At 34.4% G+C, this 143,522-nt stretch overlaps 17 protein-coding genes across 21 annotated transcripts; 9 read left to right on the forward strand and 8 right to left on the reverse strand.

Annotated features, from left to right (window-relative positions):
* Positions 1-1,359: 1,359 nt before the first annotated feature.
* Positions 1,360-7,178, forward strand: LOC102611571 (potassium channel AKT1). 2 transcript variants are annotated; one of them, XM_015529599.3, is made up of 11 exons: positions 1,363-1,745; positions 2,367-2,732; positions 2,820-2,877; positions 2,971-3,291; positions 3,411-3,656; positions 3,780-3,878; positions 4,071-4,103; positions 4,212-4,397; positions 4,598-4,792; positions 4,892-4,967; positions 6,119-7,178. In XM_015529599.3, exons 1-11 carry the CDS (start codon positions 1,552-1,554, stop codon positions 6,994-6,996), a joined length of 2,652 nt encoding a protein of 883 aa, XP_015385085.1. In that variant the 5' UTR covers positions 1,363-1,551; the 3' UTR covers positions 6,997-7,178. The 2 variants fall into 2 exon arrangements, with proteins under 2 accessions (XP_052298871.1, XP_015385085.1); XM_052442911.1 differs by having other exon boundaries at positions 1,360-1,745; positions 4,598-4,967.
* A 3,755-nt stretch (positions 7,179-10,933) lies between these two features.
* LOC102611287 (hypothetical protein) lies at positions 10,934-14,604 on the reverse strand. The gene is given in 8 exon segments (XM_006475716.4): positions 10,934-11,165; positions 11,319-11,605; positions 12,011-12,134; positions 13,230-13,364; positions 13,366-13,377; positions 13,521-13,606; positions 14,052-14,287; positions 14,448-14,604. Coding segments are annotated over 7 exon segments (939 nt in total). The 5' UTR covers positions 14,254-14,287; positions 14,448-14,604; the 3' UTR covers positions 10,934-11,072.
* Positions 14,605-19,732: 5,128 nt separating this feature from the next.
* Positions 19,733-20,852, reverse strand: LOC102610989 (putative EG45-like domain containing protein 1). Its single transcript, XM_006475715.4, has 3 exons — positions 20,620-20,852; positions 20,210-20,508; positions 19,733-20,093 (listed from the first exon to the last, which is right to left on the reverse strand). Exons 1-3 carry the CDS (start codon positions 20,635-20,637, stop codon positions 20,087-20,089), a joined length of 324 nt encoding a protein of 107 aa, XP_006475778.2. The 5' UTR covers positions 20,638-20,852; the 3' UTR covers positions 19,733-20,086.
* A 2,120-nt stretch (positions 20,853-22,972) lies between these two features.
* On the reverse strand, positions 22,973-27,371 carry LOC102610684 (26S proteasome regulatory subunit 8 homolog A). The gene is made up of 9 exons (XM_052439067.1): positions 27,046-27,371; positions 26,760-26,861; positions 26,032-26,255; positions 25,858-25,920; positions 25,593-25,756; positions 24,936-25,092; positions 24,722-24,820; positions 23,985-24,095; positions 22,973-23,310 (listed from the first exon to the last, which is right to left on the reverse strand). The coding sequence occupies exons 1-9, from the start codon at positions 27,245-27,247 to the stop codon at positions 23,170-23,172; spliced, it is 1,263 nt and encodes a 420-aa protein (XP_052295027.1). The 5' UTR covers positions 27,248-27,371; the 3' UTR covers positions 22,973-23,169.
* A 5,084-nt stretch (positions 27,372-32,455) lies between these two features.
* LOC102610385 (uncharacterized) lies at positions 32,456-35,779 on the forward strand. The gene is given in 8 exon segments (XM_006475713.4): positions 32,456-32,946; positions 33,275-33,410; positions 33,538-33,619; positions 33,976-34,151; positions 34,732-34,869; positions 34,959-35,065; positions 35,068-35,097; positions 35,342-35,779. Coding segments are annotated over 8 exon segments (1,047 nt in total). The 5' UTR covers positions 32,456-32,828; the 3' UTR covers positions 35,602-35,779.
* A 1,444-nt stretch (positions 35,780-37,223) lies between these two features.
* LOC102610066 (probable histone H2A variant 3) lies at positions 37,224-39,517 on the forward strand. Its single transcript, XM_006475712.4, has 2 exons — positions 37,224-37,495; positions 38,923-39,517. Exons 1-2 carry the CDS (start codon positions 37,388-37,390, stop codon positions 39,217-39,219), a joined length of 405 nt encoding a protein of 134 aa, XP_006475775.1. The 5' UTR covers positions 37,224-37,387; the 3' UTR covers positions 39,220-39,517.
* A 668-nt stretch (positions 39,518-40,185) lies between these two features.
* On the reverse strand, positions 40,186-43,124 carry LOC102609752 (3-ketoacyl-CoA synthase 11). Its single transcript, XM_052434639.1, has 3 exons — positions 42,876-43,124; positions 42,631-42,709; positions 40,186-42,022 (listed from the first exon to the last, which is right to left on the reverse strand). Exon 3 carries the CDS (start codon positions 42,015-42,017, stop codon positions 40,479-40,481), a length of 1,539 nt encoding a protein of 512 aa, XP_052290599.1. The 5' UTR covers positions 42,018-42,022; positions 42,631-42,709; positions 42,876-43,124; the 3' UTR covers positions 40,186-40,478.
* A 1,480-nt stretch (positions 43,125-44,604) lies between these two features.
* LOC102609473 (hypothetical protein) lies at positions 44,605-48,670 on the reverse strand. Of its 3 annotated transcripts, none has more exons than XM_052434647.1 (8): positions 48,055-48,670; positions 47,320-47,457; positions 47,166-47,234; positions 46,993-47,064; positions 46,107-46,189; positions 45,868-45,999; positions 45,480-45,657; positions 44,605-44,895 (listed from the first exon to the last, which is right to left on the reverse strand). In XM_052434647.1, the coding sequence occupies exons 1-8, from the start codon at positions 48,466-48,468 to the stop codon at positions 44,848-44,850; spliced, it is 1,134 nt and encodes a 377-aa protein (XP_052290607.1). In that variant the 5' UTR covers positions 48,469-48,670; the 3' UTR covers positions 44,605-44,847. The 3 variants fall into 3 exon arrangements, with proteins under 3 accessions (XP_052290607.1, XP_006475773.1, XP_024953674.1); XM_006475710.4 differs by having other exon boundaries at positions 45,480-45,693; positions 48,055-48,652; XM_025097906.2 differs by having other exon boundaries at positions 45,480-45,693; positions 47,320-47,453; positions 48,055-48,200.
* A 16,490-nt stretch (positions 48,671-65,160) lies between these two features.
* LOC102609184 (pentatricopeptide repeat-containing protein At1g31430) lies at positions 65,161-67,691 on the reverse strand. The gene has a single exon (XM_006475709.4). It carries the CDS (start codon positions 67,630-67,632, stop codon positions 65,641-65,643), a length of 1,992 nt encoding a protein of 663 aa, XP_006475772.1. The 5' UTR covers positions 67,633-67,691; the 3' UTR covers positions 65,161-65,640.
* A 1,459-nt stretch (positions 67,692-69,150) lies between these two features.
* On the forward strand, positions 69,151-70,922 carry LOC102608902 (GDP-fucose transporter 1). Its single transcript, XM_025097751.2, has 2 exons — positions 69,151-69,382; positions 69,633-70,922. The coding sequence occupies exon 2, from the start codon at positions 69,642-69,644 to the stop codon at positions 70,692-70,694; it is 1,053 nt and encodes a 350-aa protein (XP_024953519.1). The 5' UTR covers positions 69,151-69,382; positions 69,633-69,641; the 3' UTR covers positions 70,695-70,922.
* A 1,689-nt stretch (positions 70,923-72,611) lies between these two features.
* On the reverse strand, positions 72,612-73,241 carry LOC107176701 (pentatricopeptide repeat-containing protein At2g29760, chloroplastic-like). Its single transcript, XM_015529537.1, has one exon. The coding sequence runs from the start codon at positions 73,239-73,241 to the stop codon at positions 72,612-72,614; it is 630 nt and encodes a 209-aa protein (XP_015385023.1).
* Positions 73,242-92,127: 18,886 nt separating this feature from the next.
* On the forward strand, positions 92,128-93,564 carry LOC102628628 (uncharacterized). Its single transcript, XM_006476047.4, has one exon. It carries the CDS (start codon positions 92,248-92,250, stop codon positions 93,424-93,426), a length of 1,179 nt encoding a protein of 392 aa, XP_006476110.2. The 5' UTR covers positions 92,128-92,247; the 3' UTR covers positions 93,427-93,564.
* An 8,098-nt stretch (positions 93,565-101,662) lies between these two features.
* LOC102608614 (protein SLENDER RICE1-LIKE 1) lies at positions 101,663-103,929 on the forward strand. The gene has a single exon (XM_006475707.4). The coding sequence runs from the start codon at positions 102,121-102,123 to the stop codon at positions 103,714-103,716; it is 1,596 nt and encodes a 531-aa protein (XP_006475770.1). The 5' UTR covers positions 101,663-102,120; the 3' UTR covers positions 103,717-103,929.
* A 5,085-nt stretch (positions 103,930-109,014) lies between these two features.
* LOC102608322 (glycine-rich RNA-binding protein RZ1A) lies at positions 109,015-112,889 on the forward strand. Its single transcript, XM_006475706.4, has 9 exons — positions 109,015-109,245; positions 109,735-109,833; positions 109,960-110,408; positions 110,930-110,996; positions 111,078-111,128; positions 111,457-111,525; positions 111,627-111,692; positions 111,783-111,851; positions 112,628-112,889. Exons 1-9 carry the CDS (start codon positions 109,036-109,038, stop codon positions 112,715-112,717), a joined length of 1,170 nt encoding a protein of 389 aa, XP_006475769.2. The 5' UTR covers positions 109,015-109,035; the 3' UTR covers positions 112,718-112,889.
* A 2,435-nt stretch (positions 112,890-115,324) lies between these two features.
* Positions 115,325-118,031, reverse strand: LOC102608032 (myb family transcription factor EFM). Its single transcript, XM_006475705.4, has 4 exons — positions 117,502-118,031; positions 116,457-117,146; positions 116,217-116,293; positions 115,325-116,039 (listed from the first exon to the last, which is right to left on the reverse strand). Exons 1-4 carry the CDS (start codon positions 117,695-117,697, stop codon positions 115,518-115,520), a joined length of 1,485 nt encoding a protein of 494 aa, XP_006475768.1. The 5' UTR covers positions 117,698-118,031; the 3' UTR covers positions 115,325-115,517.
* A 10,664-nt stretch (positions 118,032-128,695) lies between these two features.
* LOC107176700 (uncharacterized) lies at positions 128,696-131,649 on the forward strand. Of its 2 annotated transcripts, none has more exons than XM_052440532.1 (2): positions 128,696-128,803; positions 128,977-131,649. In XM_052440532.1, exon 2 carries the CDS (start codon positions 129,298-129,300, stop codon positions 130,837-130,839), a length of 1,542 nt encoding a protein of 513 aa, XP_052296492.1. In that variant the 5' UTR covers positions 128,696-128,803; positions 128,977-129,297; the 3' UTR covers positions 130,840-131,649. The 2 variants fall into 2 exon arrangements, with proteins under 2 accessions (XP_052296492.1, XP_052296495.1); XM_052440535.1 differs by having other exon boundaries at positions 128,711-130,452; positions 130,768-131,649.
* A 2,465-nt stretch (positions 131,650-134,114) lies between these two features.
* LOC102628334 (uncharacterized) lies at positions 134,115-137,775 on the forward strand. The gene is made up of 2 exons (XM_006476046.3): positions 134,115-134,245; positions 134,496-137,775. Exon 2 carries the CDS (start codon positions 134,538-134,540, stop codon positions 137,622-137,624), a length of 3,087 nt encoding a protein of 1,028 aa, XP_006476109.1. The 5' UTR covers positions 134,115-134,245; positions 134,496-134,537; the 3' UTR covers positions 137,625-137,775.
* Positions 137,776-143,522: the final 5,747 nt, after the last annotated feature.

The raw sequence follows: 143,522 nt of genomic DNA on the forward strand, positions 1-143,522 counted from the left end.
TTATTGCATGCGTTTATTTTATTTATTTTTTAATTCTTATCCGATTTAATAATCCTATTTTTTTAGCTTATTATGGTTTGATTTAATTTAATTGTAATGGCATGTTTTTTAATGTTATTAAAAAAAAAAAAGGGCCACCCGCCGGACCCTCGCATTAATGTTTTTCTAAGACTGAATCTTCAATTCTTCATATTTTTGGGGCGTGAAGAAGCTACCCTTTTTTTTCTTTTCTTTATACATACTACTTTTTAAAATTGAAGAGACTACCCCCTACAAGATGGCTATCAATTTTTTTTTTTTTTTCCCTCTAAGTTTGTGAGATAATCTGTATGTGAAGATGGAAGTTGGCATTTTAATTATAATATCAATAATTATAATATTAATAAAAGAAGTATTCTTTCTTTCATTTTTTATTTAATTTTTCCCCATTTTGGAGTAGATCCTTTCCTTTTGGAGAGGAACATTTGGGTTGGACTTGATCTAAGTTTTGCATAGGGTGTTGCTACTCGTACTGAAGAATTAATGTTTTTTTAAGCGATCACGTATTTACTACTTCAAACCTATTGAGAGTATGAACTTATATGTACATTAGAGGCCTATTGAGACTATAGCTGGAAATATTCGATATCTAGGAGGTGAAATCTCTACTCTATCACAATATATGAGTATATATTTTCATCTAACTACGAATGTGAGAGAAAAATTTAAATTGAGTTCTTAAAAAAATTTTATTTTGATGTACTTCCAGAAAATAAGGATTGAAATTCTTTACTCGCCTTACATTTGCCTTGATTTTCGACTGTTTTAATTTTTTTTGGATATTAAATTAAATAAATAAATCACAATCATTTAAATTAATAAGAATCGCATGTCAATCATCTGACATGTGAGTAGAGAGGATCTCTATCTAAGGAAAATATAATTAAAGTAGTCCGGTAATTTAAACTTACCTCAATTTCAAATTTGCAATTATATTAGACTTCTCCAAGGCATATTTTAATTTTTGCAAGAATTAATTAAGTAGATTTTATATTTAATAAAAAATAATAAAAAGAGATTACTACTTATTTGAGAATAGAGACTTCTCTTGTTGAGTTTTGATATGGGCACATCTACAGTGTTTAAAGAAAATCATAACGAAAGTACTCAATGGAAGTGTCTCTAAGGGTCACGGAATAGCCCAATTTGGTAAGGGTCGGATTTAAGGTTCAAAACTGGTACTGGAATATTCAATTGAAATCATTGGAACAATATGGAGCCCACAGGTGGGGGGCAAAAGGGTAAAAACACATATTCTTGGAAAATTAACAATGGTGGGGTAGGATCGGGGACAAAGGACAGAAAGTAACTGTAAATTGAGAAACAAACATAACAGCGTGCATTAACAAAGAAAGAAAGAGAGATGAAGCGGAGTTTCGACCATGCAAAAGCCCTTATATAGAGGGGCAGCTCGAAACCAGAATTGCACAAGAAACAGGGGATAAATTAGAAAAAAAAAAAAAAGGCAAGAAGCAGAGGAAAATAGAGTCCCCTTTTTCTTTTTTCAAATTAATGGCGAGCCATCAACGAAACAGAGGAAGCGGGTTCAAGGTGTCCGTTTGCGGGCAAGAAGAGATAGAGCAGTTGTCAAGAGACGGCAGTCATTACAGTCTCTCTACCGGGGTTCTTCCTTCGCTCGGTGCAAGAAGCAACCGTAGAGTCAAGCTCAGGAGATTCATTGTTTCCCCTTATGATCGTCGTTACAGGTGCTTGCCCCTCTGTTTTCCCTGAGACTTGCTTTTTCTCTTTCTGTTTCATTTTTTTAATGGCTGGTATGTTGACTTGAGTGTCTTTAACATTATTTTTGACGTGGGATCTACAAACAAGCCACATTGATTCTCGCGAACCTTTCTTTTCATATTCAACTAAACTATTATTATTTTCCCATTAAAAAAATAGTTTTTTTTTTCTAATGTATTTTGTTTTTATTTGTGTTTTATTATTTTTTTCCCATTTTATTGTTCTTCATCAAATTCTGTTTGTTTCTTCACTTGCATGCTATTTGAATCATGGATTCTTGTTCTAAAAGTGCCATCCGTACGGCATGTTTTTGTGGAATTTCCTGGAGTCAAGACTTAGCAGTTCCTAATTGGGGGGCTAAGCATCACATGGTTGCCTCCTATCCTGAAGATTCTTTCTTTTCTTTTTCATGATGAAACTGATGCACATAGATTTTTCTATCACTTGTTGCATTTCCAAATTGTTAATTCTTGTGCTTCTTGATCATTTGACAGAAAGACAGGGAAAAAAATGTTTTCTGATATCATACAAGAAGAACAAGTAACATTGTGCTAAAACTAGTTCTGAATTTTATGTAATGCATGCAGGGTTTGGGAGACTTATCTTGTGCTTCTGGTCATCTACACAGCTTGGGCTTCACCATTCGAATTTGGATTCCTTAGGAAGCCCCAGCGACCACTTTCCGTCATTGATAATGTTGTGAATGGATTCTTTGCTGTTGATATCATTCTCACTTTCTTTGTGGCTTACCTCGACAAAGCCACCTACCTACTGGTTGACTGTCCAAAGCAGATTGCTTGGAAGTATGCAAGTTCCTGGTTGGTCTTTGATGTCATATCCACAATCCCATCTGAACTTGCTCAGAAGATTTCACCTAAACCGCTCCAGTCTTATGGCTTATTCAACATGCTTCGCCTTTGGCGTCTCAGAAGAGTTAGTGCTTTATTCTCCAGGTACAGACATTTTCCCAGTTGTTAACAGTGTCTTGTGGATATTTTGTTTATTGCTAGGGACTCACCCTGCATCATTTCTTCAAACAGATTGGAGAAAGATAGGAACTACAATTATTTTTGGGTTCGATGCTGTAAACTTATTTTTGTAAGTGTCCAAAAGAAAAATTTCTATGCCTTCCTTCAATGAAAGAAATGTGTTTTAATAAGCCTTATTCCTGATTATAGGATTCTTTTTTAGGTCACCCTTTTTGCTGTTCACTGTGCTGGATGCTTCTATTATCTTCTGGCTGCTCGTTATCACAACCCCGAGAGAACCTGGATTGGAGCGTCGTTGGGACAAAACTTCCTTGAAAAGAGCCTTTGGATTCGCTATGTGACTTCAATGTACTGGTCTATCACTACGCTAACAACTGTTGGCTATGGTGACCTGCATCCTGTGAATACGAGGGAGATGGTCTTTGACATTTTATTTATGCTCTTCAACCTTGGATTGACAGCGTATCTGATTGGTAACATGACCAACTTGGTTGTCCATGGAACTAGCCGAACTAGAAAATTTGTGAGTCAATACTTATTGTTATATTCAGATCCTGACATTTGTGAGTTCTTTTGGAAAGCTTGTGTTCTTTTTCTTTTCTTTTAAAATCCTCTTTCCTTCCTTGTATCCCAAAATCTCAGAGGGACACCATACAAGCTGCCTCAAGTTTTGCTCAGAGGAATCAATTGCCCATTCGTCTGCAAGATCAGATGCTGGCACATTTGTGTTTGAAGTTCAGGACAGATTCGGAGGGACTACAGCAGCAAGAGACTCTTGATTCTCTTCCTAAAGCCATTCGATCTAGCATTTCACACTATCTTTTCTACTCTCTCATGGATAAGGTGTATTTGTTTCGAGGGGTTTCTAATGACCTGCTTTTCCAGCTGGTAATTCAATGAAAAACACACTGCAGTTTTGTATTTTGATGCATCTTTTTTTTTTTTTCTTCTCCCTTTTCTCAGAGTGAATACTTACACCTGCATCTTTTTTTCTGAAAATAAATTTTGAAGGTCTCAGAGATGAAAGCTGAATATTTTCCTCCAAAAGAAGATGTGATTTTGCAGAATGAAGCACCGACAGACTTCTACATTCTTGTGACTGGTGCAGTGGTAATTTTTTATTTCTTTCTTTTGTTTTTCATTGTTCAGAAATGAGTGTTCGATGTCAGATCTTTTTAACCATGCACTTGAAGTTGAAAAACAAGCTACATTTTGTTATTAAATTGCAGTAGCAAAAATTATCTATTACATCAAAACTCTCATTATAGTCAATATGCCTCTAACTTCTGAATGACCTCACAGGATCTATTGGTCCTCAAGAATGGAGTTGAACAGGCAAGTGTTATCGTTTGCAAACTTTATTAATTACTGAAAAGGAATGCTTGTCAATTAATTGTCTTCAACATATGGGATGATTACTGAAATCATGTTAAATGCTTGAAGGTTGTTGGAGAGGCAAAAACTGGTGAAATTTGTGGAGAGATTGGAGTACTATGCTATAGACCACAACTGTTTACTGTGCGGACCAAGCGATTGAGCCAGCTACTACGTCTGAACCGTACCACATTCTTGAATATTGTTCAGGCCAATGTAGGAGATGGGACCATAATCATGAATAATCTCCTTCAGGTCGGTACATTCTGTAAGACGTAGTTATTCACCCCATAGGTAGAACTTATAATCTTTTAGTACCTTGAAATTTCCGTAGTCTGATCATTTCTACTTTCCAAGATTTGGAGGGTTATATTCAATTTAGACCTGTCATAACCTTGTAACCTTTTAACATTTTATGCACGTTCTTGGCTTTTTTTTTTTTTATCTTGGGGCAGCATTTAAAAGACCTCAAGGATCCTATTATGGAGGGAGTTTTGTTGGAGACAGAGAACATGCTAGCTCGTGGAAGAATGGACCTACCTCTCAGTCTATGTTTTGCTGCACTTAGAGGAGATGATTTATTGTTGCATCAGTTGTTGAAACGGGGCCTTGATCCTAATGAATCAGACAACAATGGAAGAACAGCCCTGGTTTGTTTAACTCATTTTAACTCTGAATTTTTTTCAATACCAATTTCTTGTAACAATGTGATTAAATTCCTCCTTTTTAATTTGTTCTATTTCAAACAGCATATAGCAGCATCCAAAGGAAGTGAGAATTGTGTCCTTCTCCTACTGGATTATGAAGCAGATCCTAATAGTATAGGTATGCTGGTTACCAAGTACATAATCAGATTCTTTGGTTTTGTGCATTAACTATTCTTCACTTAAATTATCTTCCTTTTTTCTTCTTTCTGTATGGTTCCAGAAATTTTTATCTACTGTTTTTTTATTAAGGTGGAATCAACTTCGTGAGTATTGTTTTCTGTTAAATCTTGAAATATTTTACATACTTGAGGCCACTGTCTACTTCTTGCTTTCTTTCTTTTTTTTTCACCCTAAAATATTATGGCGGGTAGATTCATATAATGGGACTACAATGATTGTATTTTATCATTTTGCTGTCACATCCATTCCAGTTAAAAGCGAATGAAATCTCTTCTATTTTTGCATATTGTGTGAATGGTTTCGCCCTGATTGATTAGTCTCAGCATGTGGTCCTGGTTATGTTCTGTACATTTTTAGTTCAGTTTCTAGTTGGCCTACTTACACCCTTATCCAGAACAACTGTTTTATAATCATATATAAACATTATTATTAGAGGCATGCATGTACAGATCCTGCACTGTAAACTAAAGAATTATATAAAAACCAATTTTAGCTCTGTGAAGGATTTGGTCATCACTCTCTTTCTTAATATTAGTCTCAATAATGCAGAAGTCACATTCTGCTAGCATTTATATTGTTTTGATCAAATATTTGGCATTGTGTAAGTCAATGCAAATAAATCTATCTTATTAAGACCTGTTCATGTTTGTTGACTTTTAAATTCTTTGTAATATATTCTTGTTTCTGATGCATGACTGTCTGATATAGTCATGCTATCGTAATTTTATGGACTAATGTTGTAAGGTCATTTCTGCTATGTATTGGCACGCCTAGTTTTATGACAGAGTTGAGCACATTTTTAAATAAGGCTTCTTTAGTCAACTGGACATCTGGACGTCGTCACACACATACCTGATTCTGCTGCACTGTATATGCCTTTTGTATGATCCCAAATTATTAAATATCATGTGCTTCTGACTTGTCCCATTCGTCTTTGCTTGTTTACAGTAGAAACATATTGTGTAATATAATTTTACTTTGAACCAGTTGAGCATGCAAAATTTTCATTGAGCATGAATTATAATGTTATTTGGTCCAACAGATAGCTGTAATGACTTTTTTTTTAAAATTAATTTCACATCCTTGTAGACTCGGATGGGAATGTACCTCTATGGGAGGCGATGCTGGGTGGTCACGAAAACGTGATCAAACTGCTGATGGAAAATCATGCAGACATCAACTCTGGAGATGTGGGACACTTCGCATGCACTGCTGCTGAGCAGAACAACTTGGAGTTGCTTAAGGAAATTGTTTGTTATGGGGGGGATGTCACACGTCAAAGGAACAATGGTTCCACAGCTCTTCATGTTGCAGTTTGTGAAGACAATGTTGAAATAGTCAGATTCCTCTTAGATCAAAAGGCTGATGTTGATAAACCAGATGTCCATGGTTGGACGCCAAGGGATCTAGCTGATCAACAAGGACATGAAGAAATAAAATGCATTTTCCAATCTTGTAAAGAGACGAAAGCTCAATCTATCATTTCAGTTGCTGAGAGGCCGCAGCAAGAAGTTCACTACCTTGGGAGGTTCACAAGTGAGCCGGCTATACGTCCGATAACCCATGAAGTCTCTTTCGAAGGTGTAGATGGGTCAGGGAGCCAAAACCATTCAAGGCGTAGGACTAATAACTTCCACAATTCACTATTTGGAATAATGTCTGCCGCCCACAATGTGGAAAAAGATATACTGTTTCCGCCTCAGCACACAAAAGTATTCAAAGCTCCTGGCATTAACTCTGCTAGAGTGACAATCGGTTGTCCAGAAAAGGGAGAAGTTGCAGGGAAGCTTGTGCTGCTTCCCTCTACCTTTCAAGAGCTACTTGACATTGGTGAAAAGAAATTTGGAATCTCGCCTGCTAAAGTTTTAAACAAAGGTGGAGCTGAAGTTGAAGATATTGAAGTGATTAGAGACGGTGACCATCTTGTTTTTGTCAGCGATGGTGGCCAAAACACCTCGAACCAGTAGGGTTTGTAATATAACTGTATCATGGGTTTGTAAATTCTTTTTCTTAAAAAGTTTATCGGCCACATTGAAATCCAGTTCAAGATGTTGGATTGAAGCGGATCAAAAGATACATGGTGATCGTTGATTACATATGATTTCAAGGCTGATTCTGAGGAAAATTATATATATATATATATATAAAAGAGGGGCAATGTACATTCATCTTCTTGGAAGAATTTTCAAGGAAATGACAGTCTGTTAGATAGCTTCACGAACACCTTCGAGCATACAAGAAGCTCTATTAATTTTATTTTTTAAATATCTATTTGTTTATTTATGTAGTAAAAAAGACAGTGAAAAATATGTTATTCTCTAAAAGATTTTTTAAATATAAATAAGTTAATATTATTTTAATTAAATAAATATTTTTTAAAGAAAAAATAAATGGTAATTAAAGTACTTCTCTCTCTCCAATAAAAAGTAATAAAATACAAATTGAAAAGTGAGAAAAATAACTTTACAAAATTGAATAAAGCGAATCATTTCTTATTTGAAGAATCGGAATTGGAGTGCATTTTAGAATCTTAAATGCTGATGTGACTCTTCAAATAAGTAATAAAATCTTATTTGAAGAGACTTTTAGAGATATTCTTAACATAGCAATGTTAGAATAGATTGAGTTATTTATACTTTAAAAATTATTTTAAACACTTTAATTTAAGAAAAAATCATTACAAAACAAACCTTCATGTAAATTACATTTAACAATAATTTATTATAAGTTTTTTTTGAGAAGTTAATATAAGTTAATTATGTGATATTATAAGTTAATATCACATAGTTACTTTGAAAACCAATATAGTATACTCATTGTGCGACACATAATTCTCACGTCCTAAACTCTAAGGCCATTTTTGGTTTGAAGAAATGAGAGGAGAGAAAAAAATTGGAATGGAGGGGAAAGGAGAAGAAAGAAGTAGAGGAGAATAGTGAAATTAAATTTTATTATTTGGTTTGACATAAAATTTAATAAGTAAAGGAATTACAATTTTTTTCTTTAGACAAATTTATCATTTACTTAAATATTAAATTATCTATATTAGTAATGAAATATAATTTAATATCAATACCAATTTTTTTAATATCAAAAAGTGCTAAAACAATTCATAATTTATTAGAATACATACATACATACATACATATATATATATATGGCGACGGTCGACGGTCATCCGGTGATGGTCCAGCAGCGGTCCGATGACTGTCCAATGGAGTTCCGACGATGGTTAATTTATATTTTTATATTAAATAAATAATTAAATATATTTTATTTATTTTATTAAGTTTCTTAAATAATTCATTAAATTTTATTAATATAAAATCATTTATAATATTAAATTGATAAAAATTAATTTATAAATAATAATTATTAATGGCATTAAACAAGTTAAAAAGTTGAACGGTAATTTTGGAAGCTTTGGTTTCCAATATAGAGAGAATTTAAATTCTTCACTCCTTGGTGCGGAATTCAAATTCTACATTATGATAGATATTAAATTCTAATGAAAATTAAATTTTTATATGTTTTGTCCAACAAAATAATGAAAATAAAAATAAAATTTAAATTATTTTTCTCTCATTTATTTTCCCCTCTCAACCAAACAACACCTAAAAATATGGTTGGCATGTGGGATTGCAGAGTATTGTGTGTGGGCCCTTCATTAGATTTAAGCAATCTCATGTTTGGTAATTGTTTCAAAACGCATTGGGTTTGCTCTGGGGGAGTGTTTCCACATTAGTGTTTTTTTTAATAGTAATAATAAAAAATAAATATAACTTTATAATTTAATAGAATATTATATAATATTAATATATTTTTTTTTATTTTTACATTATAATTATTAATATAAATTTATAATTTAATACTCAATAATATTTTATTTTATTTTATTTTTATTATATTAAAAATATAACTAAATAATGTATTATTTAATTCTATTACAATAACTAATATATAAAATTGATTAATATTCAATAAGTTAATATAACTAATAATAAATGTTTAAATATGAATAAATTTGAATAATATTAATTTGAAATTAATAATATAAAAATAATATGAATAAATTATGAATTTTCTAACATTTATATTAAAAAAAGTTAGATTCCTAAAATTTAAGATTCTATATTTATTATTTTTCTAAGTACTAATAAATATTATTTTCTAAAAATATAATTTAAATTAATCACAAAAAATTAATACAGTATAGTTCAACACCAAATATAGTATAATTAAAAATTAACACAATACAATATAGTAGCAAGCATTACACAACATTGTTATAATACAATGTTAATGCAATACAACATAATACAATACAATGTACTAAATGCATGCTAAAAGTTTTGAGGAAATCAATATTAAAAAAATAATTACAAAGTATGTGTAATTCTTTTTATTTTTTAAAAATAAAATATATAAGAGTACTATTAAAATATTCATTTTAAGCAATTAAAATATATGAGTACTATTAAAATAAAATAAATTTCTTAAGATAGGATATACTGAATATTTTTATTAGTGTTTTAAATAAATAAAGTTAACTAATTTAAATAGTTAGATTTAGGATCTTTTTAGAATTTTAAGCAGTGTATAAAGTAGGACTTTTTTTTTTTTTAAATGGGTGGAGTAATTTAAACCCACTTAATTCCTTATTGCATCCTTTTTTGAATTAAAATTTTCATTGTGAAATATAATTTTATCAATTACTTATTTGACCTTAGTCTCTCTTCGTCCATCTCCTTCCCTTAATAAAAAACTATCGTAATACATGAAGTAAATATTGCACTTAACAAACAAAATTATTCAAAAATTAACAAATGCAACTGTATTGTAAAATTATTCAAAAATTAACAAAATGAAAGAAACACCCATTATGTAAAAAAAAAAAAAAAATTATGTACCACTGTAAATTTATTAGAAACTTTTTACTCAAATATGAGATGTACAAACTTTGAATGACAATAATAGATAAGAACTGATAATATTATAGCAAATTGAAATAATAAATTATAATTTGATAATTATTTTAATTAAAAAAATGGGTATCGAAAGGAAAATAATGGATTCAAATAGCACTGCCCATTAAGGATTAGTATACGAGTGTAGGAAACTAAGAAGGTTATGATTCTTATGCGTTGCTGCCCAGCCCTTTTGATATTAACATGGAAAAGAGAAAGCAATTGCTCCTGCAGCAATCCAAAACAAGTCTTGTCATCATTCCATACCAAATCTAACCACAAATGTATTCGTTTTAAGTACAAAATTGAAGTACTAAACCTCCACCAAAGCTTTCAGTCGTAGCCTTTATCTCTCCTCTGCCCTGCTAGTGGTTTAGTTCTGCGTCACTGTTTACTTCAGTTTGTCCGGTCGAGCCAACATATGCCGTTCTAAAGCAAAATAACCTCGACAAGTGATGTTGGTACCATTTTTTGTTAGGGGCAAAGCAAATAATGATGCTGCCACTGGCTTTGGTTGTAATTTGTGATGGGTTTGGAGCTCTCTGCTCATGTATTTACTTCTCGCTTGCAATGAAGGAACAATGAGGGTAGAGAGATATACAGTTCACCGACCAAGACTAAAACATCGGCCATTAAGTACGAATTATTTTGGGGATATTTTATATTTTGTTTTTCTGGTTCTAGTACCTTTGCCTATTTGATTTTGACATTTTGTTATGGTCACCGTTCAGGCTCAGGCTCAGCAACTCGACCGGGTCAACAGGGTCAGCAACTATTTGTTTGACGGATTGCCCACCTTAGCAACATCAGCACAAGTCACGGGGGCTGGACTGTTAATTCCAACGAGAGTAAATTTGTCATCACTTCCGGGCACTCCCGAGAGTATTATTTCTACCCTCATTACCCTCATGTCAGTCAACCTTTGCAAGACCAGAAAAGAATGAGAGCTTTTCTTTTTTTTCCACGTTCTAAATAAACAAATTAGCCGAGCAAATATACATTGTAGTTTTCAGATCCCGAAGAATTTAAATTATTCCAAAGACATCATATCACTTGCTTAACCTCCGATCCATCAACTACAAAAGCTTAAGCATTTTCAGACGTTCTTCATGTTCTGAATCTAATTTTGGTGGCGTGTAACTGCCATGAAGATCCTCCACAACATACTCCTGCCAAAAAAAAATTAAAAAAATGAACAGCAAGTATTTCTGAATTTTGGAAGTGAAGCAATTAAAGATCCAAAGCCAGCAAATTGACAAAACCAATATCTATATAGAAGGCATAACACAAATTCCTAGAGGACAAAAGGAACCCGATTTTACCTTTGTGAGCTCCTTCTTGGTAAGAATATGGTAGTGTTTCTGCCAGATCTTTTGAATAGCCATGGTAGCAGCAAGGAAACCATAAGCTATACCAAGAATGGCAAAAATGACAACAAAAACGATAACCAGGGCAAAGCATGCTTCCATAGATGCAGGGAAACAATCCAAGACTCCCCACCCATAGCAGCAGTTCTGGCAGCCAGCCATCCGTGGGTCGTTAGTATTGAAGGATGAGCAATGTAGTATGAGCCCAAAAAATCCAAGCAGCACAAAGAAGGCCATAACCCCTGGAAATGTTCACACAACCAATCTCAGGGAGCATGCTTTAAATGTGCACAGACGCATAGAACATAGAGAGAGAATTGTAAATCAGGAGACCAACAAACTGCATGCAACTCGGTTGAGGAATGTGAAAGGGATAAAAGCATGCATAACCTTTGTTTCTCTCTGTAGGAAAACATAATTTTTGTACAACCAGATACATTAAATTTTAAAATGCAACCGTTCTGAAAAACCTTGAGATGGCCTAGAGCAGTTATAGCCATTACTATTAGATTGTGAACCACAAATATTGACAAACAACTGAAAATGCAATATTCTTCCACAAAACTATATAAACTACAGCGATATATATTTTAGGATTGACATACATATAAAAATGACTGGTGTACTTAAGGCTTAAGGGAGTTTACCTATACAATAATAAAATGGTATAGGATGCTTTGACAGAATACGATCCCAACCATCACTGAATGAATTACGGAAGGCCCCATCTTTATCCATGAGGTATGCAAAGCCACCCATTGCAGCAATTATCTGGAATTAGACAATAGCAGCAGAGCAAAAACTCAGTTCCAGGTTCTGAGAACAGGCTACTCTACAGCTATAAACACATTGCAGAACCTAGTATGGGCTAGGTAAATCTAGATAGGACGTCAATCCAAGATATAAGCAAACATGAACAAGAAAAAACTGACAAATATAGGCCAGGATAAACATTGACCCGACAATTAAAAAGAAAAAGGGCAAGGTATCGTGGTTAACTGTACAAGACAATGAAGCACTCAATTCAAACTATCATGAATATCAAGCATCTAAATTCAACTAATACCGTTAGCAGAGAAGTAGAAGTACAGATCTATGAAACCATCCATGTTTGAAGAAGAGTGGTACAGACAACTCTTAAAACTTTTAAAATTTATGAAAAGTTAATTGTTTACTATTCCAAAATCCAACAGGATCATGAGTTTGTCAAGTCAAACATTCAGCTCAGCAAATGTCAAACCTCCAACTAAAACATAAACATTAATGTTGGTTCTTAGTATTCAATCAAAATCTTCCCCTTTCAACGTCTTTCATTCAATAGCACCAATTAACAATTTAACAGCACACCACATTGATACTAATTGTTTATACATCATAACTCATGATATCTGAATCACCAACTGGATCCACGCAAGCCTTAAAGTGTGATGCACATGTCAAAAATAGATCTCAAATCAAGAAAAATCATTATCAGACAGACACTTCTATGGATCTGCCATCGGCCTTTCTTCCTTGCTTTCAGTTCAAACGTCAATTACAGAAATTCTTTCATTCACCAACACAGAAACCCACACTACCAATACAATCCAGATTCAATAAGAAAATAGTGCAGTCACCTGTAGAATAAGAAAATGACCAAAATGACAAAAATGTTGTGCTGAAATTAATTAAAAGAAATAATCCAACAAAATTGCTAAACGGGATTTACAAATTTGGAGAAAACTCAAAAACTAGCTACTTCTCTTTCTTTAATTAATATTTTCCCAGTGGCAGAAAGTACACTAACTTCTGTTAGTACTCAAATAAGAAAACAAATAGCACAACCTATGCACATTGAAAAATGCAGAAGAAAGTAAGATTACTCACAGTTTGTACAGCCAAAAATACAAAGAAAACATCCCTTGCCACAAAAAGTCTGAATTTTATTTTGCGCCAAGAGTTATCCTCAAAAAGTTCAACTCGAAGATGAAATTGGGCTTTGCAGGTTGTGCAATGCGAAAATTGCAAATCCTTCCTGAAAGGAGAAAAAGCAGAAATGCGTGGAAGGGCGAATGTGAACTATCAGATCATCATCAAAAGAAATTGAAAAAAGAAGTGTTCCAATTTTATATTTCAAAATTGGATCATTAAAAACCATAAAGAAGAATAACACTTAACCTTAACGGAGCGCCAATGATCAAGACATGCACGATGAACAAACTGTTGAGTGCCTTTGCACATGCATGGAGATATCAATTCATCATCTACGACATTGAATGACAACAATTAGACCACGGATACACTTTAGAAGAAAAATCTATTCAAACTTTGCTCAGAAGTTGAGGGACAAAGGCACATTCCCTAATTTCTATCTGTGCTTAGTTTATCAGTTCCAAAGATCACACATTGAACATAAGATGCAAAGTCCTTTACATTGCTTTCTTTCCTTCATCAATAATCAATTCCCCAAAAAGCTTTCTATGCAACCATATAATCCCCCCCAAAAAAAAAATTCAAGGTAAGCAGAAATATTGATCACCGGAAATTGTTACACAGAATCATAATTCATCAAATTCTACTGCACAATTAAACAATTTCTCAATCGTCAAAGCAACCAAAAAAAAAAGAAATTCAAATAACAGAACAACGTACAATTGAATCAAATTTCAAAAGAAATTAATGTAATTATACAAAAAAAGATATAGTCACCTGGTTCACCATCGTTTTCGAGGCAAATGCGACAGCAAGGAAGAGAACCATTCTCGATATCTTCATCCTTAATTTCACTGGAGCTGGAGCTCGAAGGCGAACTTACAACAGGCGCGTCGGAGACCTCCTGGCTCCCAAGCAAAGGATCGGCATCGCTAGGGTTCCGTTCAGAAAACTGCTCCAGCTGTAAATCCCCTTTCATGGATCGTCTAGCAAATAGCCTTTTTCCAAAAATCCTAACAATTTTAATTCAATTATCAGCACACCACACGGATGATGATCAGAACAAGTCAAGTCAACAGCGATGATAATAAAATGCTTTTTTTAAAAAAAATTAATCGAAATTACGACAATCAAGTGGATATTGTTGTTGGAATAATATAAAATTAAATATACCTGGAAATTACAGATTGATTTGCAGAGAAAAAGTTACTGCACTTTTTAGAAGGCGTACATGAAATAATTTGAGAGAGATAGATAATCGCTCTCGGCTATAGAGTGGGCTGCTGGGGGCTGTTTAGAAGTCTTATTTAGCTGGCGCACATATGGATTTGGAGCTGAATACATTTGGGCCCAAATAGCGGATTGGCCTAAGCTAGCGTAAGTTGGTACTATGTCGTATTTTGGTTGGTCCGACGTTGTACGAAGAGTGTGGCGCTAGTTTAAATCTCAATGAAGGATGATGGTGACAGGCTGACAGCCAATCATCCTCTTATTTTTGAATTTTTGGTCCCTAAAAAATGCAAGATAAAAAAAAAAAAAGAATTTATAAAAATTCTAGTTCTTAACGGAAACTTAAAAAAAATAGTTTTAACGGTTTTATTATTGTTAATTACCTTTTAAAAGATGATATATAATTTTAGTTTTTCATAATATTTATTCTGTTTAAATTTATGATTTTAGTAAATGATAATTATATATATATATATATATATATATATATATATATATATATATATATATATATATATATATATATATATATATATATATATATATATAATTAAGCAACCACTTGTTCCTTTAAGAGCGATGATTTTAAGTATTCATTCAGGTATTAAAATTTTAGGTTAATTTTATTGGCGTCCACTTGTAATGATATTTATCGATCGCATTACCTCCAAATGTTTGAAAAGTCATCAACCAACACCTAATTGTTGGAATTTTCGTTTAGTTTGTCTGTTCACTAATTTAATTAAGGATATAAATGTAAATGTAAATAACTAATCTATTGAAAATGGAATAATTGAATATTTTCCATTTAACTGTTTAATTTACTTTTGTATCCCCTCATCTATTTTCATTGTGTCTTCCTCTTCGATCTTTTTCTCCACTCACCCATAGTTCATAAACATCAACAACCACATTTTACATCTTACTTTTTAAGTTAGGATCTAATAACTTCAAACTTTTGTGCGCAATCAAAACAACAGAGATTGTCACTTTCGCTTGGGGAAATCATTTTCCACCAGTTAGCCCATGATAATTCAAATTACCCCATCACCCTCATATTCGCAGCTTCTTAACGAATTACTGTCCAGTAGTATTTTTTTTTCTTTTTTATCCATTCACTTTTTGTCACATAAACATAATAGTTCATAAACATACGGCAAACAATAAATGAAAAAAGAGCCATACTACAAGGTCACCCTAAATGTTTCCATGATATTAAATAAAATAATCATACTAAAAAAATTTGCTTTTGAACATAAAAGTAATTCCGCACTCAAATAATAATTAATAAAAAAAAAAACGCAGTACTGTATGAGACGAATTTTGCATGCTCTGGTTTCTTTCCGAACATGCACAAAATGTTTGGGAGCTTACGTCCTTTCAATGGGGATCGATATGTTACATCGTTCATTTTGTGATTTTTGGACCTTTGTTGAGTCTGCTTAATTTGACTAAGTTGTCGATCGGCTAGTGATATTATGAGGGTGGTGGTTATGATGATGTGGCGGGAGAACATGGGAAGCACGTAATAAACACTTATATAGTGGGGTTGTTGAGTCTTCCCCACAGCGAGCTTGCACGGCCTCGAAGCGTTCTGGATTCATTTTGTTTGCGTGACTTTAGAGCCAGATATTTGCCATTTGAAGCGTTAATGATGTTTCTGCTGTTCGTTGGGAAATGGCGATGGAGGGCTGGTTCAAATAGAATGCTGAGCCACTTTGCTGCGACTCCAAATCATGATGGTTTGGTAATGGCTGTAGGGATTGATTAGGTTAACTATTTTAGTTGTTCAAAATATGTGAGTTGCTGTTTCAAAGTACGAAATATCTCATGCTGCTAAAAAATTAAAAGAGAGCATAAATTAGTTTATATGTAATAAACTAATAACCAAATATAAAGCAGTAACAATCCCATTAAGAAAACGCTCATACACATGAAACCAAGCCCTCAAGAGCAACCTATTCTGAAAATAGAGTGTTAGAGCTTTCTGCGCTTTATTTATCTTTAATCAGAGTTGTATTGAGAATCAATCATATTCAAATTAGAATTGATTTAATCACAAAATTGATATCTAGAAAACTAAAGCTCTCGGTTTTCTTAGTTTTCTTCACTGTTCAACTTCTTTTTGCTATTCAAAACTATCGTGTTTAGAGTGCATTTTTTCAATAGTCGTCGTTGTATACTGAAGATCAAACCGCTTTATTTGTCTTTCTTGTACCTGAATTTAATTTTAAGGACAAGTACTTTTAATTCGCACGCTTTAACGTTAATCAGTCTTCTGTTGTTTCTTGATTTGCTGTGGTCTTAAATTTGCTTCTTATTGTTCTGGTCCTTAATTATGTTATAGTCCAGAAGACTTTCAAGTTAATTATGTTGTTCCATTTGTGACTTGATGTTCGGAAATACAATTAGTTCATAATACTTAAAAAATGTAATAAAATACAGTTCTCAATAATAAAAATTAAAAAAAAAAAAAAACTAATGATAATGAGGGTGTTGACTAAGTTATAGTTGTAATTTATGCCTTGCCCAAAATAGCACGTGACACCAACTTACCAGAAGCAGTCTGTCAATTGCATAGTCATACGTTTGACTCCCTTAATCTTTGGTCCAGCTGTCTCCACGGAGGTATAAAATAATTTTTCTCCCCGTTCACACGCTTGAAAGTGATTGCTTCCATTGAATTATCGATTTTGTATTGACTCAAATTTAAAGCATATTACTGAGTAGGAGGAATTCTCAACTGTTAATTTCTGTGCGAGTGTAAACATGACTCTTTAAAGTTGACTTGTTTATTGAATAATTGTCCGACAAAATCCCGGTGCAATTTTATTAAAACGTGTTAAATACGTGCTTAATTGCTGGGTTTTTTCTTTCTTTTTTTTTTGGGAATTCAATTACTGGTCTCACTATTGATATTCATTTTCAAAAATTGAAGCGCTTGTATAATTTCGAGTCCTTTCAGTCTCCTAACCTATATGGTCCATGCATGCATTTTATTTTCTTTTGTAAGGGACACAGAATCTCACAGCCTTTTCATTTTTCAAGGGTTCACATTAGCACAGTGAAAAAGCTAGGGCAAATCGACGACGTTTTTGGCGTCACCATGATGATGAAGTAGGTATATCCCAGTGACGTATGTATAAATTTTCTCTATTTGGAATGAGGAATCCTTTCAGCATACATGTATTCTGAGGAATAAGGAGCCTGGCCTGAATGTGAGGTTTTACAATGGCTTTGGATGCTATTGGTATTGGAAGACGAATTAGTGGCAGTACCATACCATTTTCTTTGAATTTTCATGTATTCTAGACTTTTGGGGTGATTTTTGAGCTATAACTATATTGATATTAATTAATTTAATTTGACTATTATCATGATATATTTTTTTTTTGTATTCAAATTTCCGTTCAGGTTATCTTCTTTGTTAATTAGCTACTATCTTTGTTTTGAATGAGACATCAGGTCATTAGGAGAATAGAGACTATAATTTTTCCAATATATATCGCTTATCCTCTTACTATTTCACAATAACTAATAACCCCCTTGTCAGCATAATTGTATTATATTATCCTTATTTTTAAATATATTTTTATTTATATTTATTATAAATTAAATAAAATCATACAAAAAAAATTTTAAGCACTAAAAAATAAAGAATTATATTTTTGGTGTGAATTAAAATATTAATAATAAAATTTTTCTTGTATTTTTTGTTATTTTTATATATTTTCTTATAATAAATATATATTTTATATTCCCAAAATTAATTATCAAACAAATGACCAATTTTCCCCTCTTTTCCTTTAATTTTTTGTGGTAAAAGATTTTTTAGATATTATAAAAATAGTAGGGATTGAGTGGTATATACTGACTTTAATAAGGGGAAAATTGACAGCCTCCCTTAGGAGAAAGCAAGCCCAACACGATGAATTTCAAGAATTTTGATCCCTAACTATTAAGATTTGTTTTAATACAAACAATGTTGATAAGTCCTTATCTATTAACTTAAACTTTTGCGTCTAATATAATAATTTCTATGGCAGCTAAGAGCATGAAACACAAGGTTTCAAAGATTTCCCATGAAAAATAAGAATCTTATTGAAAATAATAATAATTAAACATGTTCCGTAAACACTTATTAAACACTCGATTTATAATATGTAGAACAAATCTATACTATCCTAACTAAACTCAAATAAGAATTAGTGGTGTTCAGAATTCAATACGTTTTGCTCAATCCATCTGATTTGTAAAAATCCAATTTGTGGATTGGTGGATTGGATTGGTTTGAAAATTTAAAAATCCGCAATCGGTGGATTAGATATGAATTTACTTCTATAAATCCGTAAATCCGCAAAAAAATAAAAAAAAATATTTATTTAATAAAAAATTAAACTTGTAAATATGGCATTATACTTACTAATAAATAAATAAGTTAAAATATAATTACATTAACACCATTATCCGATAATAATATAAAATAAAAATAATTAAATAAAAAATACAACTTCATAATTAATTAATTTTCATGTATTGATCTAAACAAATGAGATTTTTTTCTTTTTAGTGTGTTATATTTTGACACTTTGAATGTATTTTTAACTTTATTAAAATAATTTATTTATTTAAATCTTATTTAACTTTGAATTTGATCGGTAGTAAAATCATTTTTACATTAATTTTTTATTTAGTTAGTTTGTAGATAGGACATGATTAAAAATTTTTAACCTGCAAACCAATCTGTAAAATAGTGGATTGGATATGGATCGGGTCAAATCTAGATCTGATTCACAGACATATCAATTGAATTTCATTGATCCATGGATTGAATTGGATTAAAAATTTATAATTTGCAAAATTGTAGATTGGATATGGATTGGTTTTCAACCCGCAAAATCCTATATGCAAACACCCTAATAAGAATAGAGAATCCCACTAAAATAGAAAAGAAATACGAAAATTTCATTCCAATAAGATATTGAAAAATAAAAATAAAATGAGACGATTAGTTCCATTCTACCTAGATAGCTACCAAGAAAATTACTCGCCCGTATATGAATCAAATTGGACAAGTTGAAGAAGTTTCCGAAGCCAAGAAGCATCACGAAAGTCATAGGATAGTGAAGAGATTCCCATAAATTTGGAGTATTCAAAGGCTATGGAATAAGAGAAAGTAAACGACAGATTATATATATATATATATATATATATATGGAAGAGGAGGATTAACAGCGACGAATTAATGGGCAAAATTTATCATTAACCCTCAAATTTTCGGGAACAATAAAATAACACAAAATTAACAATAGTACAACTCTGATGTCATAGCTGATGAAGTCATTTGCTTGCAGCTACATATATATATTAAATAAAGAACATTAGTGAGGAGAAAATCATATATATGAACTGCACCAAAAAACTCATCAGATTGAATAGAAACATTTCTAATCGGAACTAATGTACTCATTCCCATAAATAAATAAATAAATAAAGTGGTGACTTTATAATCACAAATTTGCATCCTTGTAAAAAAAGGATCAATACAATATCAAATCAGCACTGCATCCAAAATCCCATAATCATACCCTGCATATATAGAAGTAAAACGACATTAGTTTCAGTACATTCAATGAAATTATTTTTTAAATATATATACACTATAATGAAAAGTATAACAAGGGTTACGAATGGAGAGAATTTACTGTTGAAATTCTACGTTGATCAGAGTGGCAGTTGAATTGGCAATAGTCCTGAAGGCAGTTTCGGACAAAACAATGGTCGTGCCGGAAACAGACGGTGTAGATTCCAATTGAAGAGCGTAATCAACGATCCTGATTTGAATAGTCTGCTCAGGTTCACAGGTTCCGGGCTCCGAGGCGCTTATGCATCTCACCAGGTACTGCCTCCCGCAGATGGCCCCATTATCCCATATCCCATCTCCAGCCGCCGCGATAAATTGCTCGAAGGAACTGAGTCGGGTCATTTCCATAACACGTTGTCGCTGTACATGAACATTGGATCCCGATAAAATTTATGCATAGATATGTTCCAAATTCAGCAAAGAAATTAATTAAACAAGGTGATCAGTTATTGATGGTTTTCATTGACTTACGCAAAAATGGGGGCCCATAGCGGGCAGCAGTGCCGACGTCGGCGAAAGAGGTGTTACAAATCAGCTGTGATATAAAGAGGAGGAAGGATAGCCATTGGAGGGCTTGCCGTATCCTGCTGAGCATCCTTTTTCTTTCTTTTTTCTTGCAATTGCAGGAAAGTTATTGCATTATATGACGATAGATGGTTATTGGGATGTGTAGGGGATGCTCTCATAATAATGTTCCAAGTCAAACACATAACGTAAAAGGTTTTTAATATGTTAAATACTTTGAATACGTTTAATTTAATTTAAATTTTATTAGAAAAGTAGACGGCTAGAGAAATACATGATTTTCGTAAGTCAATGCCAACTCAGAACGCGGATATAATATAGGGATGATGTTAAAACGATGTTAAATTATTAATCAGATTCAATTATGAAGTGTACAGGTGTTACAAATATGACAAATGAGAATGTTCATCAATTAAACTATTTAATTAGATTAGAGTATTGGACAAAAATTAAGGTAAGCAAATTGCGGAGCAAAAATGGTTCCAAGCAGACGGGCCAACAAGTTAGTAGATAGTGAGTTGCGGATAAGAGATCGAAATCGAACGCATCACTCTCGCCCAGTGGCCACGGATAAGCTTAAGCTTGACTCTAACTCTATTGTATTGTTTGATTGTTAAGGACTGAAAAATACAGAAGCAGTTTCCTTTTGAAAATTCAAAGCCATCTCCATTCTCCATCTAGTGGGGTCTCTTTCTTTCTTTCTTTCTTTCTCTTCTTTGTCGTTCTAGTTGACTGGCTTACTCAATCATTATTATTATTTCCGGAGGATGTTTGATAGCTAACGATTCGGTAGTAGGTAGAGAGTTAATTTTACGTAATTCTCTTGGTGCGAACACAATAATTTTTTTATATAAACATGTTATTAAATTATGTCGTCTATAAAAATCAATACAGATATATTATTAAATCATATAACTTAATAATATGTCTCTATAAAACATAAACAAGAGCACCCATCCATGTGAAATTACACATGTCTTCACACACACACACACACATCTATATAGGGCAAAAGTTCATTTAGTTCTTATATTTTAATATTAGTGATTATTTAATCCTTGTATTTTTAAAAATACATTGAAACATCCCTGTCGTTAAATTATTAATACCCCTACCGTATTTTTTTATTTCTTTTGTCTTATTTTTACAATATTACCCTTTTATAATAGTTTTTTTGTTTGGACATTAATAAAAAGAAAATAATTAAATTACCAACTTAACCCTAAAAAATGAAATAAAAAAAATTATATTAATTTTTAATTGTTAAAATTTGTATGCAAACTACCAAGTGTGCAAATGGTGCTTACAAAAAAATAATATAATTTTATTGTTATTTTTAGGGTTAAATTGATAATTTAATTATTTTCTTTTTATTAATGTCCAAAAAAACTATTATAAAAGGGTAATATTGTAAAATAAACCAAAATAAAAAAAAATAATAGTAGGGGTATCATACTTTAACAGCATGGATGTTTTGAGACATTTTTAAAATATAGGGATTAAATTGACACTAATCTTAAAATATAGAGACTAAATAAGTTTTTACCCTATATATATATATATACACATACATACACGTGTGTGTGTATTTTGTAGACCCATATAAAAGTCAAATTATAAAGAATGAATGTCTAGACAATTGTAAGAAAAATTGCATGAAATTTTAAAAGCACAACAATAGCTCATAAATGTGGAAAAAGCCATGTGGGTATCATCTAGATTTGCAACATTTTCTTCTAATCACATGCAAATGATTTTAAAATTTAAAATAGAGAGATTAACGCAATTGCTTTCCCTTTCAACAGAATTTCAAATTGTAAGATACATCACCCTCACAAATTGTAAGATACATCACCCTCACATAAACAGTGCTTAGATACATGTCATGTAAGATAGATGGATCCATTGAATTGAAGATGATGGTTGCAAGAGGCGTACTTATTCGCATCTTCAAGTAACTTATTCGCATCTTCAACTAACAACATCACCTAAACTTTATCATACGCAAGGAGCGGACAGACGCATTGACACATGCGAGCTGTGACGTGAGCCACGATGCAGAAGTTTCATTGTTGACAAACATCCAAAATATGAAATTATGGATCAGCGTTTGTTGCAAGGCAATAATATTCTAGATTGATTCTACTTATAATCATCAGTACAATTCTACCCAACCGCGTAGCAGGCTTAGCCTTTCTTTCTTTGAAGGACACAATCTTAGGAAACCGATGATAGTACCGCTGCTTACAAGACACAGACGGGCTTTTCCATTATTAGTGAGGTACTGAGGTTTCCAGAATTGCATGCGAATTTAAATTTAGATAAAATAGATTGCAAATTTGTTTATCATAAGAGGCTAGAGCGCAAGAAAAGACAACAGTCAGGCTAAAAGGGCCTATCGTGCAAATGTCCCCAGAACACGAGTGAGTGCCGTTAAGGACTACTTGAATCTTGCTCAGAAAATAAGCAAATACACAGCACAGCACATGGAAATGATTACTTCCACAACTTCCGCAAGGACATGTTCTTCTCTGTTTCTTTCTTCATGACCTTGGCCACTGCCATCTCAAAATCTTCCTGTGTTACATGGATCCTTCTCTCTCTTAGAGCAAACATACCGGCTTCTGTGCACACAGCCTGACAAAACAAAGAAAAGAAAAAAAAAAGTTAAATTAGGAGAAACAACATATCAAAATATATCGTTTTGGTTGGTTACATACACTCGCTCACACTTGCGCATTTGTCCCCTTCTTGATTTACAATGAAATAAAAACTCAGAATGACTAGATCCAACAATAATTATGGTTTAAGTTATGTAGAAGTGCTTGCATGCCAGCACGGTTGGAATCTCTTTACTCAACTGTCAAGTCAGTCCTCTATAAGTGGTGCTCACAATCAAAGGTGAGATTGAAGAACCTTCTTAATTGTGGATTATACCAAATTCTCATTTGTCAGCAGGCAGACAGTTTATATTGTTTTGAAAAATGCTATGTTCAAGAAATGAACTAGTTCATGAAGTTTTGACTCAAGTTTGTGAAACCCAACAGCAATGAACCAAGAGAAACCCTTTGACGTATCAACATCATGTTTTTTACACTTTCAATGATTATTCTTAAGACTAAGGGATTTATAAGAGCCTAGAGAAGACAGCAGTTTTGGCTCAAATCAAAAGTTTACCTAGAAAATTCCTAATACATTTCAAACAATAACAACTTAAGGTCACTTCAAAACAAATACAAATCTTCCCCTTTGCAACCAGACAACACAATCAGGGAGAAGAGAGAAGACATTTATAAGGTAATGAATCATACCTTAAGCTCCGCACCAGATGCACCATTCATCTTCTCGGCAATCTTCTTCAAATCAATGCCACGCATTAAATTCATTCTTCTTGAATGAATTTTTAGGATATCAAGACGAGACTGCATTAAATCGTTACGCACGACATCAGCATATTAGGTCATAGAAAGTGAGCAATGCCAGTTAAGGACACTTATGATAATAACAATGATGATAAAATGTAAAATCATAACCACCATCAATTTAGGATAATGCATATTCTTTATTTCTTATAAAGCACCATAATTAAGAAATAGTGCCTCATAAGAACTCATGGTCTGTCTCCAAGCATAAATAGATATATTTTTGTCTTTGGCAAGAAAAAGTAGCAACTAATCATGTAATTCAAGTAGTTATGAAGACATGAAATTGTAAACTCCAAAACTGTGTCTGGAAATGAAATAATTAAACCACCTTCTTATCCTTCAGGTCAACATAATGCATATGACAAGTATTTCTCTCCAAATAAATATATAATAAGATACAAATACAAACATTAAATTATGTATCATGCACAGAAATCTAAGCAAGATATATACCGAGAATCAAACATGCACTCACTTTGAGAGTCTATCAACTTCTTAGGTGGCCAATATTTGTGAGAGTGACTAACAGTTTAGGTGCTCTTAACGAAGAATAAGATATAAGAGCAGTTTTGTTTTTCTAAAAAAAAAAATTACTGAAGCAGTCATGCTAATGTCACAAGTACCTCTTCATTAGGATTTGGAAATTCAATCTTTCTGTCAATTCGTCCTGGCCTGAGAAGAGCTTGATCGAGAATATCAATTCGATTTGTCGCCATGAGAACCTGTTTCAAAAGTGTCATTAAAGTATTTAATATCTCACTTAGACACCATTAATAAAGAATGTGCTATTGCTTCTCTCATAAATGTACACATTTGCAAAGAATCCATAAACCATACCTTAATTTTGTTTGATGCTTCAAATCCATCAAGCTGGTTGAGCAGCTCCAGCATAGTCCTCTGCACCTCACTGTCACCATTTCCGCTGCCAGATTCCATTCGGGCAGATCCGATACTGTCAATTTCATCCATAAAAATGATAGACGGAGCATGTTCCCTGTTGAAACAAATGAAAGCAAAGATTCAACAATAAGACAAGAAATTAAAAGCAAAAGCGTAAGCACATCAGCTACATGCAATGTTACTTATCCACGGGCCCACATTACAGGAAAACAGATTGTGGAATGATTCCATAACAACCAAAATGATTTCGTGATTTTCTCTTCATGGACAGAAGCTTCACTCTTGTTTTATCATGCATAAAATTCAGAATAGCTACCAACTGATAACAACACTATGATCACAACAAACATAGAATCATACAATGCCAAGGCCAGAGATAAACCCATTTTTACATGATTACAGTTCATTAACAAAATGAACAAACAATACATGGCAAAAGCCCACCATCTACAGTCACATAAGAGCAGAGAATGCCAAAAGAAAGGGGGAAAGAGAGAGAGAGAGAGAGAAAGAGAGAGAGAGTGTGTGTGTGAAATACATAATGAAAAGAATAATCCATTAACAATTCAACAATAAGGTGGAAGAGAAACAAACCTTGCCATAACAAAAAGTTCTCTAACCATTCTGGAGCCTTCTCCAATGTATTTCTGGACTAATTCAGAACCAGAAACCCTGATGAAAGTACAATCAGTATGATGAGCCACAGCTCTAGCCAACAGTGTTTTGCCAGTACCAGGTGGTCCATATAGCAATACACCCTGTTGCATGAGAGAGAGAGAGAGAGAGAGAGAGAGACTCTTAGTCAAAAACATACATCATCAATTAAAAGATGATAGAATACTTAAGAAAACAAACGTACCTTGGGTTGAGCTATTCCAAGAGACTCGAACAATTCGGGATGTTTGATAGGAAGCTCAATGACCTGCAAAGATTACAAGACACAACCAATCAACAACCAACAATATTGATAATTAAGAAAGTAAAACATAGCCAAGAACCCCAATAATAAAAAGACGATGCACAATGAACATACCTCCTTGATCTCCTTAATTTGCTGATCAAGGCCACCAATCATGTCATATGTAGAATCAGGGACCTTTTCAACCTTCATAAGGTTGACCAGGGGATCTACTTTGCTTGGCAGGATCAAATGAAGAACATAGCTGTCATTACGAAGTGCAACTCTTGTTGACGGAGTGATCTTGGTTATATCAATACTTTTATCAATATCAACAACATATTTCCCCTCAGATGAACCTAGAAGAAGGAAAAGTAGATATGAAAGTACCTTAGAACAACGGACGTAGTATGGAAGCTACAAATCCCTAAACTATGAGTTTCAGACAATATATAACCGCACAGAGAGACTAAAATCCACACAATCGACAAACAAAGCATGCTGCTCCTTTCACTGATAGAAAGTTTCCCTTTCGGAAAGCTTTAACCTGGAAAAACCACCTGGTGTCTGACCTAAGTAAACTATTGGCTGTATAAGGAAATCATGCCTCAAACAAAAACCCTTCTGTTTAGAATCCGTTCTAAGATTTTCAGTTCATGCACATGATATCAACACAAATGCCCTTGCAATTTCCGCTAAACGATCATAGACTCCCCTCAAAATCACATACAGATCTACTTGAGCATGATGTAAGACAAAATAACTTACAATTGAACAAAATAAACTGTAAGCACACAATTACCAAACATTGAAGTCTTGAATATTACATACTATATCCTACGAGCTAAGTGTGAAGCATCAACTTACCTTAACAAGAACCTTATTTTTTCCCATAACTTTAACAACTTCACCGACATAGGATCCAGGCTCTTGAAGAAGCTGTAATTCTTCTTTAAGCATCCGCACTGTCAAAAATTTTCCAAAACTCAAACAAATCACTAACTAATTCCACAATTAAGAATCACACAAATAATTCGTTAATCGTATAACAAGAAATCGAAAAACAAAAACCTAGGGAACATGGTATAGTTAATAAAAAAAAATCCAAAAAACTCGAAATTAGGGTTAGGGTTGAGATAAACAAGGTACCTCTAGAATTGAGTTCGTTACGCTGGGCTTCGAGGCGATTGAGATTGTGGGTTTTTTGACGGACTTGGAGCTGGAGTTCGTGAATGTGTTGGAGGTAGTATTGCCTCAATCCCTCTCCTTGTTTCGATGCTCCTTTCGCCGCACACACCTCCTCTGGCGCCGCCGATTCCGGCTGCTTCGTTTCGATTCCTACAGCGGCCATTCTTTCCGAGTGAACGAGTTCGATTTGTTCGAATCTAATTGTCTTTCGGATCAAGTCTCGTTCGGGTTTGGTTTGTTTTTAGTCGCTGTAATGTGACCGCAGCGCGTTATATATATACATTATAGTTTCTTTCAGTTCAAGTCAGATTTTATTTTAGTTTAGCTTTTGAGAAATTTTTATTTCTTTTCCCCAAAAAACAAATATTTTTTTTTGTTACTATTTATAAATAAATATATTACAATCTGCATTATATTGGTGAGCCCGGAGCACCAATATGTACAATCCACCGCTGCAACCCGCAAGGCCAACCGTGAAATTTTAATATTTTACTTTTTAAATATGTTTGAGTCTTTTTCCAATAAGGATTCGACAAATAAATTATAAAATATAAATATAAACTCTAATATAATTTAGATTAAATTACTAATATTTATATTTTTTATTTTTTTAATAAATTAAAAAATTTCTTTTAATTGTAAAATTATACTGTACCTATAATTAAAATTTATAAATTTAAATGAAAAAAGTATCAAATGATAAATCCTATCTTTTTCTTATTGGAAATACTAAATTTCACCTTAATTTGTTGAAACTTGGTTTGTAAACAATTATCATAAATTTTTTAACCATGGCCACGCTCATAGCTTCCCTCTTTGTCTACTGTATTATCACTTTCGCATGCTAATTTTTTGTTTTAATTGTGTGTAAAGAATAACAATACAAATCTCAAAATTGTATCTTAAATAATATGATATGTGACGCGTTATTTATTAAGTAATTAATAATTTTTTTACTAAATTACATTATCACACCAATCACTTAATACGAATGTAACATCATTTGGGTTGTAATTTTGAGATAAAATTTTGATGTGTAATACTACTCTTGAGTATATTTTAAATCAATATTTTTAAATCTTTCTTCCAATGGTTTGAATTCGGATGTGCATCCTCCTGATTTTGATTGAAGTATATATACAAAGTAATTTTCTAATAAGAGATCCCTTATTTTATTAAATCAAGGGATAAGTTAAATATATGAAAAATACATACTTCAATGGTAGCGTTATTTTGAATTCAGTTAAGTACATACACACATATGAAAGAAACCCCTTACTTTCATTATATATATATATCCCTTACTTTAATAAAAAATACACACTCTAATTAAATATATTTTATCTTGTGGTATATTGAATTTATGTTTTTCTATCTTTTAATTTGTCTATTATCATATTAAAGTAAGGAATTCCTTATTAGATAGTAGATAATAACTATATATATAGAAAAATAAAAATGAGAAGCAATTAGGTGAGTGACACACCATGAGGACCCATATCTCGTCCAATGAGAGGTTATCACACGGCACGTCACTCTCCTAATCAAGCCCCACTAAAAATATAGGAATCCAATAATGGCTCTACACACACATATAAGAGTACATTTTTTTTAAATTAAAATAATGCCACATGTCATGACATAAGATGACATTATAAGCAAACTCATAGTCTTATACCTTAACATAACATAACAATAATAAATCCAATATTGTACATTGTTGTGCTAACAACCACACAAAACCCTAGGCCTTAGTGCTACTCTTCATCTTCATTTCTAAGTGTTGGTATTGTCATTGCTCTTCGTCGTTATCTTCAAGTTTGAGACTTTAAGCAACCGCTTGTCTGTCAATTTCACTGAGCGCTTGTTTGGCTGTTTCGCTGCTTCTTCCACCTTCATATATCATTGATATGGATGATAAAAAGACCCAACTTAACCCTTGACTTGAATGACCCAACTCTAATTTTTAGGGTTTCAGCCAAAATTTAAGTGGCCAAGAGTTACGCTAAAACTCAAGGAATTAGGGCTTGATTACATTTAGATTAAGGTTAGAGCCTTACCATAAAGACCTAACTCAATCATTGACTCTTAAATTAATTTTTTTCCAAATAACACTCAAAAGCTAAAATACACACACCACAAGTGATCACAACTTACTCCACTCACAAATCTAACATAAAGACTAAAGAGAAGATAACTTAAGAAAGATTGAAACAGAGAGGCTTGACTCTTGAGCCACATGCCCACACCAAATTGGCCACCAAAATAATTGTTGTCATGCACCTTTACAGCCGTGCAACGCCATTGCCATCAACTTTGGTCAAGCTATTGTTAGCTTGGTTAATCTATTAATTTGGTTAAATTGTTACATGTTGTATTGTTTTAGCTAAACAAACAATAATTTATTAAATTTCTTACAACCAAATTCAACATAAAAAATGAACAATAATAATATAATACTATAAATATAGAATGAAGAATATGAATCTAATTCTAAAAAATCTATAAAAAAACAAAAAAAGTAAAAAATTATTTTTGGGCTCGAATAAAGCCTGAGCCCGATCCTTCGTTTGAAGAGCCAGACCTTTTAACAACTAGGGCTCTTCATTTTAATCATAGGGTTAGACTAGGGCTTGGCCAAACATGAACCCCAACCGGCTCATTGCTGAGACTAATTGTTGATGACTCAGTTGTGGGGTGAATAATGGTAGTTGTTAGTAACAATAATAATATGATGGATAGCAAATAATTGAATAAATCATAATTAGATTGAAATTTATAATATTTAGATTTTTAGTTAATTTATATTCTAAATTAATTTGGTTACCTATTTAGGCATAACTTATTTAAGTTGTATTCCTAATTTAGGTATAAATCTTATTAAAATATATTTTCTAGTTGAATTAGAATTAATATTAGTTAGTTAAATAAGTATATTTTATAGCTTTTACAAACATGCCTCCATTATTTCTTGAAATAAACTTTTGATTTGAGTTCTATTCTTGTTATTTCCCTGTGTTCTGTAAATGAACGAGTTTTAACTACCTAGATTCGTGAGTATTTTTAGAATCAACGTGGATTTAATTTATTTCTTTATTCTGGTATTCTCTATAATCACAAAAATATTATACACACATACTCTAATAAGGGATCCTTTAAGTTATTAAAGTAAGCGATAAGTAAAAATGATAAGAAAAACACGTATTCTAATACAATGTATTTTGCCTTGTAGTTTGTGTATGTTTTTCTTGTTTTTTACCTTATCACTTACTTTAACAATTTAAGGATTCCTTATTAGAAAATGATTATATACATTGAATTAGAATGAGAAAGTATCAAAATGAGTTAGAATTAAAATTAGGAATGGACTGCAATCAAAATAAATTATTTACTTAAGTTGTAAGAATTAAAATGAAAATGAACTATATTCTCATAAATGTATTTACTTTATCTTATAATTTGAATGTAATTTCATAATTTTACCAAAATGCCCTTACTTAAAATTGAATATTTTAAGTAATAACACAAATAAATAAACATTTTAAAGTAAAATATAGGCATATTTATTGTAATTTTGAATGTAATACTATAATTTTTTTTAATAAACTAGCTCTTACTCTTCATATTATTGTTGTAGCTATAATAAATATTATATTTAATTTTGTTTTCACAATAATAGTAATAGTAGTAGTACTAGTAATAGTAATAATTAAGGGTGGCCACGGCATGACCCATCAAACCAAGGCTTGTGAGGGTGCACAGGCCGGCACGGCCCACAAATGCCATGGCCAATTTTTTTTAAGCCCAGCACGAGCCTAAGCACGTGCTCGAGCCGTACCCAAAAAGGCTCATCAATTTTTTTTTTTTTACTTCAAACCCACGTGTCTGGCGTATTTTGTTTAAACCTATGTGCCTAGTGTGTTTTTTCAAGTCCATTAGCCAATTTAATAATAAGAATAACAACTTTTATTAACTATTAAGAGAACAATTAACATTTTATTATCAGTTTATCATAATTTCACAACTATATATTTAAATATTTAATTTCACGATTATCAATTCAATTATAGCACAATGATATTATTTCAATTGCAGTGAAACAAATTACACCTAATTTTTTTTGAACTATTAATATTATAATTGGACTTAAACTCCATTGAATAAAAATGCAACTTTTAATTTATCATAAAAAAAATTCATTCATAATTTTATTTTTTGTGTATAAATATAAAAAATATTTTACTCACAAATCACAAATGAAACATATCTCCGTTAACTAAGTTACGATTTCATAAATAAAATATTAATTGTCATAAAATTTTGATATATCATTTATAAAATCGTGATATTTATAATTTTATTTATTAAAATTATGATATTTATTGATTCATTTAATAAATGATAAACATAAAACAATTAGATTTTTTTAAAAACTAAGACTTAAATTAATTTAATAAAATACATCAAAAATTTTAATTTTAAAATATTTATAAAATTATAACATTTTATTTTACTTTTTATTAAAAAAAATTATTTTGATATACTTTAGCCCACGTGCTACTGATGGCCCACAGGTCGCGTGCTAGCCCACCAATGAAGCGTGCTTATGACGTATTTTTTCGCATACCATACTTTGGCCCATCACTAATCGTGCCGTACTTTTAAGACCCACGTGCCTAAAAATCTGAGCACGGTTCGGCCCAAATGCGTGCCGTGCCGCGTGCATTGTCGAAACATGTTTGTGTCGTGCCATGTTGTATGGACACATGTCGTGCCACGTGCCGCCCAGCCCATTGGCCACCTTTAGTAAATCATGTTTCGAGCCCAACTGAATAAAAATCATGTTTCGAGCCCAACTGAAGCCTATCCCTAATGACAATAAAGAAAACTAATTTTTTTAAGCAAAAACTATACTAGTAATAGCTCTATTTAGATAAGTTTTATTGTTCTTTTAGTAAAGTTTTTGAAGATTAAACAAGTTTTTTTTCTCTATTGGTAGAAGTTTAAATTTTAGGTTTTTGGGAATAGAGGTTGAAATTTTTTTAGATATTAAAATGTCTAAAATATCTTTAACTTATGAGACAATTTTATTCCATTCTTTCGTATTATAATTTAAAAAAATTATTTATTAAAGTAAGTTTATAATTTTTAATAAAAATGTCTCATTGACAACCAAATAATTAATTTTTTTTAGGTAAAAACTCTATTATAAAAACTCTACTAATAAAAACTTTGTTTAAATAAATTCTATTTAAAAAATTATATCTAACATAGGTTCAGGGTTAGTCATAATTTCAGACAAAAAAAAACAAATAAGCTCTTAACTGAATTGAGAAAGAAAAAAATTAGGCATATTAGTGTTATTCTAAAAAAAAAAATTTATTCTTTAATAATAAAAAATATAAAGTAAGAGGCACCGAAGCCTGTTCTGCAACTAATTTGTTTCTAATCTTCTTCCGCAACGTAGTTATTAGTTCTTTTTCTTGGATCCCCACATAGAGCCTAGGGTTAGGAGGTGTGGATTCACGCAAAATGGCCCCATTTTAATCCCGATTAATTAGCGTTTCCCACCTGTTTTCACTACCGCCATTTCTCTTTCACTAATTATTTTTGTTCCTTTCATTTCCTGTAAATTACTTCTTCTTTTTTAATTCTTTTGCTTCATTTCTAATTCTAATACACAGATCACGAAGACACACGCACAAAAAAAAAAAAGAAGTAAAATTATTGATTTTGTTAGGTAAATGGATAAGAAAAAGATTGCTGTTCCTCTTGTTTGCCACGGCCATTCAAGGCCCGTCGTGGATCTGTTTTACAGTCCGATTACTCCCGATGGATTCTTCCTCATCAGTGCCAGCAAGGGTACGCTTCCCTGCCTTTGATTCCGCAACATTATTTTATTTATATATTTGTGAATTTCATCGTAGTTTTATTATTAGAGCTGGATTAGTTCAATTGATATTTGATTATGTTTTGAGTGAGTTAGTTTATTGGGACGTTGGACACTATTTCGCACTAAGGCTTTGATTTTTGATTGAATTTACTAGGTGTAAAGCAGAATAGGGTAATCTGAAATTAGACCATAAATGAGATTCTGGTATTTGGATGATGTGGAGGAAAGACTGGTATCAGTCGTAGCATTTAAGTAACTTTCCTCTGCTCAATCAGATTGTTCATCTTTGTGATCCAGATTCAAGTCCTATGCTTAGAAACGGAGAGACTGGAGATTGGATTGGCACCTTTGAAGGACACAAGGGTGCTGTGTGGAGTTGCTGCTTGGATACAAATGCTTTACGTGCTGCATCTGCATCTGCCGACTTTAGTGCGTAAGTAGTTGGCCCCTTTTTCCCCTCTCTTTGGTTGGTGAATTGTACTGTAAAATTTTCCATCTAAAAAAATAAATTAATTAATTAATATATTTCTCATAAAATTTACATTGAAACATACATGCAGGAAAGTGTGGGATGCATTAACAGGAGATGTGCTACACTCATTTGAACACAAGCACATTGTTCGAGCTTGTTCTTTTTCTGAGGTATAGTTGGTTTCTTTGTTTTCTTTTATTTTTATTTCAGGATAGATCATTTTTTTTTTCGAATGCTTCGAGCTGTACCTATGTTTCCAGCTCCAAGTTATGCACAATACCTTGAAGATATACGTCTTCAACTGCTGCGTTAAAGTCTGTTTCTGGATTTTACCTTTTGAATTTATGATTACTGAAAAGCCTAAGCATTTTGTTTGGCCGGTAGTATTTATTTGCTATGACCGATCTGTAAACTTAATTCAGCTGGTCATTCTTGATTGAATCATTCTATGGAAGTGGGAGCATGGTTGTTTGTTATAAATATGCATATTCATGCATCTTGTTTGATGTTTCTCTACCTGAAACAGGATACGCACCTGCTACTCACTGGGGGAATGGAGAAAATTCTCCGAATCTTTGATTTGAATCGTCCAGATGCACCTCCAAGAGAAGTGGATAGGTCTCCTGGTTCAGTCAGAACTGTTGCATGGCTTCATAGTGATCAGACAATCTTAAGCACTTGCACTGATATGGGGGGTGTCAGGTATGGATGTCTCTTTGACACATGCTTAAAGCTACTGTTAGGTGGCATTTATGTTGCTTGTTGGATTTTCTTTTTTGGTGGTTGTATCTTTGCTTCCTTTACTTTTATTCCTTTCAACTCTCAATATGAGAGTTTTGATTCTTTTGCAAAACTCTATGTGATAGCATGTTATGATATTGCTGGACGCTTTTCTCATTATTTACATCTGCAAGTCGTCCAACTGAATATTATAGATTCTATAGTAAATAGAATAAGCTAAGGAATGGGTCTGTTGACCGATCTGTGTCGTGCTTGCAAGGGGCTTGGGGAATAAATCTTAGGATACAAACTAGTAAGAGGAGTGTTAACTTTAAGATTGCGGAGACTTTAAGGGATTTTTAAGAGGAAGAGTGGAGAAGCAGAGAGAGAGAGGATATTTTAATGTAATATGCATATGCTTGATTACTTGTTGATGTTAAATTCAAATTGCCAGTGTTTATGAATCTTTTAATGCATGTATACTCCTAAACGGAATTTTGATGTAGCTCTTGGGGGGGCTTCTAATTTTCCAGCTTGCCATAACTTTTACTAAACTTTCCAGGTTATGGGATGTTAGAAGTGGTGAGATAGTCCAGACACTAGAGACGAAGTCACCTGTGACCAGTGCTGAAGTGAGTCAGGATGGTCGTTATATAACAACTGCTGATGGGTCTACTGTCAAATTCTGGGATGCAAATCAGTAAGTTTTAGAGCAGATTAGCCCTTTTTCTTGAGCCATATTTCAGCATTGCTTTGTCTAAAATACCTTTTTTTCTTGTTTGGCCCCAGTTTTGGGTTAGTGAAGAGCTACAACATGCCATGCACAATAGAATCAGCTTCATTGGAACCGAAGTATGGTAATAAGTTTGTTGCTGGAGGAGAAGATATGTGGGTTCGCTTTTTGATTTCCATACTGGCAATGAGATTGGTATGTTCCTCAACATAAGCTAAATCCACTGAAAGAAAAATTTATTGGACATATATGATTGTTTTATCCCTTTTGTTCATCGGATAGGTTTAGCTGCGAACATGATCAATGAAATGACATTAGTGCACGTTTACTTGCATGCTTTGATTGCAGAATCCACATAGTGACTTTTAATTACAGTTTTTCAGAATTGCTTTTCAGCTTCTATTCTTATTGGTAATTATTGATTTGTCTCTGGATGCAGCATGCAATAAGGGTCACCATGGTCCCGTACACTGCGTACGTTTCTCTCCAGGAGGGGAATCTTATGCTTCCGGATCTGAGGATGGAACCATTAGAATATGGCAAACCGGCCCTGTGACTAATGATGATACTGAGACATTAACAGCAAATGGTACTATAGGAAAGGTGAAGGTTACAGCAGATGAGGTTTCACGCAAGATTGAAGGCTTCCACATTGCAGACGAGGGGAAGATGAAAGAGAAGGAAGAAGCAGCGAATTAGTGAAATGGGCAGTCGGATTCTTATTGGCTTTGCCTAAGCTTAATGTTTAAATGGTCTAGATAATTACATAGAGACAGACTAAACTTTCTTTTCTTCTTTTTTGTGTGTGTGTGTGTGTAGTTTCTAGTTAACGATGCACTGATTAGAGATAGAGATATAAAGTGGACTAATTGTTTTTTTTTTTTTTTTCACCACTGAAGTTGAATCAATTTCGATGTTTAAACTTCAAAAGTAAAAACTGTGTGTATCTTGATTTCTTTAAACAGTTGGGGAGGTTAAGTGTCTCAAACAGTTCAACTCAAGTGATGGAATGGACAGTTCGCCTGCGAGAATCCTGAAACCACTCTGATTTCTTTAAACAACAAAAGAATATTGTTAAAAGAGAACCAACTATTACTGGGAAAACATTTATCCATCAATCAGATATGCGAGTCGCTTATCATATGGGTCCACTTTATCCTCTAAAGCTACAACACTCTTTTAGTCTTTTGACTAAAGCATTAGCATATGGGTCCGCTTTATTTTTTTTTATTTATTAATTACATTGAGCTCTTCATATTTTCATCCTGTAAAGTACTTGGTATCCTGCATCACGTAAAGGGAGGGGCGCATATTCTCCGTGATCCGTCTTAATATTTCGATGACAGGCTTGTCTTAGGTTTATTTGGACTATTTTGATAGGTCTAAAAATAATTCTAAAAGGTTAAAAATTAATTGTGGCTTTTGATAAGTTTTTATAAAAATTAATGTTGATAAAATCACTCTATTACATTTTGAAAAAGAAAAAGAGAAGGAATAATTTTTCAATATCTAATTTTAAGAGTCAATTTTACACTTAATAAAATTCTATATGTTATATATGCCCACATCGTATATAAGTGCAAAACTATTCTTATTCAACTAGAAAATAAAATCAAGAAATTTGAAGAAATTCTTATTACTACTAATACTATTAAGATAATAAAATAAAAATAAAAATAATAAAAAAATTATTTGATTATCAATTGTTATATATACATAATAAAAAATAGAGTATATGCATTTATATTTTATTCAATATTATATCTATTTCTACATTTATATTCTTAAGATAATTTAATAGTAAAATTCATCAAATACATACATTCATTTTAAAACTCACAATACTTTTAAAAATAAATTAAATATTTAACAATTTATTTTTCGCGGTTAATTATTTTTGCAGTCGTATAGCACAGCTAACTGATAATAATTATTTTAAACATTACAATATTACTAAACTAGCCCTTAATATATTTTTGTATGATCTTAGACACTAAACCATCCTGATGATATCTTTTTGTGCGATAACTTGTGTGCATGAATATCTAATATATACTTTATTCCGAAAACTGTGGATAAACAAGTTAAAAGAGAAAAATGAAAAAGGATAAGAATTTGGGTAAAGTTAAAGTGAAAATAATAATAATAATAATAATAATAATAATAATAATAATAATAATAATAATAACAGGTGAAGCGATAGAAATGAAATTACATAAAAGAAGGAATCCCATGACAGTAAATTAATAGAAATACAAGGGCCATTATTTTTGAAGCATACAAATGGAAGGGTTATTTATGTCAATAGGTGGAACCTCAACAAACAAGTAACCCCCTTGGAAGCCTTGATTGTTTGATCGGTAACAAATCTCTGTGTGTCTTGAGTTTGGTGTTTTGTTCTTTGGCTTTGAAACCTCACCCGTCTTTCTTCATCTTTGCGGAATCTGTCTCTGTCTCGAAATCTGTTAAATTATTGGCGGGAAAGATGTCGGGAAAAGGCGCGAAAGGTTTGATCATGGGAAAGGCCTCGGCTAGTAACAAGGACAAGGACAAGAAGAAACCCATTTCCCGCTCTTCCCGTGCTGGCCTTCAGGTTCTTCTTCTTTTATAGATCTTTGTCTCTCTGAGTTCATAGCACTGATCTTGTCTTTTAAATTTAACCCATTTGCTGTTTGTTTTTAAATTTCGTAGTTGTCCAAAGAATTCAGGATTTTAGTTTCGAAATTATGGTCTTTTATTACATCTTAGGCTTTTCCTTTTAGTGTAAACTTTTATCCAAGGTTTAGTAATAATTTGCCTTAGATAGCACAAGTTATCGATGGTGTTTTAAATTTTTATGATAGATATGAATCCTTAGCACAAGTTATCGATGGTGTTTTAAATTTTTATGATAGATATGAATCCTCTGATATAAGCTTTAGGTGGGTGACAGAGGTGAAGGTTGTTATTTAAAGTTATTAGATGAATAATTGAATAGATAGCTTTACGGCATAGTCGAGTTTCTGTTTGTTGTTAATGGTTATTGGTTCATTACTGGTTTTCTGTTTCTCTTTGATGCCGGCTGTGTTTGATCTCTTGCTTCCTTACCCATATTTTTTTATGTAATGTTTACAATAATGAGTGCCTTTTAGAAGATGATGAAACTTGATAAACACATAGGATACTCAATTTTATCTCTTTTAGAGGAATTATTTGCTTGGGTTAAAACCTAAGTCACATGAAGTCCATGGCCCTAGATTGTTCAGGGAAAAGATATAGCTGTCAGGCATTTTTTTTGTCTGTGACATGGGATCACCATTCTGCCAGGCACTTTATTTTAGCAGTAGTATAATGAATATTGTTTTCTCAGCTTCCTAAGTATATATCTCAAAATCCTCGCGTTGAAATTAAATAAAGTGATGGATGAGATGACCCATGTTTTAAGTGTTGATTGTTGCATTTTCCTTGGATTCCTGTAATCTAGGGTAGCAACTTCCTCATCCATTTTTTGCCAGGGTTATGACAAAATTAAATTTGGATGATACATGAGGGGCACTATTTTGGCAATGGAATAACATTGTCCACGTCTAATTGCTTTTGTACTACAGTTTGGCTCTGAAATAGTGTTTTTGGACTCTGCTATGAGTTATGATTGGTGAATCTATGTTGGTTGCTGACATTACAAGTAATGAGTGTACCTGATTTTATGATGTTTCAAGAATCTGTTGTAGCTGGGTCCTTTTTTGAGAGAGACTTCCTGGTTGGGTTGGTTTTTAACAGTCACAACAGATACATTTATAAAGTTTTGAACAACATTGATGTATTCATATGCCTTTGTTGCCCCATTGATGCAAAAGGCAGGACATGATTGTTTCTTCTGCTTCTTCTTTTCCTTCATTTCAATGGTATAACAGTATGATACCTTTGGGATTCTGATTCCTGGTTAAGTTCTGAAAATAGTTGCCTTAATTATCATGTTGGGGTGTTGCATGCTATGTTTACCTTCATTGGCGAATATTATGTGTGATTTGTGACTTGCAGTTCCCGGTTGGTCGGATTCACCGTCTTTTGAAGTCAAGAACCACAGCACATGGAAGAGTAGGAGCGACTGCTGCTGTGTACTCTGCTGCCATCTTGGAATATTTGACTGCAGAGGTGTTGGAGCTGGCTGGAAATGCAAGCAAAGATCTTAAGGTGAAGCGTATAACTCCCAGGCATTTGCAGCTTGCAATCCGTGGTGATGAAGAACTTGATACCCTGATCAAAGGAACCATCGCTGGTGGCGGTGTCATCCCTCATATCCACAAATCACTAATCAACAAGTCAACCAAGGACTAGTTTCAAGTGGATTATGGTTGCCTATAATGCGGGCAGAATCCTCATCCTGTGATCAGATTTATGGATTTGTTAACCCCCTGCTATTGAAGCAAGGCCATACCTTGATGTCTTCTTATTTTTATTTGTGCTTGATCTTAGGTTACTGAACTTGGTATGCCTGTTATGACATGTGGATAATGACATCATTTGGCAATTTAAATCTCTGTATGGTATCAAAGGTTGTCATTTAGTAGGATGTCGGAATTCTATTAGTTACATTTTGGTGTTTTTTTAGTATCATCAGTGCAATTTGTCTGTAGTCGATTGTCCTGTAGAATTTTGAATGTGAAATTGTAAAGGCAATTTGTCCGGTAGACTTTTGCGCAATCCATTGCCTGTGGTGGCTACTGGTAGCAATCATACATTAGAGATTTGAAATGGCCCAACACAACTGGGAGAGTGTGAAGTTATTGGCGTATGGTATATCATATGTGGAGACTGGTTTTGGTCCATTTCAATGTACCTGGTGCAAGACGGCGTGCACATTTGAAAAATTGCAAGTATTTGTCAGCAATGATTGGCCGTTTAGTATGTGCCTTCTTAATCTGTGATACTGTGGGTTGTGAGAAAGATTCGTCTTGAAGCAGTTCATAGTGATTTGAAGCTAATTGATAGCATTCCCTGGCAAATTGCAAACTATACATTTGATTCTATCATTTTAAAATAAAGTTCCCGTCTGCACGAGGCTCATAGCTGTTCGATAATCTCATCTTTATGGAGTTACGTAGACCAAAATCACGTTTTATATGGAGCGTTGGAGTAGAAATGGAGTAAAAGTACTTGTTGCAAGTAACATTGGGTTGCTAATGGCCTGCGAGCTAAGCCTCTTGCTTAAACCATATCATGCTCTGCTTAGAATTACGGGCTAAACGGCAAAAATAATTTGATGCAGCTAGAGATGAAATTTTGTTTAAATAGTCATATGAAGATCTGAAAACACAATAGATTAATCTCTTATAAAACAGATCGCAATTGGAAATGCTCCAATATCTTCTTTCCCACCAGAAATATACCGTGAATCAAATTAGTCAAAATGAATTGAATCACGACTCCACCAATATCACAAAACTTAACCCTACAACAATTACATGCAAAACAGCCAGCAATCAATCAAGAAACTACTCTTGTCCTGACATGTAAGCACCAATGAATTTCAACAGCCTAATTAGAAAGAAGTGCAAAATATATCCAATCAAACAACCAGCAACCCAGTCCGGGAATTATATGGTTGAAACCTTAGGAACATCTACAGGGAAATGGTGGATCTCGTCCATCCATGGGTTCTTCTCCTTTGCCGAGTTTATTGACCTTAAAGCCTTCCACACTGCACTGTTACACTTGAACCCAGAACCAAATGCTATTTGCCATGTTCTATCACCTTTCTTTATCCTGCCCTTGGCTTCTGAATAAGCCAATTCATACCAAAGTGAACTGCTTGATGTGTTGCCAAAACGATAAAGTGTCATCCTTGATGGTTCCATGTGCCAATCAGACAGCTGCAAGTTCTTCTCCAATTCATCCAAAACAGCTCTCCCTCCAGCATGAATGCAGAAATGCTCAAAAGCCAGTTTGAAATCTGGGATGTAAGGCTTGATCTTCATCTTGAATAGTTTCTTCCCAACTAATGTAGCAAAGAAGAGCAGCTGCTCAGACATTGGCAGAACAAGAGGCCCCAGTGTGGTGATATTGGTCTTTAAGGCATCCCCTGCGACAGCCATCAGATTTTTTGACAAAGTAACACCAACTTTCCCTTCAGAGTCTTCTTCTTGAGTAACACAGGCAAAGCAGTTATCATCAGCACCCTTGTGCGTACGGACAGTGTGCACCAATCTGTATTTCGATCTTCTTCTGTCAGAGAATCTGTTTGAAAGCAATATTGCAGCCCCTCCCATCCGGAATAAGCAATTTGAAACAAGCTTTGACCGATCATTTCCAAAGTACCAATTCAATGTGATGTTCTCCATGCTAATAACCAATGCATAAGAGTTGGGATGAACCTGAAGAAGATTGTTTGCAAGATCAATTGAAATCAAACCTGCACTGCAGCCCATCCCTCCCAAATTGTAGCTAATTATATTCCCTCGAAGCTTGTAATGGTTGATGACCATGGCAGACAGAGATGGCGTTGGATTGAACAAGCTACAATTCACAATCAAGATACCAATGTCCTTGGGTTTCACAGAGGTTTTTGCAAAAAGCTCATCAATGGCACCAAACATCACAGCCTCAGCTTCTTTTCTAGCTTCTTTCATTGATGGGTTTGGAGGAATGTTGAGCACAGCCTCTGGAAGGTAAGTTGAATCACCAAGTCCAGATCGCTCTAGGATCTTCTTCTGAAACTGAAGATTTTCCTCTGTAAATGTACCAGTCATCCGGGACTGATCCATAAAAATCCTTTTAGTACATTTCCGAGATTCTTCAGGCTTGTAGCAGGAAAAGTCTACGAGGTAAACAGGCCGGGGGCGAGTGAGAAAGTAAAGTGTCAAGAGGAAAACAAGCAAAGTTGAGCATATGATAACAGAAATAAGATTGTACTGGAGATGCTCCCAAAGATCATAAAGGTCCTGAAAAGAAAACGTTGAAAGCTGCGCGGCAACTATGACTACAAGAGGTGAAAGGAAGAGGAACATTCCATGAGTGATTAGGTAATGATATCCAAGTTTCACATATTTTAGCTTAACTGACTTCTTGAAATCAGGGAGATTTCGTGATGGTGATGTTGGTGGGATCAAGGGCGTATTTGGTTTTGGCTCAGTCATTTTCCCTGCCACAGTTTCAATTATAAAGGTCAGCACATTTGCCAAAACAACAACAACAATAATATCAATAACATTCAATTTAAAGCACACAAGATTGAGTATCATCAGGTAACAAATAAGAAGGTGAAATAAAGTTCTAAAAAAAGGTAACTTTTTGCTGCCTTTTATGGTTGAATTAGATCCAAATTGACCTTTACTGAGAAATTCTTTTTCACCTACATCGAGATTGTCTTTCTCTTCTGGCCTAATTTGCAACTACACAATACCGTAGATACTAAAAATAAGCAAGAAATTAACTTTATGGCCACCCAGGCTCCATAATCTCTGCATATCCTTCAAGATAAGCTTCATAGTTCATACATTGAAACCGTGAGAAAGAAAAAGGTATCCTTTTCGGAAAATGTTACCAAATTCCAATTTTTTTTTTCTCCAATTTCAAAAGCTTTAAACTTCCAAAATGATTAGAAGTTAAAATTTAGATAAAAGTTCAATAAACCCACATCAGCATTCACGTAACAGAACTACATTCTGCATAATTCTACACATACCCAAATAAAAACACAAACAAACAAACCCTTTTGATGCAACAACAGTTGGGGAAAAGATGACTGACCTTGATTGTCAAAACCCACCGGCGGATCGCTTGAATCTCGACAGAGAAACCAACGAGAAAAAAAAAAAAAAAGAATTCGCTGCTTAGGACAAACAAAAAATGGCAAAAGCTATAGTTAGAATGAAAAATTTGAACGTGAGGAGAAACGGGAATAAAATTTATACTAAAGAGAGAAGATAATGGAAACCATCGAGGAAACTGGCTACAAATACGCGTTAAGGAAGCTTATAAAGCATAACACATACAACACATTAATTAAGTTAAAATGGGCGGCGCAGGCGCTGGATTGTTTTGAATTGAATGTTTTGACTTTGAGGTTAACGAGCCTTGTCAAGTCTTTTTGTCTGATTATCATCCAACGGCTCTCCTGACTTGGGGCTTCAACACTTGCCACTTTCATTCCGGCTGCCGCTTGCCAGTTAGAAAACAACTTTAAGACCTCAGTGGCACATGCATACACTCGGAAAGTTTAGAATGCATCCATTCAAGTCCCTGCGTTGCATTAATATTGAGTAGAGCATATACTTAATATTATATATAATAAAAATAGTTTTGATTGATTTCTAATTATAGATATTAATATAATTTGGATTGAAATATATTAGTGTATTAAAAAATAATAATTGTTTTCTCAAATTATCTATCATACCTTTCTAAAAAAAATGCCATTATACACAAAATGAATATATAATTTTTAAAAAAAATTTATGAGAAAGTCAATCTAAATAATTTATAAATAATTCACAAACAGCACCATGAGGCATTAATTTCATGATGCTTGCACGAATACCAACCAAATACATATCATGTGAATCATATCTGTCATGTGGCTGTATGATTTATCAGGTGTTTATGGGATTCCAATTATTATTTCATAATATCAGTAAGATTTAATGGATTTTAACCTTTAACGGAAATTTGTGAGATTTATATGAAGTAAATTAGAGAGTGTGGCCACTTCGGCCTTGGCCGAAGTGGTGGGCTGCTGCCCTCACAAGTATTGTGAAGACAGTGGTTCTAGTCCCCACAAAAGTATTATGGGGGCTAAATGTTCTTTATATCCTTCTCCCTTGCGAAATGCAAGTGGAGTATGGACATCCTCTCCTGTGAGGCATGTACTTCATAGAATTCATTATAATAATATAAGTTCCAATCATATATATCTGATTGTAAATATCAGTGTAATACCTCTGCTACAATAAGCAGTTGTTGTAAATATCTATGTAATGGATTAATCTGATGATTAATCAGTCTAAAAAAAAAAAAATAGAGAGTGGGAAATTGGGAATGATGAATAATGAGAGCTTTATTCATTTTGTTTTGTAGCAAGATGAAGCCCCCGGCACGTAACATTTATTCGAAATTGAAAGGCATTTGAACAATAGTATCAGAGAGGCACTGGCTACATGTGAATGTGACGTGCAATGTTCTAAAAAATGAAAAGAGACAGGCACTTGTCATCGTTATCACAAACTTCTTTCTAGGGGAACAAACATTTTGCCAGCAAAGCAAGTAATGGGTGTGTTGGAAATTCGGGTGCCACACATTTTAACGGTGAAAAAAAGGTTGTGCCAAGTCTAGATTCTAGAAGCTACCCAATGTTGCGTATGACAAGTGTATGGCTTTACGTTCACGGACCCTTTAGCTTGTTGATGCCAATTTTCTTCGCGAAGTAAAAACAGACAACAATGGGAATCAACTGTTTTCAATTTGCTAACGTTTGTCGATGGCATTGGAGGCACTGAGGCAGCAGTAGTTTTTGCACTGTTTCTGTAATCTCTTTAATTGATTGTTTCACATTCAAATCCAAACCGGATTCCAGCACATGACTCAGGTTGTGAAAACCAAGAGATTTCCGAACCAAAAATGGGCATAAATATCAATAAGCCAACACTTTCATCCTATTGCATGAGTATAGGCAAAATCACTCAGAAGCGTGTATTTTGGACAACAATATAGTAGCAGACAGAGAGGTTAACAATTGGAATATCAAATATGTAATAGAAAGAGACTGTCGTTTGACTACAGTAATAAGACAGAGAAAAAATAGAAACTATGCGAAATTTTCTACATATGTATACGTGGTAATCAATATCATTCTAATGCATGCCTATAATATTTGCTATATCAGCAATTTACTGGAAAATAACCATTAGAAGAGAAGGAAGATGATGAATTGGGAGCTGGGAGAGCGCTGGTCAAAGTATCGGCGCAAATTCACGAATCCAACGAGAACTCCTCAAGCCATATGAGTACTTCATTCCTCTTCAATGCAGCGAACCACAAAAGAAAAAGAGAAGGGATGATATTAATAAATAATAACATGTGTTTATCTACTAATGATAATAAAATAGTATTTTCCTATTGTAACCCAATGATAGTGCTAGTGATGACTTTTCTGAATCTGTCCATTGGCCATGGTATGTAATTGGTACTGAAGTTGGGCAAAATCTTAGACATTTCTTGATGTCTTCCTTGTATAAACCCATACTTCACAGTGATACAACAAGTTTTTTTTTTTCCCTCTCTCTCTCTCTCTCTCTCACTAGCCTAAAAGCTATCACAAGTAGTTTTGCTTTTAAGTATTTTAGCGGTCAGTAGCAAAGTTTAGTTTATATTCCCTATATGGATGGATGGCTAATACAGAGGTTTACACAGTGAACAGCATGTAAATCTAAAATCTTTGACTATGCCACAGTAAATTTTCTCTTTAAGAAGCCTAATAATCACGAGCTAGATGTCTTAAAGTTGAATTATAAGGAAAAGTGCAGAACAAATACTAGAAACACAGTGGAGACAGACATGTAATAAACGGGAAAAATATCCTTGGACAGAGTTCAATATCATACCATTATAAAGCTCCATGTTTGGCCGGGGTCATTGTATCGAGCAAGCAGACAACCTATTTTAGGTCTCAGACCATCTCTGATAAGACTAGTGTGCAATTCTTTCTCTTTCTCATGAACAATATCCTCAGTAGGTTTTCCACTGAACTTCAATACTGCAGCAATGCCTCCTTCCACCTTTCTGAGGTCAAGTGTTTCTTGATTAGGATCTGGTAAGCTGGATAAAGGTTCACACTTATTACTTGTCTGCTTCTACCATGGAATGGATAAATAAATATTCATTTTCCAAATATTTCCTCTCTCCAAGGTTTTGAGATTAATCAATGGAACAAACATTTCTAATAGCTTCAGATATCCATAATGTGCAACAAATATAGTTAATGAATCTCACCTGCTCATATCTTTATCCTGTGGAAGAACAATTTGGATAGATACTTTCTTCAATTCATTATCATATGCCTGAGTGAAGACAGGGGTTGTCATAGGTATCTTCTCTGTTTTGGAGTTTTTCCCAAAAATATACCTGTACAGATAGAATCAACTATAAGAAATATCAATATAGCATCTGAATGATTGGAGAAGAAGGAAAATGCTGATTTTGGATTTAATTAAAATAAATATACAACTTACCCAGCAACATCATTAAAGCCAGTTGACCCAGATAGCTTGTCTCCATTAGTTTCCACCACGATAAATGGGGAGTACCTCCTAACCTGTACAATCATTCTTGTGTCTGGTCATATAAATTTACGACACTGAATTACATTTGTTTAGCTCGTGAATATGAAACAAAAACTACTAGAACGAGTTATCTTTCAGTGGTTACAAAAATTTTAATTAGTGCATAAATTTTATAAAATTTTAGGAAAGCAAAAGAGTAGACAGGCTGCCGAAGATTATGACCACAATAGTATGAAACCATACAATAATGAGAGTCCGCTAGATTCTTTAAGTCCAGTTCAAGATAGTGATTAACGTGCAGATCAATTGGTACTAAAGGGGTATAAGACCATTCTGCACAGATATGCAATGAGCTTTTCTTGGTATTTATATTCTGTTGCCTTCCTTTACATTTGTAAAGAATTAACTGCATATTGTGCCCTTGGACTTGCACAATCACACTTCATGTTCCTCAGAAGGACAGCCTCTCTTTGTTTTGTTATGCACAAAGTAAAAAGAACAGCTTACTGACTTAAAGAACAATTGAGAAAAGAAATAGCAGTAACAGTGCAGTGCATCTATTTTGTACTGTGAGTAGCACTATTTCTCATAGCCAGCTGACATTAATATTTCTAATAATCATCTTTGTTGATAAACCTAAGTTCAAGTCAGGCATCTTTCTGTTTTTTATGCACTTAATGAAAATTTAACCTCTGTCTTTAATGTTTAACAAACAAAATGACCATGCATAACTAGATAGTATGCTTGTTTTGATACTGATTCAGTGATTCACGCACAAGAGAGAAATAAATAAAACAAGAATGAAACACAATCTATCCAAGGGAGTGCAAAAAACCTCATAATTTGCAGTCCTTTTGAGTATCTGATATTTTGGTGTTTCCAGATCAGGAGTCTTGTAAATTCGCAACTGCAAAGAATTAAAATGTACACGTAAGAAAGAAAACTAATTTGTGTCTAGTTGTACATGCTGATCTAGGTGAATTTAAAGCAAATAAAAGGAGTCAAAACCTGCTTCAACACATCCAAGAAACCCTCCAGCGAAAAATAGTCATTATTCTTGATGGAATCCCATAAATCCTACAAATTGAAAAACACAGGTTGCTGATATTTCTGGTCAACCGCATAGTCTATCCATTTTAACCGAAGATATTTGAGATTGTACCAAGTGGCTGCAAAACTTCCCGGTCTCTGGATTAATGCCCATAACCGAGGTGCCAGTAAATACCAACTCTGGTTTCCATGGCAGAGGCATGAACTTCATTACCATAGTCCATCTTGTAGTTATCTCATACGGTCCTGTCTACAACAACTCAACCAGTCAAGAAAAAGTTGCATTGCTTAAGTGATAATCAACATTGTGACAGTTTTAGCACCAAAAACTAAAATTCAGTTTAAGAGCGTAAATAGAAAAAGCATCTTAACTCAAAATTTGGTCATCATTGAATATAATAAATGTGTAATTCTCTAATACTGACTCAATAATCTAATTATTAAACACTAAGAATTCCATGCAGTCGCTAATCTCAGGAATGGAAGTCAACCATTTAGACCAGTACAAGATGGCATTAAATTATGAATATATGCAACTTCAAAAACCTTAAATTATTCACTCTGAAAGGCTGCAACAGCAAGCATAATGTATAATTTAACTGTCAACATCATAGGTATACCAAATCATTCTAATCACTGCTTTGCATTGGAGACGAGAACTTTTATATACAGTTTTACTAATGCCAGAACATGGTTACATCATCATCATTACGTAAAACATTTTTACATATCTTGTATTAAAAAAAAGAAAAAAAAAAATTACAAGGTCAAACTAAAAAGTGTAAATGCGGTCAATACACAAGCTGTTCTATTCAATTAATAAAACAAACTAATAATAAAACCAAACCTGCTTGACCCAGTGCAACTGAAAGGCAGGTCTGAAGACCATCTTCAACATAGAAATGTTGAAAAGATAACCACTTATAGTATCATGTTTGGTGATAGGGTCCCTGAACTTGACCTGCTCATCGTACGCCGTCCGGTCAATCCCCTGATCATCAAACAGATGTGGAAGATCATCATATAAAAAACCCACAAGCCATTCCACGTCGACCGTTGATTGTGGCGGGCTGCTTTGGTCCACTAGGCTCAGCCTAACTGCCCACTTCAAATTCTGGTTAGTTTTAACGGCTATACTTCTTGATTTGAAACTTCTTGGAGGGAAATAAAGTCTGACGGGTCTTGTGGTGCTCAGCTGGTGGGAAGTGAGACCAGAGGCCGCAATTGGCCGCAAATTTTGGTGAGCATGTGTGCTGGCCATTGATTTTATTTTATTTTATTGTATTTCTTTATAATCCTTTCACTAATTTTAATCGACGAGTCTAATGGTGTGGCTTTGGCTTGGTGGAGTAGTTTGCAGAGGCAAGGAAACGATTGGTTGATATTGATTGAAGATTTTGAGAAGGGCAATAGTCCAACGACGAGTGATGCGTAGCGTCAGCTGCATCTGTATAATGTATCACCATGTATGTATCGTCTTTGGGCCTTGGGTTGGGTACTTGATAATAACAATCGAGAGTTCTTCGGGTCGGGTCACCAAGCCCATTAGTAAACTAGTAGCCATAACTCATGAATGTACAAATTTATCAAAGCAATGATTTTCAGAAAGATGCATATTTTTTTAACAACAAAGAAAGTTGAGTACTGCTAAATGGCTAGATGGTTGAGAGAAGCTGTCATTTTGCCATTCTCTCAACCATCTAGCCATTTAATAGAAATAATAGAAAAATGAAAAGTAAGGCAGCATTATTTTCAAAGAAAAGAAGTAAGCTACTGTTTTGCCATTCTCTCGACCATCATTGTCAGAAACACTCTCTCTCAGCCATCGTCCATCTCTCCCTCCCTCAGCACACTAAGGCGTTGAGGTAGTTGTGATACGAAGGAGAGAAGGCAGTCTCGATGTAGAAGCCTTGACTGCAGATCAAGGGTTTCCCTCTCTCCCTCCCTCAGCACACTCCACTCCTTCCTCTAGCACTCTCTCCCTTGACTGCAGATCACTCCAGCACTCTCTCCCGCACGTGATTTTTTTATAATTATTTTTTGATAATTGTTGGTAATTTTGTTCCTCACTCGCTCGTTACTACAGATCTACTCCGTGGTCGCTGCTCAGTGGTAATTATTTTTTATAATTGTTGGTAATTTTGTAAGTATTATTTTGTTTGGTAATTGTTTGGTAATTACTTAATTTGGTAATTTTGTTGTTGGTAATTTTATTGGTAATTAATTATGGTAATCATTTTGTTTGGTAATTATTTCTGTTGAGTGATTATTTTGTTGAGAATTATTTTGGTAATTAATTATGGTAATCATTTTGTTTGGTAATTATTTTTGTTGAGTGATTATTTTGTTGAGAATTATTTTGGTAATTATATTGTTGGTAGTTACTTAATTTCGTAATTATGTTGTTGGTAATTTTATTGGTAATTAATTATTCGGTAAGTATTTTGTTTGGTAATTATTTTGTTGGGAATTATTTGGTAATTATTTGGTGAGAATTGGCGGTTTGTATATGTATTTCACATGTTGAAATTTTTGTTGATCATTATTTGGTGAAAATTTCCAGTTGGGTAAAAATTTTTGTTGGTAATTACTTGGTGAAAATTGTCGGTTGGTATATGTATTGCATATGTTGAAAATTTTGTTAGTAATTATTTGGTGAAAATTGTCGGATTAAGTTTCAATTGTTGCATAAAGAACTTGAGCATACGCAACTTCGAAGTAAACATGAACCAATTTACTATTTCATTAAAATTTTTATGATTATTGTATTATGCTTTATATTAAATTTTTATTTTTAAGTTGTTTTAATTTGTACAATTATTTCATTAAAAATTTGTAGACATATATAATTGTACCGTCCCTCTAAATATAAGATTCAAGTTGTTGTTTTAAGTTTTTATTGTTGTTATTGTACTGACTTATGTCATGGAAAATTGTCAAAAAATACCATCGAAAAAAGCTACCAAACCAAAACAATTATAGAAAAACAACAATTGTGCAATTACATGTTCATCACTAAATTAGTTCGATTTAGCCAAATTCAAACATCAATCACATCCATTGTTGTGTTCATTACGTTGTTGATGTAGCAAATGTTGGAAACTTCCTGCTCATCCAAATCAATACTGAAAAAAAAAACCATTGCATTATGCTTGCTTGTTCTGGAAGTACTTTAGAATTGTCATAGCATCTCCTTCTCCAAGTTGTAATTGCCTAGTTTTGTCAACAAGATTTCTACAATATTTTTTTTTAGAAATGACACATTTTCATATCCACCAGCTTCAACAACAATAAAATTAAAATTGCTGGCAATTTTAATTCATGCACAATCATTCATTTTAATATGCTTTCTTGCACTTGCACTAATGTTGCGATTACAAGAAAAATATTTAGCTTTGTTCAGACTTAATCCATGATTGTGTTGAATGTTTAAAGTTCAAAGAACCAATTTTCCATCTTCATTTACACAACCTCTCATTCTAGCATCACAACCAGTTTTCGCAATAGGTTTTGGTTTCAGCACATCAGTAGATTTACTTTCTGACTTGCCACTACGACCACATGCAACGTCGTGTATCTTACAATTTCATCGCTCCATTTCTTACTAGTTAGCTTCTTCACAGGAAACCCTTCTTGTTCACAATAGGCTTTGTAAAATTGCCACATTTCCTCATGACTGTCAAATAACATCTCAAGAGTCGGCTCATATTTTTCCGATTGCACATCTTCGACTCCATCTTCATGTTCCAAATTTTCCATTTCTACAAAATAATTAATATTTGTATTAAGAATAAATTATTATAAATTTTTCCAAACACCATCTGGCAATAATTTAATCTATTAAAGTTCTAAAAATTTAAATTAAAAAATGATAAATTGAACACAAAATTTAAATTTAAAAAATTCTAAATCAAACACATAATTTAAATAAAAATATTTCTAAATTGAACACAAAATTTAAATTTAAAAATTTCTAAATAAAACACATTTATCATTATCATTTAACCAGTAAATGCAAGTACATTTCTATTATTATCATATAATAAAAATTAATAGGAAAAATAAAAAAAAATCACTCTTTATAATCAGGTAATTACCAGCTAGGTGTTTTACTTCAAGATCTAGATCGGCCACTACTGCTAATGCCGTTTCTCTCTTGCTTGTGATGAGGAAAAAATGTTGTTTCGAGTTCTCTTGTGATGAACTACTGCTAAAGAAAAAATGTCATCTCTCCTACTTGTGAACTACTGCTAAGTGATGAGAGAAAAATTGTAAAGAAGGCAGTCTAGTGAATGAGAAAAAGAAAGTTACTTTGCCCTTCTCTCAACAAAAGTTAAGCATGGTCACGTTGGGGACAAAAAAAGACTAACTGCTTGCTTTGTCCTTTTAAAAAAAGAATACTGAAAAGAGAAAGTAACATGGAGGAGTGGGGGCCAAGAGACGAAACGCCAGCACAAACTGCCGTTTCGGGCGGCGTTCTCTCAGTCTTCCCGACGTTAAGCATTTTCTTATAAATATTTGAGAAACACATTTTACAATGACTTGATCACTAGTGGTACACTTCCCACTTATTATTCCAACCTTTACAATCCTCAAGTAAGATGTAAGCATGGATTAAATGATTAAATAGAATAATAAATAATCTCAAAAATCATAAGTTGAGTCGCAAATATAAGCTCATATTTGAATGGCCACCGACTTATAATAATTTTTTTTTTTGAAAAGACCGACTTATAATTAAAATGTCATGAAGGCACATAACTAATACTAATGACACAATTCTACTTGAAAAGCTAATTATTATATTAGTAGTAGTACATATAGCCACAAAAACTGAAGATTTTTCTTGTATCCTCGGTTCATATCATCACATGCTTTGCACATTTGCTTCCACTATCTCCCCAAGAAAAAGCACAAAAACAAAAAGATCTCATGGACACAGCTTTCCATGTACATGTCAAATTATCAATTGATATGGACACTGCACAGATTCTGCATTACAGAGAACTGTCTACGATGCTGCCACCTAGGCCTTCACGTGGCCATTTTCGTCACGAGCCCTACACACTTTTGCCTCAAAGTTCCACGAGACAACCAGAAACCGGAACAAGCCCCTTCCAAGGCTTCGCCTTTTCCCCCTCTATTTAAGTTTAATCTCTCCTCGTATATTGACCCAGGTCAGACGATTGCAATTTCCTGTTATTAATTTTTTGTTTCTCTGTTCATTGAACCAAATAAAATATGGCTCCCATGAGCTCATCATTAGAGGGCATCACGCATGGTAATGTGCATCATCGTGATGACGATAGCATTCATGTTTATGGCTGTCCTTACTATTACCGTAATGAACCATTTGAAGGGGATGGAGACGACGACGACGATGACGACGACGGCTGTGACTTGGCTCCGGCTGCATCCATGGAGGGTGACGGGGACGATGACGACGATGACGGTGGCTATGATTATGCTCCGGCTGCTTAGTCAAGTGACGACCAACATTTGTGAAACCCTAGCTAGCTACTTTTAGTTCTTCAGTTTTATATATATATATGTGAAACCCTAAATTCCACTCAGAGTTATTGATATAATAATAAACTTATATGTAATCCGTGTAACGAGTGGCTTTTTGGCCTTAGTGAGGAAATAATAATCCAGTAAGACTACTTATATAATAAGATCGATGTAGCATGATAAACAGATGTTTATAAATAATAAATAAAGTTATTGATAATCGTGTTTGTATTTGTTTGATTATATATTCTTAATTATATCATCCGCCTATTTTCACATTTATTTGTTATTTCCTGAGAGTAAAGGAGTCAATAAAGAAGATTTTAAATGTTAATGATTAATTATCAGGTGATTGATGAACTTTGCAGGTTAAAAATAAATTTCCTGCCTGCATAGAACTGCAGTACTCTAGCCCAGAGAGAAACATTTCAAGTTCAGCTTTTCGACTTTCACAGAGAATTTACCTATATAAGACTATTTTGCTGCTGGTGTATATATATGTTGGTGTCAGCTAATATGCATTTGGATTTCCTTTTCTTTTTGTATTTCAAGTCTTTGAACTTTGGGGGTTCAAGTTGAAGAGGATACATTTTTATTTGCGGGTGGGAAGGAGTAGACAGAGTGCGAGGTAACTAAAAAATCATGGCCCAATTGAATCGGTTTCAGTTTTCTAATGGACAATTTGACTCTATTTTCAAGCATTCATGATCAGTTTATCATTATTTATGAACGCAGTTACTAGCTAGTGATCAGTTCAATGCAGCGTAGAAAATTGGAAAGCAAATAAAAGCTTGCGCTGGTTTTCATTAATATCTTGAATGTTGAATCATGAAATTAACACTTTAGATCTGAAATTTGAACATAAAAAATGGTAATCCGGGGACATTGATCGGGACGACATGTGTTTGTCATCATTATAGGGTCTATTATTTTGGATTAATATTAACATACGGCCAGCTATAAAGTATATAAATGAGTTTATTAGATTTTATATTACAAGTCTTATTTTCCAAGTCTCAAGAGGCCTCTCCTCAAAAAAAAAAAAAAAAAAAAGTCTCAAGAGGCCTAGTCTTACCGCAAAACCTTCTTAGCTCAGAATCCTCTCTTAAGAAAAATATGATGTTTCGTGAAAACAAATCCTTGACTTAATGAGTAAGAGAGATGGAGTTTCGTTCTTTTGGTTTAGACCAAACTTAAGGAGGATTTGCTTGTGTTTGTAAAAGGGTTATAACTTCCTAAACCTGCTAGGGTTAGGGTTTCATCAGGACCTTAATACAATAAAATATGGATAAATTAATAGTATTGGAACCAAGAAAAAATTATTATCTAATTAAGTATTTATTATGTAATTAAATGATTACTAATTAATCAAATTACAATTTAGCAAGTTGATCCTAAGTGAAATTTGGCAAAACCTATTACTTAATTAAGTATTAATTCATCAAGATTTTACATGTTTAAAGCAAGGAACCAACAAAATAAGCAATCATAACATAAAAATAAACTATCATACTGTTGTGTGCGGAATGCGGGAATCAAGCGTACCAAATAATCACAAAAAATAAATGACACAAAATTTAACGTGGTTCGGCAATATGCCTACGTCCATGGGAATAAAAGAAAATAATTGTATAATTAACAATTATTGGAGTACAAAATTTGAGTAAAGAAATCTCACTTTTCAAAACCCAAATACACCTAATACTTTCACACACTTGAAAGAAAAACTTCTCAATTACAAACACTCTCCAATTGCTCACTCTCTCAACAATTCTTCACTTGAATTGTTGTTCTCAATTTTGGAATGCTATGTAATGAAAAAATGTCTTCAATTTATAGGCTTGAAGCTTGCACTATTTCACCTAACCCAAGTACTATTCCACCTAACCCAAACAAATTGTCAATGGTGCCCATTTTACAAATTTAACAAATTTACCAACTTTTCATTTTTTCTTCATTTGTTTGGTAATCTTTTGAAAATTTGCATGCTTTCTTCAAATTTAGATGCCACGTGCATGTGCCCAATGACTTTTCAACACATACAAGCCCTAAAACGTCATGTGCAACCCTCAAAGGGTTAGCCTAGGCCTCAACAAACACATTACATATGCCCTTGCTCAAAGAGAGGACCACGAAGCACGTTATCTGCTTCAGTCTGGGCTACTATTCTGGAAAGTTGCGTTCTACTCATGATATTTCCTTGGTAATCTCCTTAGGGTTTTAAAAGCAAGGACTTAAACCTATATAAGACACGATAGGAAATGACTTAAGCCCTAAATCAGAACTCCAATTCAAAACTCCTTATAATTTGACATAGATCATATCCAAAATCTCAAGTCAAAACATGTTCTCCGTCATTTGTTGGGCTAATCTGGTCCCACGCTGTTGACACTATTTGTCGACTCATTCTTCACACTGCGGCTTAATATTACAAGAATATCAAATACGGCCAGAAGCTAGGACACATCAGCACTCAATTCTCTAATCAGATTAAAAGGTGAGTTTAATGGCATGGGAAAATATATTATTGGGTAAATTGGGTGACTGTCTCACTGCATGATGACGCAATTTCAAACTATACTACGTATATTTCCTCACAAACCTTCACTACTATCCGGGGGCAAAGACAACATATTAATTGAGTGGAGACCTATTCAATAGTAATATGAAAAAGAAAATTTAAAGAATAATGAATATATCTATTTGAAAGATTTATCATACTTCACTGTAAGTCTACAATTATTAACAAATTTGTGGGCCATTTAAAAAATAAATTAATGCTAATATTTATGGGTTATATTTTAATTAACAAAGCCCAACTCTAAGTGTAAATATATCGGGGGTTTGAATATAATTTGAATTATTGGGGAGTTGAGTATAGTTTATTGGAGATTTTAATTAAAAAAATTAACTAAACATTAAATGATTTCTTTTTTCTAGCAGGGACTCAAGTATCCACCCCTCACCCTATGAATGCCCCACTACTATTATCATTACTCATCATAATGATCAGATTTTTCTCCAAAAGAATATATATTTTAAAAAATGTGGGTCTATGAGAATTTTTATTCGGCTTCATACCACCGAAGGTCTTACTTTTGTAGGGTAATTTTTAAAAAACTCCCCTGAGGTTTGAGTTTGTTGCAAGTAGATGGCGAGAATTAGTTTATTTGTAAAAAACCTCCTACCGTCAGTTAATTTTAACATTGACCGTTAGTTGACCGTGCAAAGACAATATTACCCTTAACAATAGTTTATAAACGAAAATAACTAAAAAAAACCAAAATTATTGGCGCGAAAAGCACAAACCCTATTTTTTAACAATTTTATCCTTGTTAATTCCAAAAATTTACAATATCATAGGTAAAGATTATGACTATTTCATTTTTAAATTTTTAATTTTATCTTTCTTGTAGGAATTTTAAGAAAATATCAATAATTTAAAAAGAATTTTTTAATTTTATCTTTTTTATAGGAACTTTAAGAAAATATCAATAATTTAAAGAGGGTAAAATAGCTAATAATTTTGATTTTTTTTTTAGTTATTTTCGTTTATAAACTATTGTTAAGGGTAATATTGTCTTTGCACGGTCAACTAACAGTCAATGTTAAAATTAACTAACGGTAGAAAATTTTTTATAAATAAATCAATTCTCACCATCTACTTACAACAAATCCAAATCTCAGAGGAAATTTTTAAAAATTACCCTACTTTTGTATGCACTTGGACATGTCTATATATTTTCACAGGGGCAGAATTAAATTCTAGAAAAGACAGCTCTCTACTAGGCCTAGTTGCCTCATCAGCCAACTCAAGTCCAAACGATAATCTAACTTCTATTGAATTGTCAAAAGTAGAGTGTAGTATGTCATCAATACATCAGAGTGTTGTGCACAGAATTGAGACACGCATTTCCAGTAACAAATTACAATGCCTTATACATTTTCGGAATTAACTAAATTACGCGGACCCGGCCATTGAATCAAGAGAAAGTGATCAAAATGATGGCTGTCACATGGTGCTCATTAATGTACGTACATACCTTTGAAAACCCAATTGTGGAGAATAAATGGATAATAATTACTAATATTAGTGAACCCCACTTTCAAATATCCGCGAAAGTCGTACACAAATCCACATAAAACTTTGAGTTTCCAAAAATCTAGCAATTTGTATATGACCCTTCAATGCGCTAAGAGGTGCTTTATGACACATCATCTCACCACTTTAACATGTGCTTGCTGAGTTGGCGTTGAGAGTCCTATGTGGTTGGACCAAATGGTGCCAGCTGGCATCGGCATTTGTCCGTCACACACTTAATGCACCTCTCCACACTCCTCACGTGGTGTTCCCGAGCCTAAACGATGTAAGCCACCTTCCCTCCTCCTATATTAGCAAGTCTCCTCTCGTTTCCACTTCAAACTCGACAAAAATCACCAGATAACTAAAAGCTCACAAGTTTTTGTTTTAGTTGCTCTCTCTCTTTGCTAGCCATCTCCATAAGCCATTCTAAAAATGTCTCTCATTTCAAAGGTCATTGTGCCCTCATCATGGTGCAAGAAGTATGGAGATGGATATGATGAGGGTGAAGATGGATATGAGTATGTCCTGGCAGCATGCGTTGAAGGTGACGGCGACGACGATGATGGGGATTACGATTATGCTCCAGCTGCATGAATAAACTCTCCATAATTTATTTAATTATTCTATATATATATATATATATATATATAATTTACTAGAAACAAAGCTAGCAGTCATGAGAGGTTATTTTTTGCCAAAAAATCTTGTACGTCAAGAGTACGTACGATACGTAGACCATATATGTAATAGTGGGACATGCACCTTATGGTAGTGGGTCGTAAGTACTTGTATGTTAGCAAGATGATGATGAAGGTGTGATTTTATGTCGTCTACACTTTCATCATCATGCAATATTGTACGAGGCCAAGAGTGACTTAATGTACCAATCATGATTTATTGTATATTAGTATGTATGGTTTATGATAATGATTGCAGCATATACTGTTCAGTTATTATGTATAACATCTAATTTCTGGCTTTGTATTTTCGTGTGTGTATATGTATCGTAGTCAAAGGAAATATTTAATAGGTTTAGTTGAATATGATGATTTGCATATGAGTATAATCTCTTGATGAGCACACTGCTGTTGAAAGAGAATGTTTTATTCTTGTCTTCAAGTATAATGGTCCCAAGCTATATAATATCAAATCACGTGCATTTGTTTTATTAAATTATCCTAAAAACGAGTATCTCTTGCACTTTCATTAATATATGTATATTTTTATAATCTTGAATAATCTCTCTCTTACTATAATAATATAAATGGAACGGGGCCGCAGCAGTCCAAAAAGAAATAAAGAAAGTAGAAGTATTATTGGGAATTTGACAAGAATCAAAGCAAAATGAACCAAAGATATATATAACAAGCCACCGACTGTCTCCATTTTTGCCAATCTCTTTCAAGAAAAGAAATCATCTTTGCCATTATTATTGGGAATTAAGGAATGAGAATAAATGATGTGTTTTACTTATTTAAATAAGAGGTTGAGTTAGAATTAAAGGGGGTCCAACTAAAAGTTGGGAATAATTACTAGAGTTTTCATTTTTATGAGGAGAGTGGGTATGAGAATCCTATTCTTTGGAGTGATTATATTACATCCACTGTATTTTTAAGATTCTCATTTTATCCTTCTTTATACATTTAAAAAATAAAATAAAAATTTACATTTTAATGTCGTTGATGTCGTTGATGCCATTACTGCTTGTTGTTGTTGCGATCACCATTGCTGCTTGTGGCCACTGTTGCCAATCACAGATGATGATGATGATTATTACTATTGTAACAATAAGTTTTTTGAATAATAAATTTTTGAATAATAAACAATTATTATAACAATTAATAATGGTGATAATAATTAATTAATTAAAGGCATTTAGTAACTTACAACAATTCATATGGATTCTAAGATAAAGTAAACACATCAATGGTGATATAATTCATTCTAATTTTGATTTTGATTTTAATTTCTACCGTTCAAGTAAACATCTTATTTTGATTCATATTCTTCATTATGATTTTAATTCATTTTGATTTCAGCCCACGCTGATTACCGATTAGTAAACACAACATAAATCTCTAAGAGTGGAGGAACTTTAGAATACATCAGAGGTAATATAGCCAATTAATGCATGTATGACATGTACAGTTGCATTTTATATAACTACTAATTACATCCTTATTTTTTAAAATAAATACACACATATCATAACATTATTATTTAGGAGTGATTGTGTGATTGTTAAAGGATGAGAGCAAAAGACTTTAATGACATAAAGAAAGTAGAAGTAATGATAATAATATTGGGAATTCGAGAAGAATCAAAGGAATATAACCAAAGACAAGAAATCACCACTTTAGAGTGATAACGAGCCCATAAAGAGGACTAATTTCGTACGCTGGTTTCATTTTTATGGCTTATTCCTATTAAAAAATTACCTTCTCGCTGTAGACCAAATTTAATAGTTCTTCCGTGTGAGCAAAGATAATACTAATTCAAAGCATTCATTTAATCTTGAACAGAAAATCTTCCGAAATTTGAAAGCATCCATTCTAGTCCCTCATTACTCTTTTTTTTTTTTCCCCTCTGGGTTACATTCCCCCAATAATATTCCATAGACACAGTAGACTTTGGGTTAAATAAACTCCACGATTTAATAGGGAACTCATCTCTATAGCATCATATTCCTTCCTCTGTTAGTGTGTATGACCATAGACATAGAGTTATTAGGCAGTCACTGCATAGTCACCGCAACAGTGACGTACAGCCGCACAACCATTAGCATAATCGTGGCGCGTCGTTGTTCCCTTCCAATGCTCCCATTCTCAGCCATGGATTGCACACTCAGCATTTGAATCCATCAATGTTCGAGTTCTGAGCATTGATTGATTTAATGAATAGGGAAGATTGGTTGACTTTGCTTTGAATGTGATTAAGACGAGGAGAGTTTGGCTGATGGTTTTGGTGGTGGAGAACAATGGGGAGGTTAATTTATAAGAACGCTAAATACCAGGACCACCAAGCTCGGCAATCCATCGTCATGGTGCCCGCTCCTTTACCATCTAAAGTTTAAAGAAAATAATAAATTATATCTTCTTTCTTGTTATTTCTTTGAAGATTATTATATATATATATACACGTACACGTAAAGGAGGCTCAATCATATTTTAGGATTTTAGACAAATTATTTTAATTAGGTCTTTTAAAATTTTGAGGTAAAATATATGTATTAATTTTATTTATTTAAAATCAATTTCTCTAACTTTTTAAAATGCAAAATTATTAATTAAATTTTTATATTCTAATTTTGTTAATATATCTTTCTTAATAGATGATATAGTTAAACTATTTAACCTTTCCTATGATATGGTTGATTTTAAATAAGTTTTTATCGATGATTCCTTTTTGAGATTAAACTAATTTTTTTCTTCTCCTTTATTTTTTTGAATTTTTTGTATCCTAATGCATATTTTTTAGAAGATTTTTTTCCCCTAGTGAAACAAGAGGAATCAAGCAAACAATTATGTTGTGCAATTAAAAGAAAACAACCTATGAACACAATAATATTTTTTTAAAAAAATAACTAATTAAAAAAATTAGTTAATAAGAGAAAGGAAAATTTAAACTTGGGAATTTGAGAACTTTAACTTTGATGGATTGACGCTTTAAGCAGCAGTGATTAATGGAAAGTAAAACAATTGATTTTTTTTTCCTTAAGCGAAAAGTAGGGTAGAGAAAGTACTTTTTTCACCAAAGCAATAAAAGTTTAGTGTATTTTTTTAATAAGTAATAATATAGACACAAATTTTTATACAAACTGATGTGGCATGATTGAATTGGTTGGATTAAATATCTTTTAGTCCACATGATTTGTGTTTATTATTTTGTATTTTTATTAAACCAATGCCAAATTAGTTTGTACAATAGTTTATGCATGCATCATCACTCTTTTTCAATTGAAAAAAAGATATTAATGGATAATAATTTAAAAAATATGTGGCCTTGATACAGTTTTTAATGAAATATATGGAGGAAATAAATGGATTAAAATTGTTAATTATAACGTTAAAAGGGGGTTTTGTAAGGATTTAGTAGTTTGTTTATGGAAAATATAGTTATAAATAATAATAAATATAAATCAATAATTAATAACTATAATTTAGGAATAAAATTAGGGGTCTTCATTTATATTGGCGCCCTAGGCAACCGTCTAAGTAGCGTAGGGGAATATATATATATGTGTGTGCGTGCGTGCGTGCGCTTGTATACAATAAAATGGTCCAATAATTAATACATTAAAACTTCCTTATTTAGAGTACCTATTTTTCTTATCAAATTTACAAATTAATATAGTGAGAGTATTAGGGAGAAGGTTTCTTAACATTTACTTGATTCCTTTGAGTCAAGACTTTCCATTTATCAAGATTTGCGAACTCATATGATTGATGATTTAGGGCAATGATTCCCGTAATTCATAATTTCATTTATTGTTTTTAATTTTAAGAATGAATCTTAGGCAGTTAGTTTAAATATATAGGTTTGAAAAAATAAAAAATATGTTTGAGAGGAAATTACTAAACTGCTGCTTTTTAACTATAATATAATCCATATCTTGTTTGAAAGCAGCCTATGGACAAAAAAATTAAGTCATATTTTTAAGTAAAATTTCAAGTTATTGGAACTCCACCTATTAAAGGTACGAGTGTGAGATAACACTTGTTAAAAATCTAATTTACAAGAAACAAAATATTTTTTTCTTAAGATTTAAACTCAAATGATCAGCTAAAAATATTATTTTTTAAAATAGACTGAAGAACTAAACACTAATAAAACCTTGATAAAAACTCACCCAAAACAACAACGTCGTAATTTAGTCCGATATTTATACATATATTATATTTAAAAACTGCTCTTGGACCCTTTCTTACTTATTGGTGAACCAAAAGCATATGAAAATAAATAAATTATTGCATCCGATAAAGCGAAATTGTTAATGATATATTTTTTAAAAAATGGTGGGTCTAAGAGAATATTGATGCGTTGTGATTGATATGAGGAAGACATGTATCATTTAATAAAGGTCTTACTATAAGCTTACACATATAATCTTTAAATCATCCAATGTAAGCCATCTCTAGCCGCATCGTCGGTCAACTCGAGTCCAACTGACTTACATTTCCAGCAACAAACTTATATCGGGGACCCATTTGTAGAGGATATATATAACTAGTGAATCCCACTTACAAAAGGTTTGTCCGCAAATCGACTTAAAAACTTCATTACTCCGCCAAAGAAATCTTGCCATATGTATGACCCCTCGGTGCACTAAAAGATGCCTCATTGTTTTACACACCATGTCACAAGGCCAGCATGGTTTTGTTTAATTAGCTTGCTGAATTGGCATTGAGAGTCCTATGTGGTTGGACCAGATGTTGCCACCCGGCGCCGGCATTGGGCCGCCACACATTTGTGCATCACTCCACACTCTTCACATACGTGTCCTCGAGCCTGAACGATGTCCGCCACCTCCCCTTCTCCTATATATAAATGGGCAATCTCCTCCCTTCCCATTCCCTTTTCAAACTAAACACAAACCAGTATCCGCATCCATATCCATTTATACACAACTCTCTTTCTTTGCTAAGCCGTTGAGAAAATGTCTCTCGTCTCCAAGTCCGTCATGCCCTCATCATCATGGACATGGTGCAAGAAGCACGGTGACGGAGATGACGATGATGATGATGGATACGACTATGCACCGGCAGCTTGCATTGAAGGTTATGGTGATGATGATGATGATGACGGGGATTATGACTATGCTCCTGCTGCATCGATGGAGGGTGACGACGATGGAAGCTACGATTATGCTCCGGCTGCATGAATAAACTAAACTGTTCAATTTACCATCGGGTCGACTAAAAATTAAGCTGGTAGCTAGCAATTTTGTAGGTCACGAGTACCCCATATACATATAGACTATAGTGAGTGGGCAAGATGATGAAAGTGTAATTTAATAATGTCTTCTTTACATATATATTCATCATCATGCAAGACAACAGTGACTTAATTAATGTGCTAATCATGATTTGTATTATGATATGATAATAATGCTAGTTTTAGTTGTCCCCTTATAATTATTATATAATTTAATTTCTGCGTCTGTGTTGGGATTGTAGTAAAAGGACGTATATAGCATAATAAATAAGTTTAGTTGAATATGATGACATGTGCGTCGTCTTCAGCGGGAGCAGACTGCCGTTGAAGGAGAATATTTTTTTTCTTGTCTTTCACAATTAATTTATGGAATCATGTTAAATATTTAGAATGCTGAGAGAAGGATGGGAGAAATGGCGGCGAGTGCTGTTGTTTCTCCTCTCTCCCTCTCAGTGTTGTAAATATTTTTTATTGTTAAAAAATTTAAAAAATTAAAAATGACAAAAAGCTGAATATATTCACGTGTATCATTTTCTCTCTGTGTTGACTTTATCCTCACTCTCTTTGGATTGTCGCTCCCCATCACATTTCCTCACTCTGTCCGGCTCCCCAACACGCTTCCTCACTCTCTCCTGCCTCACTCTCCGACCCCCCATCATGCTTCCCCTACTCTCTTCGACTACCAAACACAGAAGCGCTGCCCATTTTAGATAGCAAAACCCAACTGCCACCCATTTATCGTCAATGATTAAAGGAAATGAAAAAGTTTTTGTTTTCTGTGCATTTTTGGATTAATTCTGTAATTTTTTGTGGTAATAATTTGATAATAAAGATGAATTTTTATTTGGAATATTAATTGTGTGAAAATTACTGTGAAAGTTACTGGATTTTTGGTTTGGAATATCAATTTGTGAAAATTACTATGAAAATTGCTAGATTTTTCGTTTGGAGTATTAATTGTATGAAAATTGCTAGGAGAATTTGTGTAGAATTTTGATAGTCAGATAGAGTGAGGAAGCGTAAAGCATGATATTGGTCGTGGGAGCTGCAGGAGAGAAAGTGAGGATGAGTAAAGAAGTGGTGATGAGTTTACTTCTTCACTATCGAAGAGAGAGAGAGAGTAATGCATGTGATCTCTTCTTTCATTTTCTACATTTTTTTTAATATTTTCAAGAATATAAATTATTACAATGCCAAGAGAGAGAGTAATGCACATGAACAAATTCAGGTTTTTGTCATTTTCTACTTTTTTTTAATTTTTTATAAATGTTAACAATGCTAAGAGAGGGAGAGAGGCAAAACGGTAGCACATGTTGCCGTTTATCTCAGCCTTCTCTCAGTGTTCTAGAAAATGAGCATTTGCCTTTCAACAATATTAAATTTACTACAATGCTGAGAGAGAGAGAGAGTGATGCACGTAAGCAAATTTAGCTTTTTATCATTTTCTACTTTTTTTTAAAAAAAAATTTAATAATAAAAATTGTCTACAACGCTAAGAGAGGGAGAGAGACAAAACAACAACACAAGTTGCTGTTTCTCTCAACCTTCTCTCAATGTTCTAGACAGGGAGTATTTTCCTTTCAACAATATAAAATTATTACAATACCAAGAGAGAGAGTGATGCAGGTGAACATATTTAACTTTTTATTATTTTTCACATTTTTTTTTAATAATAAAAAATATCTACAATGCTCAGGGAGGGAGGTAGGGAGGGAGGGAGGCAAAACGAGTTGCTCTCAGCCTCCTCTCAATGTTCTCAACAGGAACATTTTCCTAATTTATGCGCTAATTATCAATCGGGTATTGTTAGTGGCCTAATGGTCCCAAGATGCTCGTATATATCAATTCAATCTCATGCATTCGTTTTGTTAAGTTATTAAGTTAAGTTATCCCAAAAACAACGAGTATTTCGTGCAATCAATTTGATATTTACTTTCTATAAATATCATATCTCTTACTATATTGGAACGGGACCACGCTGGACTCCCGCACTTGAAAAGAAAGAGTGCGCAAAATAAACCTGCACCGTTAGTAGTAATGCAAGCACAAATCAAGAGATAATCACATTTCACGCACATAATCAAAGCCAACAAAATAAAAGCTGGTACACCATCTATTTTCCGTAATTCCGTTGAAATTAATTTGTATAAGAAAATTTTCAATACAAGGCAGGGGTAGCTCAGTTGTGCCACCAGGAAAGCAGAATTTCTCAATCCAAGATTTTCTCTTCCAATTTTTTTTTTTCTCACTAGACGTGTCTTGTTCTCAAGACTAACGCCAAAAGTAGTTGACATATGGAAATCTTCCCTGCGGAAGATAATTAACAAACAATACAAATTGTTGACATATGAAAATATTTCAAGCATTTCCTACTAAACAGTAATTAATGTCGACAAATTTGAAAACGAGGGAAACATTCAACCATCAGAAACAAGGGAACATAATAAATTACCCGTCGCAAATATTATGATTTATGAGAGGTATACATTCCGTTTCTTGTCAGGAATTCTACGAGGACGAAAAAAATTTGCTCTTATGATTTGGGAAGGTCGGTAAATTTTAAGTTTAAATTTCCAAATATGCACTTCACTTCCACACAAAGTGTGGAACTGCATCTGCTAAGCTTACTGTGCCAAACTCTCTAGTTAGTAAATTGACAAGGTACATGTGTGTTTCTTCAACCGAACTTTATAGTGCTTGACGTTCTCTTTCTGATAACAACTCTCAGCAAGTTTATTGAAGCTAATTTAACCCTCAACACCTTCATCTCAGGCTCCCAACAACCAAAGCGATGTTTATAGCAACTAAGATCATTTGATCAAGTTCTATCCTCTGAGATTGAGAAGCCTTCAAAATGCTCCAAGCTTTTCCCAGTAAGTGAAAGCACACTGAAGGCCCGTTAGATCATAAGAAATTTATAGCAACTAGGTTGTCTCCTTCCATTGCATTTTGTTTTGAATCAAGCAATGTTTTAGCCATTCTATCCAACATTGAGTATATTTCTTTCATTTCCGAATGAGATGGATCACCAACAAGGAACTCATGGATGATGCCATTTATCTCAATTGAACTACACCCAGGTACCTTTCTGACACCCATTTCTTTCATTTTCTGTCTCACATTTGTTACATCTTCCCATCTGTTAGCAGAGGCATAGATGTTGGCAAGAAGTGTATGAAAACTGGAATCTTTTGACTCGATTTTCTCTAACAGTGCAGCCAGCTTCTCACCCATGTCCACATTGCCATAAATTCTGCAAGCACTGAGCAAAGCACCGTAAAGTGGAACTATAATCTCATTATTTTCATTTGGTATTTTTCGTATCAACTCCTCTGCTTCATCTAAGAGCCCAGCTCGACCAAGTAGGTCAATGAGACACCCATAGTGTTCTAGCTTTGGCTGAATCTGATATACCTCTGTCATGGTATTAAAGAACCTGCGGCCTTCATCGACCAATCCTCCATGGCTACAAGCACTTAGAACACCAATAAAGGTGATATCATCAGGTTTAGCCCCACCCGATATCATTTGTGAGAACAATTCCAGTGCCTTGTTTATCTTCCCATTCATGGCAAGCCCACATATGATTGAAGTCCAAGAGGCTGCATCCTTTTCCCTTAGCTCATAGAATATCTCTAAAGCTTTCTCAATTAACCCACATTTTGCATACATTTCAATGAGTGCTGTAGCCACAACTGCATCCACTGTAATTCTGTTTTCATTGATATACCCATGAATCCATTTTCCTTGCTCTAGTGCTCCCAACTGAGCACAACCTGTAAGGAGAGCAACCAATATGAATTTATCAGGCTTAAGCCTTATGATTTGCATCTCTCGAAATAGTGCCACTGCCTCATCAAATCGGTTAAATTGCACATACCCATTAATCATAGCTGTCCAAAGAACAATATCTCTGACTGGACTTCTGTCAAACAAGTCTCTAGCTTTCTCCAGTTGACCACAATTCACGTACCCAGACACCATACTTGTCCAACAAATTACATTCTTGTTTGGCATCTCATCAAATAGTTCCCTTGCTTCACTTAAACAACCACACTTGCAATACATGTCCAATAAAGCATTCCCCATTATAGGAGTAAACTCAAGCTCCTGATTAATATAACGGTGAATTTCCTTGCCAAGTTCCAAATTCTTCAAAGCTGTACAAGCCGATAAAGTGCTTACAACGGTGCCCTCATCAGGCATCAAATTACACCCTTGTCGCATCCGCCTAAAAACATCTACAGCGTCCTCAAATCTCATACACTTAACATGCCCTGAAATCGACACATTCCAAGAAACCACATCCTTGTCAGGCATTTCATCAAACAGCTTCTTAACATTACAAATTTTACCCAATACACCGTACATGTCCATGATCGAATTGCACACATAAGTATCAAACTCAAGACCAGTTTTTACCACATACCCATGAACCTTTTCACCTTTCTTAACCTCTCCTAACCAACCAACAGCCTTAAAAACAAACGGGTAAGTAAAATTATCTGGTGATACGCCGCGTTCTCTCAGCTTACTAAAAAGCAAAAGGGATTTTCTAAAACTACCCTTTTTCGCAAATGCTTTGATCAAGAGGTTGTATGCCAACAAACATGGACTCTGAATAGAACCGAAGATCTTCTCTGCGTAAAGCAAGTTTCCGTGAGATGGGTGTGTGCAGAAGACCATGAGCTTGTTGAGGGTCTCTGGGTTCTGTTGGAGGCCGATTTGGAAGATCTGGGCCTGAATTTGTTTGAGTTGCGTCATTGATTTGCAGTTTTTGAGAAGATAGATACATGATTTCTTAGTTAATGTCGAGGTGTGTGAAGAATCCGATTGGGGAACGGGTTTCCATATAATTTGGCGGGAAACAGAGTTGGGTAACCGTTGCGAGAGCATGTGAAATATTACGCAAAATTGTGTTCAATAATTCGTGACAGCTCCTATTGAATTGACACCCCTCATTTTTATGCTCTTAAAACATCTTTTTCATTAATTAACTATCTAAAATTATTTAAAGAAAAATTATCTCTGCATCGTCTTTTTTTAGTCGTATGTATATTTAACACCATAAATTTTTTATATATATTTTACACCATCTTTATTAAAAGACTATTAAATATAAATCAGTCACCTTGACACAAAAAATAATTATTTTATTCCTAAATGAATTAAAAATTATTTTATTCTATAAAATTTTTAAAAATATGAAAATTATAATTATAAGAATGCTCCTAAATTCAATCAAACAAATAAATATCAAAATCTAAGATGATAATTATTAAATAAAATTATAATGATAAAAAATAACATCTTCTAATTATAATTTCATTTAATTTTTGTAGTTAAATTAAATATAAAAAAGTTTACAAAAATTGACATAAAGAGAAAAGCTCCCTATAATTATTGTAAACTTCCCTATAATTAGTATTAAGAAACTTCACTATACAATTAAATGAAATTATGATTACAAAAAATTAAAATGATAATTTTTAAATAAAATTATATTCATAAAAAATTAACATTCTGGATTTAAGATTTATTTATTTTATTAGATTAAGAGTATTCTAATAATTATAATTTTTTATTTTCTAAAATTTTATAGTATAAAATAGTTTTTTAATTTATTTAGGGATAAAATAGTCATTTTATATAATCAAAGTGATTGATTGATACAAGCTTAAAAACAAAGTTGATACAAAGTACATACCAAAATTTTATGGTGATTAAATGTACATATGACAAAAAAAGGTCGTGCATAAATAATTTCTCTTATTTAAATTACATAAGTTCAGAAAAAAGGAAAAAAAAAAATCAAACATACACACACCCTATCTTTGTGGTTAGATTTCTCCTTAACCAAATCAAACGAAACTGAAATTTTGAATTTAATTCAGCTTAAATTATAATATACAAACCATTAGGATTTAAATGTACAAACTGGTCGAGTTTTTTCTTTTATATCTTAATTGCGCATAGAATTAATGTAGGAGGTTTTGATAATTTTTTTATAGTAAATATTAAACGATATATCATATATTATAATTTTGTAGACAGGAATTTATTCAAAATAATATATTCTCAAGTTTGATTTTTTTTTTCCATGAGAGAAAATGTCAAAAATAAGTTCAATAAGACTACGGGAATATTCAAACCTCAATTTTCCTGTGGACTTTTCAACTTTGGTCAGCCGTCAAAAATTTCATTCAGAAAATATCTCACACAAGAAAAGAATGTAATAACACGAATAAATAGCCTGACCCGGATCCGGCCTCGGACCCGTGCCCTTTCTTCCACGCAACTTCCAACGAAGTGTTCATTAAACCGCCGGATCTCAGATCTCACAAATCTTATCAGGAATATCCATCAGCACGACACCGTTTCGGTCCCAAAGCGCAGTCGTTTTACCAGACAAACCATGATTCATTACGTGCAAATGTTGCTGTCTTGTCTGTACTCTCGAGCCTGAACTAGTATATAAAGTTCTGAATGCTACCGAGTCACGGACTCGCTGTTCATAATATTAACAAAATCAACGTTCAATAACGAAGCCGCCGACTTGCATTTCCGCAATTGAGCCCATCATCTCTCTCCGTTTCGAATCCAAAAGAGGGGTTTCTTGGATCTCGCTCTGCTACCCATAGACAAGGTCATTTCATTTCCATTTGAGAATTCTCCAAATTTATTGTGTCCAATTTCTTGTCTTTAATTACTTTTGCTCCAATGCGTTACATTGTAGATCGATTCAGTATCACATCTTAAATCAATTACCAATTGACCCAAATGGATTCTTAAATCTTTTTTTTTTTTTCTCTCTCTCTCTCTCTTTTTTGTTTTTTTGTTTTTTTGTTTTGCTGATACTATTAAGTTTATCACCTGCGTACTTCTCAATATTCAAGAAACAAGAAATGTCGTCAATTCGATTTGATTCCACTAAGCAATACTACACAACCAGCGGCCTTGTAGTTGGTTACGCTCTCTGTTCAAGCTTGCTTGCCGTCATAAACAAGTTTGCCATCACCAAGTTCAACTACCCAGGTCTTTTAACTGCGTTGCAATACTTAACCTCTGCTCTGGGTGTTTGGGTTTTGGGAAAGTTTGGATTTTTACATCATGATCCCTTCACTTTTGATACGGCCAAGAAGTTCTTACCCGCTGCTTTTGTTTTCTATCTTGCAATTTTCACAAATACCAATCTTTTGCGTCATGCCAATGTGGATACTTTCATAGTGTTTAGATCGTTAACCCCCCTTTTGGTCGCTCTTGCTGACACTGCCTTTAGACGGCAACCTTGCCCATCAAGGCTTACCTTTTTGTCACTGGTGATTATTTTGGGTGGCGCTGTTGGGTATGTGGCCACTGATTCTGGTTTCACTTTGACTGCTTATTCGTGGGCATTTGCATATTTGGTGACAATCACTACTGAGATGGTTTATATTAAGCATATGGTGACAAATCTTGGGTTGAACACCTGGGGTTTTGTGTTGTATAACAATTTGTTGTCTTTGATTATATCACCATTTTTTTGGTTTTTGACTGGAGAGTATGGTGAGGTATTTGCTGCTTTAGTTGCCAGTGCTGGAAGCTGGTTTGTGCCTGATGTCTTTTTTGCGGTTGCTTTGTCGTGTGTGTTTGGGTTGCTTATCAGTTTCTTTGGATTTGCGGCAAGGAAGGCAATCTCTGCTACTGCATTTACTGTGACTGGTGTGGTTAATAAGTTCCTTACAGTTGTGATCAATGTCTTAATTTGGGACAAGCATGCCAGTCCATTTGGCTTGATTTGCCTCCTTGTTACGATTGCTGGAGGTGTTCTTTACCAGCAGTCTGTTACTGGACCTGGTGCTGCTCCTGCACAGCGTGAACCAACAGTGTCTAAGCAGAACGATACTGAGAATCCTTCTGATGATTTTGGGGGAGAAGACCAAGGGAAAAGCTTACTTGGTAAACATGCTTCTGCATGAGAATATTTGTTTCATTTTTGTCATTTCTTTAGCAATTGGAATTTAACAAATTCCATCTGTAGTGAGCAATTTATGGTATAAGTATTATTCTTGTATTGGATCTTCAAAAATGTATTCTTCGAGAATTTGAATTTTGTGTACACTTGCCACGTATGTTTGGAAATGGATAATACAATGGTACTTAGTTCTTCATGGATAATACAACAGTATTTAGTTCTTCATTGATAATTTTTTTTTTTTTTAACTTTTACATTGCTTTCTTAAAATCTTAATGTTGCATTTGTTCGGCATGATGGGAATGACTTGATCTTTGATTTAACACTCTTTTCACTAACGAAAAACAACATTTTGTGGAATGTAATAAAGTTTTGTGCACAGCATATTACTATGTAACCCATTTAGCAATATACCAGAAAATGGCTGTTAATTTACTATTCTGTCTTTTATGAGGATAATTTGTTACTTGCATCTCTGAGTTCTTGGTATTGTTATAGGATTAAATTAATTTTGTTGTTTTGAGTTTATTAATGTTAGCCATTGGATGCTTGTAGTTCAGTTCACCTGAAACACTTTGTAAATAAGCAACAGTCGCCTAGTATTCCCTTTTGCTTCTATTCCTCTTGATGTCATTTCTTCCTTCCTATTTGTCTATCTACCACAGTTAAAACATTTAAGAGACCTAACTTTCTTTTGTAATTCTGCAAAGCATGTTTCTTGAGTGAACAAAAAGGCATCTGGATTATAGCTTTGCCATTGGACTGACACAGCTATTGCTGAAGTATGATACAGATTCACTCATGGTGAACTACTAATCCTTTTGTGGTGGAAAATCTATGGTATTCTGGGGTATACACCCTCATTCATTAGATTTTTCCCATGTATACAACTCAACCTATCATGAAAAAGTGGATGCATGTCAGGATTCAAGAACCTAAAGGGGGTGTATACACAGGAGTACCAAGAACTTTTTCATTTGTGGTACTTAGCGATTAATTATCCGACTTTTGATCAATTTTTAGAATTAATTTAATGATTTCTACTATTCGAAGATTGGCATCAACCTTGCTGTTCTCTCTATGACTTTCTGAATTGATTAGGGTGATTGAGAAATGAAACTATAAAGATATACACATTGGTAAAATTAGTCAAAACTAGCAGAACATATAACCTGTCTGTAAGTATTTACAAATCATGCAAGTTAATTGGTCAAGTCTTTGACCCTTTTATATTTTATGGAGTCCAGGAGTGAAAGCACACTGTGATTCGTTATTGATACCATATGCTTTCCTCCTATCCATTTACCAGGAAAGTATGTGAGAGTTTTGTTTGACAATGTCCCCATTGGAAGATATAATCTCGATTGCCTGAAGAATTCCTTAGATTTTACTCCCACCTCACCTCCTTTTGACTGGCATCGTTGAAATTTCACATATACACACTAAAATGTGCATATGCTCTAGCATGTCTATTAATTTCTTATTTGAACAAGGGTTCATTTCATGTTATTCTTCGGTTGCAGAGCCGCCTTCATTTAATATTCTTGGTTCATTTAAAAGCAAAACAATTGAGAATTAGGATTGCAGTACCATGTAGAAACCTGCCAATATAGGATATGATCATCAAAAATCACCAGAAATCTTTGCATGAACAAGATCCATTCTTAAAATGGTGAAACCTGTTCCTATCCATCACAACTGTCTCCCTATTATAAACTTTTGATATGATGTTGGTTGCGGTGTGGCAATCATTGCATACACGAAGATTCTTTATAATTCGAATTAGAACCCCAGGCATTGGACTTACAAGCCCAAATGTTATTGCCAGCTTCTCGGTATGGAGGTTAAGTGCAGTCTCCTTTTCCTCTTCATCCATATCAAACAACACTTCTGATTTGTTTGGAACAAAACCAGCTTTCTTTTATCGGTTTATCATGTCATCCACCATTTCATAAATTTCTGAGGATTGTGGGTGTGATGGATCACCCTTAACAAATTCATGAACAACACCATCAACCTCAATCAAAATGCAACCTGGGGGCTTCTTTATGTTTCTTTCTGCCATGAGTTCCCTGATTCTTTTGACCTTCTTCCACTTTCTTGACGAGCTATATCTGTTCGATAGAATAACATATGAGCCACCATTATCTGGGAGAAGCTCCAATAGTTGTTGAGCTGCTCTTTCTGCGGCCTCAAGGTTGTCATGTATTCTGCAGGCACCAAGAAGTCCTCCCAGAACAAAATGATCCAGTGCCATGGGCATGTTCTTTATCAACTCCTCAGCTTTAGCTATGCGACCAGCTCGACCTAATATATAGACTAAACAACCATAATGTTCGATGCTAGGCCGAATGCCATATTTCTCGGACATCAAATTGAAGTGAGAAATCCTCTCATCTACTAGTCCAGCATGACTACAGGCAACCAAGACACCAACAAAGGTAATTGCATCTGGCTTCACCCCTCTAATCTGCATCTCATAGAAATACTCCAGAGCTTTATTTCCTTGTCCGCACATTGCAAGGACAACAATCAATGCTGTCAAAGTCATAACATCTTTCTCCGTTTATTATGCTGCCACATTTGGCATACGTGTCCACAAGCGCCATTCCTAAGCCAACATCCACCTCAATGTTCTTCTTCATGATATAGGGATGCAGCCACATACCAACCTCAAGGGCACCCAAATGAGTGCAAGCGAGCAACAAACTCATTGTCACTTTATCCCCTGTCAGCCCCTTGTGTTGCACCTCCCGAAAGAGTAACAAAGCTTCCTCGCATGCACTATCCTCAACATATCCTTTAAGATGTTCCAGCAATATAAGTTCTTCTCAGGCATCCTTTCAAATTATAGGTGCCGTATTCCAAGAGGCACCTAACCATGCTACGTGTCCATCTTATTAGATAACATAAGCTATTCCGGGATAAATAACACTTAAGCTATTCTGAGTAGATAACACCCAAGTTATTCTGGGATAAATGACACACAAGTTATTCCGGGATAAATAACACCCAAACTATTCTAGGGTAAATAACACCTAAGTTATTCTAGGATAAATGACAACCAAGCTATTCCTTATAGGATAAATAACACCCAAACTATTTCAGGGGAATAACATCTAAGGAAAAAATTCTTCCGGAGCTTATAAAAATGGCAAGAGGGGGGAATTAATTCCACAATCCATTAGCCTACGGAAATCACGTCCAAAGACCATACAGGTAAGGAAACATACATGGCCGAAATAATTCTCTAGATCATATTCACCTCCACGTGCAAAGGAATGATGGGTGACACATGTCGTTAGATTGAGGGTTCAAAGCAAAACCCTAAATCCACATCACTCATCATCTATAAATAAAGACTCATCTCTAAGAGAAAAGGGAGTCTTTTGCCTCCAAAAAAAGTATTGTTCATATCTAGGAGAGAAACTAATCTTCTCCATTTTTATTCTTTCTTTAATCTTAATCAAACACTAACTTGGGAATTAGAGTGCCTTTTTCATATATTCACCCCTCCAGAATCGAGGCCAACGATCGTGACAAGTTCTCCACAAGTTACAAACACGTATGAAGGTAAAAAATTCTAGCCACCTTCATTGGCGCCGTTTGTAAGGAAGACTTTATAAAATTCTTAGGCTAATAAGAAGGAAAATTTTTCCTAAGCTAATAAGAAAAACTTTCTAAGGCCAATAATAAGGAAAAATTTTCTTGGGCTAATAAGAAGGAAAAACTTTCCTAAGCCAATAGGAAAAACTTTCCAAGTCTAACAATAAGGAAAAACTTTCCGAGGCCAATAAGAAGGAAAACTTTTCTAGGCCAATAACAAGGAAAAACTTTCCAAGGTTAATAATAAGGAAAATGTTTCCAAAGCCAATAAGAAGAAAAAATTTCCTATGCCAAAAAAGAAGAAAAACTTTCATAGCTAATAAGAAGGAAAATTTTCCTAGGCCAATAGAGAGGAAAAAAATTTCTTAGGGCAATAAAGAGGAAAAACTTTCCTAGGCCAACAATAAGGAAAAATTTTCTGAGGCTAATAATAAGGAAAAACTTTGCAAGGCCAGCAATAAGGAAAAACTTTCCGAGGCCAATAAGAATGAAAAACTTTCTAAGCTAATAAAGAGGAAAAATTTTCTAAGCCCAACAATAAGGAAAAATTTTCCTAGGCCAATAAAAACAAAAACTTTTCTAGGCCAATAGAAAGGAAAAACTTTCAAGGCCAACAATAAGGAAAAACTTTCCGAGGCCGATAAGAAGGAAAAACTTCCTAAGCTAATAAAGAGGACAAACTTTCCAAGGCCAACAAGAAGGAAAATTTTTTCGAGGCCAATAAGAAGGAAAATTTTTCTAGGCCAATGAGAGGAAAAATTTCCTACGCCAATAGAGAGGAAAAACTTTTCTAGGCCAATAGAAAAAACTTTCCAAGGCTAACAATAATGAAAAGTTTTCCTAGGCTAATAAGAAGAAAAATTTTCCTAGGCTAATAGTAAAAATTTTTCGAGGTCAACAATAAGGAAAAATTTTCTTGGACTAATAAGAAGAAAAAATTTTCCCTAGGCCAACATAGAGTAAAAACGTCCCTAGGCCAATAAAGAGAAAAGTTCTCCTATAAAATTTCTCCGGAGTAACTCATTTTCCCCTAAGCCAACGTAGAGGAAAAAATTACCCTATGCTAATAAGGAGAAAAATTCTTTTATGAAATTCCTTCAGAATAACTCATTTTTTCTCAGGCCAATGTAGTGGAAAAACTATCCCAGGCCAATAAGGAGAAAGTTCCTTTATGAAATTATTTCAAAGTAGCTCACTTTTTCCTAAGCCAACGAAGAGGAAATTTTTCTCTAGGCCAATAAGAAGAAAAATTATCTTATAAAATTCCTCCAGAATAACTCATTTTTCCTAGACCGACGTAGAGGAAAAATTTTCCGAGGCCAATAAGGAGGAAAATTTTCTTAGGCCAATAAAGAGGAAAAAATTTTCATGACGAATAATAAGAAAAAATTTTTCTAGGATAATAAGAAGAGAAAATTTCCTAGGTCAACAGGAAAAACTTTCCGAGGCCAATAAAAGGAAAAATTTCCTAGGCCAATAAAGAGGAAAAACTTTCCTAAGCCAATAACAAGAAAAAAAAAATTTCCTAGGCTAACATGGAGAAAATTTTTCCTAATTAAACTTCCTTCCGGAATAATCACTTTTCCCTATGCCAATGTAGAGGAAAAATTTACCTAGGCCAATAAGGAGAAAAACTTTCCTAATAAAATTTCTCCGAAATAGCACACTATCCTAGGCCAACAAAAAGAAGAAACATCTCTAGGCTAACAAGGAAAAAAAATTTCCTAACATTATTCTTTTGGATAATCCACTTTTTTCCACTTCAAGAAGAAGGAAAATTTTCTTAGGCCAACAAAGAAAAAAATTATAACAATATTCCTCCAGAATATGTCACTTTTCTGAATGCCAAGGAGGAAAAAATTAGCCCGAAGAGAAAAAACTTTCTTAGGCTAACAGTGAAGAAAAGTTTCCTTAAGCCAATGATAAGGAAAAATTCCCTAATAACATTCACTCAAACTAGCTCACTTTTTCCTAGGCTAACAAAGAGGAGAAACCTCCTTGGCCAACAATGAGAAAATTTCTCTAATAATATTCCTTTGATTAATAGTTCATTTTTCCTTGCTTTCACAAAGAGGAAAAATTTTCCTAGACCGATAAGGAAGAAAAGTTTTGATTGATATTCCTTTGAAATAGTTCATTTTCTCATAAACTAATAAATACTTAATCATTACCGTTACACATTAGTAACAATAGCCTGATTGTTACTAGTTTGTGGAGGGAGTAATATCCCATTAAATATTTAGTATATCAAAAGTTAAGGCCACAAGAGTAAGCCAAGCCAAGAAAAGACCAATGTTCAACAAGGTAAACAAATGCTAAGGAAAGACCGTGGCAAACAAAAGCTAAGGAAAAACCAAGGCAAAGTCAACAAAAGAAAGCCAAACTAAGGTATGGCCAACCATATGCAAGGTAAGACAAAAATGAGTCATTCTAAACTAGGGGTGGGCAAAATACCCGACCTGATCCGACCCGACTCGACCCGAAAAATTTTGGGTTCGGGTCGGATCGGGTTGTGATTCAAACCCGATCGGATGGGAACTTGTAAACCCAATCGGGTTGTGATTGGGTCAGGTAAATCCGATACCCGATCGGGTCATCCAAAAAAAAAAACTAAACACACATTACACACGCACACACCAGACAGTCAGACACGCACCCACAAAGTCATAAACACACAAAAGAACACAGAACAAACTCATGCACACACAAAAAGACACAGAACATGCTCATGCACACAGCCACACAACCCTCAGTGAACCCTCTTCAATCCTCGTGAGAAACTGACACCCAACAACCAGCCACGATCCCGCGATTTGTTACTCCATCTACTGTCGTGATCTGCTGTTCCATTTACTGCCGACTACCGTGATCTACTGCTCCAATCCCACGGCCTCTAACCCGACCTGAGTGTTTGCCGTGATCTGCTACTCCTTTCATCTTTTATGAATTTGTGACTTTTCTAAGTTTCAACTTTCAATTCAGGGTATATACTATATAGTAATTGGTTATTAATTGGTTATTTATTATGTAATTAGTTGTATATGCTTAATTGGTTATTTATTATGTAATTGGTTATTATTTGATTGTTGTAAATTGTAATTATATATTTTTAAATGTTAGTAATAAAATCAAAAATTAAATGTTAGTAATAAAATAAAAAAATTCATGTATTTATGATTTTTTATGAATAAATTTTATTAATTGTTAATAAATAACAAAATTTTTGTCAATTATTAATAATTGAAATAATGTTAATTGATAATTGTTAATAATCATTAATAATAGTTAATAATTGATTTTTTATAAATAAAAAATTAGGACATTAGGTAGATTAAATATTAAAATTAAGTATTATGTTAGTGTTACATATATTTTACAATTATAATGTGTTATATGATTATGTGCACTTCAAGCCTTCAACCTTAAAAAAATTAACTAATTCAATTAATATTTTATTGTATGTTAATCATCCGTTAAGTCGTTAAGTACAAGTAATTTGGGCTTCAAATTAAAGGGTTTATAATAAGAATTAAGGCATAGATCGGCAAATAATATCATATTATTATGGGGAATGGGTAATTGGATATTATAAATTAATTAATTAATCATGAATTTCTTACTTTTTGTTTATAGAGCATGAACAACTTGAATTGAAATTACTAATTAGATTTTGTTAATAATATTTTAGTGTTTTGATTTTTGAATTAATGATTATGAATGATTATTTTGTATATTCAGATGCTTGGACACTCAAGATTGAATTCGATGAGTGACGATAAAGAACAAAGTGTACAAATGGAAGGAACCTAAAGAGGAAAGGAAAAGGCGAAGCGGAAAAGACTGTTAACGAAGAAAAGATTAAAAATATGGAATCATTTAACTTTACTCGAAGATAATCCAAACAAATGTAAGTGCAACTATTGTGGTAGACAATATTATTGTGCAAATTTTATTGAACTCGTAAGTGTACGAATCTATTGTAGAATAGATTAATGGTGACGAGTGTCAATTTCACGAGGAGATGGATTTTAATTATGTGTAGAATTACTTTTCTAAGTGGGTGATTGGATTTGTGATGGAAGTGATTTACAATATCCTAAAATTTAAATTAAAATGGCGAGAATAAATTGAAGCGAAATCTATTTAAAATGAAGTGTTTAGTTATCTGAATCTGTATCAACATGCACAATGGACTAAATACTCATTATTAATGCCAATTAAATCATGAGGGGGGTTTCCACTCCTCATGAACCACACTCTAATCAATATGGTGCTAAGGGCTTATCGTGCCAAATAATAATAACCTTGTACCAGGGAGCCGGTTAAACCAGTGCGGTATCTAGACAAGATTATTACTATTTGTCAACGAAAAGTCAAAACATCCACAATAATTAGAGGAAAAAGAAAGTAAATTTACTAAATAAAGTCCATGGCACATGTTGAGACTTCACCTTCACCCAAACTTGAAAGAAAATTAGTTACTCATAGTTGCAGTAAGGGTAAAATAGAAATTTATTAAAATACGTAAAAAAAATACAAAATAGAGAAGGAATTACATAAAATAAAACTCAAAAATAAATTCAGGGGTGTCAAATTAGGGGGGAGCCCATTTTTTATAGATACACTGAGTAAATTATGACCATCAGATTAAAAACATTTTGGACGCTTAGGATTGCACCACGTCATCTGCCAACAGTGTGCAGTTTGAATAGTGACACGGTATGAACAATAAGGCGGATTGAATATTAACGCGGTTTGGTTGTAAATAATTCCGTGTATATGCATGTACCGTACGCACGATTTTTGGTCCACTAACATACAGTCACGTTACCGATCAACAGTACATAAGAATTTTAGTCTAATAAGATCGTGACACCTTATCGGTCAATGCCACATCATCGGTCAATGCCACGTCATCGTTCCGTATATGTGAACAGTGTCATGAACAGTGTCATGAACAGTAACATAAACAATACCGTACATGTGAATACTCCGTACATGTGAACAATGATATTTTTTCTTTTATGGTCCTCTTAAGGTTTTCGACTGTCCTGAGTTTAAAATGATGTCTGTTTTGCTGTCTGATCTCTCGTTCATTGTGAAATGACAATGATGCCCTTAAAATACATAAAATACTTAATTAAAATAAAACACACATAATTAATCACAAGTGACTTAAATACATAAAAGTAAGGGTGTTAGTAAGACTTGAAATATAAAATGATGATTTTCTCCTTTATAAATATACAATTTTTAACACTCAACAAATATCAATGTCATTCCAGGCTTGATGGGATTACAAATATGGCAAGGCATATAAAGACATGTGAAGCATTCAAGACATTTCAGGAACAACAAAGTGGAAGTCAACAAATTTTGAAAACTGAGGGCGGCGAAGAAAATGCAAGTAATTTGGTTTTGGGTAAAGGATGGAGGCAAAACGCGTGTCGAAGGGCAGTAACTAAAATGATTATTATGGGTGAGTTGCCGCTCAGTTTTATAGACAACAAATGATTCAGGCATTTCTGTAGTGTAGCTATCCCGCAGTTCATTATACCATCCCGAAGAACTATTAGTAGAGATGTTATGGAGTTATTTTTTTAAGAAAAGGCAATGTTGAAGAGTTTGATTTGCAATAACAAGCAGCGGGTGTCTCTTACAACTAATTTATGGACTTCTGTTCAAAACATGAGTAACATGAGTTACATGGTGATTATAGCTCATTTTATTGATAGTGATTGGTGTTTGAATAGGAGGACTATTAGTTTTAGCGTAATCGAAGATCATAGAGGGAAGTTAATGGCAAAAAAATTGCGGCTTGCTTACAGAATTGGGGGGATTGAGAGGTTATTTGCAATAACTGTTGATAATGCCATTACAAATGATATTATTGTTAGTTATGTCACTATGTAGTTGCTTACTTGGAGGAATAATATTGCACTTGTGTTGGCGGGACAATATATGCATGTGCGTTGTTGTGCACATATTTTGAATTTGATTATTGTTTCAGGGTTGGATGAGTTGTATGCTAGTGTTGTCGATATTCGAAATGCTGTGAAGTACGTGAGATCCTCCACCACGAGGTTGGGGACATTTAAACAATGTGCTGAGTAGGTGAATTGTCGAAAGAGAATTGTTGTTTTTTATTGTCCTACCATGTGGAATTCCACTTATTTGATGTTGATGACTACACTGAAATTTCAAGCGACATTTGATAGAATGGCAGAAGTGGATAAACCTTATCATGCATACTTTGCTGCGAAAGAAAATAATGTTAGAAGGGTGGGCCTGCCTGAACCGGATGATTGGGAGAGTGCTGAACGAATTGTGAAGTTTTTGAAGGTATTTTATGATGTCGCATTGTTGTTTTCTGCCTCTTTCAGTGTGACTTTTAATATTTTTTATGATACTATTGGTTTAATTGAGAGTTCATTACCTGCACTACAAGAAAGTACAAATCATTGGGTGTCATCTATGGCTTATAGTATGAGGAAAAATTTTTATAAGTATTGGGAGTCCACGGGAAAGATAAACAAAATATTGATTATTGTCTCTATTCTTGATCCACGAGCGAAAATGGATTTTGCTAAACATATTTTTTAGATAATTTTTGGCAATGATAATTTAATGGTTGAACAAATGACCAAAGCAGTGAAGGACTTATTGAATGAGCTTTATAATGCATATAGTGCATTCTCCACTAGTTCCACATCATCGATGTATAGTGAGAGTGGTCTTAGTGGCAACTATGGTGGTATAAGTTCTTCTCAACGTTTTACAACTAAGGCTAATTTGGTGAATGTTGCTGTTGGTGAAGGTGATGATACTTTTCGAGTTGTTCGCCATTTCCTTAGATATGCCAAGGAGGTTTTTGTTCAGAATGAGAGCAGAAGAGTAGCATATGAGGTGGAAAGGTACTTGAAGGACCCAGTTGAAGATCCCAGCAATCTTAAACTTAATGTTTTGCTTTGGTGGAAGGTGAATAGATCGAGATATCCAATTTTGGAGAAAATTGCAAGGGATGTCCTCGTTGTTCCTCTTTCCACAGTGGCATCTGAGTTTGCCTTTAGCATCGGGCGTCGTATTATTAATGAGTATAGGAGTTATTTAACCCCGGCTATGGTTAAGACATTGATATGCACTGAAAATTGGCTGCAATCTGAACTTTTTGACAATCTCGTCTACAACCTCCAAGAAAACATTAAAGAGCAAATGTTTCATATAGAATTACAAGAAGGTAATGTTTTTAATTTTTTATCACACATTATATACATAATATATTTAAAATGCATTATAATTTTATATAGAACATCTACATGTAGTCATGTACTTGAGTTACTTACTAATTTCTTCTTCTTTTTTGTTTGGATTTTATAAAGTTTATAAGATCGCAAGCTTCGAAGTGGAAGCGGTAAGCACCGACATTGATGTTATGAATGTTTGAAAAGTAACTTTTAATATATATTATTATTCATAATTTGATATTATAGTACTATTAGGTTGTAATTTAAACTATAATTATAGTTGTTATAGTTTTAAATTTTTAAGTCTAATTGTAGTTTGTAAAATTATAAGTTTGTAATTATTTTAGTTAGACAAGTTGAAGTTGATAGAATAGTATTATTGTTTAGTATGATTATTAACTTAATTTGGTGATGAATGCCATAAAATAAGCATGATTGACTTTATTTTTTTTATTATATATATAATCAAGTGTGTGTGTGTGTGTGTGTGTGTGTGTAATGAAAAATTTGCTAAACAAATTATATTTATTTGTAATTATAAATTTATAATGATATAATAGAAATTAGAAAGATTGTAACACCTTTTTAGCTCAATTAAAGATATTGGATTTATTTATTTGTGTTTGTGTTTTATGTGTAACCTTATGAATTTGATTTATTTGCTGAATTTTTTTATATGAATCAAGTCTATTCATTTGCAACATGGCTTAAAGAAAATAGTTATTGTACATTTCTTCAATCCTTCTCTCGGCAATCGGCGCTTGAACTTGGAGTTCAAGAATTTGAATTTAGAACTTGTCAAAGTGCTTGCATGGAGCTGTGGAGGAACCAATCAACCAAGGAAGCTTAGTTAGTTTTTATGTTTGAACTTTGTGATTTGTGTTTCCGAACAATTTAATTATGTTTAAACTTTGTGACTTTGTGAGTTTGTGTTTCAAACTTTCAAAGATTAGTATTTGGAAATTGTGTTTTGAATGGAGATTAATAGCCTATTAACTTTGGACTTTGTAAGTTTGTATTAATTTTAACTTTTATTAAGTTTAGACTTTGTTAGTTGAGCAAATAATAATCATAGTCCTACCCTCCAAGGCAATATGCAAATAATCCTATTTTAACATTTTAACTTTATTTATTTGATTTCATAGCATTTTCTTTTCTTTTTTTCGATTGAAAATTAGTAAAAAGGACTACAATTGAGAAAATTGTCTTAAAACCATCATAAAAACTGTAAAAATAGGGAAAAAAGAGCTCAAAATTGCATTAACCGAAATTGACCCGAATTGACCCGACCCGATTTGACCCGATTTCAACCGACCCGAAATGACCCAAACTCAATCCAACCTGTTTTAAATTCGAACTTGATCCTACCCGTTTTAAATCCAAACATGATCCTACCCGAATTAAACCCGAATTATTGACCCGACCCTACCCAATCCAAATTATAATCAAATCGGGTTAGGTCGGGTCAATACTTCGGGTTTAATTCGGATTGATTTTTGTCTACCCCGAACAACCCGAAACCCGATCGGGTTGACCCGAACCCGGTTTTGCCCACCATTATTCTAAATCAAGGCATAAAATATTTTCCGACCAAAATTCCAGAGTAAAAACAAAGATTTTTATAAACCATTCCTGGACTAATTGAAATGCCTACGGAAAATTCACATTTCCGCTTATAACTTTGGTTTACCAAAAAAAAAAAAAAGTTGTAGAAACTGACATTTCCTCTCGGAACTTTAGTTCAAGGGAAAAGCTCAAAGAATAACTATGATTTCCTCCTAGAACTTCGGTTTAGAAGAAGAATTCGAAGAGCTAACATTTCATCTAGGAATTTCAATTCAGAGGAAACAATTCACTTTTTCCTGACTCAATAAGAGAAAAGTTCATTAACACATTCCTCTCAAAATATATCTAAACGCCCAAGGCATAGTCCTTTCGAAAAGGTTACGTGATCAGTCAAACAAAAGTCAGAACTTCTTATTTCAATCAAAGTATTTTCTAAAGAAAATACACTTGCGGGGGGAGTAGTGTAGGTGCCGAATTCCAAAAGGCACCTAACCATGTCACGTGTCCATTTTATCAAATAACAGTAGCTATTCTGGGATTAATAACACCCAGCTATTCCGGGATAAATAACACCTAAGCTATTCTGAAAGTAAATCACACCCAAGTTATTCCAGGGTAAATGACACCCAAGCTATTCCAGGATAAATAACACCCAAGCTATTCCGGGATAAATCACACCCAAGTTATTCCGGGATAAATCACACACAAGCTATTTCGGGTAAATAATACCCAAGCTATTCCGGATAAATAACACACAAGCTATTCGTAGATAAATGATACCCAAACTATTCCAGGGTAAAGATGGCCAATGAGCCGGGCGGCATGTGGCACGGCACGAGCACGTTTCGGTGAGGCACGAGGCACGGCACGGCACGCACGTGGGCCGTGCCGGGCCTAGAATTTTAGGCACGCGGGCCTTAAAGCACGGCACAATTAGAGATGGGTCAAAGCACGGCACGCAAAAAAGCACGTAATAAACACAGTTCATTGGTGGGCTAGCACGCGGCCCGTGAGCCATTAATAGCATGTGGGCCAAAATATATCTAAGTAAATTTTTTTAACAAAAAGTAAATATAAAATGTTATGAAATTAAAGTAAAATATCTTGAAATTAAATGTTTTAATATATTTTTTAGCATAGACTTTTAAAAATTAATTTAAATCATTAAATCTTAGTTTAAATAAATATTCTAATTTTTTATGTTTATTATTTATTAAATGAATAAGTAAATATCATGATTTTAATAAATAAAATTATAAATATCATAATTTTATTTATGATATTTATTAAATGAATAATGTTATTTATGATATTTAATTTTATTTATGATATTTATTTAATTATTTATTTATGTTTATAATTTATTAAATGAATAAGTAAATAACTAAATATCATGATTTTAATAAATAAAATTATAAATGTCATAAATTTATAAATTATAAATAAAAAAATTTTACAAAATTAATAATAAAATATTTTTCATATTAATATTAAATCATAACTTAGTTAATATTTAATAGAGATACGTTTCATTTGTGAATGAAATATTTTTCATTTTATACACAAGAAAAATTATGATAAATAAAAAATTACATTTTCATTAAATGAAGTTAAAGTACAATTATAATATTAGTAATTCAAATAAAATTAAGTGTAATTTGCATCACTACAGTTAACAATACATCCCAACTAGGTTGGCACCTACTGAATCATCTATCATTTGCAAATTTACAACCTTCTCACTAATAAAATTTGTTTCAAAAAGTTACAAGAAAAAAAAGTCTCTAGTCTTTGGAAGTGGCTTCAATGTTCAGTACTCTGCATAATCTAGATCAACTTCATCTTGATCAACATTCAAACTCTCAATTTGTTTAATTAAAGCATTTTGCCAATCTTGTTGCACTCGGCGTTCAGCATCTTCCCAGTCTTTCAAACACAACAAAGAGTCTAATGTCTCTTATGACAATCTTGACCGATATTCATCTAGAATTCTGCCACATGTACTAAAAGTTGATTCTGATGCTTCAGTTGAAGCTGGAGGGGTTAGTAGATCACGGGCCATAATGGATAATATAGGGAAAAAAGATGTCTTACCCATCCAAAATTCTAAAATATCAAAATTTTACAATTGTGAAGGAGTTGCTAAATCTTCAAGATTGGCATAACAATATCTTTGCAATTCCTTACGATTAGTATCAATATTAGAGGCAATACCCTTACCTTTGAGTAACAAAAGGTGAGCTAGAGTTTTATAAGAAGTCGATGCTTGTTGAACATTAGAATATGTATTGCTTGATCCGAATTTATTTCGATAAAAGTTAAAAAGTTCATGCATAGAGGACATAATTGTATCAAAATATGTATCAAGCCCGGTTTGTAAATTTTCATTAATACCCTCAACTAAAAGTTTTGCACCAACTTCCTTGATTGTAGGATCCAACACTGCTGCAAAAATAAATAGGTGGGGAATATCTTTCCAATATTTTTGGAATTTTTCCTCCATGGTATCACAAATATTTTTAAACATAATATTCTCTATAAAAGTCTTAAAAGTATAACTTATATTATACAAGTGCATTAACACTCTACATGAAGTAGGCTCATAAACAGTAGAACATGCAAGAGTAGCATCATAAAATACCTTTAAAAAATCCATAAATTTAAATGCAACATTCCAATCATAATCAGTGATATGATAATCTTCATCATTCATTCTCTCATTGTAAAAACTATAAATTGCTTCATAATAGTTTTGACAAGAAAGCAACATTAAATATGTAGAATTCCAACGAACTTTCATGTTAAGGTTGAATTTTCTCCTTTTCAATCCAAAAATTTTCAACGTCTCCAAAAATTGTTGATATCTTGAAGGTGCTCTAATATATAAAATGACTGCTCTAATTTTTTCTAAATAATGATTTATATGAGTCATACCAGCTTGAACAATTAAATTAATAATATGACACACACATCTCACATGAAAAAATTTTGAACCACGTGCAGGCATGAGAGTAGAAATATTCCGTAAAAACATATCAATTGCCGCTGTATTGGCAGATGCATTATCAAATGATATGCTAAACAATTTATCAGTAATCTCATATTCTCTTAAAACATACATTATAGCTGCATAAATTACTGAACCAGTGTGAGGATATTCTAATTTATGAAATGCAAGCAATTTTTTTTCTAACCTCCATTTACCATTAAGCTCATGTATAGAGTGCGAAGTCACACAAAAATAACCAACCATATTAATACTAGTCCAACAATCAGAAGAAATTGAAATAACATCATTAAAATTGATAAAAGTATTAATTAAAAGTTTTTTCATGTCATGAAAAATTTTAGTTAAATCACGTTTTAATGTATTTCTAGGCACTTTCTTAAGTTGAGGCTGAACATACCTTTGCAAAAAATTAATTAGACGTTCATCTTCTGAAAATGTTAAAGATTGTTCTGCTGCAGTAATATACCGAGCAATCCTTCTCGCATGTTCTGTTGTGAATATCTGAATGATGTTATACCGGAAGGTCCAGAACCATATTGTGAGAGTTGGGTTTGTGTTGGGTCTTGTGGCGCGTGTTTTGTCTGACAAGGTTCCATATGTCGTCTAAGATGTCCAGTTCCACCATTGCTTTTGGCACTTGAAGCAGATTGACAATATTTGCACATTGCTTGATCCACCATTTCACCTTTTTTGTTTTGAAATTTTTCCAAAGTAAAACATGACCAGACAATCGATGTTCTTTGTCATTTGGAGGTAGTAGTAGGACCAGCAATTGAAGAAGTAGAACCACTTTGACTTGCTTGAGAAGTAGGAGGCGATCGTTCAGGTGGGACAATAAATATATTACTTGGATCAAATTCTAGTGCAGCAATTTCTTCATTTGCAACTTCCTCCCCCTCTTCAACAAAATTAAAATTCTCATCTAACTCGAAATGAGAGTGAGACATTTTATATAATTAATGTTTTGGTAAATAAATGCGTCTGGAATGTATTTGTGCGGGTGAAAAAAAGAAAAAAAAATTATTGAGCAAGAGAATGGAGATTCGTGTGTTAAATGGTGTTGAATGATGTTTTGCTTTTGTTTGAGATTTCAATAACAAAGAAACGTTGCTGGAATTGTTGCTGGAATTGTAGTAAAGAAGATTGGGCAAGCAGAGACTAGAGATGACTAATGAGACAAGAGAGATAACGAGGAGATAGAGAATTAGAGATTGAGAAGTGAGATGAATTCGAAAATAATTTAATCGTTTAAATAGAATAAAAAAGTAAACATTTTAATGGTCAAAAACGGGCAAACACGCTGCAAAACATATTAACGGTCAAAAACGAGCAAACACGCTGCAAACATACAAGTCTACAAGTACAAAGCTTCCTACAACTCTGCAAGGCTGCAGCAAATTAAACAGTTGCATTTAATCATTCATTTGTCCGTTGGAATTGTAACTTGTAAGTTGAGTAATTGATTTAATTTAGAATTTTTTATTATTAAAAATTAATTGTTGAGGGACCTGTCTATGACTCTATGGTACCGATTCTGTAACAAACATCTCACGTCATCCCATTCCCACCATTCGATTGTCTATTGTTTAGTTTCTCACTCCACATCCAACGGCTGATGCTGCAGTCTGTAGCTTACAAATTCTGTAAGCTAGTCAAGTCTAATTGTTGAGTGCCCATGCTGTGAAAGTGAAATTGACTAGTCACCTAGTCCTATCAACTTTATTGTTTTTTTTTAAAGGCATATCAACTTTATTGTTAATTCAATTAATTCAGATATTTTTTATTCAATTAATTCAGATTTTTTTTGTCCGTTGGGTGAGTAATGAAAATATGAAATTAATTTAAAATTTTTTTGTCATTAAAAATCAGAAAACATTAATTGATAATCAGAGTCCGACTGCTTATACTGTAAAATTGAGTAGTCATATCAATTTTACTGTTAATTCAAAAAAAAAATTTGTCCGTTGGGTGAGTAATTCAATTAATTCAGAATTTTTTTTATTCAATTAATTCAGAATTTTTTTTGTCTGTTGGGTGAGTAATAAAATTAATTCATAATTTTTTTATTATTTAATAATTAGAAAAAAATAATAATTTCTAAGTGCACCATTGTTATTTATTTTTTAAAATAATTTTAGTAATTAATTTTTTTTCAAAACAACATATTAAATTAAAAAAAATTATGGTTCATTGTTATAAGAGAATCACGCAACTATCACAATGTTAATAAATCATTAAATCCTATCACAAGTGTCAAGTGTGTTGATGAGATAATATTATAGTAGTAAACTAGTAATACGGGAGGAGCTTGCATTTATTATGTAGAGTATTTTATTTCTTTGAATTTAAATTCTCAACTCAAATTTTCAACACGGTATTTGTCATATAGTGCACATGCAGATGTGCAGATTGCAAATTTGTAGTGCAGTCAATTCAAGTTTCATTATGTAGAGTAATTTTTGTCTTTTTATTATTATCTAATATTATATATACACGCCATTATGCTATCATGCTTCACAATTCTTATTCTTCTTCTTTTTCCTCAAACTTTCCAATATTCTAAAAGCCAAAATCATTATGAATCCGCAGCAACATAATATGAGTGCAGAAGAACCTCAACACCCTCAAGAATGCGGTGTTGATGTAGTTGGACCTCAACAAAATGCTAGGCTAAGTCGTTTTTTAAATGAGCTTTTTCAAAATTTTACTACAATAAGGGAGGAAATAATAGATAATAGTTTGCATCGTCCTTACAAGCGGATGATCTTGAGGTGCAACTATTGTCATCGAGAAGTTATTTATTCAAACAGCCATGGCACCTTGGGTTTACGTCGGCACATGTCAAATTGTTTAGCTCGCCACCAGCCGAGATAGAATTAACCTTGTTCGTTTCCCATATTCATAGTTGTGATTAATAAATGTTTTTTCCGTGCTTGTTATTCATCAGTTGGTCGTAGTTCGTGTTTTGTAGTTGTAACTTGTAAGTTGTGACCTATGATGTGTTATATTAATATTTCGTAGTTATGACTTATTGTAATGATTATTCGAGGATTGTATTTTTAATTTTAATTAAGGGAAATTTACAATTGTCTACCTGTTTGTTTTGCCTTTTTCAAAAATACACAAGTACTTTTTTTTTTCAGCGCAGCACCTGAAGTTTACTTTTTGTTGCATTCGTCCACTTCCGTCTAATTTCCCTTAGTGAATTTAACGGAATGACCTTTTTACCCCTCAAAATTACAATTTAACCCAAAATAAATGGAAATTAGAGATAAATTGAGGAGTCAAAAAAATAAATACAAATTTTCTAAATTTAGCAAGCAAAAAACATTATTTTCCTCCCATTTATAGCATCCACCTTTGAAAAAAATTAAATCCATCCAATTTATCTCCAATTTCCATTTATTTTGGGTTAAATTGTAATTTTGAGGGGTAAAAAGGTCATTTCGTTAACATTCCATTAAATCCACTAACGGAAATTAGACAGAAGTGGATGAATATAACAAAAAACAAACTTCAGTGGCGCGCTAAAAAAAAAAGTGTTTGTGTATTTTTGAAAAAGACAAAACAAACAGGTGGACGAGTGTAAATTTCCCTTTAATTAATTATTATTATGATCTATGGAATTAAATTTAATTAAATTTATGTATTGTTGTGTTATGAATTATGATTGATTATTGTGAAATAAAATATATAGTTGTGAAATTGTGATAAATTAATAATAAAATGTTAATTGCTCTCTTAATAAAAATTAATATGATTTTATGATTGTGAATATTATTATTATTATGTTGGTGGGCTTAAAAAAGCACGTCAGGCACGTGGACTTGAATAAGCACGCCAGGCACGTGGACTTTTTTAAGCATGCTAAAAAAAAAAGTTTGTGGGCTTTTTTTGGGCACGGCCCACCAATTTGGTGGGCCGTGCTGTGCCGGCCCACGAGCCCTTGTGGGCCGACAGTTGCCGACATGGCCCATTGGCCATAGTTATTCCATGGGAATAACATCTAAGGAAAAAAAATTTCTAGAGCTTATAAAAATGGCAAGAGGGGGAATTAATTCTGCAATCCATTAGCCTAAGGAAATCACATCCAAAAGCCATACGAGTAAGGAAACATACAGGATCGAAATAATTCTTTAGATCCTATTCATCTCCACGTGTACATGAATGATGGGTGATACATGTCGTTAGATTGAAGGTTCAAAGCAAAACCTAAATTCACATCACTTATCATCTATAAATAGAGACTCATCTCTAAGAGAAAATGAGGTATTTGGCCTCCAAAAAAGTATTGTTCATATATCGAGAGAGAAACTAATTTTTTCCATTTTTATTCTTTCTTTAATCTTAATCAAACACTAACTTGGGCATTAGAGTGCCTTTTTCATGTACTCAGCCCTCTAGAATCTAGGCCAACGATCGTGACAAGTTCTTCATAAGTTACAAATACATGTGAAGGTAAAAAATTCCAACCACCTTCACAAATAAATCCCAAGCACGTGAGACAAATTTACACTTGCAATAAGCATCCATTAGAGTTGTCTTAAGCTCTACATGAGACCAAAAACCACTTTCATCAACACACTTGTGCACTCGTTTTACAGTTCTTAAATCTCTAGCTCTTGCACGTGCAGTCAAAACGTTAACTAGAGTAACCGCATTAGGCTTCACATTTTCAATTTCCATTCTATAAAAAATCTTGATAGCCTCATCAGGCTGATCCTATTGCACGTATGCACCAATCGTTGTAGCCCAAGAAACTACACTTTTATTATCCATTTTAAAGAAGACTCATTCAGCTGAAACCAAACACCAGCAACTTGAATACATATTAATCAAAGTGTTATGTAAGAAAGAATCCGATGCCAAGCCAAACTTTATAGCTTGACTATGCAATTGTTTTTCAACATAGATATCAGCACATGACTTAAACAACGAAGGAAACATGAATCTATCAGGAATTAGTCCTTGAACAATCATCTCATGATAAAAAAGGAATGCCTCATGATGCAAATTCTTATTTGTGTACCCTCTAACAATGGAATTACAAGTGTAGATGGTTGGATTGGAGATTTGTGAGAAGACTAAACGCACATGATAGTCCTGAAGAGCAGAAAAGCTATGAGTTCACTTGCAGCACAGGGGTCGAAGAAGAGGCTTGTCCTTAGCATTTGGGCATGAATTTGCTTGAGCTCCCTCATTGTGGAACATTTTTCTAGTGAAACTAGACAAAAGTGTGCTTGATATTGACTGTTTATGTTGTTGTTATTGATGTTGTCAAGGTTTATCAAGGGAGAATTATCTGAAGATAAGGCTGGTGTCCTTGTTTGGTGGTGGAGAGGTAGAGGAGCGGCCATACTAGTTGAAGTTTTAGATAAAGCTTTCGATTGTTCATGTTGCAATTGGTGGCTGTGTGTGTAGGAAAAAGAGATCAAGATATCTCTTGTGGTAACATCTAAGGTCAACTAGGTCCCTATACACATAAATTTACCATATAATCTTAAAATATGTTTAGAAGTTTGGAAATTTACTCACACTAATAATATTAGGAAAAAAAATCTACACCCAGTATTAGACTACATACCTAATGGCATAATTGTGGTTGTTAAATTACATTATTACAAGCTTGTTTAATTCATATGTCTACTAGAAAAAAGAAATCACATAAAGGCATAAGATCATTCCAATCCAGTGCTGTTAGAAAAGGGAAAGGTTTGTATCAGGCCTCACTCTCATCGTTTACCATTCGGCACAAGTGACTCATGCCTCTTTACTAAACTACAATACATAGTGCTAGCCTGCCTCGGGGATCACCTAAAACAACTTTGTTAATAGGCCACTAGCCAAAATCAAATACGTCAACAAAATTGAAAAATACTCAACTTTGTCTACCTTCCTCGCCGTCCACTTCTCTGACCACGACAGCCTGCTTTGTTGGAATCTTTGTCATTTAATCAATTAACCAAGGAAGTAAGTCCACTTAATTATTTCAATTATAAAACTACCTCACTCACTCATTAAAAAAAAAAAGCCACAATGCCTTCTAAGTGTCCAAATAAATCAACACTATATAATTAGCAGACAGCAATTATAAAGAACTAGATAACGGCAAAATCTAGAGAACCCAAAATATGGAGGATTACAAAAATTTGACCTCAAATGCTATTGGCTTTTGCCTCCTCCCCTCAGAGCTCATACAAAACATACTTCTTCATCTAACTTTGCCGGAGATCATGGCTATGAAATTGGTCAACAGATCAATGGCTTGTGTTATATCTGACCAAAGTTTTGTCCGTGAATGCAATTTAAGGTCAAAGTCAACTACGTGGCTCTTCGTCTACAAGAAGCGTTGGCTTAGAGATGCAATACTTCAAGGCTTCTCTGATCAATCGACCAGCTGGTTCAAGATTGCAATTGCTGATTTATTGAAATCACTTATCTCGCCGGGCGAGGATTTCTTTTTTCTCACAGCTTCTGGGAATATTTTCCTTTTCGTTTGCAACACTCGACAGGATGTTATTGCGGTTAATTTGGTCAGCAAGACAGTTAAAAGAATCCCGGCAAGCCCACTTGGTCCACGTGGGACTTCATCGTGGCGTAGATCCGGGATGAAGTTACTCGCCACCGGGTCGGATCATTTCAGGTTTTTGTTTGCCGAGTTGGTGGATAACCGGCCGGTTTTGTACGAGTATAGCTCTGAGATTGACACATGGACATCAACGGAAGCAAGAGAGAACGTTGGGATTATGCCACGTGCTAGTTGTGACAGAGAAGTTGATTACATTTACCTCAACGTAAGGAATGGACCTCATGAAAGTATCGTAATGGCCGTTGAATCACGGAGTAAAGATGTCCCGGTGATCTTACGGCTTAGATTTAATGGAGGAGAGCACGGGACCAGGCAGCAAACAGTCATGGCAGATCGGCTGCACGTGTACGGTGATGGGCACATGGTGATCGTAAGATCAAACAGTGTTGGCAATGTCAAAGCAAGGGTAAGAATGGTAAATGGCATTGAAATTTGGGGCTTGGGCCCAAATGCTTCCCATTGGGAATACATTTCTAAACTTCCAAGTGACATTTTGAAGAAGATTAGTAAACCTTATGGGGTCATGATGGGGTGCTTAGAGAAATCAGGTGGGATAATTAAGATTGTATTAGTGTCTAATTACGGGTGCTTGTGGGAAATAATTTGGCTGTCTTATGATATAGGGAGAGATTATTGGACTTGGTTTCCACTTCCTGATTGTAAAATGGAGGGCTTGAATATGGCCGGAATTGGCTTCTCTCGTGGCCTCACCCTCTCTTGATTGCAAAGAAAATAATAATACAAAATCATTGAAGCTGATCCAATGATTCCAATCCAGCAACAATCACATTTTTGTATCGGACACATCATGTGGCCTATGAATGCTAATCATTTGCACTTTGGCACTTGGCAGTTTGGCTTTCGGGTTTTGACAACGACATATATACTACTTTAAAAGAGCTTTTTATATGTTTATTTGGAGTAAGTTATTGTGGATTAATTAGGCTGACTTTTAAACTCATTTAATAATTTTATTGGATTAATTGAAATAAACTCATGTAATTCAACCTAACCTTTTGTTAAGAAAAATAACAATAATAATTTTTAGTTCTCAATTGCTAAACACTAAAGGTCTAAATGGTTAACTTAATTTTTTACCTCTCTTTTGTAAAAGAGACCATTTAAACTTGAAGATCATGACTTCATTCTAGCAAGGGTAGAGCTTGGAGTAAATCTCCAGGGGCCAAGTTCAAATTCCAAGTGTTAGCAAGGGATTGATTCTATACGATTTTCCCATTCATCGATTTGGCGTGCGGTCGCTAGGAATTTGAAATTTTTACTTGTGGCTACTGCTATTTTGATTGACTTTATTTATAAATCAAATAAATAAAATTTGAAAATTTTACTTGTGGCGACTATGACTTTATTTCACAAAATATAAAGTTATATTTTCATCCTATATATAAAGTTTATAAATCAAGTGTGCAGGCTACATCACTATTTTAATACCTAATTTTTAATATTTTATTTAGAAACTTTTCAATTTTTTTAAAAGTTTACAGGTGTCGTGGCCCCCTTAGGTCTCCATAGGCCTCCGCCCACCATTTTAGTAACTACTACTTTAAATTCTAATTTTAAAATTAAAATCACTCTCAATTCCCAATAAAAATAAGATATTTCTCGTTCATTCATACTTTATTATTGTATTGTTAACATATAATACCTATTTGAGTTGGTTTATTTATTTTTCATAAAACATACATGTTTTGGATATTATTTATTCTCATTACTTTTTTTTTTAATCCATGAGATTAGATAATGGATCAAATCATCATGTTAAAATGTATTTTAATTTGACTTTTAAGTTAAGTTTCATTTTAAGTAACACATATTTTCAATTATTTTATTTACAATATTTAACTTTTGATTTTGTTTAAACTTCAATATGATTAACTTGATCAACGCAATCCTACCCAAACACCAAATCCAATAATTTAAAGATTGAATTGCTTTAGGCTGATTTTATTACCTCAACCCAATTAATATTGACTTGAAAACCCGATTTAACATAATCCATGTCCACCCTACTTTTTATGGGCATCTTTTTTCACAATTTTTTTAATAATAATAAGTTGAAAGATGGCTAAAAGTATAAATAGCCCTCCAATTTTAGCTATGTAAGCCTGTTCGTCGGTGTTTTTGGGCCTTTGTTTTCTTTTTTGTTTTAAGAATACAAGTGTAATATATGTTCGGTAGGCTGAATTCAAAAAAATAAACTACAAAACAAATAATTCTGATTCACTTTAACAGTTATAAAATTAAAAACATGTTTAACATGTTCTCTATATATTACAAATTAAATTAAGAAATAAATTATAAAACAAAATCGAAAAGCTCTCTTGGTTTCACTTTATCTCTTCATTGATTTCACAGCTCTCACTCTCATTCTCTTTATCCCGTCTAACTGTTAGCTCTCTCTCCTCATCTCTTCATCGATTTCACAGCTCTCTCACTCTTCTTCTCTTTATCTCGATCTAATTGTTACTCACGTCTCTGTCGCTGCTTCTCAGGTCTCCGCCGTAGCTACTTGCTTCCGTTAGCCTAAAGGGCTATACATAATGTAATTTTGATGATAACAAACATACGTATTGAGTGATTTAATAAATATTGTATTTCATATTTTCACTAGTTTTTTAAGGATAATATTTTATGCAAGTGAATCAAGTGAAATCAAGATTGAAGACACTCAACAGACAACGGCGACATCAAGAATAGTCTAGAGCTCAACGAACAAATTAGTGCGATAAATTCTTGTAAAGCCAATATGATTTAATTGATGCATGATTTAGCATTTGAGAAGCTCAATAGATTAATTTAATTAAATACTTTTCATAAACTAAAAGGTTTTATTTTTATAAAGTAAAGTATTTTGTGGATTTGAGTAATTTGGACTTAAATGCTAAGATTTGAAATCTTTGATTTTAATAAGTATTAAATTTTGGAGTTGGACGTTTTTACAAACATTTGAAATGTTTTGGGCCATACTATAATTTATGAATATTTTGGACTAAAGTGAAAGGTTTTGAGAACTTTGAAAAATATGGATATTATGTTGAAAAGGACCTTTGTGCAAAATAATAAAATCTTTAGGGTCATATCATAATTTCAGACAGTTTGGGAAAGACAATTATTTTTATGAAGTTCTGAAATTGGACATATTTGAAAAGTTTTATGACGTTTTGAGTTATATTATAATTATAGAAAGTTTTGGGTCAAAGTATAATTTCAATGAATAGTATTACTGTAGCAAAATTCAAAAATAACGGTAATATCACTGTTCCTGAGCGGCGAGCCGGATAAACAAGCAGCTAGCTGCTTGGGCACTGGAATTTACCTATAACGGCTAGTTTTCGGGCCTTAACTATAAAAACGCAACTCAAACTTCATTTTAAGCATCAATACAAAGAAAAACAAGATCATATAACATATATTGAGCTTCCATTTCGTAAATCATCATTTTTTGAATCATCATTGAGCTATAATTTGTTATTCACTCTTAAAGAGAGTTTTATTGTTGTGAATTTCATTTCTCATCTATTTGTGAGTGTACAAGTGTGGGAAACACTTGGGGTGAAGAGATTGGGGATATAATCTCTTGTTGTAAAGGTTTATTGACACCTTGGAAGTCAATTGTAAACATTTGAAGACTTGGGAGGTTTGGATAGTGAAATCCTCAAGCCGGGTGAGCTTGGAGGCGTGGACGTAGGCGGGGATAGCCGAACCACGTAAAAATCCTTGTGTTCGTTTTCTCTTCCCTTACTCTTTTAATATTGTGCTTGATTGAATTTATTGTTTTGATTTGATTAAGGCAATAGATTAAATTGTTGTGCGAATTGTATTGCATAAATTTTAAAATCTCAATTCACCCCGCCTCTTGGGTTGCATAACTTGCATTTCAGCTTCCTTAGCCTTAGACAACGATGATCAATTTTGGAAATTGGCTAACGACGACCGATCTTACCGTCTAAGCATGCATTGATCATCTTTAATTCATACCCATCATTTTGTTTTAATTCTTAGAAATTAAAAAACATCCACTTCTAACCAACCCACACTTACACCTAGAAAATTAACCCTACACATAATTAAATCTATCTCTTCGTGGGATCAATATAAGAATTATTGTTTTATGTTATTAGTTGTTAAGGGTATTGTATTGACAATTATTAACTGTATTCATTTTATGTTAATATATTATTACTTTTTATTGAAAGTTAGTTTTTTCTTAATTTTCATGTTAATATTTGTGTATAAATTATAATTAGAATATGTGTGTGCGTATTTTTTTCTTAAGATAAAATATTATTCGCAACTTGCACCTGCGTGTTGTCGAAAATATCCATGTAACATAAGGTTTTAACCATATTTATTCGTTGTGGTTAAATTTATTTAAATTTAGGGATAAAAGACTTTCACCACGCACACAAAATATTGTTGCAAATAGTACGACGTAACCGCATTTACTATATATCTATTTGTTAAACAATTATTTTCTAACTACAAGTCTGACTTAAATGTTTAGTAAAAAATGTTTTGAAAATGATACTACCAAACACATATTTATTGTTTTTATTATTTTTAATTTATCTATCGAACACATATTACTGTTTTTCAATTTTAAAATATAGAATACAAAAAATGATTCTAAATGCATACTTAAATTCAAAATACAACTATTGTAAAACACCATTTTTATTCTTATTTTTGTTTTCAAAAAATACAAATTAAAAAACAATATTGAACAGGCTCTAAGTTTCTCTTTCTTTTTTTTTTTTTAATTTCTGTTCTATATTCATTCAAGATTGCCATATTTGTGTATATCCAACCTATTACAGTCAACCTCTTCGAAAAAATTTAAAAAAAAAAAACATATTACGGTCTACGAAGCCAAGCGTGCCAAGGATTATTCTTCATATTTGAGCCTGGAGTTTGTTGGATTATGCTTAAGGTCTTTTATTACCTTTCCCAAGATGGCGAAGTTTTGTGTGTATAAATCTCTGAGTTTGGCGTACACAGTGCACGATACGATAGATAGATAATTCGGATTTTACAAATTTGATTGATTTCTTAATTATTATTGTTTAGCTCCTAAGAGTAAGCGGTCAAAATTTCTGAATCCCCACATCGTGCAATGAGCGTATGCGCAGCTGACATGTGGCACAACGTGATGGTGTCAGCTAAAATGACGGGACTGTAGTGGACAGCAGCATATAACACTCACTAACTTGAGCTGTCCGTCCTCAACCCAACACCACCCAACACCAACATATTGCTACATGACATGCATCTTCATCTTTCCCTTTCGAGAACGCTGGTCCCAATTCCCACCACCACCACCACCACCACCCAACTTTAATTAATTAATTTATTTATTATTATTTTTTTTTTAACTTCATCACACGCACACGTGTTTCGATCTTACTCCTCCAATCGCATACTTTAAATTCGTGCTTTTTGGGGCTTTGCAATTCCCAAACCGTTCCCAAATTCCATGTTATCAATTGGATGGACCACACGCAGTGGCATATGTCCGTTTTTGTATAACCTATGATTTATAATACCTTATTTTAATTAAGTCTATACGCTAAATAATATCTCCCATTGAAGCTTTCTCTATTGGGTCTTTTGGGGTTCCTAAAATGTTATGGACCACGACAGCTCCCGTACTTATATATATATACGTGAGAATATACAAACATTTGTGTATTACCACCAGTATTAAAGTGATTTTTTAAAATTAATTGCCTTTTAATGAAACTTTTTTTTTTTTTTAACTTCGAACACCAATAGGCGAGCAGTCTTTTTAAACTCCCAAAATCTTTGTCACAGTCTCTCTCTCTCTCTCTCTCTCAATAATTTGCCTCTAATAGCACATATGATGCATGAAGATGTGTGAATATAATAGCAAGAAGACACTTGTCAAAAGTGTGACGGGCTATTTTGGAGCATGCATCTTGGTCGTCATATTAAATATGTCCATGTACAATAAACAAGGAATCCTATGCAATAGAATCTCAAGAATTGCTGCTTTAATTTACCCGGGTGAAATTGCCGCCGGCAAGCCAAAACTTCAAAACTCATCGTTTTGGTGGTGGAGTTGGGTTTTGGCTTGCCCCTCGAACAATGTTACTATTTTTTTTTTTTTTAAATTGCGATCATGATAAGTTTTCATAACTTGTCAAATTATTTATTTAACTACCTCATCCTTTATTGGATAAATATAAGATTATTTAAGATAATATCTTTTTAAGATTTTATTTGAGAAGTTTAATACATTCTTATAAAATAGTTGCAAATATTGGTAGAGAGAATCGGGTTCAATTCCCACTAATTGCTAGCTAATACATGAATTTCTTACATTTTAATCGTTGGAATAGATTTGGGACTATATATGTTCGTCGGTCATCCCATTATTTAAAAAACATGAATAAAAATTAAGGGTTCGATCACTTGTTAGTTATGAGATTTTGAATTCTTAATAATTGTGAAAGATTGAAAGTGATACGCTTTTTCACATTTTATTAGAGTATAGATTTTGAGAATAAGCTCGCCTTAAAGTGGATTAAATGGTAATTAAATGTTAAGATTGTGATTATTTACTTTAAGATTAACCTGATATGTGAAGTGATTAATCAAATTTATAAACCTAGGTAACTCCTATCAGCTAGTTAATATACGATACAATTGATCAAGAAAAAGTAATAATTTATTTTTTGAATCAAATTAGATCAGTCATCATCAAGCATCGAGATTCACGAAAGCCTTGAAATACAATAAAAGACTTAATAATTTTATTTGTGAAATGATATTAAAAATTTTTTAAAAAAAATCTATGATTATAACAATTATTAACTTGTCAATGCCAATCCCAATCAACACAATGATAATAAGCAGTGAAAATCCGGAAATTATCGATTCCGAATGAAAAGAAGAGTATATATTAATAAATTGATAGAAAACTCCAGCCCGCACGCTCTCAACGTGATAATTGCATTTGAGGCGATCGTATATTTTTTGTGTTGCTTCTGGTCCCAATCGTGGACTTTTAATTCATCCTGTTTTAATTTTAAAAACTACAAAAAAAAAAAAAGAGATTTATATATAGTTGCAGTGTCAGTATCGGGTCAACGATGATGCTAATTCCACAAAACGGTGAGTACTGAGTAGAGTGTGTTGCTGCAGAAGCATTAGAGTTAGCCGTGGACCTATCCAACCTACCTAATAATGTCTAATTCTCTAGCTACTTACTATATGTAGTGTATTTTTTATTTTTTTTGACACATCAGACTATTAAAAATTGCGACACCCACGCCGCAAGGTTTCTCATTTTTTTTCATTTTTCACGCCCGCGCGCGCCACTACGAGGGAAAAATTAGGGCCGCTCCTAACTTCAAAAACTATGCTTTATTAAATTAAGTTAAAATTATTGTGTTTGATGCAGATGCGGATGGATGGCGATCCTATTTCTAAATTGGCCACTTGCAAGTAGTACTGTGATAAAATATTAATATCTCCTCGTCTTTATTAATCTCAATTATTTTTACTAAACAAGTACTTTATTTAAGCTGTTGTTAATGTTGCTTCGGAAAAAAAAAATTGACAAAATGTGTTATGTATTTCTTTATCATTTTCAGCAAGAAGACACCTGATTGATTCTTTTCTTTGATACTTGTCTCAAGGGCGAATATTCGCCATTTACCAAACTTCTATTGCTCCATATATCGAACTCAAATGCATATACCTAATTAATTTGGTTTTTAATTATGTTGCAATATTAAGTAATTCTCCGAGCAGTGGGCAACGACCTAGAAATTAATAAAAATTAATTAGCCTCATAGGCGATTGATGAGATCTATATTTAGCAGGCCAATCAATTAGAAGAAATCAAATTGATCCTTGTTTGCTTTCCCATCCAATCTTCTTAGCGCTTTCAATTTTGTTAAAATGTCATTTTCAGGTTATAATTGAAAAATAATAATAATAATTTGTTCCCCATTGACCGCATATCGTTGCGTGCATACACTCACTTGTACCATTAGCGGATCATAGAGGCTTTCGTGCCGAAAATGTATGTATAAAGTAATGTAATAATTAATACAAGCTTGTCCGGCTTAATTGACTGCTAATCATATTTTTCTGTTAACGATGATGAAGCTGCATGGAATTATTATTCTATGGGTGTCGCTCCCACCGTCGGATTAAAATAACACTTGCTTTGACGTAGCCACCCATGCGTATGCAATCATATGGATATGCATGGATATATTTTCTAACAGTGATGTGTATATACTAACAGAATAATAAAATTTTATAAATAACAAGTATGAAATTCAGTACACTATTAAAATAATAAGTTTTGAAGCACAACCATTCTACGTCTATATCTAACCCTTAATTAATTAATTCAGGGAGGGTTAGAATCTATGTGGTAAGAAAATTTATTCTACAATATTTTTTTATTAGTGTGGATTGTGGAAGATCAAGCATCGACCAATCAATATGGAGAAATTCTAAAATATTTTTGATGTATTACAATCAATTGATGCATGTATGTTAAATTTAATATAATCACCACTTACATGATAATTTTTCAAAATAAATACACACATGTTTTAGTATCATTTACTTATTGTATGTCTGACATAATACTTCTGATATATTTTAAAATTTCTCATCAATATGATAGTAAAAAATTGGACAACTTTCTAATAATTCGGATCAAGATTCTCTCTTGATCTGATCATCTCCTGAGCAAATAAATCAATTATTGATTGATAATTAATAAATAAAATAATCAAAGAAATTAAATTTTATCCATACACTACCACTAAAAGATACATAATAAAAGATCTTAAAAAATTCAAAAGAGATCAAATCATGAAAGGATCATTTTCCCAATAACTCTCCTAATTGGAATCAAGGTTGGTCGGCATATTTTTTTTTTTCTTTCATTTCGGCGTAGACGGTTTGAATCTCCTATAGTCCTATATAAAGTACGAAGGGATGGAAAAATTAAATAAGAGAAAAATATGGGAGGTGAAAGAAAAAAGAGAAAAAATAAAAAAGGAAAAGAGAAAAGCAAAAGGCAAAACCAACAGTGAAAAAAAAAAAAGAGACATCCTAGATATATAATGGATATTGTCATCCACTCGCTCTCTTAACTCCCCCTTTTTCAAAAACCCCATCTTCGCCTCTCTTTCACTTATCACTTTTCACGCACACACTCTCTCTCACTCTCTCTTTCAACACTCACACTCAAAACCCTCTTTACAGAATCCGGGATGTCCAATGAAACCCTCCTATTAAAAACCCACTACCAATCTACCACACATCCGAGTCTGAATACCAAAAACCTTAGAACATAAAACATTTTTTTCCTTTTTTTTTTTCGAGAACGAAAAGGAGAAGAGAAAGGATGGTACTGTACGACTCTGCCACGTCAGGCGGAAGCAACAGCGGAAGCTCATCGTCGTGTTCCGGTACGAAACAACCTGTTGCTGAGATAGATGGGTTACTTGCAGGAGCCGGGTACAAAGTACGGTCTTCGGAGCTCCGTCAAGTAGCTCAACGACTTGAACGCCTCGAAACGGTCATGGTCAACTCTCCTGCCGATATCTCCCAACTCGCTTCCGATACCGTCCATTACAATCCCTCTGATCTCGCCTCTTGGGTTGACTCTCTCCTTTCCGAGTTCAACCAGCCCCCGCTCCCTCTACCGTCCGATCTACCCGACCTACCCGATATCATAGCGGGCCCCTCTGTTAACCACACGGCTGTCGGTAACTATCTCACCGATAATTTCACTACTACTCAGCAGCAACAACAACAGCAACAGCAGATGATGATTGTTACGGCGATGGAAGAAGATTCCGGGATAAGGCTGGTCCACATGTTGATGACGTGTGCTGAGTCAGTGCAACGTGGCGAGATGGCAGTGGCCGGCTCTTTGATTGAGGATATGAAAGGCTTGCTGACGCGCGTTAATCCGAGCTGCGGTATCGGTAAAGTTGCCGGTTGCTTCATCGACGCGTTGAGCTTTCGGATTATGGGAGTTGGCGGCTCCATCTGCGGATCGGTTTCTGAAAACGAGATTCTGTATCATCACTTCTACGAGGCTTGCCCTTACTTGAAATTCGCTCACTTCACGGCTAATCAGGCCATTTTAGAAGCTTTCGACGGCCACGATTGCGTCCACGTGGTTGATTTCAATTTGATGCATGGTTTGCAATGGCCGGCGTTGATACAGGCGCTGGCTCTTCGTCCCGGCGGGCCTCCGCTGCTGAGGTTGACCGGCATTGGCCCGCCGTCGCCAGACGGCCGCGACTCGCTCCGAGAAATCGGGTTGCGACTCGCCGAGTTGGCGCGCTCCGTCAACATCAGGTTCACCTTTCGTGGCGTGGCGGCTTCCAGGCTCGAGGATGTGAAGCCGTGGATGCTCCAGGTCAGCCCGAAGGAAGCCTTGGCCGTAAACTCAATCTTGCAACTGCACAAATTGCTCGGGTCAGACCCGGCCCGGAATTCGCCTATGGAAATGGTGCTGGGTTGGATTCGGAACCTGAACCCGAAAATCATGACGGTTGTCGAGCAAGAATCGAATCACAACCAGCCAGAGTTCTTGGACCGGTTCACGACGGCTTTGTACTATTATTCAACCATGTTTGACTCGCTCGAGGCCTGTCCGCTTCAGCCGGAAAAGGCCTTAGCCGAGATTTACTTACAAAGAGAGATTTGTAACGTGGTGTGTTGTGAAGGGTCGGCTCGAGTTGAAAGGCACGAGCCGCTGGCTAAATGGAGGAATCGGCTCGCAGGTGCCGGCTTTAGGCCTTTACATCTTGGGTCTAATGCTTTCAGACAAGCTAGTATGCTCTTGACTCTCTTTTCGGCCGAGGGTTACTCTGTTGAGGAAACCGAAGGGTGTTTGACTCTCGGCTGGCACAGCCGGCCTCTCATAGCGGCTTCGGCTTGGCATGCCGTGCCAGATGTAATGATGAGTCATCAGAATAGTAATTAATTATCATCTGCTGTAAAAAAGAAAAAGAAGAAGGGCAGTAGCTGGCTGGTTGTGTTTCTGGGTTTTGAATGAGATATTTCCCTTTTTAGGGAATCAGGAGATCAATTTGTGTAATGTGTAGTTACTATTCTGCACTGGTGCTTTATTACCTGTTCATGCAACTGTGTTTAACCTTGAAATTGACAGCTCATGCCCATCCGAAAAATTGCCACATTTAGAATCGATCTCATTACATTTCCCAATTATCTTACTTTTCTCAGAAACTTAAATTATTATAATATGATCTTTGATTTACAGGATTTGGCTAATTTACATGACAATGTGTCGTGAATACTCATTCCATTACAGTGCATCATTTGTGAAAATGCATGTGTGATGAATTAATCAAATTCCGAAAGATGCCGACTCAAGGGGCTTGTCAATCGAGTCGAGTCCAGTCCTTCTCACTTTTTTATGTTGTTGAACGCTATTCGTAAAGAGATGAAAGCAGGCACGTCGCACTTTGGAATAGTTTGTGCGGTCTAACTTAAACACTTTTTATATATGTCATTTCAGAGCAGCGTTTGTGACCAAACAACAGCTGCTTTCGTCCCAACCACTATATTATTTTCTTATCAGCGGATTAATCAGGATGATTATTTCATTTAACACTTCTTACGGGGGCAACGACGATAGCAAGAAGACGTGCAGCGCCAGGACTTGCATTGCATTTGATGCGAAGAAGAGAGCAATACAACTAACAAATGTATGTGCACCGTACCGTTTTGATTTCACGAAGCTGATGTCGATGAGATGGGAGAAATTGACAGGCATGTGAGATTTCAGGCAGCAACAAAAATCGAAAAAGGCAATTAAGCAGCTAACGGGGACCCTCACCGTAATAATGAGGCGCACACAGCTCGCTAGGTGCCCAGCCAGATGTAGAAACGAGATTGAGGCTGCCCACAATCACATGACATGAAAAATACCTGTCTGTCCCAACACTGTCACCCACCCTGTGCCCCTATTCCTTTTCTTTCCTTCTCTTTTTGGGAAATTTACGAAAATAACCATAAAATTTTTACTATTTTCACAATTAACCCTCTCAACTTTTTTCTATCAACATTAGCCAAACATACGCTTTTCTCCCCAAATTACCCTTCTTTACAAACGAAAAGAAGCTTGGTGCGACAGGCCCAAGTCTTGGTGCGACAGGCACTCTGTCGCACCATGTTTTGGTGCGACAGGCACCTGTCGCACCAAGCTTTGGTGCGACAGGCACCCTGTCGCACCATGTTTTGGTGCGACAGGCACCTGTCGCACCATGTTTTGGTGCGACAGGCACCTGTCGCACCAAGCTTTGGTGCGACAGGCACCCTGTCGCACCATGTTTTGGTGCGACAGGCACCTGTCGCACCATGTTTTGGTGCGACAGATTGCCTTCTTCTACCTCAGTATTTGTTTGTTTTCGCCAGTCCTTTCGTCTTTGTTCGTCTCTTCTTATTCGTATGTAATATCTTCTTCTACCTCAGATCGAATCTCATCCGACAACCCAAACAACAAAACAAAATTAGCTTTTTAATTCTCCAAAATCCAATTTCGGAATTTAAATTCCCCGGGATTTTCCATCAAAAGCCACATTGCGAAATGCTAGGCGGGCTGTACGGAGACCTACCTCCACCCTCCGATGAGGACAAACCCACCAACACGACCACCACTGTCTGGTCAATTTTCGCGTCACCACAAACCATCCTCAAGCCCCAATCCAAACCCAAAACCATCCAAAATTCTCTCCCGACTAGACCCCATTCCTCACCTGCAATCGCACCTTCCCCCGACGACGTGGTAGCGCTGCCGCAACCGGCATTGGTCGACGTCACTTCGACCGTAATCGAGGAGCACGACCTCGCTAGACCGAACGATTACGAGGATTATAGGAGAGAGAAGAAGAAGAAAGAGGTGGATGCTAAAATTAGTAGAGAACTGGAGAGAAGAAGGCAAGAGGAAGAGGAAAGGGAGATGAGAGAGAGGGGTAATTTGGTCTCAATGGTTCTTTTATGGCTAATGTTGATAGAAATTTGTTTGAGGGGTTAAGATGAAAAAAACTAAAATTTTTATGGTTATTAGTGTAAATTTCCCTCTCTTTTTCCCTTTTTTTTGGTTTGCCTCTCACTTGATTTTACTACGCTCATCCCATTCAATACTTAGTACAATTTAGGCTTCATATCACTATTTTTGTTAAATTTTCTCTTTGAGTGTTTTTTTTTTTTTTTTGTTCTTTTTAAACTCTCAACTTTCACGTGGCTTGCATCTCCTGACTGGGAGAAAGAAAGAGGATCTTCCGATCCAGGTCCGGGTCCTGACTCCCTGATGAATCCTGATTAAACAGAGTGGGCCAACAAGAATGGCATGTGGGGGATCACAATGACGTTCGCGTGTCAAATTTTCCTCACACGTGTCGACAGCGATGTCACCTTTCGGCTTTCGCTCTCAATTCTAATTAGCAGCAGCTAAACCGCGTCAATTTGTGGTGAAGGTGACCTGTCTTTCACGATTTTATCAAAAAAAAAAAAAAAGATCCACCATCGTCAACATGAACTATCAACCCCGCTGGGTCCCACTACCTCTTTTTTTTTTTTTTTTTTTCCTTCCTCCCCTAACTCTAGGCCCAGTTGTGGTCCTGTTACATACCAAATATAAATCATCATTCATTTATTGAGTACTGATAGACTTCTTCTATATATGTACATATTTCACGGAGTTCTTAATTAAAGGTTTTTTATTTTATTAAAATTAGAGATAAAATAAAAAAAATTAAAGGAACATAAATTTTATTGATACCGAAATCCGATTCAGCTTATAATGGCGATCAAGTCGTCAATACTTGAATTTGTTTTGACTTTTGATGGGGAATTACTAACTACCACTATGATGGAATTGAAATTATTACCTTACTTTGTTATTATCTCAACAATAAAAAAATTGTCAAGGAGCGCCGGGATTTTTAATATACTATATAATAATAGAAAATAACATAAATTTTAATATACTATATAATAAAATATAATATATTAGGATATGGATTTTTTATTTTTTAATTTATCCCTAATTTTAATATAATTAAGAATTATTACTTAAAATATTTCATATATATATATATATATATATACACGCACATGTATCACTCAGTGATAAATAATTATTAGGATTAATATACGAGTAATTTGTTTTTGGGGAGAGAAGTGAAGGTAACAAGCTGGAAAAGTAAAAGAAAAAGAAGAATGATGCATATATATATATATATATATCTTTATTGGACTTATGGAAAATTGGAATATTCTTGCGCGCTCCTTCACCACCTCTACGGGGGACACTTTTTAAAGATCATGGCCATGGGCCGCCTCCTATTAATTGCTTTCACAAAGAAAATCAATAAGTCTGAAATCTCCTTGAAAGGGAGAGTTTACCAAACACAAAGATTCATGAGATAATAGCATTCCAGTTTGGACTTAAGAGACATCGGATGAGCTCAATTCTAGCAAACCCATTTCGTTATCATCATATGATACATTACATTGACTAATAACAGTTTGTTAGTTGTGCTTCCAAAATTTTCAACCCTCTATCTCTAATTTGTACGCACAATATTTTGCATCCTCCAACACAATTCTACTCATTTATTAACAGTAAAAAAAAAAAACATCGCATTCTTCCCTTACCTTTCAAGTGCAGGCAGGGAGGGGACTAGTCGTGGACCATCAGTTGATGTACTAAATTAAGGCCAGCAAGTTTTTTTTTTTTTTTTTTTTTTTGGGTGGGGGGGGGGGGAGAGATTGTGTACCACATAGATCTCATCCAAGAGAACACGATAATGAGCACGAGTTTATTGAGTCCCCTGTCAATTTGCAAGTCAATGTAAACAAAATATTTGATATCAATAGTTGTTCATTCTCCAGTTAAAATACATTAAGCCGTCACTTTGCAAAAGCTTAAAGCATCTTTTGTAACACAAATCTGCATTCCTGCATGACTACATATATAGATAGATTGAAAACATAACCCATGTTGAAAATTAGGAAATCATGACCAACAAGCTATAAGTCAGTTAGTTACAGAGACTTTAGTAAGTTGTTGCCGATGTAGCTGAGCACAAACTAATCCGGCGTGCTTAGGGTGCATTTGGGATTGAGGTTTGATAGCTGTAGCTTGAAAGTTATGTTTATATGATTTTTTACTTATTTAATAGAAAATCGATTATATGTTTAATAATTTTGTCAAAATTATTATTTAAAATTTATATTTATTACATATTATTAATTTTTATTTCATAATTATAATTTTTTTCCACAACAGCTGTAACTTAAAAGTTATAGCACCTCAATTTCAAGCGGGACTTTAGTAACTTTAAACTAGACTTGTGAAGCTACAATGTTTATAGAACTAGTTGTTACCACTAATTTAGATTGAACTATAAGATTTCAAGTCATAGCAGCAATAGATGGGCTTCACTCCTCTCCGGATGAGTTTACCTCAGCTCCAAATATTACTGTTGGAAAGTCATTAACCAAAGGGATCCTCCAACTTAAAGGATTTGAGGGTACAATTTTCTTCATTCCATCTAAAGAAAATGAACAAAGTAACGTTAAGAGGAATCAAATGAAGGAGAATAATATTGATTGTCATTAATATCATACAGTTATGAGATAAACCTTGGCATTGATTTCTAGACACAAATTTTGCTTCAAGACATGTTTTCTATCAATGTTTTTGTAATACATCAAGTTTTGGTTGTGTATCAGCGCGCCACTTCTTAATTCATCCACAATTAAAGAATGGGTAAGAATGAATATCTTAAATATTTTAATATTATTTAAAGTATGAAAAGAGGTAAAAAGCCCGCAAAATTAAAGCCCAATAGTCATAGAGAGAGCAAGTGCGAATCAGATAAAGAGTTGTTGGCATATTTTAAATTTGAGTTCGGTTGCGTTAGAATCACTCTAAGGTAGAGTGCGCCTTTATAACCATACGATCAAAGTTATTATTTATTACTTTACGTGTGTTGTTATGATTTATGCTCTACTTTGGAACAGCTCTAAGATAGCCATTGCCTTTAAATTTAGATTAATTATCTGCAGATTATGAAACAAATAGTTGGGAACTAAAAGGAATTTTCATTTTTTTTTAAATAATTAAAATTTTGTTCGCTGCACTTATTGGGCCTTGGCCCTTAATTACACAAAAGTAGAGCCTGGATATGCGGTCCAACAAGAAACAGGAGAGGTATCAACTAGCACCCGACCCAAGGGAAGATAATAAAGTAAATAAAAAATATATACAAAAATGGTCTGCAGAGAAGGAGGCAGACAAGGAGTATCCACATCCATAGTTGTGCCGATCAAGGCAAGAGTAATTTTTAATTTGATTGAAGAGAGAGTGAAAATGACGATAGATGACGAAAGCTCCGTGTACGTGGGGGGGCTGCCTTACAGTGCTAACGAGGACAGCGTTCGCAAAGTCTTCGATAAATATGGTTCAGTCGTCGCCGTTAAGGTACTCGATTCTTTCTTCATTTTCCATGCGTTTTGCTTTATCTTTTTTTTTGCTTATGTTTGAATAAATTTTTTTTTTCGTTGCTTCATTCTTTTTCTTTCATTTTATTTCCGAGTATCGAGTTCATAGATTCAATAATTGCATTTTGGAATAATTTGATCAACTAAATTATTATGCTCCCGGAGTCACTCTATGTGATTCTCCTCAGTCTAATAATAAATGAGCAATGCTCGAGCCACAAACTGATGTGGCGTAATGGTATTGGTTGGACGGAAACACAAGATAATGAAAATAATTCATTCTAGCCACATGGTGTTTCATTGAACCCTAATTCTATTATTCCACTTCACTTTGTACACAAACAGTGTCTGGTTTTAGTAATTGGTATTACTGATGATAAATGACCTTGTTAGATTTATGTTGCACGTGGAATATTTGTTATCTAGAGGTTGAGTGGCGATCAAATTCATAAATAGGATTTGGGTGCAGATCGTTAATGATCGGAGTACTAGGGGGAAATGCTACGGTTTTGTTACTTTTGGGAATCCTCGATCGGCAGTTGATGCCATCAATGACATGAATGGCAGGGTATGCATTTTCTCCGTTACCCTCTTTAAAACTAGCTGCAAGTATTTGGTGTTTAGCTTTTGGTTTTCATGGTTTGTTGGTTTATAATATTGTTTAGATGTTGAATTTTGTGAAACTTGTGGTTAGACTATTGATGGGCGTGTTGTGAGAGTAAGTGAAGTTGCAACTAGAGGTAGGAAATCAAATTCTGGTCGAGACCAATTTCGACATGGTCACCGTCATAAAGGTCGAGATAGGGATAATAATCGTCACAGGGACAGATATCAGGATCGATACAATGATAGGTCCAGAGAGCGTACTTCATCTCAGGACCGTGATAAAGGTATGGGAAGAGAATATGAGCACGTGCGTGATCATGATCGTGATCCATCTAGGGATCGTTTCTCGGATGAAGATCAAGGCAGAGATTTGGAGAATAATGACCAAGGTCACACTAGGATCCATGATCCGGAGTTGGCCAACTGGGAAAGGAAGAGTGAGTTGGATATGACTCGAGACAGGGAGATTGATGGAACCGATGACTACCATACAATTGTTGATGAGGGCAAAGATCATTTGTCAAGGAAACGTGATGGGTAAGTTACTATCTTTCTATCTTTTCCTTTCTCCTTTTATTTTCCTTTTCCGAAGTAACTGCTTCTCATGGTGGTTTAGCATGAAGGCCTATTTTACATGATTTTCTCATCCAACAGTTGCAAAAATATTCTTCTAAGTCAAAACAGCATGTATAGATCTCCCCTTTACTCAGCACCTAAAAAGGAACAAAATTAATTGATAAAAACACTTTCTTAATTCTGAGTCTGTTTATATAGAATTTGGCTGGGAATTTATACAGTAAAAACAGTTTTTCTAAGTTGGTTTCTTGTAAAATATAACCTTTTCAGAGAGAATTGTATTTGCATTTGGACAAAAACCAAACCATGTTTAAGTTGTATATTTCAAATTGGTTTGTTATCTGAAATTTGTAAAAATTATTTGAAAATAAATTATGCATGAAGGTGAATGAATGCCTCTTGAGATGATGTTGATAGTGGATCACTTCAGCTTTATGCATTAGATTGGAATTTTAAATTTTTCCTTCCCTTTTCTTTGGCAGTTCTACAGTTGATGACCATCAATTGAGGGAATTTTCGTCAAATTCAAGTGATGATAACAGCGATCAAGTAAGTTCATCGTAAGTTTGTTGAGTGATCTGCATGTATTTTCATAACCTTTTTCCTTTATTCATTATGATCCATTATCAGGTTAAAGAACTGGACAGATCAATCCAAAGGCGTGAAGAACTAAAGAAAGAGGTGTGCCCACTCAAGTTTGAACTAAAAGAAATGGTGCATATGTTATTTACCATGTCCTGATTGCTCAAATCATGCATCCAATTAGATATCTGATGGTAATAAATAGACTTCTAAGGTCATTTGGCATGTAAGATGTGCTACTTGTGCAATGCCCACTGTGCACTGGAGGCAGGGTAGTAACCTCCTTCGGAGTTTTACGGACATGGAAAATTTCTCCCTGCATCCCTTTATTTTTGAAGGCCATATGTCCTGTTTTATCTTTTATTCTGTACTTTCCTGGTATTGACATATATTGTGTTACCTTGAAATAAATTTGTTGCCTTATCAGATTTCTCATATGGAAGAGAGGGTAAATGTTAAAGAACAGCTTGTTTTGGATTTACAGAAAAGATCTAAGGTAGGAGCATGGCGCTGATTTGTTTGGGCTCACGTACTGTTCAATTATTTTTTTGGCACAGTTCCTTTTATTTCCTACTCAGAATTTGATGATGGGTGCAGAAACTGGAGGAAGCGTTAATCAATGCAAAAAAACTTTCTTCACACCGTCAGAAGCAGTTGACAAAGGTAACTGTCATAGACTCCTAGTCGAGAATTGGTTTAAGAAACTCTACCGGAATATTCTTTGGATAAGTGGTTTACCTTTTGCTGCTGCAGCTGTATAAATGTTTTATACAAGTAAATGAGTATGCTGAAAGACTTAAGAGCTGTGAACGGGAATTTCAGGTTAGCATCTTTAATCAATTGTCATTCTTTTTACACTACCATGTCATTATCAGTGTTAGTGTGCCCTGCTGCAAGATTTAAGTTGCACAGAATATTAAATGCATGTGCTATGGCATGATAAGTGCAACCCTGTTGGCGATGCTGGTCATATTCGCAAACAATCGTCTCTCATGATCAGTCTTGTTTTCTGGATGTGAGCATACCATACTAGAATTGATATTGCAGATGTGGTCATGCACTGGGCTTTTATTTTTCAAATGTACGCATGAGAACACGTTATGATTTGATTTCCTCAATTCCATACACCATCTCATGGAATTGAAATGAAAAACTTGGAATGTAGTTTTACTGATTGAAATTTTGAATGGTTGCACTATTGTATGCCTCACTTAAGGCAGGTTAAGCTGTGCAATTCATCCCTAAAAACTGAATATACAAGGGTCATTTGCTTGATAATTCCTTGTCTAAGGCAACGAATTATGGCAAAAAATACATGTTTAATATACAGGAGACATGTCATCTCTGATGTGAACACTCCTCTCCATCTCTTTGGTAATCCCCTGTTAATCATTGACTCATTAAGTTCCAAAAATAGGTTGGTGATGTAAATGGCCATCATTTTTAGATCTGGTAGGTGGTGGTGTCATCTATTGATGTTCTCTTGGGTTGGGCTTAAATCTTCTGAAGTAGCTTCAAAAAAGCCATTTTCGCTCTGATCATGAAAGAGGGAATTGCTGTCCATGTAAAGTACAAACTCATCTACCTTTTCCTTGCAGTCAATTGTTGATGCGGCAATGACAGAAAGTGACATCCCTGATGATGTTTGTGTGAAGGATGGAGGACCCCGGACAAATGGCAATCCTTGACTTTTGCTGGAGTTTTGTGGCTCTTTTTTTGTGCAGAATTTAGCCGTCCTGTAATGATACGGCTGTGCGCACATGTAAATATCTTTATAGGAGTAAAAGATCAGCTCCTAATTTGAATTGTTAGTATGATCAATTCTTCTTAATATCATGTTGTATTTGTTTGTCCATGTTAGTTTAAATCTTTGTCACGTAGATGATTTACTAATTGTTAATATCAATTTGATTGTGTTTAAAAGACTTTGTGCATGCAGGAATTACCTTGCTTAATTGTGCTTCAAAGCCATGTTATAAACATTTGAAAGTCGCATTAACAATTTGAGTGCCTGCCTCAAGAGATAAAAAGTTCAGTCTATACCGTGGCTGGGAGGCGAGATGGGTCATGAAGCTAGCACTCTTAACACTAGATCATTTGTCAAGGAAACACTTTCTTAGCACTTTTAACACTAGATTAGCACATAACCACTCGGTATTTGGCTGAGTGGCTCTCGCTCTTTCCAACCTGTGGCTCACTCTTTCCTGGTTCCTGCTGGAAGGCGGGGAAGGTTCGAGTAAGTAGGTTTCAAGTAAGAGAGTGGCAACACGCGGGATGCGATCCTTAATAGTCCACTGTTGGCGGAAGCCAATGTCCCGGGATCTTGGGGACCCTCATAATTATGAAGGTAGTGATTTCACGAAGGCATTGTGGGCTTAATTCCTTCCTCAATTAAAAAATTTAGAATTAGTCTCAATAATTATCTGACTGTAAATATCAGTTGTAGACTTGTAGTATTATATAATATGAGTTGTAATTTGAGTAATATTCTCATGTAATTAAAAAAATTAAATTAGCACATGATTTGAACAAGAATATGTGTACACGGCATTAGCACATGGTTTGAATGAGAAAATGTATACACGGCTGGGTGGTCGTCAAGTTCAAAGTTAAAGGGTTAATCTAAAATGAATTATTAAGGAAAATAAAGGCAACAGAGAGTGGTGGACGTTTATTTATTTATTCATTTATTATTATTATTATTATTATTTTTAAAGGACCTGAGAAGGATTAGGGTGTAAAGCGATCCGGCAAACGCTTTCGGTGCCCTCCGTAATTTTTATTTGTTTATTTTTTAAATTCTTTGGCCATCAATTCTCAGTTCCTTAATTGATGGGGGGCAAATCCCCGCAGAGACGAGATTAATGGTATACAACCATATATTGTGTTTAGGAAACCTTGCATGTCTTGATATCATTGCTATTAATTTCTCATTACTTCAGTAGATCCATTTGACAAAAGTTTTATTTGTTGCAAATATACAGTTCCATTTTTAAAAATATTTTAATATTTTTAGAGCTTGAATATAAAATTAAAAAAAAAAACCAAACAAGTGTCACTTAAAAGGATTGTAATTATCATAAACAAAAGGGTGTGCCCAAATTACAACACAACCCAATAGTGGTATACAATAACTTAAAAGAGGGTTTGATAATCAAGTTACATTTAGTTATTTTAAATACAAATCTTAGGTAACCACTTGGCTTTTAGTTAGAACCACTCCTTCACAACTGTGAGGGTAGTGGTTGAAACTCCTACAAAAGAAAATACTGTAGAGATTTAATTTTCTTACTCAAATTTTAAGTGAAAACAGTCTTTTCTCTTTAAATTAACGTCCCTCACATGTAATTAAAATAAAAAAAAATACAAATATCAAGTTGGTGTTAGTTACGTATGTAGCTTAGTAGGATCCTATACATAATCAAAGATATAGGTCTTATTCTTACAAAAGCATTTTTTATTTGGCTGCCAGTTATTATGTCAAATTTGGGGTAAATGCATTAAATTCTATTTGTGGAACATACTTATCGCACCGTTTGTGCGTGTGCAATCAATCAAATCTAATATCACAATGTTGGAATCCAAAGTTTGTATCTGAATTGATGAAATAATAAATTACATTTATCATTTTATCATTTTAATGGAAAATGATAAAACTTAATAATTAATTATCTCCCTGTTGAGCTTGTAGTTGAATGGTGGGTGGGCACCAATTCGAGTCCCCATGAGAGGTCTATCCCCATTCCATAAAAATGTATGATATGGGGTAGATTTCTCCCTAAATGTTATTAGGGGGAGTAACTTTCCAACTATCCTTATATTCCAATTTTGTGAATCTATCAATCTGTCATTAATGAAATAAATTTTTTTTGATATTACTTAAATTTAATTAGTAGCACATTTATAATAAAAACTAATTACTGACATAATTTATTAAATAACCAAATTGAAGCGGTGCTTAATCGTTCCAATAGAAGTGGATAAACGGTAAAATATTCTTTTTTTTTTTGTTTTGACCATGAGGTATTCTGGGGAGAACCCCAACTGTGGGAGGCACCTTTAAGCTCATACCACTCGAACCGAGAGGCACAAGTTCTTCCAACAAAAGCGACTTCCCTGCGACTCGAACTGGAGAACAAATTCAATCAAGCCACTTAAGGAGACTTCATTGCCAGTGGAGCCAACACTTTATTATTCTTATTTAGGAGCAAAGCCACAATTGTCTACAAAGTGAACGGCAAATATGTCCAAATAAAGAAAAAGAAAAAACAAAATAAATCAGAAAACGCCAAGAATCAGATAGTCCAATTTTAAATCTTTTTCGATTTAGGACATGAAATGATGAACAGAAGAAGAAGCACTCACTTTTTCATTATGTCCTTTTTACCCTCTCATGATATTTAACATAAGAATTTAGAATAATAATAACTAAAAGTAGAAGGATAAAGAACTAAAAACCCTAACCCTAAACCCTAATCCGAGAAGTCATTAGAACTTGAGAGTAATCTCACTTCCGTTACTCTCTTCGCCATCTTCTCTCAGAGCAGCCAATCCTTTTCTCTCTGCAACACCATTATCACCACTCTCACCTTTCCAGCTGCTGCTTTCTGACTTGCCATCTTCTATGCTCTCTGACCGATCTCCAATGCCCCTGATGTCCGATTCCGGTGAGCTGTGGCCCTGTGACGTGGCCTTGTACATGTGGATTTGGTTATGGAGGTGCAACTGGTGGTGGGCTGGCGACAGGGGTGGTAATGGTGGTGGTGGTTGTGGTGCTGCCGGCGCTGCTGTAGTGTAAAAGTCTTGTGGCACTGGGGATGCAGCACAGAAGTGGGAGGGTGGGTGTGGAGATGGGTGATGATAGAGAGCAGGGGTCCCACTGTGGGCTGCAGCTGCTGCGGTGGTGTACTCTGAGGGGACCCAGATGCCACCCAAGACCACCAGCTGCGGAGCCGGAGCTCCGGCTTGTTGTGGACTCGGACTTGGTCGCCTTGTGTGAAGCCTGTATTTCTGCGTGCACCCAAAAAAGAGAGGAAAAAAAAAAAACATGAGACTTTTACCAATATTTGACTGAACATGTAGTATCTGGGTACTTTGGTACTTGGTACGTTGTCAGTTTTTAGAAACAGGAAAAAATCAGTTTCATGTCTCAGTAGAGAGAATAGAAAGTGAGAGTTAGTTAGTTACCTGCAAATGACTTTTAACTTCATCATTGGTCAAACCGTCAACCTTCATCAGTTCTCTGATTTGTTTTGGTGTGGCCACTGTATCCATGCATGGCCCCATAAAATCAGCCCATATTTGACAGATAATCATTATGACAATCATAGTTTGACTATCATTATCATGATGAAGAACTTGATAACAGGAAACTAACTGCCAAAAATTAAAAAAAATTAAAAAAGTTCGTTGTGTTATTATTATTACCTTGAGAACCACCAAGCATCTGAAGAGCACTGACAAATCGGCGGTGCAAGTCCGGTGACCAACACCTTCTTGCTTTCCTGTGAGTATTATTATTATTGTTGTTGTTGTTGTTGTTTGTAGGGTTGTTGGAATTTGTTTGCCCTTCCGTTGAATTACCAGCAACACCTTTCACTTGTTCATGAAGCACAGCTCCCCCATTGCAATTGCTAATCTTATTATTATTATTATGATTGCCAAGATTCTCTCTCCTTCCATTTTCATTTTCAGAGCACCTGTTATCTTGGTGATCCATTTCTTTATCAGGAGAGGCAAGAGCCAGATCTGGGAGAGCCCGTAAAGTTGGACTTGGACAGGAGTTCCGTTCTTTTGAGAATGGGACAAAAGCTCCTCCATTTCTCTGTTTGGTATCCAAGGCCAGCTTGGGACTAATCACATTGAACCCTACAATATCAGTAGTAGTTTCCTTAGGGGATGCTGCTATTGTGTTTTGTGATTTTGTTTCATTGTTGCCTGTTTGGCTCCACAGTTGAGCAGTGGTCATCCAGTTTGCCTTGTCAGAGATATTTTGAGACTTGGTTTCTGAGATTTCAGAGCTTGAATTTTTCAGAGGCATGAATTCTTCAAGAACTGGCCTTGGCCCTTGATTTGTTGCTCTGTAGGCTTGTAGTTGCTGCCTTGAAACCTCCACAGCTGAGGAATTAAAAAATGGAATATGGTCATTAGTGTGTAAGGTTTTCTTTTGGAAGTTATTTTCATGCTCGTAGCTTTAGTTCTTTTGAATTTAAAGAGACGCGACTAACAGAAAGCAATCACTCTCTTCTATAAAAATGGGAGAGAGAAAAAAAAAAGGAGGATAAAATTAAAGAAAAAGATTAGAGGCTAAACGCCATAGAATAGATAAAAAATCCACCAATAGGGTAAAAACAATTTCTTTATATTATCCAAGATTCCGGCTTGAATAATTCATCAAAAGAAATGATTATTGATATAATGAGAAATTTATTTTTTAATTTTAAGAACAACTGAAAAATACAAAAAACAATACCATTGGTAAGAAGTTGCATGCAAAGGGGCAGCTCGCGCTTCAGACCATCGATCTTGAACCGTTCTTCCTCAAGACGAGCAAGGACCTCTTCAAGCTTTTGTGTCTCATGATCAGCAGCCTGGTCACCGAAAGCTTTTAAGAGCATAGAATAGCTATGCGGTTTGCAATCTAAACTGAGTTCTGAATGGGATGCCATGGCTAGTTATAATCTAGATATAATAATGAATAGCAACAAAACAGAACTCTCTCTTTCTCAACAAGAACTGTTGTCTTTAATGCTCATGCCCAGAACAAGAATACGGTATGTGGGAACAAACAAGAGCAAAAGAGTTTGTGTGGCCTCTCTATAGCTTTCTAGGTTTGATGAGTAATTCAGAGAGAGAGAGAGAGAAAGGGAGAAGATGTTGGTTTGTGAACACAAGGAGGATCGAGGGGAGGATCATCTTCTTTTTAGGGGTGAGTTCGAGAGAATAAAGTGGAGGGGATGAAAAGAAAAAGATGGGCGGGATAAAGAGGGATGGTAACTTCTTGCAAAGAACAAAGCCAGAAAAAATAAAGCTATAAATTAGAGAGTAGTGAAAGAAAGAAGGGAATCAAGGCTTCTGACACTTGAAAGGGTCATGTGCTTAAGGTCTGGTTTTAGTATAATCTTTGTACGAATTCAAATTACTAAAACAAAAGATGATTCTTCTCCTTACTGTTCTTTTTTTTTTTTTTTTTTTTTTGCCCCTTCTCTTCCCTTCTTCTATCCTTTTCCCTTTTGATAATTTATATGAGCCCTATCTTAAGCTAGCCCTATTCGATGCTCCTCCCACTTTTAAATTGAAACTATCTTAACAGTGTGTCGACTTTCATATAAAGTTTAATGGGTATCTAGCAAAATTTATAATGGATTGAGATTTATGTATGCATCTTACTATTGTGATCAATTAGAGAAGATAAAATGATGGTAAATAATTCGTCAGGTGTTTTTGTTACAATTGTGTGAGAAACGGTGGCAGGACAGATAAGGAGGTAAAAATGATTTGACTGACTCTATGGTTTGGATCAACTAATCATTCAAATTTAACGAACAAATTATGGTAGATGTTGGACACGTGTACGGCAAGTAGTACTTGATATAGATGGTGTCCTAACCGAAGTATTCGATGTAGTTTTATAATAAGAATTAATGATTCTGCTATGATTAATTAATAGAAAAAAAAAAGTGTGGAAAGCAGGAAAGGAGCATATACGAGGCAATGTTATTATTATTATTATTATTATTATTATTATTTTGCCACTATATTGGAGAGAGAGAAAGGACATATTCAGATGGGTGCTTAGTATCAATCCGCAATGCATGCAAACTTTAATTCTTTTAGGGTTTCAAAAGTTGCATAATTGTTCTAAATTTGAGTGCATTCAGAGAGAGAAAAAAAAGAAGACGAGAATATCTAATCTACAGAAAAACATTCACCATAAAGAATATAATATTTACCTCTAAGGAAGGAATATCTTAGTTCCAATTCTACGACTCAAAATTAAGGGAACACAACCTTCAAAGCTTAAAGCTAAAATACATCCCAAAAAGAACAATAAAGGAGCCTAAGCGCCGGGAATCTTCTTCTGCTACCAACTTTAATGAAGTGGGAAGGAAGGTAAGCAGATTCTCTCTTAATATACAATCGTTTTTTTTGTGGGCTTTTATCAACTTTTTTAACACTTCGGATGCGTTTCAAAATTCATAACCATGTTTAATTTTAATTAATATTTGTGAGTTTGGCCTATGGGGCACCGTATATGAAGATCGATGTCCATGAAATGTGTGTCGGTGAACGTTCATGTTACCTTAATACTCATAATTAATAGCTTAATTCTCTGTGTCAAAAAAAAAAAAACATAAAATTGTAAGATCCATGTTCATGTCTTTTGGAAGAAGCATCATGATTGAAGCTAAACATGACTTCATTGGAGATTTTGATCAAGTTCCCCAGAGTTATATATACAATGTCTATATGATATCTACAAGTCAGAAATTTATTAACACCTCTTGAATCAGCTTGTGGCCTAAAATCTCCTACGGCAGCAGCAATCGCACACTTATAAGTAGTGGAAAATCATTCTTATAAATGCAAGATTAGCAACCCACTAGATAGAACTCTACGATAACCTTCTTTTTATTGTCAGTTATGTGATGAAACAATTATTGACGGCAGATATTTCAAAGAAAATAACACTTAATAATACATATCAGTGAGTTGTGCTATTTCCCACACGAAGTAATTTACCTTTACAATCTCTTAATCGTAATCTGGATGTATGAAGAAGAATCTTTGCCAGCTCATCTTGAAATAATAGATATCCGACACTACAATATTATACATAGGATACCCGAACGAAAAGGAAGTCAATTTTACTGCATGGGCAGAGCAGGGCTGATTTGAGCCAAAAAAATATGAACCTGCACACCCATCACTGCAGCCATTGATGCATGCCAAAACAGTGAGCAAATACAACTTTTTCATGAAAGTTAAAGCTAAGTTTCGGAAACTGCATCGAATTCCCTTATCTATGTAGCTGTGAGTGACACAGACACAGAGAGAGAGAGGTTGCAAATTTGCAACAAGGATGGTTGGTCACTTTCTATAATCAGTCTTCTCGTACAAGACTCCAACCCTTGCCTTTTCTTCAGATTCTCTCCCTCATAAAACAAACTACAAAGCAAAAGTAAAAAAATGTAATAAACATGAAAGTTAAGAGATTCTCCTCGTGACATGTGTCCTTTATATTCTTCTATATCTTCCTTCTGAATATCCCTTTTGTCTGGTGCATGTAATTATATTTATTATTTATACATCAAGGAATATTCCTCCCCTCTCTCTTTTTTTTTCCTCTCTCATTTATTTTAAGATTAAAATTGTTAAAAATCGACACCGAGGCGTGCTCTCAAATTCAAAACCCTACAAAGAGCCCCTTTTTTTCCTCTTTAGAAAATGGATAAAATAAATAGCTCAAGTTAATTGGTGGGGTTGTGCTACCGTGAGCCATGAAAATTCTTACCCTTAATCTACGCCAACCAATTAGATTATTTCATCAACTTAATTGGAAAAGCTAGCTAGGGGTATCTTGCTTGATGGTCATCCATGGCGCATGGTCTACACTTTACATGCTGAATTTGTATATTCTCTAAATTAAGTAAACTTGGATTTTTCTTCCTTCTAATGTCATATTTACAAACCCACACAAGTGATGCATCACTCTCGGTATGACGCAGCTTGAATATATATTTAAACTTAGGGATATTATTATTTTACCACCAAAGTTATTCTAACATATCATGTCAATACCACGATTTGGCGAAAAAAGCATTTTACCACCAAATGCTTGCGCCATTATCAATTTACCACCATTCTGTTAGAAAAACATTAATGTTTAACAAAAAAAATTGAGTTAAAAGTCAATTTTACCCCCAAGAGAATAAAATATAATTTTACCCTTTGAAAAAAAAGAAACAATGAACAAAAATAAGATTTGGAAAACAACTAAAAATTGTAATTAATAAAAAATAATGAATAATATGTAGAATTACGATAAACGGCAAAGAACAATTAATAAAAATTCATGTTTCAAAATTAATATTATAACCTATGAAATTCAAGTATTAATCACAACTAAAAATAATAACAATAACAATTAATAAGATTTGGAAAACAACTGAAATTTCTAATTAATAAAAATAATGAAGAATATGCAAAATTATGACAAACAACAAAAATAATAATAATAAATTCTGCTTCAAAATTAATATTATAATCTATGAAATTCAAGTATTAATCACAACTAAAAACAATAACAATTTAATAAAAGAAAAAAATTAATGAGAGAGAGGGGCTAATTTTAGGGTTATCAATTTCCTAATTCTCTAATCATTTCCCTTGATTTTTTTTACTTTGTTTTATTGTTTATTTTACACTTGCAATCGAGTGTTTTGACTTCAATAGAAAATGTCTTTGATGCTCTTATGAAATCAGCAAAAATCAGCAAAAGTTTTAACTTTTTTAACGGAATGGTGGTAAATTGATAACGGCGCAAGCGTTTGATGGTAAAATGCTATTTTCGCCAAATCATGGTGCTAACATTATATGTCAGAATAACTTTGGTGGTAAAATGATAATATTCCTTGAACTTATTATAAATGCCAGATTTACTTTTGGATAAGTAGGGGGAAAAAAAAACACTTTTCAACACTAATGCACACGAGCGAACTCATTCCACTTGTGTAGAAAAGATGGTGGTTTAATTGAATTGGATCAAATTCCAATATACAAATTGAACATTGGGTAATTTATCGTCAGCCCCCAATTGTTTCGACATTTAGCACCTGGCACCCACATCTTTTGACCATGTGCACCGCGCCCCCATTTCCGTCAAAAAATCAGTTAATTCTAACAGTTTAGGCTGCTATTAACCTAAAAGACCATACTGCCCCTGTTTTGAATTGAATTGATATATAAGTACTAAAATACCCCCTACAACTTAAAAATTAACGTCAAGAATAAAGATTTATTATAAAAATATTTATTTTTATAATAAATAAATAAATATTGTTAATTTGCCTCCTGCAGAAAAGGGGGTTCATACCCTTGCTGGAAAATCAAAAAGTGAGTCCAAAGACAAAGAGAGGAAGCATAAAAACGCACAAAGACAAAGATAAGGAGAATGATAGAGAGCATAAGAAGCACGAGCACCGTCATAAGGATCGAAGTAAGGATAAAGACAAAGACAAGGATAAGAAGAAGGATAAAAGCGGGCATTATGATTCAAGTGCTGATTTGTCAAAGAAACACCACGAAAAGGTTGGGAAACTACTTGGATTCAGATCTTACTAATTACAATATTAAACAAAGGGGAAATATAGAAAAAGTTGGGGCTTTCAATTATCCTTGTTATGGTACCATTTCCATCAGAGACATGGATGAGCAGATTGTCAACAAGTCAATTTCAAAACAATATTTATTTTTATATTTTTTTACAATTAAATTGAAACGATTTTTTTTTTAATTTCATTATCATAACAAAATTGTAGAATCGAGAAACTTCAAAATGAGAAACAGAGCATGATTCCAAAAGGAAAGAAGAAAATCAAACACACAATCATCATCAGATTACAGAAAAATTTCAATAATAAAGAAACCTAATCTAATTATACAAAACACTTGTTGTGAATTTCATTGTAAAAGTCTATTACAAAAGACCCAAACTAAGAAAATTTAACAAAAAGGAATCCAAAAATAAAAAATCCTAAATCTAAAGATTTCAAACCCTAAATCAAATTATAGAGGCAGCGGAGACGGCGACGGCTTCAAGTGGTGGCGTCGGCAGTTTCATGCAGTAGTGGAGGCAATAGTTTCTAGCGGTGACAGATCACGCAGCGCGCCATTTTGTTGTTGTCGATTCAAGTCGGTGGCTGATCACTCTGACAGGCGGCAGTAGTAAAAGACAAGAAGAAGAAAAAAGAAGAAGAAGAAAAAGGAAGAAGAAGAAGAACGAAATAAAGACGAGAAGAAGAAGAACGAAATAAAGACGAGAAGAAGAAGAGGAAGGGAATTAAAAAAGAAAAGAAAAACAAAACATAGAAAATAAAAAGCAACGAAGGATAAAAGAGTTCGTTCTTACAAAATTATCATTTTTCCCTTTTTTCTGTTAAGTTAACCGTAGATTAACCGAAATGGGGGGGTGATGCACATGGTTGAATGATGTGGGTGCGCGGTGCTAAATGTCGAAACAATTGGGGGCTGACAATAAATTACCCTTGGACATTATCTAAACAAAGGCAGCAGCTAAGTTAAACAAAATAAGTTCTTGATGAATGGTTCAAGGTCAATATACATGGTCTCTCAAAAGAAAATCCTAGTCCTTTTGTTGTGGGTCTGTTTTTGGATTAGGATTCTTTTCTCATCAGATCTTTTGTCTGAATAAATGCATCACATGATTGATAGTTAATAAATGAAAATATAATAAATAAATAAAACTTGACTGTACATAAATAAAAGTGCATATGTATTAAAAGATCATTCAAAGTTCACATATGATCAGATCATGAGAGGATATTTTCCCTTATTTTTCGTGGTCATGATGGCTCCTGCCTTAGCAGCTTTAGCCGATCTTTGCGGCATCAAACTGCCTTTTATGTAGAGATTATTGCAGTTGATCATGCTTTCGGAAATGGTAGGATGAATCTGTGGCTGGAATGCGATTCACTATTGGTCACTCTACTGCTTTCTAATCCGTTTTGGAACCCCCCTTGGATGCTTGGGAACTATGGTTTAATTGTCATCACCTTCTTTGCTTTTCCCATACTTTTCGTTAAAACGATGCTGAGGTGGATAAGCTAGCTAACCACGGTCTGTGTTGTCGTTAGTTTACTTGGTGGAGTTAGCCGCAGGTGATATTGGGCAACTTCTCTCCAAAAGGTGCTAATGGTCTCTCTAGTTATAGGTTTCATTAATTCCTGTAAGCTATGTATGTTGGCTTTCTCATGCATTTTTATTTGCTTTAATTGTAACACTTCTGCACCTTTTTGTATTAACTTTATGCATTGCATGAGAGATAAGCCTCATTATGTCTTCCCAAATGAGTTCTATTTTAATTAATAAAACTTTCTTTCGAGGTTTACTTTAAAAAAGAAAAAAAACAACAAAATAACTTCTTAGATTGTGAAAGAAATGATATTTTATGTACACATCCATCATTAGTTGATAGTTAGCTTGAAAATTTGATGAGATTGAAGGTTTTTCCCATCAATGTATAAGGGAATTTCTATTTTCTGCTTAGTTGTTAAATCTACTTAGTAAAATATAAACATTTACAGTGATCATATAAATATTTAATTACCGCAGTTGGTTGGAGGTTCGGATTGAAGATGGGGCAAAAGTGGCACCTTAGCAAACAGCCTATCTACAACTTTTACCAGCCTATCACACGTTCTTTTGTTTCTTAAAATTCCAAATATGGACCACTCACATTTCCTTAAAGGCTGAATTATTCCCTTTCATATTCGCAAAATTGGTTGCTTTTTAGCTTATTATCAAAATATTATTACTAAAATTCCTTTAAGGCAACCCATTCTGTATTGTATTTGTATATGATCATCGGTTGAATTCGTATGCATTGCTTCATCTTTCTTCAGCCATCTCCAAAGAGAAAGCCACTTGGGATTTAATAAAGAAAATTAGATAATAATACAACTTATAGAAAGATTTAGATAGTTGTATATGAAAAATAATAGCCAATAAAAACTTTCTATAAAAGCTAATAAAAAAACAGAAGATTCTGTTGTTTTGGATTCAATTATTTGCGAAAATCTCTCTTATACATAGGAAATTATCAAAAGGATCAATGAAGAGAATCCGTTCAACTTAGCTAGCTTCAATCAAAGAACGACTTTAACATGCCAATATGTAGCATTTTATGAAATATTCTTTAAGCTTTGCGGAAAGCCAGTGATGGTCACATTTGTGGGTGTAAGGTTTCTCAAGAGAATAATCAATTGGTAATTTTGATTGATTAGAAACTGATTGTTCTACTAAATTCCCTAATTCATTTAGGATAGATTCCACAAAATAAGCATCCGAACATTATTTTTTTCACCCATTGTTGCTAGCTGTTTTCTTTTAATTTGCTTGAAGTCAGTGGATGCTTCAATGCTTATCTCTATAATAATGTGAAAAAGACGCTGGTTAATTGATTCGTTTGTCATTGACTTTGAAAAAAATTCTATAATCCATACCAAAATTTTTTTTTTTTGGTATATGTCATGTTATATACTTGCATCCTTATCCAACATAATTCTAATTCATATTGGGCCACAAAATCTGTGCACAAAACTTTGTTAATTGAAATGCTTAGGAGTAATCAAACTTAATAAAACCATATATACACAATCTATCGATATTATAATGAAAAGTTCGCCTGGATCTTATTGAAATAGTTTAATTATGGCTAAGCTCATAATATATATATATATTTAGTTTCAGAACATACTTGAATTTCATTCATAATTCTATTGGGTTAAATTTTTCGACGGAATCGTCACTCTTTTCAATTAGTTAACGGAATTTTGACTAGAGAGATAAGAATAGGTAGTGCACATAGCATCTTGAACCACGAAAGTGGAGAATGGAATTGGAATCGCTTTGGTCGGCCTCTCAAAAAAAGAAAAGATCACCATGACTTGCGAAAAAGGCTATATTTGGAGTGTTGGTGAAGACTGGAATTTTCCACAAAAAAATTGTTTTACAAAGCGATGCGTTGTTGACCTGTTGTTCTCTTAAGTGTCAACATTAAGTACTTACAATGTGGAAGCAAATTCTGCATCCAAATGTGTCACGATGTGATTGATTGAATACAAGGTATTTGTGTACTTGCTCTTTATTGGTGAATTTATCCATCTTCGTATTTGATTCAATTGGATTTTTTTTCATTCAGCTACGCGATCCTGGTCCAGTGCTTGCTTATGAACAAAGATACATTCATTCTTGGACCATCAAATCAAAGTCTTCGGCTTGCAAGGCAAGATAAGGGTGGTTTTTCTCAGATTTGGCATGGGCTGGCTTGCTCTGCTTCCGTAAAAGAAGGCCTGGGATGCACAAAGTGGACCATAATTAAAGCTCATCTTTTAGGCTTACAGTACCCCCGAGACATTCTGAGCACATGCACATTTCATCACCAGCAGTATTTCATTATATTTTCATTCTTAGTACAAGAAATGCAAAAACATAACATCCGCAAATTGTGGTGTCGAAAAATAATGGTATTGCATTAAATTGAAAAAAAAAAAAAACTATACCAATATGTTGTCGAAAATCCACGGCATTTACTTGAAACCAATTCAATTTAGGTAATGTTTATGCAAGGATTGTGGAGACCATAACTAAGATGTGAATAATTGAGTGAAGTAGTTTTTTTCTTTTAAAAAAAAGTGAGTAGAGCATATATCTCCCGAATATTAGAGAATGATTAAAATCTGGACAATGTTATATAAAATTTACTGTAAAGCCAATCTCAGTATTTGTTTAATTATAAATATATGAGAAATTATCACCGGTATACCTTTAAATGTCACCGATATCAAACGTACTACAATACTTTTCGCTTATATCACTCGTATACCCTAAGTTGACAAAAGAGTTCTAGCGTCCACCTTTCCATTTACTACCGTTAACAACTTAACAGAATTTGAGCAAAATAACTATTTTACCCTTTAAACTCAAAATGGGGTAAAAAAACAATTTTGCCTTGAAAATTAATGTAAATTTTCAATACACAAATTTTTTTTATTTTGTTATTAACAATACATTTTTTATTAAAAAAATGAATTATTAATGGTACATATTATTAACAATTATCCATAAAAAAATATTCATTTTATACCATAAAAAATTATTAACAACATATTATTTATAATTATACATACTATACCATAAAAAATTCAAGTTGGAGCTTGGAGGAGTAGATCTTCAATAATTTAGATTAAATTTTGGAGGAGTAGATTCGGTTGTAAAGTAGTTTTTTTTAGCAATTATTAACAATTATCTGATAAATGGGATGACATGTCATTTTTATCAAAATATAGCATATGACATGTCGTTTTTTACTATGTAAATGAGATGACATGTCATTTTTAAAAAAAGACTAAATTACCCTTATGATGTCAGCGCTCGCAAACGGTAGTTAACGGATTGGTGGACGGCAGAAGTGTTTTGTCAACTTAGGGTATACGAGTGATACACTTAAAAAGTGTTGTAGCACATTTGATACTTGTGTCATTTAAGGGTATATGGTTGATAATTTCCCTAAATATATTAATATTAATCTCATGTAATATGAGTTGTAATTTAAGAAATAATCATAAGTAATAAAAAAAAGATGTGATTAAAAATTGAAAAATAAGGATCATTTGTACCGTTCGTACGGTCTTACAACGGAAAAAAATGTTGGAAAATGCTAGTTGTCTCGGGTCAAACCCTGAAAGTTATACAAAACGACACTGTTTTGGTCTTTTTTCTTTCTTTCTTTTTGCTTCTGCATAAAACGTTGTCGTTTGACCTAGGAAAAAGCAAACGTCTTCCTCTCCTCTTCGTTTCACCAAGGAACGACATAACCCACGTCTTCCTCTCCTCTTCCAAATCATCTTCCTCTTCGTTACTATCTAACACCCGAACGATAGATCAAGCAGTATTTTGTTCGTTTTGTTTGCCGAAAACAGTATATTCCCTTTCCTTCCTCGACCGAAAACGTGAGTATATAATTCACCAATAAACCCAAAACATAGTTTCATACAAACATGACAACAAAAATGAGACAGATCAAGTTCCTCAATAAAAATTCAGGCCTTGAAAAATTCAATAAAATTTGAAGTTTCGAAAACAAAATGCTGCCAAAAGAAGATAGTACCTTAGCTTGTGCAAAGCCACATATAATTGAAACTGAAATTCGTAAATGCCGAAACTTAATCTTATGTCAGAAAAACTTCACAGTTGCTGTTAATGCCGAAACTCAGCTTTTAGGGACAATGTCGAGACTCATCCTTATTCAAACTTTTGATTTTACCTTGTCTGAGCCAAATCCTATCACCTTCGAGGAAGATAAGAGCTTAAGGATTCTGCATTTCTCTCGGGTGTGGTGAAACGAAGAGGAAGAGAAAAGCAGTTGCAGTTTTCTGAGTTGATAAAACCAGAGGGGATCGGGAAAAAGAAAAAGAAAAAGAGAAAAGCAGATGCGTTTTTCTAAGTTCATAAAACCAGAAGGGACCGAGAAAAAGAAAAAGAGAAAAGCAGCTGCGTTTTTCTGAGTTCATAAAACCAGAGGGGACTGGGAAAAAGAAAGAAAAGTTATTATTTTTCTACATTTTTCTGTTTTTACCTGGGTAAAACGACAACGTTTTATGGAGAAGTAAAAAGAAAAAAAATCAAACGGAGTCCTTTTGGTTTAACTTTCGAGGTTTGATCCGCGGTAAATAGTAGAACTCATAAATGTTCATGCATCGTACTATTCATAAACTAAAAATAAATAAATAAGTAAACCAAAAAAATGATTCGTGGGTGTACTAAGAAGTATTGCGGCACATGCTCATGTGCAATTCCCGAAACCGTTGCCCGTTTGTCGTAAAAGCCAAAGTCAACCTCAACACCTGCGACACAGCTTCATGCATTGGCTGTCCGTCTCGGTTCAGTTCTGTGTCATTGTTTCTTTCTCTTGTAGCAACTCAACTGGAATTTAGAAAGGCAAAGGCTTACAACAACCTTCTTCAGTTTCAGAGGTTAGTCTTCCAGGAATTATACTCTTCGATGCTTTTCAACAACAGATGGTTAAGAAACCATCATTTAAATTCCATTACAACTCGTCCGGAACATACTCTAGAGTACAGTCATTGTCTTTTTTATGTAATAAAAACTCTTTACTTGTTCTAATTTTTGCATCCGGGTCGTTTAGATTTTTGAATTGCAGTTGGCGGTCGTTGATTTTCCTACAGGAAAAATGCCCTCTCTGCTTCGGGCTCTTTGGACTATTGTTGTAGGCTTGTGTTTGTTCTTTAACTTCGGCGCCTCATTTGAGGATAATTAGGATGCTTTTGCGGATGATCCTTCAGTACTCCACACATACAATCGTTTTGCTGAGATTGAAAAGCAATGCGAGCATTTTCTGTCTTCAGCTTCTGATTTGAATCCTGATGATACTAGAGGTCATAGGCTTAAGAAGGAACTTTATTTCCATAATGGAGACTGGGAACAACAGATTGTCCGGTCCCTGTTGATGCCATTTGATGATAGTGACATGCCAGGGGACAATTCTTCCATTGATGGTCCTTTGAAATTAGTCAACTTTAAAGTAACAGATATAAATCTTGTCCGTAAGTGGAACAACACGATTAGTCTCATTGGGGCGCTTTCTTCAGGCATAACTAGAAACATTTCATTTGGTTTCGATCTGAGGAAAAAATTCTTCAAGATGCCAGGATGGTCTGTTCTGTCAATTCTATTTGAAGGGGTTTATGTTGAGAGCAATGAGAATGGAGGAGAACGATTGTTGTGTATGTTGGGGAATTCAACTTTGCCCTATAATAAATGGACTGACGATCCTTTGAATTTGGCTAAGGGCTATTGGTGTAATTATGACGACAAGCCAATTCTTCTCCAGGATGATCAGATTTTGCTTGTTCTTCGGTTCCCTCAAAATTTTAATTTGACTAGAAGGGTGATCCTAGGAGAAATGAGAAGTTTACATGCCGAGGAAAGCTTGAAGTATTTTGATAAAGTTCGCATAACTTCTCAGTTAAGTCAGTATTTAAAGTATGAATTTAATTCTGAACTACTCAACTCAATAACTTGCAGTCCATATGTATATCAGGAAGAATTGATGGAAGATGGAGCTATCAGTGGGTTCAATGGCTTGGACGTTTGTTATAACCTTCGATCGATTTCACACAACCTTTTTAGTGTTCTGCCACATTGGAAGTTCAAGGGCATAAATCTGTACCCTGGGAAGTTGGGACCTTTTCAGCTGGAAAAAGAAATAAAAGCTGCAAATTGGAGGTACAATAATGTTATGCTCATGGTGGAGCATATAAACTGTGAGAAGGGAACTAATGAAGATGGTGTTGGTGTTGTTAAGGTGTCTGCAGTAATAAGAGCAATTCCTGCGCCAGTGGATTATCATAGGCCACCAACAAGGACTGGTCTTTCAGGCATGACTTTGTCTGCCGAGGGGATATGGAATCCATCAAATGGACAGCTCTGCATGCGTGGGTTCCTTGGAGGGGTTGATTCAGGACTTGAAGGATGTAATCCTCTAATTTCATTGTACTTTCCTCAAGCATATTCCATCAAGGAGAGAAGCATGATCTATGGAAGCATATCCAGTGAAAATGATGAAAAAGACTCATTCTTGCCTATAATATTTGATGCACTGGTAAGACCTGATTTGCTGAAACTTAACTACATTAAATATGTCGCCTCTTATCTGTCATACAATTACTCTAAGATTGACCTGGTTTGTGCACTAAGGAAGAGGAAGCAGCCATCTAAATTTCGTACCATCGTCAAACAATCACTCCTGAAATATCCAATAGTTGCAGATGGAGAAGACTTATTTTACAGATTATATTTTCTTTCTCATGATTTTGAAATTGACACCTTTGCAGTACCTGACACGATATCTGCTAGCCATAATTCAAAGATTTTCATTTTCATGGATGTGCTTTCATTGGGTTCTTTTCTTGGTCAGTATTCACCCTGGTTGGAAAAGTCCAATCCTCCAACTGGTGCACCAGCTATCTCAGCAAGAGCCAGCTCCTGAATGTGTCAATGCATCTCTTATTTGCCAAAGCACGGTTTTTCCCTAACATACCTCACAAAAATCTATTTGACCTGTACTTAGAAGGAGTTTATGACCCGCTAGTCGGCCATATGTATCTAATTGGCTGCAGAAAAGTCTTGATTGGGAGTGTTAGCCTTGAACGAGGCCTAGATTGTTTGATTGAGGTAAACATTGAATACCCTTCTACAACTACAGCGTGGTTGATAAATCCAACAGCCAAGATCAGTATCACAAGCCAGAGGAGAGAAGATGATCCCCTCCATTTTAGCCTGATAAGCCTTAGGACACTACCTCTTCGATATGAAAAGCATTATGATGTAACTTTCTGAAAAACTTTGAGGAGATTCTTCAAAATTTGATGCTTTTCATGTCAATAACCTTTGTAATAGGCCAATTTCTTCACATGAAGGATAATCGATATTCTATTCCAAATGTATCTTTGGTCATGCTTGGTCTTCAGGCTCTTGGCTATGTCCTCCCATTGATCACTGATGCTGAGATTTTGTTCAGGTGGAAGGAGTCTAAGTATTTCAAAGCTCATCCTCTAGGTCTTGAACAGCTTAATTTATTGTCAAAGTCCTCAACTACACCGCAAAAATTCTTCTATCGGCTGCGTTTATGCTTAGAGAGATTGTCAATTTCCCCCCTACAGTAATCAACATATACCATTTTCCTTTCTATTGTTTTTATAATGGCCAAAAACCCCCATGATAGCATAAATTTACAATATTATCCTTATTTTCAACTACTCTTTTATTTATATTTATTATAAATTAAATAAATCACATGAATAGAAATTAAATAAAAAATTAAGTATTAAAAACAAGAAATATATGTTTTGATATGAGAAAAAAATTAATAATAAATTTTTTTTGTACTTATTTAATTTGTGAAAATTTTCTTATAATAAATATATAAGAAAATTATTATAAAATGATAAAAAAAATTATTATAAGAAAACTTGAATGACAAATAAAAATTTATTATAAGATAAATAATAAAATATTTTGCCTATCTTTTTACATTTAATTTTAAAATATTTATTATAAGAAAATGTTCACAAAATAAATAATTACAAGAAAAAATTTTATTATTAATTTTTTTCTCATATCAAAATATATATTTATTGTTTTTAATGCTTAATTTTTTTATTTAGTTTATATTGATCTAATTTATTTAATTTATAATAAATGTAAAAAAAGAGTAGTTAAAAATAAGAGTAATATTATAAACTTATACTGTCAAGGAGTTTTTTGGCCATTATAAAAACAACAGGGAGGTAAGTGATATATGTTGATTTGTGTAGGGAAAAGTGGCAATCCCCTTTCTGCTTACTGCAAAGCTTTTCCAGAAAGTTGCAGCATCTCGTAAAAGATCACGTGCTCGTGCTCCAACAGAGAGGTGTGTTCCAAATGAGAAGCTGGTTCTCCTGGTCACATTGATTTTTCACAGTTTTGTGTTTCTGCTTTTGCTTTCCAGTGACAGTATGCTGATTCATCCTGGAAAAGACACTAAATCTATCAGATACATTCCTGTGCCGCGAATTTGGATGATGAAACTAGAGGAGAGTATAGGTCTTGTTCAAGATTTCTTTTTGCTTCCTCAAATTATTGGCAACTTCTTATGGCATAACCACACGGAATCTCTTAGCAGACTGTATTATATTGGTTTCACATTAGGTAGTGTAGTGTTTGAATCTGCTCTGTAATGTGCAAGACAAAACACCTCCCAGGACCTTTGATAAAGAACTACCCAAGATACACAGATTGAAGAACAAACCCAAGCAAAGAACCAATGTAACCCAAGAACTGAAAGAACCGAAAGAACTGAAACAAGAAAAGACACAACCACAGACAACACAAGAATCAATTACGTGGTTCAGTTGCACCAAGTGGCACAACCTACATCCATGGGAGAAGCTTTCTACAGAGCTCTTATTACTCAACAATGGAGGATCACAATTACAGAGATTTGTTTAAAAGATATCAGAGAACTCTTGATAGTGAGGCTTCTTGTTCGTGTCTATGACTGCATCAGAGATCCTGTGATAGATGCTGTCTTTGAGGATGTTGATTTTGGTGCAATGAATGCAGCCTTCTTTACCAAGATTTGTGACATTGCAGTTGTAGTAGCAATGATCTTACTTGCCGTTATAGTCCATGTGCACCAGAGTTGGAATCACAGGAAAATAGGTACCCGCTGAAATCAAGGGCATTCAAGCTTATGCATTTTAGAATCAAATTGTTCTCATTGTCACTTGACGCCTGAGGCAGGAGCATCACAACATTGGTTTTTCCATTTGTAATTAAATTTCGAAATTCGAATTTAATTTCCCCTTTTACCTTTAGTCTACCACTATTAACAATACTTTGAATAACTCAAGTGCTACTCAACACACGTCATATTTTTCAAAATAGTTCCACACTTCTTGTTAGTTTCTCTTCTCTCACTCTGACCCGTTTGGCCCTTTTCTCTTCTCGTTCATGGTGAAGGTTCAATTTCTTGCAGCAAAAGGCTATGACCATTTCCCTTCTAAGTTGACTCAATTGCTTCAGCATTATTTTTCCCATTAACAAAATTGAAACTAGGATAACAAAAGTTTTCACTCTACAACAACATTGGATAGCAGGCTAGATTTTAAATGAGACAAAACAGAAAGCTCTCCTTCATCAAAACAAACGAAACGACGCAACAACATGAGGCAAATGAAATGGAATGAAAGTGGCATCATTAATTTTGTTTATACTCTCGCTGATTTGCGGTGTCGCCATTCATCTGGTCATTTGAACCGTGGCGTCGATCCACCATTTCATTAACATCGAATGCGCAACTACCACCAAGAGATGCGGCGCCAATGGGAAGAGCCCCAAACTTTTTCTTGCAGGAAAAGGCTATGACCACTTCCCTTCTAAGTTGACTGAATTGCTTCAACATTATTTTTCTCATAAACTACTTGTAAATTACCAATTTTAAATTAATCCTACAGCTATGTTATACACCTACTAGATGAATATAAAACTTTTTAGTTGACTTCATAATCATGTTGCTATTTTTTAGTTCGATGATAAGAGCCAGCATTGTAACTTCGGCCGGTGATTGAATTCTCTTTTTTTAAAAAAAAAAATTAATAATAATAATAATTTCTGTTTTTCTTTGCGAGGAAAAAAAAATCTTGAATACTCAAAAGTTATATGCACATTATTTAATTCCTGTTCCTCTTCTTCTCCTTTAACCAACACACTAGTGGGATGTGACTATGGTTAAAAGTCAACCACGGTTGTTGAGTTGGAACTTGGAAGCCAATTGAATCAGCTGGCTTTATTTCGATTCCGAGCTTCGTTCTATAGGAAACTTGAGGAAAACAAGCGCAGAAAAGTGCATACAGGTCAGTGTCATTAGACATTTAATTCCTTGTAATTTAGCATAGTTGTTTATTCATTATTCACTTGAATGGTAAAGTTTCCTTGAAGTTGCTCTATTCATCTTTCTCGACAATACATATTCCTGCTTCACTTTGTTTTCCCTCGGTTTTGGTCCTTCAAATTTCAATATTCTATCTCCGAGTCACAGTTACTATATCTATATTCTATTTTAATTTGTAAAGCTCCGTTTTCATTTTGGGACTTACCGTGCAGCAAAAAAAGGTGTCTGGAAGGAATAGTCTCTAAAGCCCAGCAATGGGAACTTTGCCTGTTATGCTTCATTTGAGGTCATTATCTATGTTATGGTTGCTGGTCTTCTTCAGCTTTGCTACTTCATTTACAGCTTTTGAAAATTGGGATGATGATATTCCCTCCGTAGTCTACACTTACAACAGATTTGCTGAGATTCAAGAGAAGTGTGGCAGTGTTCTGTCATCAGCATCCGAATTAAAACCTGATGACAACAGAAGCAGCAGAATCAAAGAGGAACTTTCTTTTGTGAATGGCGATTGGGAACAGGACTCTGGGGGAGCACCATTGATGCCATTTGATGACAAAGAGATGCATAGGAGCCCTGCAGGCCCTGGCTCTTTCTTAAAATTAGCATCTTTCTGGGTGGTTGATGTTGATCCAGTTCGCCGAACCAGAAACATGGTTAGTCTCAGTGGGATAATGGAAATAGGCGTAACTGCACGTCAGCCCTTCAGTTACAGGCCTGGCTGGTCCCCCAAGTTTCGCAAGGACCCAGGGCTCTCTTCCATGACAATTCTTTTTGAAGGGGTATATATAGAATCAGAGGAGAATGGAGGCGAGTGGCTGATCTGTTTGTTAGGTACTTCGATGATGCCAAGAACTAACCAGTTTCTCCCTTCATGGGAACTTGCAGACATGTATGGATATAAATTTGGAGAGCATCACCAGCCTCCTCTCATTCAAGATGATCAAATTATGCTTGTTCTGCGGTACAACCGGACCTTCAGTTTGACAACTGGGAATATCACCGGTGAAATGAAAAGCTTGCATGAAAAATCAGATTTTAAGTACTTTGATGGAGTCCATTTATCTTCTCATTTGGGTCTCCACTCAAAGTATCAGTTTGGGGCTGAAGAACTTCTATCAAAAGCTTGCAGCCCATATCCATATCAAGACAGCCTGGTAGATGAGGAGGTTATTTTGTTTAAAGATGACAATATTTGTGATACTCTTCACCGTTACGTGTCACGAGGAATGTTTGATATTATGCCAAGCTGGAAATCTGTTGGCTCAAATGACGATGCCAATAAGTTGGGCCCTTTTATTCTCAATGGAACAGCCAAGGACATGGATTCAGGATCTAACTACTTCAGGCTTAACGTTCAGAACTTGCGCTGTAGTCAAGGAATTGATGAAAACAACAGTAATTATGCAAGAGTTTTTGCTTTATTCAGAGTAATTCAATCATGGGAAGATGAATACACTTCAGCAGATCGAACAGGTCTCTCTGGCCTCACTCTTTCAGCAGAAGGAATATGGAGATCTTCAGAAGGGCAGCTCTGCATGGTCGGCTGTCTTGGAGTTGTTGAAACATCTTCACAGAGATGCAATTCACGGATTTGCTTGCACTTCCCTCTCACTTTCTCCATTACCCAGGGAACTACAGTATTTGGGACCATAACTAGCATCAGTGACACAGATTCACAAACTCCTCTATGGTTTGAAAAGAAAACACCTCCTGACCATATAACATCACCCAAGTATTTGAAGGACCTGGGGAAGAAATGGTCGTACAAGTACTCAAAGATTATGCAAGCAAAGGCTTTTCAAACAGGAAGTAAACCATCAGTCCTGGGAACCTTGTTGAGAAAATTTCTTGCGTATCCATCCGCATATGATGGTGGCATTTCCAGTCTTTCCTTTCTTGCAGATGAGCTTTCTCTCAGTGGCTGTGTTGTTCCTTATGCTATTCCCAAGGCCCACATGCAAAGTACATGTGTGACAGTGAGATTACATGTGCTCTCTTTAGGATCACTTTTCGGACGCTACTGGCCTCAAAGTTGTGGGTGTCATCAAGAGGTTGAGCAATCATCAGATTTTAATGCTCAAACGATTGAGGCTTCAGGGCATCTCAACATTTTTGGTGAGCATTTCAACAACATCTCGATGTCCTTTGAGGGTATATACGACTTAACTGCTGGCAAGATGTATCTGGTTGGCTGCAGAGATGTTCGACTTATTCAAAAGAAGATTAAAGAGGAAATGAACCTTGAACGTGGAATGGATTGCCAGTTCCAAGTCAAGGTAGAGTACTCTCCCAAAGATGCACGATGGCTGAAAAATTCAGAGGTTAAAATCTCCATCAGTAGCAAAAGGAGCAAGGAAGATCCTCTCTATTTTAATCCTGTCAGTCTCAAGGCTAATCAAATTCATTACGATAAGCAATTAACAAACATGGTTCTTCGCAAAACTTTCGAGGACATACTTAGGGTGCTCTTGCTGATAATAGCAATTGTTTGCACTGGAAGCCAGTTGCAGTATATCAACCATTGTATTGATCCCTTTTCTTATATATCTCTGGTTATGATTTACATCCCTGCTGTAGATTATATCAGCCCACTGATCAGCAATGGAGAAATATTTTTCAAATGGAAGTCATTTCACGCTCACAGAAACCAATCATACGAGATGATGAATTATGACCGATTCCGTTTCCTTGGCTATGTCATTAAGGTTCTTTCTCTTTATGCACTTTGGCTGACTTCCAATCTTGGTAAGAAAGTATCTGCAACTCGTGTTAGACAAATGGGTCATGGTCTCAAACAACAGAGCCGATTGCCAAATGAGAAGAAAATTGTCCTCATAACTTGTGCTGTTCACGTCTTTGGATTTCTCGTTACACACGTTATTCGTGAAATGAACGCAGTTGAAACGGTGCCTGCGCCCGACAAGTTTGTAAACGAAAGAAGTAAGTTGCTCGAGTGGCTGAAAGAGCTAGATGCTTATCTTCTTCTGGTTCCAGATTTCTTTTTGCTTCCTCAGATTGTTGGTAACGTTCTCTGGGGGAATAAAGGTAAACCTCTGAGGAAATTTTACTACATGGGCTTGACATGTTTGAGGTTCCTGTTGCATATTTATGACTACGTAAGAGATCCAGTGCTGCTTGAAAACTACTATGGTGGCTTTGACCGTCAGAAAAAAAGCTTAGATTTAAATTCCAAGTTTGGTAACATTGCCGTGGCAGTTATTGCGATTCTACTTGCTATGACAGTATACAAGCAGCAGAAAAGTAACCCCCGAGAAGGCACGGCAGAAGAGCACAACGATGATGCCCTCAAGCCTGAACTCTATCAGAGTTTGCTTGCTTAATTAATTGTATTCTTGCTTTTGGACCATTTTGTGTTGCAAATTTCTTTACTAATAATTAGTGATGCTTGGCTTTCTGGCTCTTTCACACATTCGGGATTTGTATGGAATGCCTCTTTTATGTTTATGAATAAATAACACTTTCCCTTGTATTTGTCTGTCACCATGTAATTAATATATTTCAATCATTTTCATCTTGTTAATTCGTTGGCAGAAATTAAAATATTGCCACTAGTTAACTAATACTCTTCTCAGCTGCCTCACATAATGGGATTTGTTAACCCAGAAACGGTCAAACTACGTCAGATCCAGCTAACCTAATTAGTTAGTGACGTCAGCATCTCATAACTGACTTTCCCGCCCAAATAGAAACTATGTCTAAGACTAAAGTAAATACACCCCTGAGATTTAGCAGATTGATTATTTACGCTACTAAACATTTGAATCGTACTCAAACAGTGAGCTTTGATTTTATCATTACATTTTTATTGATAATTTATTATTAATAAATCATCAATGTCGCCTTAAAAGTGGTCAAGAATAGCCAAGCAAGTCACGAGTCTCACAGACCTCGCAAACTTCAATTCTAAGTTGATGTTTGTTTAATTCGAATTTGTAATTTGATTTTTAATGTTTTTTTATTATTATGTTCCTTTATTAAAGTGCTTAATTTGATCTTAGAGTCGATATAATTTTTTGAAAATTTTGAGTAATGTTTTAATCACACATGGCAACTAGCAAGGTTAAGGTAAAATTACAAATGCTAAATAAAATTAATTAAAAAGAAATGACTTTTGATAGCTCATGTTAAGTGTCTTTTAAACAATGATAAGAGCTTACGCAGATTGATTCGTAATTTTTTACACAAATTTATACAAAAAATAATTTCAGTATTCAAGCCACAGCTTCCACGGTTGAGATTTGATGACAATATATTATATAATAGAGATTATTAATTCATCGAGTATTAATTTATAATGTTCTTGCAGCAAAAGGTATTAAATTCCGTGATGGTCAAGATTCAACAATGTCTTGCAGCAAAAGGCTATAACTGGAATAACCCTCCAAGTTGACTTAATTGCTCCAGCTTTATAGTCTTGATAAACTACTTGTAAATTACCAATTTTAAAATTACTCAACAGCCATGTGTGTTTGTACACCTAGCTACCAGATGAATAGAGTACTCTTTAGTTGACTTCACAATCACATCGCCATCATTTGGTTCGGCGACAGAGTCAACCTTGTAACATCAGCCATTTGATTGAATTTCTTCGATCGTGCTCTTGATGCTCATTGTCGAAAAGACTCTTGAATGCGCAGAAAAGTGTTTGCAGGCCCGTCTTAAACTTTGAATCTTTCAGCATAGTTGTTTATCCGTTGTGAACTAAAACAATAAATTCCTGCATCATATTTGTTTTTAACTTGCTTTTGCTACTTCAATTTTCAACATTTCTCTGTCATACTTGCTTCAATTTTCAATGGGAACTTTGCCTCTTATGCTTCCTTTGAGGTCATCATGCATCGTATGGTTGCTGGTCTTCTTCAGCCTCGCTACTTCATTTAAAGCTTTTGCCAAGTGGGATGATCCCTCCGTAGTCTACACTTATAACCGCTTTGCTGAGATTCAAGAGAAGTGTGGACCTGTTCTGTAACACCCTAGGCGAATCCCACATCGGCAAAGCACGAGAGAGATGCTGGGTTTATAAGGAGTGATCCACACCTTAATTGGCAAGACGCGTTTTGGGGTGTATTGGCGCCCCAAGAACAAATCCGTGCGGGCCTTGTTAAGGCCCAAAGCGGACAATATCTTGTCAGGTCTGAGTTGGGTCATGAAATTGTGGTATCAGAGGAACTAGGTTAGGATTCTGTAGACTTTCTTTTACGGTTTAATTAGATTGTCTAATTAAATCGATTACATTTGTTTTGTAGACATGAAGAAGGACAATATGGGTATGAAAAGTGTCAAGAATAAGGGATGGACAGAAATTGATAGGACCGAACAATTTATCTTAGGAGGAGTTCTTGTCAAAGATCTTAGGAGACTTCATAAGCAGCGAATGGATGATAGACTAAGACGGACTATAGAGGTCTACATCGATACTCCTCCAGGACCTGGAGCTTCAAGAAAGAAGCTCAATGAGGCTATACGTGGACTACGTGTTTATGGCAAGGGAGCTAACAAGAATAAGCTTGTAATACGTCGCTTATTTTGGACAGGACCTCGATTTAAGCCTTACTATAGCAAAGGATGGGTATCTCCAGGTCTAAATAAACTACCTTATAGAACTCCTAAGGAAATCGAGACAGATGGAGTCACGACTAAGGAAAGGAAAGTAAAGATAGATCCTTTTCCTATCCGGTTGAGTACACCTATGAACTTTGTGGCTGTAGGACATGAAACTCTGTAGACTTTATTGAGGTTAATAGAGTGATTAAATATTTTAAGGCAAGGAGTAACTAGTAATTCTATTTTGGTCTTTTTGGCTTTCTATGTTGCTTGCGACTTTGTAATAACTCTTGTTATATGATCTTTGGTATTAACGTAGAATGAAATATTTATTGCTCTTGTTTACAATATCAAATTTTCTTAGTTACACTACTTATTCAGTACTCTGCGCGCTTGCACGACCTTTAGCTATGAATTATTTACCCCTTTTTAATTATTTATTTATTCTCCGTGTTATAGTCAAGAGATGTCACGTAAGGGAGGTGCTAGGCATGCCTCTAGCTCGAGAGATGTTTTAGGTATCGCTGACGACGCTGACCCAACCTTGCACGAGATGGCTAACGAAGGAAATCCTATGATGCGCGCAATGCTTAGATTGATGGAACAACAAAGTAAGTTAATTCAAGATATGGCTAGAGGCAGAGTTGGGGCACAAGAGAATGTGCCAGTTGAAAGGCAAGGTGGCGCAAGAGATCATGGGGCTATGGTGAACTTAGAACGATTTAAGAAATTGGGACCACCTACCTTTCAGGGGACTGCCGATCCCATGGTTGCAGAGGCATGGCTAAAACAGATGGAGAAGATATTTGTGGCTATGGGTTGTAATGATGATCAAAGGGTAATATTAGCCTCATTTGTCCTTCAGGGTGAGGCAGACCACTGGTGGGATGCCAAATCTCGTCTCATAAGGGCTGGCTTGCAAGATGCACCCATTACTTGGGAGTTATTTTTGGAGGCTTTTCATGAAAAGTATTTTCTTGAACGAGTTCGACATCAGATGGAGGCTGATTTCTTGAGGTTGACTCAAGGAACAAAGTCTGTTGCGGAGTATGAGGAACAATTTACTGCCCTCTCTCGTTTTGCTCATACCTTGGTTGCTAATGAAGGTAGTAAGTGTAGGAAGTTCCTGGAAGGGTTACGTCCTAACATTAAAGGGCGATTGACCATCCTTAAGATTAACAATTATGCCGATTTGGTGGACCGAGCAATTCTTGCGGAGAAGGATATTCTTGAAGCTCAAGTTACAAGGGATCAGAGAAATAAGAAGAATCCACAAGGTGGACCACAAAATGGAAGTTCTTATAGGCGGGGTCCTCACTCCCAGAAGTATAATGGTGGAGGTAACAAATGGGATAACAAGGGTGTTACTGGTGACACTGCTCGGAGGAACTACCCCATTTGTCGACATTGTGAAAGGAGGCACCCTGGTGAATGCCATTGGAAAACTGGAGCTTGTTTTGCTTGTGGAGAATCTGGGCATAGGATTATGGATTGCCCAAAGAGACGTAGCGAGACTACAAATACTCAGACTAACGAAGGGCAGAGGAAGAAACCGAGGGTGCAAGGGCGTGTTTTTGCACTAACAGAAAAAGATGCTGAGGTGTCCAATGATGTAGTATCAGGTACATTGTCCTTATTCTCTAGAGAAGCCAAAGTTCTTTTTGATCCTGGTGCTACACATTCATTTGTATCTTGTGTGTTTGCCCGTTATGCTAATGTGCCTATCACACCACTGGATGTTCACGTGACAATTAGTACCCCTATGGGGGATTGCCAGTTTATAGATCATGTCTATAAGTCATGTGTGATCAGATTGTGTGATAAAGAATTCCTTGTGGATCTCCTACCTTTAGAGATGCACGATTTTGATTTGATTTTGGGGATGGATTGGTTAGGACCTTACCATGTTTCAATAGATTGTTTTGCTAAGGAAATTATTTTTCGCCTACCTGGTGAGGAAGAATTTCATTTTCAAGGGAATCATAAGAGTCATAAAGCTTTGATTTCTATGGTTAAGGCAATGAAAATGCTAAAGAAGGGGTGTGAAGGATTTTTAGCGTATATAGTTGCTGACCATCCCGATGGGGCGTGCCTTAAAGACATACCTATTGTAAGGGAGTTTATTGATGTATTTCCTGAAGATCTTCCGGGACTACCCCCAGATCGAGAGGTTGAGTTTACTATAGAATTAGTTCCTGGTACTACACCTATATCCAAGGCACCATATCGGATGGCACCCATTGAATTAAAAGAACTAAAGGTCCAGCTACAAGAATTACTAGATAAGGGTTTCATTCGTCCTAGTGTGTCGCCTTAGGGTGCTCCCGTTTTGTTCGTAAAGAAGAAAGATGGTTCAATGAGGTTGTGTATAGACTACCGGCAGTTGAATATGGTTACCGTCAAGAATAAATACCCTCTTCCCCGAATTGATGACCTCTTTGATCAATTACGAGGTGCAGCGGTATTCTCTAAAATTGATTTACGATCTGGCTACCATCAATTGAAAATAAGAAGTGAGGATGTATCGAAGACAGCTTTTCGAACTCGTTATGGACACTATGAGTTCTTAGTTATGCCTTTTGGATTAACTAATGCTCCTGCAGCGTTCATGGATTTGATGAATAGGATCTTCCAACCTTATCTTGACCAGTTTGTCATCGTCTTTATTGATGACATATTAATTTACTCTAAGAGTAAGAAGGAGCATGAGACGCACCTGAGGATTGTATTAGAAACATTGCGGGAGAAGAAGTTGTATGGAAAATTTAAGAAATGTGAGTTTTGGCTTGATCGTGTGATGTTTTTGGGACATATAGTGACGAAGGATGGTATTTCAGCAGATCCAGCCAAAGTGGAGGTAATTGTGAATTGGGAAAGGCCTCCTAGTGTGACTGAAGTAAGGAGTTTCTTAGGATTGGCAGGTTATTATAGGCGCTTTGTCAAAGGATTTTCTAGCATAGCAGCACCATTGACTAATTTGACTAAGAAGAATGTGAAGTTCAATTGGGATGAGGCATGTGAAAAGAGCTTTCAAGAGCTCAAGAGTCATTTGGTGACTGCCCCTGTTTTAACTCTCCCTTCTGAAGGTGGAGGTTTTGTGATTTACAGTGATGCTTCTAGAAAAGGTTTGGGTTGCGTTTTAATGCAACATGGTAAGGTTATAGCATATGCTTCTAGGCAGCTAAAGAATCATGAACAAAACTACCCAACACATGATTTGGAATTGGCTGCTATAGTGTTTGCTCTAAAAATCTGGAGACACTATTTGTATGGGGAGACTTGTGAGATCTTCACCGATCATAAGAGTTTGAAGTACTTGTTTACTCAAAAGGAATTGAATTGGAGGCAAAGAAGATGGTTGGAGTTGGTAAAGGATTTTGATTGTTCTATTAATTACCATTCAGGTAAGGCAAACGTGGTAGCGGATGCCTTGAGTAGGAAATCATCTGGGTGCATGGCTCATCTTATCACCATGCAATCTCATGTGGTAAAAGACTTGAGGAGATGTGGGATTGAGGTAGTTACTCATGGGTAAGCAGACGTGTTAGCACATTTGACAGTCCAACCCACTCTAATTGATAGAGTTAAGGTAGCTCAGAAGAACGACATAGAACTCAATAAAATCCGTGAAGATGTGAGCAAAGGACATAAGCCCGGATTTAGACTTGATAATG

The sequence above is a fragment of the Citrus sinensis genome, chromosome 1, assembly GCF_022201045.2.
Source record: "Citrus sinensis cultivar Valencia sweet orange chromosome 1, DVS_A1.0, whole genome shotgun sequence".
Classification (NCBI taxonomy): domain Eukaryota; kingdom Viridiplantae; phylum Streptophyta; class Magnoliopsida; order Sapindales; family Rutaceae; genus Citrus; species Citrus sinensis.

Bases quoted from the DNA above. Each gene is read 5' to 3' on its own strand.
- LOC102609752 (XM_052434639.1), bottom strand. From the start codon at position 42,017: ATGACTGAGCCAAAACCAAATACGCCCTTGATCCCACCAACATCACCA.
- LOC102628628 (XM_006476047.4), top strand. From the start codon at position 92,248: ATGGAGGATTACAAAAATTTGACCTCAAATGCTATTGGCTTTTGCCTC.
- LOC102608032 (XM_006475705.4), bottom strand. From the start codon at position 117,697: ATGGCATCCCATTCAGAACTCAGTTTAGATTGCAAACCGCATAGCTAT. The intron at 117,147-117,501 runs GTATTGTTTTTT...TTAATTCCTCAG, and splicing joins CATGCAACTTCTTACCAATG to CTGTGGAGGTTTCAAGGCAG. The intron at 116,040-116,216 runs GTAACTAACTAA...GGGTGCACGCAG, and splicing joins AAGTTAAAAGTCATTTGCAG to AAATACAGGCTTCACACAAG.
- LOC102609184 (XM_006475709.4), bottom strand. From the start codon at position 67,632: ATGCTCTCGCAACGGTTACCCAACTCTGTTTCCCGCCAAATTATATGG.
- LOC102608322 (XM_006475706.4), top strand. From the start codon at position 109,036: ATGGTCTGCAGAGAAGGAGGCAGACAAGGAGTATCCACATCCATAGTT. The intron at 109,834-109,959 runs GTATGCATTTTC...ACTTGTGGTTAG, and splicing joins TCAATGACATGAATGGCAGG to ACTATTGATGGGCGTGTTGT. The intron at 110,997-111,077 runs GTAAGTTCATCG...ATCCATTATCAG, and splicing joins GTGATGATAACAGCGATCAA to GTTAAAGAACTGGACAGATC.
- LOC102610684 (XM_052439067.1), bottom strand. From the start codon at position 27,247: ATGGCCGCTGTAGGAATCGAAACGAAGCAGCCGGAATCGGCGGCGCCA. The intron at 26,862-27,045 runs GTACCTTGTTTA...AATTTTTGACAG, and splicing joins TAACGAACTCAATTCTAGAG to TGCGGATGCTTAAAGAAGAA. The intron at 24,821-24,935 runs GTATGGTTTATG...CTTTTGAAACAG, and splicing joins AAGCATCAAACAAAATTAAG to GTTCTCATGGCGACAAATCG.
- LOC102608614 (XM_006475707.4), top strand. From the start codon at position 102,121: ATGGTACTGTACGACTCTGCCACGTCAGGCGGAAGCAACAGCGGAAGC.
- LOC102608902 (XM_025097751.2), top strand. From the start codon at position 69,642: ATGTCGTCAATTCGATTTGATTCCACTAAGCAATACTACACAACCAGC.
- LOC102628334 (XM_006476046.3), top strand. From the start codon at position 134,538: ATGGGAACTTTGCCTGTTATGCTTCATTTGAGGTCATTATCTATGTTA.
- LOC107176701 (XM_015529537.1), bottom strand. From the start codon at position 73,241: ATGACTTTGACAGCATTGATTGTTGTCCTTGCAATGTGCGGACAAGGA.
- LOC107176700 (XM_052440532.1), top strand. From the start codon at position 129,298: ATGCCATTTGATGATAGTGACATGCCAGGGGACAATTCTTCCATTGAT.
- LOC102610066 (XM_006475712.4), top strand. From the start codon at position 37,388: ATGTCGGGAAAAGGCGCGAAAGGTTTGATCATGGGAAAGGCCTCGGCT. The intron at 37,496-38,922 runs GTTCTTCTTCTT...TGTGACTTGCAG, and splicing joins CTTCCCGTGCTGGCCTTCAG to TTCCCGGTTGGTCGGATTCA.
- LOC102611571 (XM_052442911.1), top strand. From the start codon at position 1,552: ATGGCGAGCCATCAACGAAACAGAGGAAGCGGGTTCAAGGTGTCCGTT. The intron at 1,746-2,366 runs GTGCTTGCCCCT...TAATGCATGCAG, and splicing joins CCTTATGATCGTCGTTACAG to GGTTTGGGAGACTTATCTTG. The intron at 4,968-6,118 runs GTATGCTGGTTA...ACATCCTTGTAG, and splicing joins AGCAGATCCTAATAGTATAG to ACTCGGATGGGAATGTACCT.
- LOC102609473 (XM_006475710.4), bottom strand. From the start codon at position 48,468: ATGGCCAGCACACATGCTCACCAAAATTTGCGGCCAATTGCGGCCTCT. The intron at 47,458-48,054 runs GTTTGGTTTTAT...GAGTTGTTGTAG, and splicing joins AGTTGCACTGGGTCAAGCAG to ACAGGACCGTATGAGATAAC. The intron at 46,190-46,992 runs GTTTTTTGCACT...ATGATTGTACAG, and splicing joins AAAGGACTGCAAATTATGAG to GTTAGGAGGTACTCCCCATT.